Consider the following 144,179-nt stretch of genomic DNA (forward strand, 5'->3'; position numbering starts at 1 on the left):
CCATCTGCCCAGGAGATGTGGATAACACTCCCCCAGGACAATGTCATTCTGAATTCCAGAGATAGTTTTGAGGCTCTTATACCTCTACTTAGAACAAAAGAAACTTAGAAACCACCTGATCCGATTCTTTCATGGTATGGATGATGTGGGGTGCCTGACTGGCTCAGTCGGTAGAGCATGCAATTCTGGATCTTGGGGTTGTAAGTTGGAGTCCCATGTTAGATGTAGAGATTATTTAAAAAAATAAAAATCTTTAAAAAAATATACCAATGATATAAAGACTTATTCAAAGCCAGGGAAATAGCAGTAGGGCCAGGAAGAGAACCTTACTCTTACTCTAGATACTATTTCACACTTCATGATGCCTTGCAGCGATTAGATATATAGGAATAGATAAGAATTTTCAGGGGTGCCTGGGTGGCTCAGTCGGTTAAGCGTCTGCCTTTGGCTCAGGTCATGATCCCAGGGCCCTGGGATCGAGCCCCATATCGGGCTCCCTGCTCCGCAGGAAGCCTGCTTCTCCCTCTCCCGCTCCCCTTGCTTGTGTTCCCTCTCTCGCTGTCTCTCTCTGTCAAATAAATAAATAAAATCTTTAAAAAAAAAAAAGAATTTTCATTAAAAGCCATACTGGAAAAAGTTATGTAAATCTTTAAGGAAACATAGCTGGAAATTACACTCAACCAATTAGTAGGTTAGCTAGCTACCTGGAAACCAGAGTCAGATGAAAGGATTATCCAGGCAAGCACCCAAGGCATCAGTCTTAAGGGGTACTAACAAGATAGCACTCTTGTGTGAATTAGAAATATATTTCCTCTGGGCAGATGCAGCCCCCTGCCAGTGGACCTTTGTGAGAACATGGGATTTTTCCAGATGAATGCAGCCAGTGCCCCTGTGCATAGTGTGGCAAGTAGAGAGTAAGATGGATTTCAGTCAACACTTACCTCCTTGGCTAATTACCAGAAATCCTCTCTTGGAGATTACTATGGGTGGTTGGGAAGAATGCTGTGACAAGTACTTGGAGTGGGTTTGAGACAGCCAAGTGGCAGTAAATATCACTAACCGGCCTCCTTACTATGGTAACTCTGGTTAACAGAGTGGGCTATAAAGTTGGAGGTCAGGCTATAGAGGTTGGGCTGCAGGCTTCCCTGGAGGTCCTTCTCTGTCTCTGCTAGCCCCATCCCCCAAGGGGCCTTGTGTTGTGGGAATGGTTGTAGGTTACAGCATGAATTGTTTAAGAGTTAATTCTGTAATTCCCCTGGAAATAGCGTGCAATGTCAGAGGTCAAAGAGCACGCTGGTGTTTATTCCGGAGGTAGAATTTCCATTTCTGAGATGGTTCAAATACTTCCTTCCCTTCTCTTCATTTTCTATGGACGAGGTAGAGCATGGACTTTGCAGTCAACTGACAAATTTGAACCTTGGCTTTGTCTTAGCTATGTGAGGACTTCAGACAAATTCCTTTAAGACTGCTGAGTTTCCTTTACTGTAAGATGGGCTTTTTTAGGAGGATTAAAGCAGACAACTCATATCAAATATGTGGCAAAGGTAGGTAGTGTACAATCAGTCTGGCTAAAAGGAGGGGAATGGGTCTTCTTCTCTACTCTACCTCACTCCAGTTGCAGGCAATCTATTGTTGGCAGCCCACTGCACTGTGTGTGCCGTATACAAACCCTTGGCTTTCAGGACCCGGAGGAGCTGGGCGCCAGGATAACTGCCTAGAGAGGAAAGGAGGATGATCCCTGAGCTTTGATTTGTCCTTTGGGTACCACAATTCCCATAATTTCTACCTTTCCTGCTAAAATGAAGCCTGGGAAAGTTCTACCTATTTATGGGTGTCCTTATAGACCACAGAGTACTCCTACTTATTTATGATTATGACTGAGTGTTGGCATCAGAGAGATCTGGGATTGAATCCTGGCTCTATTTTTGACTTTTTTTTTTTTTTTTTATAACGATTTGTGAAGTCCTGGGCAAAAATCAGCCCCCGTTTTCCTCAACTATAAAATTGGGATTTTAGTTATCTCATAAAGTTTTAAAAAGATAATTTCCTGGCATATAGGAAGCACTCAATAAGGATTAACTATTATTGCTGTCCTTGTTATTAGGGGATCAGCTGGGTCAGGTGTTCCTGGGCCTCTCTTAATCCTCCCACAAGTGGCAGAAGCATCGGGCAGTGCCTGGCAGTCCTTGGGCCAGGTGACAGGCAGGCAAGGGTGGGGGGTGGTGACTGGGATCAGGAATGCTGGACTGCAGAGCACTATGTGTTTGCACGGAGCTTGGCATCAGTAATGTGAGCTTTCCCAGAACTGAAGATTCTCAGGTTGCCCAAGGAGGGGGGTTTTGGAAACAGATGCAAAACATGGTTATCAAATATCCTGCCATGACAGAAATACTGAAGTATGGCTGAGACACAGAATTGGGATAATACAAAAGAAACAGAACACACGAGTTTACAACACTTACCACGTCCACTTGGAATTTAGGACGGGAAGGACTTTCTGGTCACACCCATGCCAAACTCTCAGGATTTTTTAAGAAGTCAGGAGTATATAACACACGGGACACACACCACAGCTCTCATGATGGGGGCTATAAAGCTTCTTTCCAATGGTCCAGAAAGCAAGACCTAGCCCAAGGATGAAGAAATAGAACTATTAAAATGTCATGACTTTGAGGTCAAGCATCTGGGCTACTACTTTTTCTCCGACACAGTGACAGTAGGTGCTCAATAAACAAACACATCGGCAGGAACGGAATTAAGGAATTGGCAGGATGATTAAAAGACCCTAGATGCTCCCACCTTAGTCCCCTCTCCATTGGCAAAACTCAGACAAGGGCTCATCCATTGTCCTACAAACACCTCAAAGCGCCTCTATAATCTGGATGCCCAACCACCCAGTGCCCACTAGGGGTGTTGGAGTTAAGGGAGATGTGTTTCCTTCACGGTTATCATGAGCCATTATTCCTTCCCTTCCAAGTCCGGACTCGTAGGCAGTGAAAATTAGGCCACCTCAAGCCCTCTGCTCTCACGGCTGGGGAGAGGCAAGGTCTCCCTTTGCCGCCTCACCATGCCTGGGAACAGGAGTCGATTAATAAGTAAAGCCGGCTGTTCACTCTCCCGCGAGCGCGGCTACGGTTAAGCTGACAGCGAGGGACTTCGGGGAGGGCGGGCGGGAGGGAGGCGTGGTGGCCCCTGCCCGGCGTGACCGGACGTGTGCCCCGCACCGTGTCCCCGGCCGGCGCGGGTGCGTCTCCGGCGGGTGCCCGGCGCGGTGGCCGCGGGCGGCGGGCCGGCGTGGCTGCGGCGCGGCCCCGGCGGGGTGGCCCGTGTGCCCGGGCGGCGCGGGCGCGGCCGGCGCTCCTGCAGAGGGAGCTGTGCGCCCGGCCCGGCGCACGCACGGCGCCGCCCGCTCCCTCTTGCCGCCGCAGCCGCCGCTGGGCCCGCCCGCCGGGGAGGGGCTCCCGGCCTCGCCGGCAGTTGCTTCCTGCTTCCAGCACGTCCTCGCCGCCTCGCCGCCGGTCCGGTCGTGGGAGCCCTGGCCGAGAGCCGCCCGCCGCCGCCGCCGCCGCCGCCGCCCGCTCGGCCCCTGCCAGCGCCCCAGCCTCGCCCCGCGTCCAGCCCGGCCCGCTCGCGCCCGCAGCCCGCAGCCCGTGCCCCCACGCTGCCCCCCGCCCGCCCCTGGCCATGCTGTCCTTCCAGTACCCCGACGTGTACCGCGACGAAACCGCCGTGAGTACCCCAGCCCGCGCCCGCCCCGCTGCCCGCCGCGGGTGCCGCGTCTGCCGCCGCTCGCGGCTCCTCTCCCCGCAGCCCCTCGCCCCCTGCGTCCCTCCCCTCCCCCTCGGCCTTTGTTTGCGAGAAACGGGCCGGGGGCGCGGGGCTCCTCCCGAGCCGCGGGGGCCCTGGTGGCCGTCATTGGCCACCTGGTGGCGGTGGACCCCGGGGTCCGCCGCCGTTTGGCCGCCTCCTAAAATCAATGGGGTCAAGGGCAGACGCCCGGGTAGGAATGGGCGTTTTACGGAATTGGGAAGACAGAACGTGTCCCTGCTTTTTGACTGGAGGAGGCTCTTGCTTGAATATGGTGGTAGGAGAAAGTGTGGATGTGTGTGGATGATGTAAAATTTAAAACAAAAGCAAACTTTTTAAAGTTCCAGATTTAAAATCTTTAAGAGTTGAAGTTCATTCATTCGATTTTAAAACGTGTGTTGAGTGCCTGCCCTGCCCCAGGCCGGGTGCTGGGCGTTGGGCGCTGTGGATGCAGAGACAAGACAGAGTAATGGGGAGGGTGGAGCAGTGACCCCATAGGGTTGCAGTGCTGATCCAAGTTTTCGCAAACAAGAAAAGGAGTTAATGGGGGTGAGAGGAGGCCTTTAGAAGGGAGAGGGGATGGCCTTTTTCAGAATGAGTTTGTTTTGCTTTAGTGGAGGGGTTAGCCTTCATTTACATAAGCTGTAGATTAGCTCTGGGTAACTGGTGAGATCTAGTGGGTGGAAATCTGGGCAAACACCCTTTTTGTGTAAAAATTAATTTGGCATCTTAAGAACTGGAGTGAATCCAAACGTTGTGGGCATGATTCTCTTAGGAGTAGCCAAATTTCTCAGATTACTTAAAATAGAATCAGACTAAAAAAATTTTGTATATATACATCTAGTTTTTTTTCTGCTTACTCTGACCTGATTTATGCCAGAAAGTCTGTACTTCAAAGCACATTTCACTTTGGGTTAAAAGGTACTGAGACTTTAAAGGACATATTGTTTCAAATTAAGACTTCCAAGTGGCACTGTGCATTCATGGTTTCTTTGACCAGTGGCCATCTGGTAACCATGTTTTCTCAGTCTGTTCAGCTGCTTGCTTATTAAATTTACTCTAACAGTCCAAGAAGCTCTATTCCTGTGTTTCCTTTGTGTATGGGAGTAAAGTGATCCTGCCCAGAATGGAAAAGAGGGCAGACCAAGTGAGAAGACCTGAGTGCTAGTTCTGGTTTTGCTGCTCACTAGCTGGATGCCTTTGGAGAGATCACTCACCTGTTATAGGCCTTCTTTTTCGTATATGAAATATTAGTGCTGGCTTGGCTAGCCACAGGGCTTAGGACTTAGGTTTGCAGTGAGAATATCATAATTCGTTTATTCACATGACAGTCTAGCCCTGCAGTGAGTGTGCCAGACTTTAGTAATCGGAAGACATGGGAATATCTCACTTCGGTTCTTCAGAATCTTTGAGCTTTCAGGGTAAATAAAAATATAAAGAGCTATCCACTGTGTGCCTTGATAAGTACCGTTTTAGATTTGTTTTGTTTTTAGTAGGGATCGCTTCTTGCTTAGTTTTTCCATTTGGGTTACCAAAAATCCTGCAGTTCTAGAAAGGGTTAAGTGAGGATTTTATGAAGACATCAAAAAGATTATGAAAAGTTAAAACAGTGGTGAACAATTAACTTAAAGGTGCCATGGATTTTAATATTCTCCAGTTTCTTCTCACCAGAGAACTCATGAAAACCCTAAGCCTCATGGCCAGGGGAATGTAGCTCTGGACCAGCTTGGACCCTGCTGTGTGGCTCCCACAGTGTACTTATCCCAGCCCTGATAGCCTATATGGGGTATCTTTTTCCTGTAACAGAGTCCTGATTACTAAACCTTAGGCTAGACTTAATGCATTTATTCAAATTGTAGCCTTGATTTCTAGGATGGTTTTGCCTGTCTCCAGCAGGTGCTAGAGATTGCTGCGGCTGTCACTTGAACATCTTTCAGCCATATACCAGGCAGTCTTCTGTTGAACTCTGGGGTTGGAATATGCAACCGTTTTTGGTGGATTTCAGAAATTTGGAAACCATGACACTTCCAGTGTAATGCCATCATCCCTCCCCCCCCCCCCCCAGCGTGTTGCTGTCAGGAAATATTCAGGTCTGCTACAGGGGTTAGAAGAGTATGTAGGGTGAGGGGAGAACACAGAGGAGAATGGGATTAATTTCCATCAGGGGAAAGGGATCATATGTGAATTGAGCCTGGAAGTTGGCCAGTTGGATAAGGTAGAAAGGACATTCCTGGCTATGTGACCAAAATAAATCATAGTTATGTAGGGCTGGACAGTTGTGGACTTGTGCACTTGTTTGTAGGTTGGCAGGAAGGCCATTGTGACCATCCATGGGTGGATAAGCTTGGATGGGGGCTGGGAAGGAAAAAAAAAAGGTCAGATTTGATGGGCTCTGCTTGCTGTGTGCAGGACTCTGCAATTTATCCTGAAGTCAGCAGGTAAGCTATTGAATAGTATAACTAAAATGTTGAATAGTAACAGTGCCTTATCAGGGCTCTGTTTTTAAAGTCTTTTGGGAAGATGGGGAATGACTGGCAAACTTAGAATCAGACACTGCCATAACTTAAGTTGAGGGGATGTGGCTATAAGATCACTCCATTTGTAGGGAATGGTCTTGTAGAAGAAGTAATGGGGTGGGGGGGTAGGGTGGTGGCCCTTGGCTCCTGGGATTGTCCTGGAGAGAATCCGTTTCCTACCCTGGTTAAAAATGTCTGCTGCGTAACTGACCTCAGTCTGTTTTAGATGGTAATGCTGGTGCCAGGAAGATGGGGCTGTTTCAGAGGCACACTGGGTTCTGTGTCAGGGTCCAGGTGTGGACCTGCCAAGTTACACCTGGCCTGGTTCATTAGCAAGAGGTTAAGTAAGTCCACAGGCTTTGGGGTTGGCTTATAGAGGGTCACCAGTTTTACTGCTTATTAACCATCTGACTTCAGTTTCCTGCGTTAGTAAGAGTCTCTCAGTGAGATACCATGGCTAAAATCTGTGGCACGGTGTTTAGTCCACCATGATCTCCAAGTGAACAGTAAATCTGAGGCCTTTACGCTTGCTAACCTTTGTGAATTGCATTCCATACTCTGTAAACTAGGAATATCATCCACCCTCTTACAAGATTGCCTTAGAACACTAGGCACAACAGTGTGGATAAGTCAGCAAATATTAATTGCTTTGGATCTAGTATTAGGCAAAACTAACATGATTTCCAGTTAATCTTTTCTGCTTTCTTATGACAAGTTAACTTTATGGAAACGTCTGAGTTTTAGTAACATAATCAAGGAACATTTTTAAATCTGGCGTGTCACCTCCAAGGAATATTTGGGGAAAAGCTGTTGGCAGTTTGCTTTTAGTCCCAGCTCTGGTTCTGAACTCGGTGTGGCCCTGGGCACGTTGCCATCTTGTGCCTGCCATGGTTCCTAAAAATATTGGATTGGAAGATCCTTTACAACTTTAAATTTTTCTGATTTCTTATTGTCAGAGAGAAGAAGGTGGTTATTTTAAGCGTATTTAAAACCACTTCAAGGTGTGTAAAATGTGAAAGCCTTGGGGATAAGAAGGAAAGATAAAAAGTTCTCATTCAGTGGTAACAATCAGTTACAGTTTAGAGAGGTTTTCCCTAAGGGTTGAAAGTTGGTGATTTTATGAAGACTCATCAGGAGAGATTTTAGCCCGGTGTTTACGTCCCTTGAATTTGTCAGTTGTTTAATGAGGACAGTTTCTGAGTGTTCTACCTTAACTGCCCAGTCTTCCCGGCGTGCATTTCTCCAGGTGTTCTCTCACCTGGCACCAGATGAAGGAGATGAAGGCCCTTTGCGGAAAAGCCTGGGGTTTTAGGCACCAGGAGATTCTTCTCACCCGGCCAGCAGCCACATTGGAACTGTGACCAGCAGGAGAAACAGAGATTGTTTCCCTCCGTTAGGGAGGAACCCTTACCTAGTAGAGACGAAGCAAGGAGACAGGTTAAAAATCCATCTGAGACCCTGGTATTCTGAGAAACCATAACTGCAAAGTTGGGAGTTGTTTGAGATATTTACTGGACAGATGTCCATGTGGCTTCAGTTAGATTTATCAGGATAGGATGAAATGGAGAGATTGCATAACGGTTTTTACCTTTGGGAATTTTCTTTATGCATGATCACCTGGGGAGTGGTGACTCCCACCCGCTCTGGCAGCCTCGCTCACTCTCTGAGGCCAGGCCCGGGATGGGGGCTTTGCAGAAGCTTGCAGGTGTTTCTGATGGTCGGTTCCCATGGGAGCTCCTGAAGCCTGCCCCTCAGCCAGACCCTGCCTGCACTAAGCCGGTGTCTTTCTTCAAATACCAGGCTAGTTGGAATGGGTGATGCCTTCGGGCCTCTTTTTTTGTAAGCATTTCATAACAATACACAAAAGGGAAGAAAGGCCTTTTAGAAATGTTCTTTCATTGGGCCTAAGTCAGCTTTTTTAGCTGGTATCAATTAGATTCATTATACTACACTTTGGTAACTTGCTTTTTTGGCAGTTGAGACTTAAAGACAAAACCTATCGTGTAGTACATTGTAGGGAGATTTTCTAATCATTAGCAAGCTTAGCAGGAAGAGAAAAGCCACCAATAAGCACGCGTGTGGTAGCTCCCTCACAGACATGCCCTTCTTGCGCCCTGGCTGCATTGTGCGATTCTGTGCTTTGCCACTGACCGCACATTTCCAAGTTTCTTTAGCACAGCGGCGGGCCTTTGTTTTGTGTTGTACAGGCAGAGCGGTTCCCTATTCTGACCTTTCATCTTTCTTCCCTTTCCAGCTAAAACATTCTTTTCATGACGGGTGGCTTGACACCTTTGAGAACCTGCCAGTTTTGGTTCATGTGGTAATTTGGGCAGACACATTGCCAGTGAGCCAATTGGGGTATTTTCGCCTGTCCGTCTCCTGTTTTTTTCTCCATTACATTCAGAAAATACTAATGTAATTGGGGATTAGACACTAATTGTCCAATACCACCTTTTGTCTGTTGCAGGTACAGGATTATCATGGACATAAAATTTATGACCCTTATGCTTGGCTTGAAGACCCAGACAGCGAGCAGACAAAGGTAATTGGGGCTTATAATTAAAGATAAGGTGGATTTGGTACCTGGCGCCAAACCCCAGCCATCGGTAGCTATGGCTTTTCCTTCCTGGTATCTTCCTGTATGTCCTGCCGTGGGATGGTGAATGAACCTGTTGGTGCTACCACTTTTTGTTGAATGATTCATGGGAGAAAGATGAGAGCATTTTAGTCCCAGAGAAAATAAAATGTTTGCAATAATGTTTATGGTTTATGGTGACACTGATGAACAAAGTATTTGAAATGAAAATGGGAGAAAGAAAGAAAACTGATCTTTACCGAGTAAATATGAAAACATAAAATAATGTGAAGGGAGAGTTGCCTAAACCATTTTTTCCAAAGGAAAAAGAAATCCTGTGAAGTTGGCCCTTGAACAACCTGGGGGTTTGGGGCATTGGCCCCCCCACCCCCACCCCACATAGCTGAAAATCCAATTATAACTTTTGAGTCTCCAAAAAATTAACTAATGATCATCTACTGTTGACAAGAAGCCTTACCAATAACATGAACAGTCAACACACATTTTGTATGTTACATGTATCGTATATTGTATTCTTAAAGGAATCTAGAGAAAAGAAAATGGTATTAAGAGAATCATAAGGAAGAGAAAATACATTTATAGTTCTGTACTGTAAAAAGCTCATGTATTAAGTGGACCCACACAGTTCAAACTTGTGCTGTTCAAGGGTCAACTGTATATTGAACAAATATCAGGTCTTAAAAAGTGAATGCTGGTCTTGGATTACTTATTGATTTTAATGCAACAACAATAAAACAAAAACCAAATTGTAAATATAAGAACATTCTTATATTTTATAGAAGTAAGGGGGTGGAGGGGAGAATTTTCTGTTCTGTCTTAAAATACAAAGCTTTCCTGTTCTTTTGGAGAAGCACAGTTTTGTTTTTTTTTTTAAGATTGATTGATTTATTTGAGAGAGAGCAATAGAAAGTACATGAGTGGGGGGAGGGATAGAGGATGAGGGAGAGAGAGAATCCTCAAGCAGACTCCTTGCTGAGTGTGGGGCCTGATGCAGGGCTCGATCCAAGTTGCCCCTGAGTGCTATGTCCTACAGATAATCTGTTCTCCTTGGAGTGCCCAGGACTTGTCTGCTGGGACTCATCCTTACATATACTGTTTGTGGTTAATAAGTTTGGTTGGGTGTGGGGATCGTGTTTCTCCTATCCATACAAGTTCCTCGACTCCTTTTTATAACTATATTTACATATTACTTAGGTCATGGGAATACGTATACGATTTCTAATATGCTCACTATTTCAGAAATTTATGTGAGCTTCTTTAGAATCCCAGAGTACATTTCCCATTTTTTAAAAAGCAATGTTAAATATGCTCCTTTTCTGTCACCCTCTCCTGTTCTTCCTAGCATGTCGGTCCTTTTTTGCTCACTACAGAAGCTCTTACAACTTCTTCCCTACCTTTTGTCCTTGAAATAAGCACACCACCATTTTGAGATTTTCTAGTGGTGTTCCCTAATACTAGTTCTAATCTTTCTTATCTCTCTTTCCTGAGCTTTTAAGAAAGACAAAAGTCTCATGGGTGAAAATGATTGGAATTTGTGTTTTCATGAAGCATTGGTTCTAAAGGTGGGTGGGTAGAGATTCCAAAATGAGCCACAGATGGAGATCTTTAGGAGCGGGCGAAGGCTCTAGCTCTACAGGGAGTGCTAGGAGGCGCAGGGAGCAGGTGTGGGGCTGCCTCCTCACCTTGGCCCTGCCATGAATGACCTTGATCACCCATTAGCTTGGGCGGAGACAGGGATTGAGCCTGAGATGGAGAGTCACAGGCAGCTGCGTAATCTTTAATGGATGGGAAGTACCGGGGGAGGGAGTGAACTTCCTGTGCATCTCTTAGAAGACTGTCCCCAAGGCCTGTCTCTGTGATGATTACTTTGTCTGGGGTAATGGGTACAACCTGGATTTCTTCAAGCTTTGATGGTGATTGAGGGATTCAGCAATGTCAGAATGACCCAGTTTTAGTTTATGTGTTAATGAACGTAACATAAACTTTGCCATTCCTTGATTGATCCTGGCTGGTCCCATGGTCAACAAGCCACTTATTAGTAGATGAAACTTTGTTGTGATCTTACAGTCCACATTTGATGGCAGCTAATGAGTATACGCTATTATTTTCATGGTATACATTTACTGGATGCTTACTGTGTGCCAGGCACTTCATTGGTAGCTTTGCATACCCTATTTCATTTAATTCTCAAAGTCTAAAATAGATCTTTTTATTTTCCCCATTTTACAGATGAGGAGATTGAGTTGCTGAATGATTAAGTAACATGTCTAAGGTCACTAAGCTAGTAGGTGTGGAGCCAGGAGTGCCGTCCAGGTAGCTCAGGTGGTTATCAATTATACAGTAAAAAATAATAAAAGAAAAAAAGACTCTGGGAGTTACAGCTTTGGGAATGCAAGCTGTAGGAATATATTCATGTCTGTGCTTGCCATGGGACTTTGTGGTTGTTCTTCAAGGACCGTGGGCTGGCACCCATGCCCATGCTAACCTGTGCGGACAGCTTCGCTCAGGTGTCAGGGGGGCTTTGCAGCTTTTGCCTCCCCTCTACAGTCTTCCTACACACCCTTCTCACTCCTCTCCAAACAGGTTCGTTATTGACGAATAGTGTATCATCTGGTTTGTGAGTAAATTTCAGTGTCAGACTGAAAAGGTAGCATGTCCTTTTCCAATGAGCAGAAGAGCAGCATGAACATTTTCTGCTCATAGTTATACACATACACACAAAAGTGGATTAGTCATATCTTGATGTAAAGAAGACTATCTTCACATAGCCTCCAAAACAAAAAGCTGCCTTTTTTTTTAAGATTTTATTTATTTATTTGACAGAGAGAGACACAGCAAGAGAGGGAACACAAGCAGGGGGAGTGGGGGAGGGAGAAGCAGGCTTCCCGCTGAGCAGGGAGCCTAATGTGGGGCTCGATCCCAGGACCCGGGGATCATGACCTGAGCCGAAGGCAGATGCTTAACCGACTGCACCACCCAGGCGCCCCTAAAGCTGCTTTTTCAATAAAAAACATTCAGGAAGTGTGGAACATATGTAGTTCTTTTATACCAAAATCTGAAATGCCATCAGTAGGTCTTTGATTTAATCTAGTATTTAATATGGGTTATCCATTTCAGACAGTGCCTGGCATTTAAGGCTTTATCCTTTATAAAAGAATATCAGACCAGACCTGTAGCTTTAAAAAAAAACAGGGTAGGAGGGTGTTGAATCTAGACGAATCCTTTCAAGCTGTCAAGGCCCATATAATCCCATTTTATAGCAAATGTTCCAGATTGTAGAAGATCCTGCACAACTCACTTGATTCTCTGAAGTAAATCCAATCTCGACGTGAAAACTTGAGATACTTCGTAAAGAGGAAACAGACCAGTGCTGCCCAGTAGATATATAATAATTCAAATTTTTCTAGTAGCCGCATTTTAAGAAGTAAAAAGAAACAGGTGGAATTAATTATATAGTACTATATTTTATGTAATTAGTATTTTCAAAATATTAATATCTCAACAGGTAATCAATATGAAATATTATGAAAATATTTTACATTATTTTTGAGACTAAGTTTTTGAAACACAGTGTGTGTTTTACACTTCCTGCACATATCAGTTCAGAGCAGACACACTTCAGGTGCTCAGCAGCCATACGTGGCTAGTGGCTACGTGTTGGACAGTGAAAATATGTGGACCTATCTTTCATGTGAATATAGATTAAAAAACATAAATGTTAGTAGATTTAAAAGAAAGCAGAATTTATTGCAGGAATTGAAGTAGAGTTTAATATTAACATAGAAATGGATTAAATAAAGCTATATAATTCTAATATCAGAAAGAAATGAAAGAAAATCTAAAAGTAGGAATAACAATGCTTTATCAAGATGACATCTCATTCATAAACAACAACTTAAATACTAGGCTAAAATGTCTCCGTCACTACGATTTTTATGTTTACAAAGCTTTGACCAGTACAATAAAACATGAACCAAAATTTGGAGAAAAAAAAATTATCATTAACTGTAGATTATATGATCATGTGTCTAGAACACCTAAGGGAAACAAATGAAAACTTATCAGAATTAATTCAGTAGAGTATGTACAAAATAATATATACAAAATATAAAACTTAACCCTCATATATATCATTGATAATCAGAAATTTACCTATCTGATAGCAACACGGGAAAAAAAAAAAGCAAACAGGAATGAAAAAGAGATTCATGCCTCCTGGGAGAGCAGTAATGCCATTTTGGAAATGTGGAGATCTCAGAAAGGTTCAGTTTGGAGCATTATTTCTAATAGTGAAAAATTTCCAACAGTAGTATAATGTTTGAGTAGAAAATATTGAATCTGCTCAGTGAAGTAGTAGATGCATCTGTTAAAATGTTGGGCTGTAAAGATTGCTTACCAACCTGAAAAAGTGCTTATGGTAGATTATTAAGTGGGAGAAGGATGCAAAATTCCAGTGCTCCAAACGTTTACAACTTTAAAAATGACCTTTGTAAAAACGACTGTAGGAGAATCTATATGGAAAGAGGAACTCAGCAACAAAAATCAGATAAAGGGAAAGCTCTGGGTTAAAAGTACTTTAGAGACCTAGGCATGACTCTTGAAGCATCGGAACACAGTGAAATCTCACTGGTATAAGTGGGACCCCAGGGTCACCTTGGGAGTTTTCAGCATGAAGTGGTAGAGAGGGAGGTTTGCAGTCATTAAAAATGATTTGAGGACTAACTAGGCAGGTCCCAACGGGCAGTTAGCTCATACTCTCCTTTCAACAGGCATTTTCAGTGTGTCCCGCGCACGTCGTGGGATGCAGTTCAGAGGCGTCTCCCCACACGCCAATGTTTTGACCCTGAGGTTAATTTGAGCCTTCAGTCTAATAACAAGGCCCTGCTCCCCCATCTCCATCCACTGACGTTAACGTGCCTGCGGCTGGCATCCTCATCTTCAACTTTCTAAATTTCTTTTTTGTTTCTGGTGGCAAACAGGCAGTCCCCAAATCCCACACTCTGCCGTAGTTTTTTGCAACCTCTTTCTTCCTCTGTGTTGGGTGTCCTGGCCCCTTGGGAAATGCCCTGCTCAGATGTTTTTTCAGATCTTATTATGGGCTGTCTCCCTGTCTTCCTCTGCCTATCCACAAGCCACTCTCCATGCCCCCTTGATGTAGCTTAGCCACCTTCCTTTGTCACCACTCCCAGGAACATCTCCCATCAGTGTAGACCAACTCCATCATGAGCAGCCATGGCCTACTTGTCAAATCCAGAAACTTCCCAACCCAGTGTTCTTCACTATGCACGTGGACCACGCGTCTGGGGGAGTCGTGGAGACATGCCTGTGTCCTGGCTGGGGGACTGCTCTGCTGCTTGGCCCTGCATTGCCTTTCAGGCCCCCGGACTCTGCTTCCATTGCTTTCACCGTGGAGGTGGTGGTCTCACCAGGAGTAGTGAATGCGTATTTGTCCTGGCCTCTCCCCCCGCTGTGGTGTTGTCAGTCCACACCTCACCGTTTGCTCCCCTTCCTGATAGTGATAACTTCCTCCCTTTACATCACTGGGCTTGGTTTTGCAGCCCCAAGTTCCAGATAGAAGCAATGTCCTTGTAAGCTCTTGAGTCTCTTGGTCTGGCTCCATGTTTTGTGGCTTCACCTTCTTAGTTGCATATTCCAGAAGTTGTTACTGAGTTACTGAAGGGGAGATACACGGAGAAAGGAAGAAGTTATATCTTTCAAGGGATAGCCGTCTTAATTGTAACGAATTGTCAGATCTGACTTTCACAGAAACTCTGTTCTGGGACTTTGCTACAGGAGTAACTAAGTAGAATATCAGCTGCATGTATCTAATGACTAATTTTTTTTTCCTCCCTGAGAGCTGCCCTAGGCAAAATGAGAGTAAGTAGACAGCTCCGTTTCCTTGGTGGATCATGAGAGAAGAATGCTAGTAAGAACCAGCAACAACAAAACAAAAGAGTTGTTTTTATTTATATTCATGCCTTGTGATAAGATGAAATAAAATTAGCATCTGTTTCAGAGAGGATCAAAGGAATACTCAACGTAGGTCTTCTTTTCTAGGACATTATTTGCACTTCTTTCACATTCTCCCATTGAGCTGAAGAGTTACAGGTCGCTAGCTCGTTACACCTGCTGGTAAGGGGCTAGGAAAAGTAGGGAGGAGAGCGGGAGTCCTTCAGTGTTTCAGAGTAAGGAACGTGGACATGTCACCTCTCTCTTCCCCTGTCCTTGCACTCTTTCCTTCCCTGGCAGGCAAGATTTAAATCTTAAAGGACTTGCGATCATCTCTAGGATATTGAGGTAGGCTAGAATTTCACTAGGTATTTTAGTATCACAGAGGCCAGTGGAGAACAACGTTTAGGGAAGTCAACACCTGCTTTCAGGCATCCTTCCTGCCTATTGTGAGTTCTCTTTTCTTGTTTGTTTGCTTGCTTTTGTTTTCATTGTTAAAGGTTAACCCTAAAAGCATGTAGTTTGAGGCATTTCTGCTCTGTTCTGGTAGCAGTCTGGCCTCGATCTCCCTAGGCACTCTGCTTTTCCTAGCATGGAACCAGAGCCAACCTGTGGAAGAACCAGCTTGGAGCTAGGTGAGCAAGATTCATCTGTCCAGTTGGATTTCTGCATCAGGCCACTGTGCTGTCAGGCTGCAGAGCCAACAGAGTAGAAGCCTGTTCCCAGGACTTCAGTGCTGTGAAGGGCTAGTTCAATGTCTCTGAGCCAAAAGACAGCAGATAAAGTTTACTGGAAATTAATTGAAAGTAAAAAAGACTGGTTTGAGTTTATGGTGTTTTTTGAAGACTTCAGGACAGACTATGAATATCTTCCTTGTGGCTCGTTCCTTCATCCTGTGGACTTGCAGGCATTCCTCATGATCCTTCTGTTGGGAGGCAGTGTGGAGGCAGAGGATATTTGCCAAATTGGACTGGAAGTCAATGCACAAATCAGAGCTCTTATACTTCCATTTTCTTGTGCAATGACCATGGCAGGCTACCTAGCCCAGATTCATTTTATTTATCTCTAAAATGAATATAATCATAATCAGTTCATCTGGCTTCCAAGGTTTGAATGACATTCAACTCAGAAAATGCACAGAAGAATTCACTTTCCATACACAGTAGAAGTCTGTACAAAGATGGCGCAGCGTGAGGCACAGCTGCTTGAAGGGCTTGAGGTCTACACCTTCAGACTCAAGTGGTCCAACTCCTTAGTCAGAATGTTGAACTTAAAGACTCTTCTTTTTATTTTCATCCAGAAAACTAAGCAGGATTTTCCTTTTGAAGCCTACGTTTTTCAGATAAATGTGCTTATGTTCTGGGCATTGGTGTTTTTCCATGGAACTGTGACCTTTAAGTGAGGCTTCCATGTTCTAAAGCATGACGATTCAACAAAGGGCAGAGATTACCTTGAAGATGTTTGGTAGTGCTCCTTTTAATTGGGGCCTTGTGAACTCCACTGACAAAGCTGGCCTATAAAACGCCCTTCCCTCCATTCATTAATGTTTCATGTAAGGGCCTGGATTCAGAATTACTACTATGCTGTCCATTCTTGAGTGGAAACAGGAAGTGCCTTAGGTAAATATATTACCAGATATTTTCTCAATCTTCAAGACTTGAAAGGTCTTAAATATCTCACCACCTCCTTTGGAAATGTTTACCCTTATCATGGTTTGTAAACATACTTCTCATAAATCCACGATTGAAATATATAAGTAGGGAACAACTTCCTTTTGATCTGTGGATGGTGTAATCATCAAAAGTATGAGGAAATGGGGTGCATGGGTGGCTCAGTTGGTTGAGTGTCTGACCCTTGATTTCGGCTCAGGTCATGATCTCAGGGTCGTGAGACTGAGCTCCATGTCTGGCTCCACACTGGGCGTAAAACCTGCTTAAGATTCTGTCTCTCCCTCTGCCACCCCCACTTCCCCTCTCTTTCTAAAAAAAAAAAAAAAAAAAAAAAAGGAAGTTGCTGGTACTAGACTATCCTCTTTCTGAGTGCTACTGGCTCTCTTCTTTCTCTCTCCTCCTGCCTTCTGTAGCCAGGGTTTTTATGCAAGCAGTAGAAATGGATTCTGGCCAACATAAGCAAATAGGGAATTTGTGGCAAGGATGACCACAGCTCCTGGGTGGACTGAAGGGCTAGGCTTGGAACAGGCAGGAACCAGATAGTTCTAGGGCTCCGTGGCGGGAATTTCCACTTTTCACCCAGCACTGCTAATGGCATCAGTGATCTTCACTCATTGAACCCTCTGTCCCTTGTTTCATGACTGTCCCAGGAGACGGAGTTTTGATTGGCCAAATTCCAAAGGTGTGGTCAGTCATTCCTTGGCTGAACTGTGGCCATGAGAAGTTCGGTAGAAGCCCCGGGGACCATCTTTGGCCTTCTGTAGCGTCAGAAAGCTACCTGGAGTTACTGTCTGCTAAGAAGGGGGGACGCTGGAAAGGGAGAATGGATGCTGGCTCTCCCAAATGCCGCAGGTCTGCTGGCTTCATCCTCTCTTCCCTCTCCATGGGTGTGTGTCCCCTCTTCGGTTCCCTGGCTTTCCTTCCCTAGCCTACATTGACCTGTGCGAGACAGATGTGGCCCCTGTGGGCATGGAATTAACGTGCCAGCACAGGTGAACCTGTGCTTTGGGGGTGGGCAAGCCACTTAAACTTTGAGCGGCTAGAGGTCAGTGCTGAAAGGAGGCTGAGCCATATCTTGAGTAGAGGCTGGGACGCTAGCCCCCTGTGTTTACCATCAGGGAAAGCTCCATTTTAGAAAAGCAGACCCCAGACCACTGACGAAATGCTTTAAAGTGCTTGAATACATTTAACACTGATATCTTCCCTGTGGGCAATTAACTTGGCTTTGGTCTTAATCCTCTACAGTGTGTCCATGAGAAATGCTGACATCAGATATGGAGTGTTTGGGAAAACCATCGGTCAAGAACTAACAGCTGAAGAACTTGAAATAACTCTGGCTTCTCCCAGCCTTTTTTCCCCCCAAAGTTAGGTGTCTAAAATCCATTCACCACCCCACACTTCCATGTCCAGGGAACAAAGCACTTAGTCATAAAAATCACCTTCCTTGGGCACTTAGTAAAATACAAGTGCCCAAGCTGTAATTCTCAAGCATCTGATTTCTGTAGGAATCTCTGTTTCCCAAACACTTCACGAGACAAATGAGGCCCAGAAAGCTTGGGAAAACTGCCTTAGAATACCTTTGATTTACACAGGGTCCACTCTCAAGGAGCCAAAGTTCTAGAAGACGCCTCACTGTTGGTTATAGCATCTTTATAAATCAGAGGGAAGTGTTTGTGGTTCTTCCTTTTTTCATTGGGAGAAACCAAGGCATGTGTTAGAAAACAGACATCTGGGACCCTCCTGTATCACATTGTACAGCACTGTGGCCATTTGAATTAGCTGTCTATTTAATCAGACACGTGATTCTTAGGAGTTTCAGTTCTGCCTCTGTAAATTTCTCCCTTTTTTCTTTTTCATATCTGCTGACACTGCTCTGGTTCGGGCAGGCGTTCCCACTGTGCTAGACATTCGATAGCTTCCTAACTTGTCTCTCTTCTAGAATTTTCTTTCTACCCTATTCCCCCCAGCAACTAATGAGAACCCGTAGGGATCTTAGAACCTGTTTATTCATGGGAAGGAAATAGTGTAAGGTCATCTAATGCGCAGCTTCAGAGGTAGAAAGACAGGTGTGAATCTTTATGCCACAATTTCATCAGATGTGACATTGGTCATATTTTTTAACAGCTCTGAACTTCAATTTTCTGATTTACAATTTAGAGAAAACTACTATCTGTGGTTGTGGTGAAAATTAAGTGATGTTTTTGAACCATGCAGCAAAGTGGTAGACTCAAGGAAGTGCTTAATAGACGCTTGCCATTTTCTTTGTTATAGAGCAGTTTAATAGCATGGAAATGATCTGCGTGATAATTTAGAGCTATCGGGGACAAGTTCTTTTATTGCAATTAATTCTTGGGCTCTTTTCGTCTTTCATGGTTATTGCCTTGTTCAAATCTTCTTTCTTTTTGGATCAATTTTAGTCCCTTGTATTTCCTAGAAAGTTGTCCATATCGTCACGATTCTAAAATTTACCAGCATGGGGTTATTGTGTAATACTTCCTATGTTACTGAATTTACTCTGTGTATGTCTGTATTTCTTTATCACTTCTAATTTTGAGTTTCTGTACCATCTCTCCCCTTTCCTTGATTAATTTAGCCAGAGCTTTGGTTGAATCTGGTTTTTGCTTTTTTCTTTTTTTAAAAAAAGAAGCGGTTTGAGGACTTGTAAGTTATACTTTTTAATTTTCTGGTTCGTTAATTTCTTCTTTTCTTTTGTTACTTTAAAACTTCTTGATTTGAATGTTTAGTTTAATTTCACTTTCTCATTTACTGATAAGGCACCATTCGTGTTAGATATACCTTTTTTTAGGCTTTGCCAGCCAGGACTTGGGCAAGTTTCTGATCAGTTCCTCTTCTTCTGGGCTGCTCGTATTCAGCTGACCTCACCTTGCTCAGCCGACTGCAGGACCCTTACAAGAGCTATGTTAGGACTCCTGATTAGCGGTGCCTGAAGCCTAGCTCATGCTAACTCAAAAAAAAAAAAAAAAATTGGAGCTGAGTGGCTCACATAACTCGAGGCTGGGGTGTATGTGCATTTAGGCACATCTCAGTCCAGGAGTGCACATGATACTTCTGGAGACCTCTCTTTGTCTCTTAGGTCATCTACTTTTCCCTAATTGTTTTGTTTTCCCGTAGCCTCTTCCATGTGGAAGGGAAACATGAGCCTTGCCTCTTTAGGTTTTACTCAGTCCTCATAGCTGGTTGCTTTGCCTGGGTTCGTGACTACTTTATTGACTATCGCCCATAGAGAAGAATTGATGGAAAGACTCTGCTTATAAGATGAATAGGATTTCCTTATGCAAAGAATGTGGAAAGGAGTTAGCATAGTTAGAATACAGACAGAGGTATCAGTAACATTATCCAGGACAGACAGTGGTGCAAGCTACTGGTGCCCAGAAATAGAAAATCTGATGGATGGAGAGAGAGGGTAAACCACAAACTTCCTGAAAACATAACTGTCACTTCCCAGACCCAGGCTTTTTATTCAGATACAGAGCACCTCACCTGTGCCGTACGTACCTCATCTGTCACAGTGTTGCTGTCCTTCAGGACATGGCATACTCAGGCACGAACACAGTCCCCCAAGCTAGCTTGAGATCCACTCCTGAAATCAGTGCGGTGGGACTGGATCAGGTCAGCTATCCCGATGTGCCTGTGAGTCATGAAACAAGCCCTTGGACCCAGCGCAGGGCTCATCTTGCAGGATGTTCTGCCTGGCCCCGGATCATTCCCTGGATCTAGGGGAGGGATGCTCAGAGGGCCGGCAGAGGTCACACACCCCTCCCCCACACTATCAGCGGGCCTCCTCCAAGGTACCAACAAGAAATAGATATCATGACACATTTCATGAATTTACTTCTTTTTTTTTTTTTTTTTTTTAAGATTTTACTTATTTTTTGACAGAGAGAGAATGACAGCGAGAGAGGGAATACAAGCAGGGGGAGTGGGAGAGGGAGAAGAAGGCTTCCCACGGAGCAGGGAGCCCAATGCAGGACTCAATCCCAGGACCCTGGGATCATGACCTGAGCCAAAGGCAGACGCTTAACGACTGAGCCACCCAGGCGCCCCATGAATTTTAATTCTTAATAGCCTCATTTTTCTTTTCTAAATATTCTTAGTCGTTTGGATTCCCTCATTGACAAAAGAGTTGTTCAAGAGAAGATGTATACGCATTTAACTTCTTCATGATCAGGTTTTTAGTTAAGTTTGGATTTGAGGTACCCTCTGTCCTTGTCAGGTTTCTGGTTAGTAGCATGTCTACCAAAGGACTGAGCCAAATGGCGTTAAAGTTCAGCTTTGAATGGTAGTGACTAGATTTGAAAACAAAGCTTGACTGTAAGGTCAAACCGATGTGCACATATGGGACAGGTAGAGAAAGTGGAAAGACACCTGTCTGGGCTTCTGGAAGGCCCCAACTGCTCTGTTAATTGTGCAGCTGGAAGCTCAGCTCAAGCCTTCCTCACCTGAGGGCAGATGTCCCAGAGAGAAGAGCTGGACCCGATCTGGGATTTTAATGTTAAAAGAGCCCAGTGGATTTGGGGCTCTCCCCACTTGAGTTCAGTGTTTCTCCTCCTTGGGAATGAATAATGGATTTGTGGGGCCAGGAAGAGAAAGGCACCTCACTTAGTTGAGGTTAATGGCATTGTGGTTACAATCGTGACCTTTCCTTCTTGAGGTTTAAGATTTCTTTTGTTGTCTGAGGTACTGCTAATTTTTATAAATGTTTAGTGAGTACTGGAAAATATGAGGTACTCTTCTCTCCCTCGCTCTTGCTCTTTGTTTTTTTTTTTTTTTTTTGGTAATACATTCCTCATATTAGTCTTGTAAAGTACATGATTCCATCCTCTCTTTATAGTCTCAGTTTCTAGACATGTTTCCTGAAGCAGCTGCATCTAATTTTCTGCCTGGCACGACCTGCCTTCAATTTTCTGTGTGACTGTCCAGCCCTCCTGGGGTGGCCTCCTGCCCTGGGTTCTGCAGCCTCAGGGAGGAGCTTTGCCACCCCTTGGCTTCTTTTTTATAAGCGTATCCCTGCACTTGGAGAGTCATTTCTGAATTCTGCTACACTCCCAGCAGTGACAGGGGACCCACATAAGCTTCTCCCTCTGGCCTCCAGGAAGCGCTCAGCCCTTCACTGGGCTGGGACTATGGTTTTCTGCCAGGCCTTGACACCAGCCACTTTGTCCCGAAGCCCCTGAAAGTTGCTTTAACCAGGTCATTCATTTATATATATTTATATGTATATAAATTTTTATGTATGTATTGAATTTATATATGCTTACATTCATTTATACACACACACACACACACACACACACACACACACACACACACACACGCCCGTGTGTTTAAATTTTGTGGGATGTGGATAGTGCCATCCCTAGTTTTTGTTGTTTATTTGGGAAAAGTGGAGGTTGATAGCCGTACCCGAGTTGGTTTCTGGTCCTCTTGATGCCTGTGTGCCCCACTCTCCCGCACCCCTGCCCCATCCTGGAAGCAGTTTCCCCTTTATTTGTTCTCCTGCAGTACTAACCTTTATCCCTGATCCATTTGTTTAATCTTACATTAATTGTGGTGTTTTGTATATATAACTAGTTAATGAGTAACCGTATGCCTCATTTTTCTCATACATGTATGCATTGTACTTATGAAAGGACTTGAGGTATTTGTGGATTAAAATACGGGGCATGTGAGGACAACATGAAGAAATTTTTTCTGAAGACAGGGTAAAGGAATCTCCAGCTCCCCACCGGAGTGACCCCTTGCCAGGTGGCTTTTCGTCTTCCTTTTCTTTCATGAACATTTCAGACCAGAGTTTTGTGTGCACAGTACAGTATTGTTAACTACAGGCACGATGCTATACAGCGGATCTCTAGAACTTACTCCTTGTGCATAACTGAAACATTGCTTTGCTGGTGGAGCTTTCTGATATTCAGGGCAAAATGAGATGTGTGTAGGGTTTCTTAGTTTTGAACAGCTCTTCGGCGTGTTCAGATCCATCCATAGCGATAAAATCTAAACTGTTGATCTTTAGAGACTCAGCTGCAGGCATCATCGATGGGCTTCCAGATTCCAGTCACTTTAACAATACTCTGGAGTTGCACACTGAAGCTTCTGGAGGAACAAAGAGAATTTTAATTCTCCTCACCCTGGTTCTTTATCATCATGGAAGTCCTCCAATTTTTTCTCTATCCTTACTCCTTTTCCCCCTGATTTGTTCTAATGTTGAGACCAAGAAGCCAGACTGTTTAATCCATAAGTGACCAAGAAGGTATTTTCCTGATTAAAATACCAGAAAGCGTATTGACAGTGCGTGGAACCCTAAATTTCACGAAGCCCCGTTACAGAAAATTTGCCACCTCTGTCATGAAAAGTATAATGATGTGCATGAAGAAAGAACTTGAGACTTTGAGGAATTTGAACACTGTTTGGTTTTACATGTAGGTATTTGACTTGGAAGGGTATAGTCTTTAAATACTGCTCAATTTAGAGTAATTAATTACCTAACATCTGTGGGTTGGGGGTGACAAAATTGGTCACAATAATCCTTGAATTGTTTCATTATTTAGTGGCATTATTAAGCCTGGCATCAGAGTTTTATGAACATTTGAAATGAGAAAAGCCGAAGTGTCTGCTTCAGTGTGGGCTGGATTCTGCTGGCGCCGCTCTGACTCTCACGAGACATCTAACAGAAGCCATGTGAGATGGGAAAGCAGTTCAAGAATACACTTCCACCTTTCCACAAAAAACTAATTGGGCCACCACTGTCCCTCGGACCCTCTGTGGTCCTACTAGACCAGGATAAGGCCTAGATCAGCCTCAGACAGACACCAACCAGAAGGACAAGGGAAACCAAGCCTGCAGGGTGCCCTCCTCAGAGGCCCCTCCAGCCGAGACCCTCAGCATGCTGGGATCCCAGAGTGGGAGCCTTAAGTAGCTAGGATGTTCTGATGAGGCCCTTCTGGGAAATAGCCATCAAATCTACGCACTAACGTGCACTGTGCCCATTTTTCTCTGTCCCCATCCCGTTACAGTGGTCGTTCCTGCTCCTTTTAGAGACCAGCCGTTTCACTTGGCCTCGGCTCTCAGCGGACCACTGGCCCACCTTCCTAACCTCCACTTTTGCTCCCCTGGTCTACACTTCATCCAAAGCAAGGCTAGTTTTTTAAAAAAGATAAACCAGATATCGAACTATCTCCTTTCCCAATCATAGCTTGTTTTCACCTAGAATGAAGATTCAAACTTCCTAACTGCTCACCAGCTGCTACATAATCAGCTCCTGCCCAGGTCTGGGCTCCCTGTCACTCATTCCCAGCCTCACTACCCCCACCCCCCATCCTCTCCTTAATGCCTGTCAAGCTCCCACCCCTCGGGCCCTGCACTTGCTCTTCCTCAGTCTGGAATGCTTCTCCTGTCTGCATAGCTGCTCCCTCTCCCCTAGCAGACCTTCATTCAGAACCTTCTCAGATGGGCCTTCCTGGCCACCCTCCCTGACATAACTGTCCTTCTTCCTAGTGCTTCCCAGGGTGTGTGTTGAATGACTGGCTTTTAAATTTCCACACCGATATGGATTGATATTTTTGTAAAACGTAACAAGCCCGTCACAGTGATGTCCAGTTGCTTATAGCGCTCCCTCAAAGCCTCTGTACTCACCTCATCCCGGCCGGGCAGCAAGCATTTCAGGGCCAGCTCAGGTTGCAGATGCGCATGATTACCCTGCCTATGTGTTCTTGGGACGAACTGTTCTCTGTAACCCTCTGGCTTATGTTTTGTGTCCCCCGGTAGAATGTTTGCTCCACAGTGGTAGGGAGCTGGTCCTAGACTTGTCACGCCTCTATCCACAATGCCAGGATCCGTGCAGAGGCACAGGGATTCTCAGTAAGACCTTGCTGAAGCTCCGGTACCCTGATGTGCCTGTCCAGCCCTGCCTGGCCCAGGTGGGGGTAAATCATGGGAGGCCTAGCTGCCCTTCTTCCCGATTGTCTGCTTTTGCTTCACTCACATCCAGAATCAGGCCTAGAGTCTGCCTCTGTCACTGCTACCATGACTGGAATAGAGTACGGTTGACCCTAGAACAATGTAGGAGATGGAGGGGCCCACCCCCACGAGGTCGAAAATTCCCTTGCAATGTTTGACTCTCCCAAACTTAACTACTGATAGCCCACTGTTGGTTGGATGCCTTACTGATAGTATAAACGGTTGATTAACATGTATTTGTATATTATATGTATTATAGACCGTATTCTTATAGTCAAGTGAGCTAGAGAAAAGAAAAAAGTTATTAAGAAAATCATGAGGAAGAGAAAATACATTTACAGGACTGTAAAAAAAAAAAAAAAAAGCACATACAAGTGGACCTGCATGGTTCAAACCATGTTGTTCAAGGGTCAACCGTAATCCCACTTCAGTGCTATGGCTAAGTCACTGTGTGACCCTGACCAGCTGACTTCAGTACTGCAGGCCTCCGTTTCTGTGTCTGGGAAGTAGACATGGCATTTCCTTCCATCATGAAGACAGGTAATGCTCTTGCACATGCTTGGGGATCTCCACAAGGCTATCCTTGAGTGTGGCTTCACAGCTAGACACTGATACTGTAACCAAAATAAAAGCCCATTTCCTCAATGACGCTCTTATTAATGAGGCACAGTGGAATCAGCAAACTTTTTCTTTCTTTTTTTTTTTTAAAGATTTTATTTATTTGACAGAGAGACACAGTGAGAGGGAACACAGCAGGGGGAGCGGGAGAGGGAGAAGCAGGCTTCCTGCTGAGCAGGGAGCCTGATGTGGGACTTGATCCCAGGACCCTGGGATCATGACCTGAGCCAAAGGCAGACGCTTAATGACTGAGCCACCCAGGCACCCCCCCCCTTTTTTTTTAAAGATTTTATTTATTTGACAGACACAGCGAGAGAGGGAACATAAGCAGGGGTATTGGGAGAGGGAGACAGCAAACTTTTTCTATAAAGGACCACATATTAAATATTTTAGATGTTGTGAGCCATGTAGGTCTCTGTTAGGTTTTTGTTTTTGTTTTCTGACTCTAAAAATATAAAAACTACTATTAGCTCATGTGTCATAGGAGAGCAGGCCTGGATGAAGTTTGCCAGTCCCTAGCGATAGGCAGTTGGAAGTTTATTTCTTTGTGACTCAATACATTTTATTTTCTGTTTGGGTGAAATAAGAAATGTGACCTGTAACAGTTTTATTTTTCTTGAATTGATCCTCTTGCCAAAAAGGTTGTTCATCATTTTAGTCATACTTTCCACTCTTTCTCTCTTGTTTTCACGCACATTTTAAATATTAATGCATTTTAGAACAGCTTTCTCTCAGCACAGAATCATGGTTCTCCAGAGCAGAGTTGGTGGTTTGTGTAGGAGATCCCATTTGAAGACTGTTTTGAGTTAGGATGGGCCCTTGATGATCCATCCAAAAGTAGAGTCTGATAATAATGCATTTGTGTCTGCCACTCAAAATATATTATGTTCTTAATTTCTTGAAGTTTTCTTCTGAGGACTTAACTTGTTTACTTGTTTGTAGACATAGGGTTAAACCTTCAATTAGAATTTAGAGCTGATATATCTATTCTTGTTTCTTTTCTTACTAATAGCCAGACATGAATTATTCTGAGTCCAAGCTTTTATAGTACTAAGAACTTTCTGACTGCTTAGTTACAAATAGGGCATGCTTGGTTACAGTTGATCTTTTGTAAAACCTGCCCCTTACCCTGCCTTTGCTGCCAGGGTCCCCTGACTTCCTGCAGACCATCTCTTGCCCTTCTTCCAAGCCTTTGTTGTAGATATTCTCATTTAATGGCACCCATTCTCCAATTTTTTAAAAAGATTTTATTTATTTATTTGACAGAAAGAGCACAAGCAGGGGGAGCGGCAGACGGAGGGAGAGGGATAAGCAGGCTTCCTGCTGAGCAGGCAGCCCGACGCGGGACTTGATCCCAAGACTCTGGGATCATGACCCCAGCCGAAGGCAGACGTTTAACCGACTGTGCCACCCAGGCACTGCCCACCCCTGCCCCCCACCATTCCCCGATTTTTAAAAAAATATTGTTTAGTTTAGAATTTTAGCAAGTTCTCTAAAGTTGACAAGGTAGTGGGTCTTAGAAAGATGGTATGTCAAAAACAAAATTGGTAAAATAGCACCTAGGTATTTATTTCTTTAACTCTGACGGATTGGGGATCACAGGCTGCTGACTAGGAAGAGTGAAACCTTGGCACAATGTGAAGGTAGTTCACTGACTGCGAGATCTTAGCACAGTAGAGTGTGTCTGTTAAGAGGATAGATTCAAGAGCCAACTCTGCAACTTCCTAGCTGTATGATGTTGGGCAACTTTTCGTCTACTCTGAGACTCAGTTTTCCCATCTGTAACACTGGGCAAATCAAAGAACCTTCTCCATAAGATTATTGTGAGGTCTAGATGAGTTAATAGGACATAATGCCATGTAAGGACTAGTTAGTGTTCATTGAGGGAGAAACACGCTTTCATGGATACATATCAGTGGATAACACTCCACATGGAAAATTTTATATCTGACTTGCTTTGTCCATTTAAATTTTCCCTATAGGCTTTCGTCGAGGCCCAGAACAAGATTACTGTGCCATTCCTTGAACAGTGTCCTATCAGAGGTTTATACAAAGAGAGAATGACTGAACTGTATGACTATCCCAAGTATAGTTGCCACTTCAAGAAAGGAAAACGGTATGTGAGGTTGCTTTTATTTAATTTTCTTTTTACTTTTCTAATCGAGTGCTTAAAATATAAATTCTAAATAACTTATTTTATAAAATTAATCCATTATGAAATCAATTCATTTCTGTGCTTGAGTATGGGAATAATGTTTTTTGGTCTATTGTCCATATTCTTAAATCATGATTAAGAAATTTAGTAGAGATATTTCCTAGGAAAGCAAATCTAGACTATAGGATATTATTGTTGTCTTATGGCTAATAATTGGGCTAGGATGATTTGTAGACAGCAGTGGAGATTTGTTTGCCTTTAAAATTTTCTTTGGCTTGCCCTACTAGAAAAGCTTTTATTATATGGATTTCTTTCATCCAAGAATGGAAGTGGGCCAGGAGGTAGCACCTATTAATTCACGTCTCTTGTTCCTCTCCCTTTCACACCGAGGTAAACTTATTCTCTTATTCTTTTTTTAAATCTCTGTGGAACCACCATCACAAATTTACTTGAGAATTTCTTAGACCCTCCCCTTCTCTCTCTCTCTCTCTCTCTCTCTCTCTCTCTCTCTCTCTCTCTCTCTCTCTCTCTCTCACACACACACACACACATCAGCAAAGTACAATCTACATGCCTAACCCTTCCTGCCGCTTGTTTTTGTAAATAAAGTTGAAATGGCACACAGACCTGCCCATTCATTTATGTATCAGCCGTAGCTGCTTTTGTACAACCATAGAATTGAGTAATAGCAACAGAGACTCTGTGGCCCACAAAGCCTAAAACATTTGCAGTCTTGCCTAGTACAGAACAGGTTTGCTGACTCTGGCCTAGCGGCCTCTCCAGGGAAGGATCCAGCATTTCATTTTAGAAGATCTGCTTTCTTCTCCATTGAAAAGAAAAAGTTACTGCTTTATTTGATTATCCATTTTAGTTCTAACAAATGAAGCAGTCTTTTTTTGTCCCTATTTAGCTAACACGCAGGATTATGGTAAATTATTCCAATACTTAAAACCATTCAGATACCAAGCTCTCGCTACAGGGAGCGGCTGGAACCTTCCATTCTAGTCCCCGTGTCACTGGCATGGCCTGTTCGCAAATGGACATTTATCTGTTGTTTTTCTTTTTCTTTTTGCTTTGATTGTACCCCACAGATGGAAAACTCCATGGCTAAATAAAGACCATCTCTGTCCCCCAGGTATTTCTATTTTTACAATACAGGTTTGCAGAACCAACGAGTATTATATGTACAGGATTCCTTAGAAGGTGAAGCCAGAGTGTTCCTCGACCCCAATGTACTGTCTGATGACGGCACGGTGGCGCTCCGAGGTGAGTGCTCCCCGACTGAGCCCACAGGAATCCCGGGGCCCTCACTTCCGGCTCTGACGTGGGTGCAGTCCCTTCACCTCTGGAATACCGGATAGGCTGGGCTTATGGTAGAACAGATGCATATGCTCTGTCCAGGAGAGCTCATTTTGCGCAGTATCTTCAGTAGGGCAAACATGAGCGGTCACATGTTCTGATAGCGTGAAGCAGAACTGGAGAATAATTCACACTGGGCCCAAATTAGCTTCTGGGGCTTCTGAGATATTTAAGTATCATCATCATTGCTTCTCACATCCCTGAGCCCTCTCTGTGTTTAGGAAAAAAAATCTTCTATAAGGAATTTAAGCTCTCTGAAGAATGTTCCAGCTATGAATGTACAACAGGAAAGACCATTTACAAGATCTTTTTTCTTGGTGAGGAGGAAGTGATCAGAGTTTTAAAAATTTAGTTGTATTTTAGAATTGAAAGTAGGAAACCACAGTCTTGTAGAAATTAGACAACTTGATACCCTATTCCCTGAAGACGGCAAGTTTAAAACCCGAATCAGTAAGTTTGGCCTGTAGTTGCCCTGTATCTCTTAAATAGCTCCAACCTGAGATAACCTCCTCCACAGGCCATGAAGATTACCCTAGGTTTGTGCCATTAGAGCTAGTTCTAAGGAAGGATTTGGCTATTTGCTGGTTCTGTGGTTTAATAGTTGTATACTGTGAGAATCGTCTCTTGTTAGGATCCTAGATTTTAGTGAAGTTGGCTCAGCATTTCCCCCAGAGCATCCTCTGTTTTGTAGAGAAAGCACAGGCGAAGGCTCAGCCCTGTGGAGTTGAGTGATTGGAACACTCTAGTCCTGTAATTGATTAGGTGGGAATGCAAGGACCCTATTCCCACAGCCCTGTGTGAAGACCCATTTATAAAGCCACTCAGTCATTTAGTGGTTCTTCCCCTCTTCTTCCCAAGTGGGCTGTGTATGTAAATAGTGATCCTTTATCTGATTCATGTTGAAAGTAATCAGTATTGAAAATAAGATGTCAGCCAGCTAACCAGGGATATTCTTCCACAAATTTGAGTTTGTGGTTGTAAATGAATGTAATAACACCAGTTCTGTGCAGTAATATGCCCTGTGTGGATATCGTTTAACAATAAACCTTTGTTAAAATTAAAGTTTTTGTAACTCATCCAGAAGAACTTCATTATAAGAGGGTCTCTGAAAGTTCATTTCAGTAACTTTTTAACAGAATGCCTGCCACGTACGGGTCCTAATAGCTGAAAAGGAAAATCGGACATGGGACCTGGCCTGTCTTTGAGTTTTCTGAAAATGATATAGGGAAGTTATAGTATGGGTAAATATACAGATTCTTTTGGTAGTATATGATTTTTTTTAATACATTTCAAATCAACATTTTTATTTAAATTTTTCCTGAAAATTTTCTAATTATATATACTTTATGTAGAATCAGAAGTATTTTCTCCACATTGCCTTCTAGACTCTTCTCTGTCTTTATATACAGATGAGCCTCAATACTTCATAGCAATTATAAAGGATTAATAAGTAGTTCTTGTGAAATTTTAAACTTAATTACCACTAACAAATTCCATGTAAAACAATAGGAAACCTCTGAAAATAGTTGGGTTTCTGAGTATAATTTTCAACCCCTGGTGAAGTTTAACAGACATTATAAGAGGAAATCTCTAGTGTCCGTGTCTGGTACCAGATGCTATCTATATATACTTTATATTTATAAGAGCCAATATAAACAGAAAATTTCTCAACACACATTCCCTAGTGATTAGAACATTTTGTCATGGACTTAAAGAATTAGACACGCATAACAGTTCATGTCTATGAACGGTGTTGCTTTTCTTTCTTTTTCGTGGTTGCTTTTGGAATATGCTCTGTGTGAGCCTTCATTGCAACCCTTGCGCTTAACCTGGGCTTGTGCTGGTCAGATGGTGTGGACGACGTTAATTCTTGAGTGCCAGCAATGCTCAGAAAATGAGGTTGTAAAGAGTGATTCCAAATAGTTTGGAATCCATCCCAAAAATTACTTAATGGCTTCCATTTAGTTCTGTTACATGGTATGTGTTCATAATCCAGTCATTACTCGAAAAGCAGTTTCCTTATTCTTTTTCCCCTCCTCTTTAGAGTATAAATAAAATATGCTGAAAGTCTCAGATGAGCTCTGCTTTTAACTGAACTGCTCATTGAATTATAGCAATATAAACAGTGGAAGCATCTTAGTGGCATATAATCCAGTACGTTTTTTACAGATGAAGAACCTAAGACCTGGAGAGGTGAGGACGCCTGTCCAGGCTCATGAGGTGAACTCCCGTGAGGCCTGGGCTCAGCCCCCAGAGGTCCTCACGACAGGCTCCCTGCTCCTGCCATTGCACGTGTGGCAGAGAGCGTGTCAGGCAGCACGGAGGGCAGCGGGCAAGGCTAGGGGTTGTGTCCCCATGTGCACTGTGTGAGAATTTCTCCTGTGTCCCACAGGCTATGCCTTCAGTGAAGACGGGGAGTATTTCGCCTATGGTCTGAGTGCCAGCGGCTCAGACTGGGTGACGATCAAGTTCATGAAGGTTGATGGTGCCAGAGAGCTTCCAGATGTGCTCGAGAGAGTCAAGTTCAGCTGTATGGCATGGACCCATGATGGAAAAGGGATGTTCTATAACTCCTATCCCCAACAGGATGGAAAAAGTGACGGTAAGTGAAGATGGCAGGTGAAGCGCCTTTTTCGTGGACTAGAAGTGTGACTTCACATGACTTGAAAAGCTAAACCCTATGTAGAAGTTATTTGGTGTAGAACCAGGTTTCCTCAAAGGGCGCTGTATCCGTTAGCATTGCTGTATGACAGATCGCCCCAAAACTTAGTGTCTCAGAATCATAACCATATTTCTTTTGCTGGAGTCTGTGGGTTGGCCAGGCAGTTCTTCTAGATTAGCTGAGTTCTGTCATGTGTCTGTGTTCTGCTGTGGGTCATTTGGCCGATCTTGGCTTGGCTCTCTCCCATGTCAGGGGCTTTGACTCTGATCGTTGTGGTTTCTCATCCTCCAGCAGGCTAGCCCACTTGGTTTGTGTGGCAGCTCAGCAGGATTCCAAGAGGGAGAGTCAAAAGGCACAAGCCTTTTGATGCTTGTGCTTGCTGCCGGCACTGCGTCGTGGTGCTGCATTCTGTTGTTGGCCGAAGCAAGTCATGGGGCCAGCCCCTGTTTGAGGGGTGGAGAAGCAGATAGATAGAAGGAACCAGGAAAAACTGGGCCATTATTGCAATCAGTCCTTTATAAATATGTTATATCTGCCAAGGGGTCGTGGAGAAGATGGATTTTTTTTTTTCCATGAAACCGATTTATTTAATGATGTTGAGCGATTATAAAATTTTCCTACTGTGGTGATGGCATCTCTTCCTCTGATTAGAAGTTACAGGGTACTTGGTTGGTTTATCTTGACACTTTTCCCGTTGTGAATTTCTAGGACACACCTTTGTTCTTCTTTTGGGTTATACAAAGGTCCTATTGTGTTCAAGCAGTCTCTTTCCCCCTTCACTCCTCATCTTTCCAGAGAGAAAGGCCCACGTACCTTGTACCTTGCTGTTGCAAGCTGTCAACAGTCATCGTCTTCTTTCCACAATGGCCTGTAGCATTTTCCTGTTGCCTTGATTGGTCTTTACGGATGGCTTTTACCATCCCTTTGTTGGAGGTTTGGAGCTGAGGTACAGAGGCTCAGTTACTTGTTGGAGGCCTGGAGCTGGGAAGAAGCACAGCTGATCCAGTGCTTTCTGCTACATATGTTAACCCCTTATCATGACCTGCTGTATCTTCCTTGTCTTTAGATGTGCTAGCTTTCTTTTCTGATTTCCCCCAGTTGAATTGGGAATAAGACTATGATTCTTTTCATCTCTTTTGGCTGTTCAGCTTTTGCTGCCTTTTGATTAGACTAGTGCAATACTTTTTTTTTAATTCACCAGTGAACTACAAGAAGAGCTGACTTACGAGTAGACTTTCTTTTCTGGGATGTTGGCTAAAGAAAAACCTCTGGGCTCTGTACACTGAATTAGCTGCCTGTGTTAAGAGTGGTGCTGAGTTAGAAAATGGCTACTTCAAGTTTTGGGAGACCAAAAAAGTATTTCCCTGGCCATTTCTTGTTAGAGAACAATATTATTATTTTGTGAAAAACATGAAAATTATTATTTAAGCTCCGCTTTCAGTGGCAAAGACAGTAAAGATTAGTTACTATGATTGATTTCAGAAAGATACCATCTGTTCCCAGCTGTAATTTGCTGCCCTCTTGTCGAGAAGACCTCAGCAGCCTCTCAGGTTGTGTGATGGAAGGACTTACCAATGAGGCCAAGCAATTCTGACCATGTGCTTCCCGGAAAACCCATTGAAAATCACCAAGTGCTGTAAAGCTTTCTTTTATATTGTGGTGTTATCTTACTTCTTTTTCATCATTCTGAAAGCTTAGTACCTTTTTATAATAAAAAAAAAAATAGTTCAATCTCATAACATCTTCCAAAATCAATTACTTCCAGGGTGATACCCAACCAATACTTAACATTAAAAAAAAGGGGAGGAGAGAGTTTATCTTTTAGAGCATTTTTAGGTTCACAGCAAAATTGAATAGAAAGTACAGAGATTTCTCGTACAGCCCCTACCCCCACACATGCAGAGCCTCCCCTATTATCAACATCCCTCACCGGAGTAGGTACAATCAACGAACCTCCATTGATACATCATGATCACCCAAAGTTCAGAGCTCACGTTCGAGCTCGCTCTTAGTGTTGTATAGTCCACGAGTTTAGGCAAACGTGGAATGCTGTGTATCCACCATTGTAGCGTCATACGGAGTTTGACCACCCTCAGAGTCCTCACCCGTTCCTCCTCCCTGTCCACCAGCCTCTGACAACCCCTGATCTCCCTCCAGTCTCCATAGCTTTGCCTTTCCCCAAATGTCATAGTTGGAATCATACACTATGTAGCCTTCTTAGATTGGCTTCTTTCAATTGGTGATATGCCTGTCTTTTCATGGCTTGATAATCCATTTCTTATTAGCGTTGGATAGGATCCCTTGGTCGAGATATAGCACGGTTTCTTTATCCTTTCACCTATTTTTAAATCCATTCAGCTATTGAAGGATATCTTGGTAGCATCCAAGATTTGGCAGTTATGAATAAAGCCACTATAAATATCTGTGTGCCAGGGTTTGTGTGGACATAAATTTTCAAATACTTGGGGTAAATACCAAGGAGAGTGATTGCTGGATTGTATTATATTGTAAGAATATGTTTAGTTTTGTAAAAAACTGCAAAACTGTCTTCCAAAGTGACTGTACTAGTTTGCATTCCCACCAGCAATGAATAGGAGGTCCTGTTGCTCCACATCCTCATCAGCATTTGGTGTTGCTATTGTTCTGGATTTTGTCCATTCTATTAGCAATAATCGCGCCTCGGATAAACCTCATTGGCTACGATACTGCCACTGCGCAAAGCTGGATTTTGTCCATTCTAATAGGAGTACACTGGTATATTATTGTTTTAATTTGCATTTTCTTGGTGACATATGATGTGGACCATCTTTTCATATGCTTCTTTGCCATCTGCGTATCATTTTTTTTTCTTTTTAGAGAGAGAAAGCGCAAAACGCACAGGGGAGGGGCAGAGGGAGAGAGAGAACCCCAAGCAGTCCCCACAGTCAGCCGTGCAAAGCCCGCCGCAGGGCTTGATCTCACCACCCTGGGATCATGACCTGAGCCGGAATCAAGAGTCGGACGCTTAACCGACTGAGCTGCCCAGGTGCCCCTGCTTTAGTGAGGTTTCCATTAAGGTCTTTGGCCCATTTTTTAATAGGGTTGTTTGTTTTCTTTCTTTCTTTTTTTTTTTTTTTTGAGTTTCAAGAGTTCTTTGTAAATTTTGGGTAACAGTCCTTTATCAAATATGTCTTCTGCAGATATTCTCTCCCAGTCTGTGAATTGTCCTATTCTCTTGACAGTGTCTTTCACAGAGCAGAATTTGTTTATTTTAATGAAGTACAGCTTATTAGTTCTTTCTTTCATGGATCATACCTTTGACATTGTATCTAAAAAGTCATTGCCAAACCCAAGGTCATCCTGATTTTCTCATGTTATCTTTTAGGAATTTTACAGTTTTGCATTTACATTTAGGTTTGTGGTCCATTTTGAGTTAATTTTTTTTGAAGGGTACAGTCTATGTCTAGATTCATTTTTCTGCATGTGGATGTCTAGTTGTTCCAGCACCGTTTGCTGAAAAGGCCGTCTTTGCTCCTCTGGATTGCCTTCACTCCTTTGTCAAAGACCAGTTGACTGTATTTACGGAGGTCCTTTCTGGGCTCTCTACTCTGCTCCGTTGATTTACCTCTGTTCTTTTACCAATACCACACTGTTTTGATTACTTAGAGTAGATCTTGAAGTCAGGTAATGTCAGTCCTCCAACTTTGTTCTTTTCCTTCAATATTGTGTTGGCCATTTTGGGTTTTTTTCTCTTTCCATATAAACTTTAGGATCAACTCATCGATATCCACAAAATAACTTGCTGGGATTTTTATTGGAATTAAACTGCATCTATAGATCAAGTGGGGAAGAATTGACATGACAATATTGAGTATTCCTGTCCGTAAACATGGAGCATCTCTCCATTTATTTAATTCTTTTTTGATTTCTTTCATCAGTTTTGTAGTTTTTCTCATATAAGTCTTATACATATTTTATTAGAAATGTACCTAAGCATTTAATTTTGGGGGTACTAATGTAAATGGTATTGTGGGTTTTTAAAAAAATTTTTTTATTGAGCTATAATCAACATAGAACATTAAATTAGGTGTACAACCTAATGATTCAATATTTGTATATATTATGAAACAATCACCACACAAGTCTCCATCACATCACTGGACATAGTTATAGATTTGTTTTCTGTGATGAGAACTTTTAGCATCTTCTCTCTTAGCAACTTTTAAATATGCAGTACAGTATCATTAACTATTACTAACTATGGTCACCATGTTATATTATTACATCCTTAATGATACTATATTTTTAATTTCAAACGCCACTTATTCATTGCTGGTATACAGGAAAGCAGTTAACTTTTGCATATTAACTTTGTATCCTACAACCAGGTAATTAACTTTTTAAACGCTCCTAGCATTGTGCAATATGGGTGGAATAGATTTTCTTAAAATTGCCAACTGCACTTCAGTATACATTTTTAACTCCTTCAGGTACAGAGACATCCACCAATCTCCATCAAAAGCTCTGTTACCATGTGTTGGGAACTGATCAGTCAGAAGATATTTTGTGTGCTGAGTTTCCTGATGAGCCTAAGTGGATGGGTGGAGCTGAGGTATGGTAATTCTGTGAGATTGTCCCACAAACACGATGTCACATGGATTGTGCATGTGGATATTCTCGTTGTGTGATCTTTATGGATGTGCAAAGTCCTGTGAGTGAATATTCTTTTGTTAAAAATATTGGTATTCAAATTGACTCTTAATAGTGAAGGTGATGATAAACTTTTAACTGCAATTTCAACATAAAACCCTTAATACAAAGTAATACATGCTTATGGAAAAAAAAAAAAAGTGAAAGCACAGTATCACATAAAGCAAAATGTGAACATTTTGAAATTCAGAATCTTACGTCTCAGAGGTGAGGAAAGTATCCTTCCAAAAAATTTTCCTTGTGTAAGTGAGAATGTGGGGGGAGAGAGAGTATATGCTTTCCTTTTTTAAACACAGCTTTCCTCTTTGTGCATATTGTTCACTTGTTTTGACATTAAATGTGCATTTTCATACGTTTTCCCATCTGATAGAAGGTCAGGTATTCCTCGGGAGTCTTGACCATAACCAAACTGTATTTGAAGTCTTTGCAGTTACTGGCCCAGATTTTATTCTGTATCTTGAGAATCAAATGTGAAAAGACTTAGAGGTACTTGGAGTAAAAATTTAACTCTTGTTAGTTCATTTCTGGGTACTAAGAAATATTTTTTAAAGAAAAGCATTCTGAATGTTTTGATATAGGTGGGCTCTTGGCCCATTTTTTAGTGGGAATGAGAAATCCACTAGAAAGTCTTTAGCTCATGGAGCCACTTACTTAGAACTTTGGTAAAAAAGGAACATTTGATATTTGAACTTGGGCTCCTGGGTCTGGTTCACTGGGGGATAGAATAGTAACCCATAGTATTTTAGTTGATGTGCATTGATGTACCTTATTCCAGATTGTCCTTATAGTTATTTATTTGGTTTCCCTAGACCAGGGGTTGGCAAACTACTGCCTGCCTTCAGGCCACATCTGGCCTGCTGTCAGCTTTAGTAAATAAAGCTTCATCAGAACACAGCCACACTGTTTCGTATTGTCTGGGGCTGCTTTCAGACTGCAATGTCAGGGTTGAGTCGCTGCAAAAGGCTCCATGGCCCACAAAGCTGAAAATATTTACTTTCTGGCCCTTAATAGAAAAAATTTGCTAGGCTTTAATGCGGTGTATTAAAGGTGAATTTATAGGACTTTTATGACCTGAGATTGTATCCTTTTTTTCATGCTTTTTCCTTCTCACTGAAGTGCCCCCCCCCCAGCCCATGAGCTTTCCTTGTGTAGTTACTGTTGCCATTTTTTCACCTATTTGTTTTTAATGGCTTTTCTGACTCTATTTGTAGATTGTTTCTACTGTTTCCTTCTTAGTTCAGCTTCTCCTCCTACCTAAGTCTTCTGGTTACTATGGATAATAGGTGTTGGTTTATAAAATAATATTTTATTTTTTTACTGTCATTTTTACTGTCATCTGAGTGAAACATTAAGGAAGATGAATATGCTACCAAACAATGTTTTAATGTCAGATCATGTGTTTCTCTTTATCCTTTTGGAGGGAAGGTATTGATGGGGAAAGCCTAAAATAATACATTTTAAATAATCAATTTTATTCCCCCGGGATTCTTCATAAAATCAAAGACATTCCTAGAGAAGTTTTTATACTTCAAAGCTAATAATTTCATTACAGCAGACCTATTTTAATCAAGGTAAATGTATTTGGTTGATATAGTAACATGGGTACTGAAAATAAATGCCAGAATATTTATATAATTTAGCACATTTGTCTAAAAGGAAACAAGCTTTATAGTAGAACATGCGAGCAGCTCAGGTTGCTTGGATCTCTCTTAGTGTTTGGTTGAAGCAGTTAGGTTTTTGGTTTGTTTTTTTTTTTTCCTTTACCTTTAAATTGTGGTAAAATATACATAACAAAATATACTGGTTTAATCATTTTTAAGTATAGAGTTAAGTGGCATTAAGTACACTGACATTATTGTGCAACTATCAGCACCATATATCTCCAAAACTTTTTTCATCTTGCAAAACTGAAACTGTCCCCATTAAGCAGTAACTCCCCATCTCCCCTGCTCCCCCCATTCCCTGGCAACCATCCTTCTCTTTTCTGTCTCTCTGTGTTGGACTATTCTAGGTACCTTGTATAAATGTCATCATACAGTAGTTGTCCTTTTGTGACTGGCTGTTTAACTTAGCGTAAAGTCCTCACGTTCATCCGTGTTGTAGCATGTGTCAGAATCTCCTTCCTTTTTATAGTTGAATAATATTCCATTGTGGATATACACCACATTTTATTCCTTCATCTGTTGATGGACAGATTCCTTCATCTGTTGATGTTGGTGTGTTTCCGTAGCATTTTTGTGAGCAGTTTTTTAAAATACAGTGAAGGGCGCCTGGGTGGCTCAGTCATTTAAGCATCCGATTCTTGATTTTTGGCTCAGGTCATGATCTCAGGGTCGTGAGATCGAGCCCCGTGTTGGGCTCTTCACTGGGTGTGGAGTCTGCTTGAGATTCTCACCCTCCATTTCCCCTTCCACCCCTACTCGCTTGCTCATGCTCTCTCTCAAAAAAATAAATAAAAAAATATAGTGGAGATATATATGTATTTAACATATGTACATTCAGTTCTACTAGGAAAGTGAAAAGAAAAGCAGATTTAAGTAGTTGATGTGATCCTTCTACCATTCATTAAAAAGATGTTCACTCTATGTAAATTGTCTCATATAATCTTGACCAAAGCCTCAAAAAGGAGGTGATCATTCCATTGCATGGACAAAGTGAAATGCCTGCCAGAGAGATTAACTTGCAAGCCCATGGCTGGAACTGCCTGCTGAGTGTGTTAGACCCCACAGCCTGTGTCTTCCTAACCACGTGCACTCAGCCTCTCTGGCCCAAAGGAAAGAAGTCTTGCAGAAACGGCAGCAAAGACTGTTGAAAGGATGGCAGTAATGGAAGGGATGCATCTGTACTGCACAGAAGTAGTAAAGTTGTTAAAAAACTAAAGGGACGTAGATGGCGGGTCCTAAGGAACTTTGTATTGGATCAGAGCCTAACAGTGAATGATGCAGAGGAGGTCTACGAAAACCAGCAGACTTGGTAAGCGCAGACTGGGTGTAGTCTTCCCTGAAGCTGTAGTCCAGCTATTTGGATGGTCTTGTTACAGCGGGTGACAGACACCCACCAGGTGCCCGGTTGGTCGCTTCATGACCATGCTCTTGATGCGTGGTATTTTTCAGGTAGTTGCTTTGGGGATCATCATTTTGGACCCAGTATTTTGTTAATACCTTTACCACTTGAACAGTGACTGAATGGAGAGCTAGTGTTACAGTGATGGTGTACTATCACAGAAATTTGGAGATTTTATCCTGGTCTTGTCAGTGCAGCCTTGGACACTTCATTTCCCCTGGGGCTTTTTCAGCTCTGAAAGTCTGTGGACAAAGGTTTCAGCGCAACATCTCACCAGACCCTGACGCAGGCTTCCTGGGTGAGGAGGTAGCTGCTGGATGTGAGAGCAGCTTGGGCTTTGTGGGTGTGGTTGGAGGGGCCTTTGGGGTGGGCGGCCGGCTGAGCTTGTGGATGTGTGTGGATTTCTCCAGCAAGCTGCCATACTCCTCCCTTTGGGCTGCTGCAGTCCAGGTTCACTGAGGACTGCTCTTTGAATCCTAGACACTGTCTCTTTATGACTCCTGTTCCTTCATAGATGCCTCCTCTGCCTTCCTGCATGGACAGATCTTCTTGCCTTGAGCAGTCCATCATGTACAACCAGGAAGCAGCTTTAGTGTTTCCATCATTGCCCGTGACACCATCTGCCCCCAGGATGACTGACTTCCATCTGGCAGAACCCATAGCTTTCGGGACGTTTTGGGGTATTAGAACTGTTACGAAGGATCCATTGCAGTCCAAAGCAAAATATTAGTCTCTCCAATTTACATGCTTCTTCCCTCTGCCCAGCTCCTGTTTGGTGAGCACATGGGGAATAGGGACTACTCAACCCCCTGGTTGGTGGTTTACTTATTTTTTTCCATACAAAGACTTTATTCAAGATACCCTCAAACTAGCACAGCCCAAATACCCATTATCAAGTGCATGAATGAATGAATTGTACATCTCTACAATAGAATAGTACTACTCAGCAGTAAAAAGGAACAAACTGTTGATATATTCAACAACAGGGATGAATCTCAAAATGATTACGCTCAGTGAAAGCCAGAAGAAAGGAGTACACAGGAGTACAGAGTGTTTGATTCCATTTATAGAACACTCTGGAAAATGCAGACTAGTCTATAATGGCACAAAACAGATCAGTGGTTGCTTGGGGACCGGGCTGGGGATCAGGAGGGAGGGGATATGAAGGGGCAGGAGGAAACTCTGGAGGATGATCAGACTGGGGCACGGGAATTGACGTTTTCCAGGTGAGGCCATTCTGAGCAATGACAGCATCTCCAGTTCTCTCCCCTCGGTTATTCATCGGGGATTAGTTTCTCCAGCGACCTTGCAGGGAGGAGGAGCTGGAGGAGGGGAACGGGGTTCTTGCTCCTCCAGAGCTTTTTGTCGGTGTCTGGTTGCCACCATCTGCTTGCAGCCGTGACCGGTATCTTGGTGCCGGCTCCCTCGTGGCATCTTTTTGTAGTGAGATACCCTCCATTCTGGGAACCTGTGTGCTGTTCTCTGCGGTGGATGATAAACTCTGGCTCACATTTGTGTTGCCTTCCAAGGCTTCTGCTCCCAGCAGGATCTCCTCCATAGCTCCCCTCTTCCATCCTTTTTTCTGCCGGGACCTTTCAAGATGACTGGAAGGAGGCTACCTTCCCGGTGTCTCTTGTTCTGAGGGAAACGACCTCCATGGGTTGTTCCATCCTGGAAGGGCGGGTGCTGGTCACCGCCGCTCTCCTCACCTGCCAGCCAGGGCCTCCTCTCTCAGTCCCTGCAGCTCCCTCATGCCCCTGGGGTAACGTGAGACCTGTCTAGCATTGGGCTTAGAGGGACAGTGGTGTCAATTACTTAACACAGACTATAAGGCTTTACCTGGAAGGCAGGATTGTGGGAGAATAGAAATTGTTTTAAAAGATTCTACTAGATCAAAAAAAAAAAAATTCCCTTTATTTTGAAGTAATTCCCAGAGCATTTGGAGGGGGGACGGTTGGAAACGAGATCAAGTATTTTGAGGCACTTTTCCCAGCAGAGGGTGCTCTAGAATGAAGATTCTGAAAATGTGTCAAGTACCTTTAGAAAGGACTAAGGGGAAAATGCCCAGCCTCTTTGTCACTGTCTAGCTGAATTCTATATTGAGAACCTAATTCTGTCATAACCAAGTCTTGAAAAAGGGGCTTCTTTTTTACAAAGGTAATCCTAATCTTGATGTTTATCATGTATCTCTATAGCCATTTTTATATGTCCACTTGTGATCCCTAATTGTTCAAGTATGTGTATATTTGTGTAGACGTTTATATATTATATGTATATATTAACATGTAAAATCACTGCCTGGTGCTTGACTCCATGGCACACAGTGAGCGTTAGTTTCCTTCCCCTCCCTGTGCTGAGGTTCGTGTACGTGAAGGCCCTCGAGGCCTGGTGTGCACCCAGCTTTGCCTCACGAAGCGTAGACGGTCTAGGTGTCTAGGTGTCCCTCAGGGAATTCCACCTCACCTGCCCCTCACTGGAAAGCATTGGCTTGGAGCAGTCATTGTTCAGCAGCCCTCTTCCTGGTCAGCATACTTCATACATCTATTCCCCGGGGGCCCAGGAAGCCATTGGCTTGGTGCACCCCGGTGCTAGGGCCAGGTGATCCTCGGGAGCACAGACCGGCATGCTCTGGCCCTTTGGAAGATGTTCTTGTTGTAGTCAACTCTTCTATTTATAAACACTTTACAACACATATTAAAACACAATATTGCCAAGGGGCTTAGTGCTCATGACACAACTTCCATCATGTTCCGTTTGTCTGTCATTTTAAAGACACTTTGTCCTCCTGACCTGAGCAGGCGGCTGCCAGCATGTTATTGGTGAGTCTCCATTTCCTTGTGCTGTGCCGGAGAGCCTGTACTTTCCCCCCAACTCCCAGAGCGGCTGAGTGGTTGTCTTTCTGTTGGTCGCGGGGTGGATTCCCAACTGGACTGTGCGTGTCCGTGGCTCATCACCCGTGTCCTCTCTCTCATCAGCACCGCAGGGCGTGATAATATCCATCATGTTGATTAGTAGCGTGCGGGAAAATCCCAGCACATGGTGGGGAAGAAAAGTCAGGAAGCCACACAACAGACCAGAATTTGAGTAAAGCTAGAAAGCAGTGCCGCTCTGTATACGTGGAACAGCTCCTGACAGGAGAGAGTTGGTTTTGGTAGTACTAGGGTTGGAGTTGCTGCTCAGTCACTTCTCGCCTGACCCCTCTTGGTCAGTAAGGGAGAAAAGAAAACAAACCGTAGATTCTTAGACAACCCAGCTGCTCTGCCAGAGAAGCAACAGTCACGGCTCTGTCATGTGAAGACCTATGTTACTCGTTTCACTTTGAATGCAGGTTTCTTTTCCCTCCCTAAAATTTTCTGGCATACTGAGGAAGGAACACATCATATAGGATTTGGGTCGATTTCTGTTTTCGCCCACTGCTGTAGGACCACACCGTATTGGGAAAGCTGCGTGCTCTGTTGAATGACGACCTGATGGGAGATGTTTATGCTAACACACATCACATGAGCCTATGACTTAACCTGTCCGTGTGTACTACGCTACTCCTGTTATACAAATCCATAGAGTCCCGTTAGTGAGAAGCCATCATTGTAGGTGATTCGTTTGACCTTTAAAAGTTTTCCCAGATTAAGTTTTGGAAACATACTTAATATTAAAGAGATGATGTTGTGATTCACTACTATTATGAAAGGAATCCAAAAGAGACCATGAAATAAAATTGATAAAGTTTCCTGCTCTGAGAGGAACATGATTAACTCCCAAAGCTATTAAAACCCATTTTCATTCCTTCTGTTAATGTTCCAGACAATTTTAAGTCTCACTGCTTTTTAGGATACTTTTTTTAATATACACAATTCTTTTGTCATAATATGTAAAAGGAATACTTTCCTCAATTTGAAAAAGTGCATGTAGATTCAAATTATGAAAAAAAAAAAAACTTCATTCACTTCGTGTTGTATTCCAAGTGGAAATTAGTATATGTACCAAAGAAATTTCATGTCTGTGGAGATTTGGTTATTAACGCAAGACCACATGACTGGGGCTCAGTAGCTCTCACATAAAATAGCTTATGAGCTGTTCTTTGAAAATGATAATATGTTTGGGGCGCCTGAGTGGCTCAGTTGGTTAAGTGTCTGCCTTCGGCTCAGGTCATGGGATCCAGCCCTGTGTTGGGCTCCCTGCTCAGCGAGGAGCCTGCTTCTCTCTCTCTGTCAAATAAATCAAATCTTTTTTAAGAAAAGAAAAATAATATGTTTGATGAAAGTCTACATCATTATACACCCGCACACACATATAAATATTGGCTATGTGTCTTTGTTTTGAAAAACACCTTTGGAGGGGCACCTGGGTGGCTCAGTTAGTTAAGCATCTACCTTTGGCTCAGGTCATGATCCCAGGGTCCTGGGAAAGAATCCCACATCGGGCTTCTTGCTCAGTGGGGTGTCTCCTTCTCTCTCTGCCTTTCACCCCACTCTCTCGTGCTCTCTCTTTCAAATAAGTAAAATCTTTAAAAAAAAAAAAAGAAAACACCTTTGTAGATAAATGATTGGGAGTTTACAACATTAAGTGATCTTCTGTTCATTTTCTCTTAACATGAGATGCATAAAGAAAAGTTAGTTGATTCAGGTCATTTAGGAAGCCCAACTGTTCTTATTGTATAGTATTGAGACTGAGAATAGCCAAATTCAATGAATTTAATATTTTTATAATGCTACTAATAGTGATAACAACATAGGTTTATTGTTTAAAATAAACTACAAAGATCCCATTTTCCAGAAAAACTGCTAATATTGTCATATTCTATTTCACACTCATTTCTGTAATTCATTTAAAAAAAAAAACGGATGATAAAGCTGATAACATCTTGTAAATATGGAGCAGCCATGATCCAGACTCTGGTCTGAATGGATCACTGTCACACCTATGTGAGGCATTGACTAAAGACATTTGATAAAAACATATTATTTGGGACTAGATTCCCCTGAGGTGTGTTCCAGTTGCTGCTTATCTTTTTAAATTCTGTGGTGTTATGGCTCTTGGGTTTGTAGAGGTTATATCCTAGATGTGCTGAATCATGTGAATTTTGTGTTTGTTGGAGCAGCATATGTGAACCTAACAGAATAAAGTACAAAATACATACTCCATCTTACAGTTTGAGGTCTGTCAGGGTTTCCTTATGTCATCACTTCAGTGTAGCATAATACCACAATATACACTACTAAAATTTCTTAGTGAATTAATATGGCTTCTTTAATGAAAGTATAAAGTCTGATAACCCCATACCTTATGCCCTTTTGGTAAGTGTCAGTGAGTATGGCAGCCAGTTCCTGGATCCCCTCTTCAAAAACAGAAGCCAACACTTACGAAGGTTTTTTCCAGTAGCACAAAATATGCCAAGCTGAGAAACCACAAAGGCTAGATGGTAGCACTTCTTTCCACACTCCTCTGGCCTCCTTTTGGGGGAGTTTTCCTCAATCAGGGCTTCTCAGTGGCTAGAGATGAGGGAGGTTGGGAGTTCTCAGCCTCACCGATTCATAGTCCTGAGGCACATTCTTACGTAAGCACCTTATCCGCAGTCAGGTTGTTATCTGCTGACTCTTGTTTCATTTCTAGAGGATGAACTAGGAGAAGCGCATTGTTTGTTGGGCCTGCCCCGAAGACTGCGTGGAAGCATAGTAGTCGTGGGCTGTGCCAGGTTACACACTGCGTGTGCACAGGGTATTGTGATGCTTTGCATGCTGTCACAGGTCAGGGTCCTTGGAAAGCGGGCCTGGAAGTTGAATGGCAGTGCTTTCAGAACCTGTGCTGGGAGTGAGGGCAGAGAGGAAGGAGTTGAACTGTCATGCGGTCATTACAAACACCTCAGCCAGTCCCACAGCGAGCTCTCAGGCTGGGTCGGCCTTCATTTTCCTGACTGGGGGCTTTATACCCTTGAGTTAATCAGTCATTACATGTTGGAAGAACCCGAAAGGATTTGTGACCTTGGGAGAGGCGGTTCTCTCTGACCTGGGGACAGGCCTGGCGGTTCTCAGCCGAGCACTGCCCTCTCCTGGCTCCCGGCAGACCACGGCGGCCACCGCGTATGCTGCCGTCCCCTGGCAGGCTGTACGCTTGAGAGTGAATATAGGTAGCTCACGCGTATGTCAGCATAGTTCTGGGAACCAGATAGCTACACCCCCTGTAGCAGTTGTAAGAAGGCAAAATTCAAGCAACCATTTTGAGAGGAATTCTCCATCTCTTTTAAAATCACTTAAGGACCATCCCTCCCCCAAAGCCTTCTCAGAGCTCACTCTTCCTCTAGCTCCCCTCCCTGTTAGCCGCCTTTCTCTGCACTCCCTTCATACTTCGCACTTCTCGCTATTAATGTTCTATAATGTTCATCTGTGTGCACGTGCGTGTCCATCTCTCTCTCCCATCTGAGCATGAGCTCTTCGAGGCCCTGTGCTATTGATCTGTGTGCTTCAGAACCTGGTTCAGCAGTGGCCGGCTCTCAGGAAATGTTGGCTAAGTAAACGGCCTCCGCCCCGACTCCCTGAATAGTGGCTGGCTGTGTTTGACGGCATATGTTAAATCATGTCCTGTTAAAACCAGCCATTGTGGTGACGGTAGCCGTGTCCAGCCCTGCCCGCCCCAGAAGCAAGGGAGCTGGGGCTGGGGCAGCTTTTGCATTTGTTTCTCTCTGTTGAGGTTCGCCTGTTATGGATAATGAAAGGTTAAATGGGTAAAGAATGGTTATTTATGAGTAAATAAAGAATGAGAGCTTTAAGGGGCGCCTGGGTGCCTCAGTCGGTTAAGCGTCTGCCTTCGGCTCAGGTCATGATCCCGGGGTCCTGGGATCGAGCCCCACATCGGGCTCCCTGCTCAGGGGGGAGTCTGCTTCTCCCTCTCCCTCTGCCTCCCCCCCCCCCCCATGCTCTCTCTCTTTTTCTCTCTCAAATAAATAAATAAAATCTTAAAAAAAAAAAAGATAGCTTTCATCCCTGTTGGTATTGTTTGGAATGCAGTTACTGGATTTCATATCCACAAATGTAAATACTCGATTTACAGTAATTCTTAGAATTTTTTTGTTAATATTTATTTACATAAAAGGTAGATTTTCATGAAATAAGATCATTTTGACTTAAGGAAAATTTGTCTAAAAAATATAGACATAAAGTAGAAGAAAGCTGTGAAAAGCACAGATTTAAGAATTACATCTTTTATAATTGGTCAGACTAGTATTATTCCAACCTTGTTGCAATGAGTCAGTGCTTTTGAATCAGATTAATTGCTTCCAGAGAACACAGTTATTCTAGTTGATATCATATTGTTTAAAGAAAAAAACTAATATTTTGTGAACGGGAATTTATAGTGTTTCATGAAGGCCTGATGGGGCCCTTGGCTCACCTGTTTATCTGTTTTCTTTTTATCTGGAATTTACAAAAGTTACTTAAAATTTTTTTTTATTTGTCAGAGAGAGAGAGCACAAGCAGGGGCAGCAGCAGAGGGAGAGGGAGAAGCAGGCTCCCCACTGAGCAAGGAGCCTGATGCGGGACTCGATCCCAGGACCCTGGGATCATGACCTGAGCCAAAGGCAAATGCTTAACCAACTGAGCCACCCAGGAACCCCAGAAAAGTCACTTTTTTTTTCTATTGAGATGCAAGTGTCCTCCTCATCAACAGTATTTTTCTCTCCTCCTCCCAGTGATTTCCAAAATTCATTTTTAAATTGCCTTTAAATAGTCTGAATGTAAAGCTGTGGTTAATAAATGTACATTGTTACAATTTTAGTGGAAGAAGATGTATTTCTAACCTGTGTATTTTAGGACAGCAATGACACTTATAAATGATTTTGAAATCTGAGACTTTGAGCATTTGAAAATTCAGAGTTGTTTCCAGTTTAGCAAATTTGCTTGGTGGCTATGGAACATCACTGGGTTGTGATGAAGAGAGCTACAGTGAAAAAGACAGACTTAATTGGCATCCCGACCAGCAATGTACCTTGGGACTTCATGCCTTAGATTAAATATAAACTGCTACAATATTTAATCCAGCCAGAAATGCTGAGAAAAACTCATTAGACGTGCTCAAGACAACTGACATCAAAGGTTTGGTGTGGTTCTTGCAGTGAGTTTTACAGCCTTGTTTTTCCATCGGCTGAATCACTACAACTGAATTAACCATCATTTATTATCAATATAGCATGACTTTAAACACTAAGCTATACAAATTCCATCTTCATTTAAAGGATAAGAGAACAAAACTCTGAAGTATTAATGAGGCTGCTTTTCATTACATTTGATGAAGTTATGATTGTAAGGTTGCTTGACGATATTCATATAGGATCAATTAAAAATAAGGTGGAACTGAAATTCTAGACATGAGTTTATTAACTATGTATATGAAAAGCTTAAGGAATACATATGAAAGCCTAGAAATAGGATAGGGGCGCCTGGGTGGCTCAGTCAGTTAAGCGTCTGCCTTCAGCTCAGGTCATGATCCCAGGGTCCTGGGATCGTGCCCGGTGTTGGGCTCCCTGCTCCGCGGGAAGCCTGCTTCTCCCTCTGCCACTCCTCCTGCTTGTGTTCCCTCTCTGTCTGTGTCTCTCTCTGTCAAATAAATAAATAAAATCTTTAAAAATAAAATAAAATAAAATTCACCTTTTGGGTGCCTGGGTGGCTCAGTTGGTTAAGCGACTGCCTTCGGCTCAGGTCATGATCCTGGAGTCCCGGGATCGAGTCCCACATCGGGCTCCTTGCTCAGCAGGGAGTCTGCTTCTCCCTCTGACCCTCTTCCCTCTCATGCTCTCTCTCTCTCTTTCTCTCTCTCAAATAAATAAATAAAATCTTTAATAAAAAAAAAAAGCCTAGAAATAGGATATATATAACTCCCAAAGCAGTCAAAGAAGGGACAGTGTTTATAAAGAAATTTATAATGCAGTACCAAGAGGAAAGAAGGGGAAACTTCCAGGTGAATAGAATACTTGAAATAAGAAAATGGAAGCCAGTACATCAGCAATAACAATTAATGGAAATGGAATATAGATTCTTAGGTCGGATTTTTTAAACTCAGTCAAGTCTAATGTTATTTGCAAGAGACTCACTTAACATTATGACAAGTAAGTTGGAAATACAGTGATGATGGGAATGGAGAAAAGAATTAATGGAAATCAGAAGTTTATAATAGGATTCTCCAAAACCGTTTGATGATCTTTGAAAAGACTCTAAGGAGCCTAGCAAAAGTTGGAAGAGAGAGAATGCACCTGCAGCATTAGACATTATGTGTAGTTTGTGGCAAAAACCCATACAGCGAAATATGGTTCATGTTTGTTAAGGGAAACTGCTTCAGAACTCAAAAAAATTCACCAGGAAAGAGCGGCCAAATTAAACAGGACTTTCTAGAATCTTTGATAAAACTATAACTTACTTGGAATCCCCCTTCTGTTTCTCAAGTACAGATTATCTCTGTGCTTTAGAACAGTTTTTTTCTGAGAAAGGTGTTCAACTTACAACATCCAGTGTGCTGCCAGGTGTTCAACAATGCTGGGCACTTTAGACATGCATAGTCATTATGATTAATTTATAAATGCAAAAGAACCTGACTGAAACAGCTGGTCTACCAAAATGAACCTGTAGATAGAAAGTGAATGGACATTTTCGGAGAGCTGGAGTCTAATTCGTACAAGTCTAAGCACTTGCTGCTGCTGGGAAGTAAAATCTGAGGTATTCCATGCTCAGACACTCTTGTCTAGATGACATTTAGCTCAGTATCATCACATTGCACTGATAGAAGGAATCAGTATATGTGGGCTTGATGAGAGCAGTGCAGCAAGTCAGAGTGAATGTTTGACAGTTTCACCTCTGCATAAGAGAAAAGAAGCATGCTCCAAAGGCTGCAGGTAGTTCACAGAAGTTTTATTGGAATAGAAAACAGAAACAGTAAAAATGCCTTACTGTGTAATGAGATGGAAGGAAATATATCATTGTTATATTGTTTATGAATCATGGGTATCATATTTTAAATTAATTCCATATTAATTACATTCTTAATTCTTATATCTGTGTATTTCAAGCATGCACAATAATATACTCTTAAAAGTGTAATTATCCAATTAAAAATGAGTTTAAAAAAATAAAAACATAATGACGGGTATTTGCCTCTGGCCTTGGCAGTGTCACTGGTCCTAGAGCAGCCCTCCTGCCATAAACAGTGAGAAAAGTACACAAAATAAAGCAGTCATTTGCAGATACGGTCAGCAGGCATTGCTGGACCATCATCTATAAGAGAAGCAAGTCCTGTGATTGCCCCATCTTTCTGCCTTTCTGGAGATATTTTCTGGAGTCTGGCACAAGGAGAGAGGAGCCCACAGAGTATTGCAGTCTCCCCGAACTTAGTATCCAAAGAATTCAGGAAGACTGAAGCCACTGGAATTTGTAGGCAGAGTATCAAAAGGAGGGAACTACCACTGAGGGTCCCAGAATTCTACCTTGGTCTCCCTTTGTGACTTTGCTGACCATTAAGTAGTACGTGCATAGGATGAGACTCCATGATTCAGGCTAACAACTACCAGGGAGCTATAATCCGACAACTACCCAGGTTTAACAAGTCTGGGAGACTGCCACTTTCTGACCAAAATGGAAAGACCTTGTGAACACCCAGGGTATTCACCAGCAACCCCAGAAAGGCCACACCTTTCCAGTGGGGCTGGAAAAAGCTTGAGAACAAACCTCCAATGGATCAAACTTGAGAACAAGCCTCCAATGGATCAAGCTGATCCACTAACAAATTAACTGCCTCAAAACTTTTTAAATGGAAGACAAAAGCAAACAAGTAAAAAAAATCCAGACAACATTCAAAATGTGTAGAATCCAATTTTAAAAAGTTGCTAAATGTGTAAAGAAGCAGAAAAATGTGACGTTTAACCAGGTGAAATAGTAGCCAATGAAACAGACTCAGAAATGACAGGTAGTAGAACTACCAGACAGGGACTTTTTTAAAAGCTATTATAAAATAATTTTTAAAGGATTTGAGAAAATGTTAATATAATGAACAAAGAAATAATATAAAAATGAGCCAAACATTCTTCTAGATGGGAAAATAAGCCATCCGAAATGAAAAAAGTCTCTGCGTGGGCTTAATAGCAATTTAGATACTACAAAAATATCAGGGAATTTGAAAACAGGGCAATTGAAAATAAACCAAAAAGAGAAGAGGAAAAAAAAAAAACGGAAACAAAAATGAATACAGCCTCACTGACCTATGGGACGATGCTAAGTGATCTAACATCGTGTATTTGAAGTCCTACAGTAGGGGTGAGAGGATACAAAAATATATAGGAGGGAAAAAAGGCCAAAAGTGTTAGGAATTTGGTAAAGTAGACAAAGCCACAGTTCCAAAATGCTCAACAGATCACAAGCAGGCTACTACAGCAAAGCCCCTTATTAATTACTTTGCATAAAACCTATGATGATAATTAAAAAATCTTAAAAGCAGCCAGAGAAGAAAACACACATTACGTTTAGTGAGAAAACGGTAGGAAAAGACTTCTCACCTGAAACAGTGCAAGTCAGGAGACAATGGAGAGACATTTTCTTTCTTGACTACCATATTTAAAAGTACAGTTCCTCCCCACCCTCATCATGCCTCCCTTACCTACACCTGTTCGTGTTCTCCATGGCATTCATCATTTTACAATATGCTACGTAATTCCCTATTTATCTCCTCTACTAGAACGTAACATTTCTCGCTCCCCTGTACCTCTGAAACAAATAATACATTATATGTTTAAAAAAAAAAAGTAACATTTTTTTCCTGATTTGTTCATTAATATGCCTTTAAATGTCTTCCACATAATGGCTGCCTAGCAAATATTTATGGAATGAACATATGAAAGAGTAACAGTTGTTGGTAAGTGTGTTAGGCTTCTCAAGAGAAACAGAACCAACAGGTTATGTGTATGTGTATAGAGAGAAAAAGATTTATTTTTAAAGAGTTGGCTAATGTGATCATGAAGGCTTGCCAAGTCCAAAATCTTAAGGGTAGGTTGGCAAGCTGGAAATCCAGCTTCAGTTTGAGTCCAGAGGTGGTCTGCTGGCAGAATTACTGCTTGCTTGGGAAGGCCACTGTTTTTCTATTAAGATTTTAGAATGGTTGGATGAGGTGCACTCACATTACAGAGGGTAATCACCTTGAGTCCACTGATTTAAATGTCAATCTCATCCAAAAGCCCCTTCACAGAAACATCCAGAATAATGTTTAACCAAATATCTGGGTACTGTGATCTAGCCAAGTTGATATGTAAAGTTAGCCATCACAGTAGGATGTGGAAAAACAGGAACTGTTTTTCATTGTGACACATAAGACGTTAAGTCCGTACGACCGTTTTGGAAAATAATTTGGCAACACCTAATAAGGTTGAATGTGTGCATATTCTACCACTGAGCAATTTTACTTCTATTTATATACTCGGAAACACAGATAAGGCTGCAAATAAGCGTTGTTCAGAATTTCTGGGAAGTGTTGCTTGTAATAGGAAGAAAATAAAAATAAAACATCTGTTCATGGGAAAATGGATCAATTGTGATATATTTCTAGATCGGACTACTGCATAGCAGTTAAAAAAATGAATTAAATGTACATATATTGACGGGATTAATTTTTTAAATTACGTTGAATGAAAAAAATAATTGCAAAAGGATATGTGTGTGCATATATGTAGAGTTTGATACCACTTACATCAATTTCAACAACTCAAAATCATAATATATTGTTTGTTATATTAGTTTACCAAGATTCTTTTTGCTACCTGAGATTCTCCTATTTAGTACTACCAAGGAAATCTACAGAAGCACAGGCTTTTGGTCTTTGACATCGTGTTGTAGAGGTGACTAAAGATACACAAAGAGTTCAGTAGAAACTGCATCATGTCACCAGTGTGCATCACAGATGAACTTCTTGCATCATGCCCATTTTGCTAATTCCTACTCATTTACAACAATTTTAAAATATGTGACCCATGGTGAAATTTCAAAGTCAGGGATATTGATATTCAAAATGACAGATTGCATGTATTCTCAGTTAAAGCCGAGACTATAAATTTAAATAAAATATCACATTGAGTCATGACATTCAGTTATATCTATTGATATTTTCCATTTAAATATTTCACTGTTTTTTTAAACTGTGATGTAAGAGTAAAATAAATTAAAATTGATGTTCATCTTTTTTTTTCTAACTTTCTTTGCCAGTCATAAATTTGGGGTAACCATATGACATTTGAGGTTAACCTTTATATTTTTTACAAAAGATATTTTCTAATCTAATCTAATTTTCTAATCAGCCCCTTGCAATTGTTTTTATTTCCTTCCTAGTTGTCTGACGATGGTTGCTATGTCTTATTGTCAATAAGGGAGGGATGTGATCCAGTAAACCGACTCTGGTACTGTGACCTACAGCAGGAATCCAATGGCATCAGTGGTAAGTTATCTTTCAGACAGGTAATTATTCCAGAAAGCTTCATTAAGAAGCAATTATTTTGTCTTCTAGTTGATTCCCCAAGAAACCTTCTTCCATTCAACCATATGAACCCTCAGTTCATATTTGTCCTGTGAATATTGCAGATGAAGAGTGTTAAGGAGGAGCTAGCCCTTTGGTCTGTAAAGCATTATCATTGTCTAGATGTAATGGTGCAAACTGTCACAGGCAAAGGTAAGAGACCAGTGAGAATTAGCGACGTTAACAGGTAATTATAAGACCATTCCTTAGCACTGAGCCACATCTACAGTAACAGCCTCATTTTGCTCTCTGGAAGCCTTATACATCATGTTAGTAAGCATAGTATCAGCCAGCTACAAATGGTGGAGGTGGCTCATTTTAAATGTTACTCTCTTTGAACATCTAGATCATACCAGCACTGTTACCAAGCATTAAAGCTTTCCAGCTGCACAATTTACTCTGCTAAGAACACCCAGACCCAAAACTGCGCAGATATGCTGGTACTCGGATAGGGACAGTAAACTCATTACACTGTGTTCCGGCTAATATAAGTATATTGTAGAATTTGTGACACAGATTTTCAAACTGTATAATATCGAGTGCATTTTAAATTATTAGATTACTTCATTATCGGTACCTGATTTATGTTACATTATGATAAGAAAATATACAATTTTTTTTTTTATTGATCGGGCATTGCATCATTTTTAAACTTCTCTGCGCAAGATCCGCATCCTGACATTCTTAGATACTGCAGAGCGCCATTCACAGATGCAGCAGGATGAAGTCAACAGATTGATTCAGGTGTGAAATATATATCCATTTAATAAAGATATATGTAGGGTTTTGTTTTTTCTTTTCCTGTTAAAAAAAAAAAAAAATACACTCATTTTGATCTCAAAAGAACGTTGCATCAACCACACCAGTTTTCACATTCTTTGACAGGAGCAAAGCCTGCACCCAAGAGTTGTTCATTTGAGGTGCAAGTCTAGTCTACACAGACCTGAACCTCTGAAGAATGAGATCTGAAAGAAGCAGTGACAGCTCTTCTTTACTGTGCTGTTACCCTGACAGTATTCCTGTGTGAGTCTGAGATGGTGGAAAGGACTTTGCCTTTCCCCACTTTATTAAAAATTCCATTTATGGTGTTCTTCCTCCAGAGAGTGCTGGTTTCATTTTCTTTTTATTACTTCATTGTATCTTTAAATTATTAGGTAGACTTGTTATTAAATGATGCAAGTTAACAAATCAAAAAACACAAATTGCTTAATTTACTCTAAATACAGGGAAGAGAATTTCTTCCATAGACTGGTATACTGAACTTGTATTGCTGTGTTCACTTCAATAATAGTAATACTCTGCGTGAAATTTACAAAATGGCTGGCAGAACTTAAGGAAATCCTGTTTTCTTCCAAATCTCTTGGTCCTTATCTTTTTTTTCTTTTTTTACCTTACATACTTCTTATCCCCCAATTTATCATTGCCATATTACTGAGGAATTAGAGAAGAGGGTATGATACCCAGAGATTGAGATTCTGAAAGGAAGATAATACAACGAACGGTACACTAGGCCATCACAAATAAAATTAGGTACTGTAGCCCTGAATGGGCATGAAGGAGAAAAAAGGGAAACAGCTAAAAAACCCATAAATGGCGATGATGCATTCAGATGAAAGCTCCTGTTTACAAAACAGGCCAGCTCCTGGCCTGCCTTCCCATTTTGATCTTCTTGAGTTACCTGACCACTGTCTTTCCTGCTTCTCAGGTGGTTGTTTTGCAGCTTAGGTGAAGAGCCCAGTGCAGAGTAAGCTTACTCAGTAAATGTTAGCAATTATCATTTTCCAAATTGTTCTCATTTTTAAAATTCATCCAGAGGACCTTTAAGGTTATTTTGTCATGATCTGAACAGAAGTCCATCGGACTAGGACTGTGTGTAAACCTATAAATTTATTTGGTATTACTTCTGTCTCTCAGTGGAACCACTTTTTTTTTTTTTTTTTAACTTTTATGTAAGCTTTACGCCCAGCGTGGGGCCTTGAGGTCTCATGCTCTACCGACTGAGCCAGCCAGGTGCCTCATAACCACACATTACTTGTTAGAGTTACTCCTAGTTATTTTGTATTTGTGAGCTATTGATGGCTTGTGGAGGTACCTGTCAAGGTTTAACCAGAGAAGCAGAACCAGTAGGAGACATACATGAAGAGATGTATTGCAAGAAATGGGCTTATGTGATTTGACAACTGGCTAGCTAAGTCTGAAGTCAGTAGGGCAGGCCACCTGGACGAACAGGCTGGAATTCTCAGGCACAGGGTGAAGCTGCCGGCAGGTGGTATTAAGCGTCAATTTTGCTAGAAGGCATTTCAACTGATTGAATCAGGCCTGCCTGGATTATCTAGGATAATCTCCTTTGCTTAAAGTCAACTGATTATGGTCTTTAATCACATCTATAAAATACCTTTAGAATAACACCTAGTTTAGTATTTGATTGATTAACTCAGGACGTGTCAAAAAGACCAGCTCAGTGAGCTCATGGAAAACCACAGGGAGAGGAATAAAGCAAACACAAGTCTGACCATGCTAACCTGATGTCATTTTTTAATAAGGTGACTAAACCGACCAGTATTTGGAATTCATTGAGGCACTTAGAAAAGTATGTGATACCCTATAGATTTTGTAGTAAATAGGATACGTGGATTCGAAGCTGTTGATTTGTATACTGATATGCATACTGAAGGCACTGGGGAGTGTTGGCCAGTGACAGCTGCCAAAGTCTGGGTTTAGCTTGGCCTGCCATCTTTTTTAAATCATTGCTTTACTAGCATTAAATCTGTGGATAACATAAACTTCAGAGTAGTTACTCCTTGGAATGGCTGTCCTGGGATTCTGAAAGCTCTGGACAGTTACAGTGATTGGCCAGTACTAATTACGATGAAATGGGTATCCATTTCCATGCTTGGGCTTTAAGTCAATTGCATACAACGGATATTAGAGAGATCTTGTTTTTTTTGTTTGGTTTAATTGCTCATTCATTAGGAGTCAATGATATGATTTTTTTTTTTTAAAGATTTTATTTATTTGAGAGAGAGAGAGAACGAGAGATAGAAAGCACGAGAGGGAAGAGGGTCAGAGGGAGAAGCAGACTCCCTGCTGAGCAGGAAGCCCGATGTGGGACTCGATCCCGGGACTCCAGGATCATGACCTGAGCCGAAGGCAGTCGCCTAACCAACTGAGCCACCCAGGCGCCCAGGAGTCAATGATATGATTATTGCTGTTTAAGAAACAAGTACTATGTGTGAGTTGAAGACATTAAGTATATTTAGTTTATAACAAGGGAGACCTAGCAGATCGAGATAGTGATCATTAAAAATTCTTTAAATAATCCCTGTTGATCACAGTTGGATGTATTGCAACAATAACCAGAAGATTTTCAAGTCAGATGTGAATTTTAATCTTGGCTCCAAGACTAACTAACTGGTGAGCCTGGGGTGGGAATGTTTTCTCTCAATATTTCCATGACTACCAATGGGAAAGGAATGCCTACTTCAGGAGGAATTGTGAGTAATAATGAAGAGGTATGGCACAGGGCTTAGCAGGGTTCCTGGCATATAGTAGGGTCTTTGGAATTCCTCCTTTTTTTTCCCTTTGTTTCTTGACTGAATGAGGAATATTTGGAATGAGCACACTTTGATTTGGGGTACCACAGGAAAATAGAGGATATCCTAGAATAAATAGTTATCTTCAGTATCATACCTGCTCTAAACACAGAACTTGGTGTTGACTTATTTCCTGCAAAACCAGATTCATAATCAAAAAAAGTCCTTTCATTGACAAAAACATAAATAGGTGTGCCTCTAAGTGCAAGACTATGTGGGAAAGTGTCTAATTTTTACAGGTTGATAATTGAAATTTCAGGGGTTTATATGCCAGAGATCTTTTTTCTTGCTGTTTCTTTACCCACTCCATTTTTGTTACATTTTTTAAACGAGGGGAAGAATAACATTTAACTTAAATGCTAAATGTGCTAGTTAACTATTAGATGAGTTAAACTTGAATAGCCAGTGACCAAAAACTAAATCCAATGTTATGAAATCTTTCATTTTATGTTGCTGAAATTTAACCTAAAGCCTTTCTGCTATGATTTCAACCTTTTTTACCTTAAAGGCAGGGAAGGTTATCAGTATTTTCATGCAAATTAATTCTTCATTTATTACGGCATCACTGAATTGCTTGTCGGGAAAACTAAATAATTTCACTTAGATAGCACTTTTTAACTTTTCAGTCAACTTTGTCTCCCAAGAAGACCTTCTGCCCCTGTGCATTTTGAAATGAGAATCACAAAAAGCACAGAAAAGTGGCTGATGTCTATATAATATCATAGGAAAAACAGCACATAGAGAAAACAAAACTACATAAATACAGGATGGAAAAAAATCCTAGCATCTTGAGAGTTAAAGGAGTTCCCTGTGAAACTGGATTCCTTTGTCATTTACATTTGTTGTGTAAATTTCAATTTCTCTTGTCCAACCTGCTGACCATCTTGACACTCTGTTAGCGTTCTCTCCTTGGAGAACCTCCTTTCCACCATTTACATCTGCAGTATTTTCACTTAAAAATAATATGAATACATCTGTTACAAACTGTGGGTCGTAGCCTTTCCACAGAACTGTAGTTCAGGGTGGTTGGCTGCTCCCTTCCTGACCTTTCTGTCCAGGTAAGTCCTCCGACTCACCTCATTCACCACAGTGTAGAAGCACTGGGCGTATCATCTGGGCCTTAGAAGTTACTGTAATTTCCCGGGTGTTCAAAACAGCTAAGCAGGTACCCTCCAAAGAACAGCACACCCCCTTCAGTGCCGGCTGCCAGAGAGTTGCTGAGTTGCTGTCCTCTTTCTTTGAGGGAGGAGGGATTTTTGTCCTAGCCATTACCACACTTCCTCATGCCTTCAATTGATACCTTTCCTTCTACGGTTGGCTGTTCTCCTTTGCCCTGTTCTGATTCTCGCCATGCAGAAACAACAACAACAACACTGTGTGAGTATTTGTGAGCTGCATGAGATCAGGCCTTGTCTGTCTTTCTCTCTGGAGTGTCCAGCGCCTAGAACGGTGCCTGACCGATAACAAGGACACTGTCCTTGACCAGACTTTAAGTCAGGCTTCTCCTCAACTAGGCCTCAACCTTGGTTCCTCAGCCTCCTACTCCCTCATTGGATCAGCACAGCTTAGTTGTAGCAAGAATCTCACTACATCAGTTTAGAGAGAATCCCCTACCCTCCGTATCAGATTACCCTTGATATCTGGTCAAATTCCTCACCCCTCCCCTCCCCCGCCACCATCCCCCATGTGATATCTGATGACCTTGACCTGCCCTTACCAAGAATATTCTTGGGTCAACTTAACAAGAATCCCCCTACTCCATGTGTCCTCTCAGTGACTACCCCTCTGTCCGTTCTGCTCATTGGCTATAAGTTCCCAGCTGTCTTTTTTGTATTTGGAATTAAGCCTGATCCATCTCTCTTACTGTGATAGTCTTGACACCTATCTTGGCAGTCCTAAATAAATAAAGTCTTCTTTACCATTTTAGCAAGTATGAGATCAATTTTTTCTTTAACACAGACTCATAGAAGGTGGGCTCCAGCTTGTCTTAAATGACATCATTACCCCTTTATGGTTTCTGGTGCTCAGAGGACCCTGCTTTATAAGCCATCCTCCACCAGTAACTGTTAAATTTTCTTGTAAGCATTTTGAATCTTCACTTTTCTGGCCACCTAAATTTTTTTTAGTGAAATTTTTATCGTTTGTTACGCTCTGAGAATGATGAATATGTACAAACCATGTTTCTCCAGTCGTGTGTATTGTATGAGCAGACGATTTTTGCTTTTCTTTGTCTGTTCCTTGTTTAAGATCAAAAATGAGGAAACCGCTTAGGACCCCAGACTGGCGTGACGATTTAATCGTTCAGCAGTAGAAAAGATAGCTGAGTCTTGACTCCTGTGATTCTTAATGTGATTCATGCCTGCAGAGTAGTTGAAATTAATCATCCTGAACCTTGGAAGAAAATGATTCATGTCTGGATTTTCTTGGTTATGTTTTCTGTACTTTTCTTAATAGTTTTTTGAATCATATATATTTTTTGTTTCCTAAGTTTATTATCCTATTTTGAATATGCAGTTGGCCCTTGGACAACCCTGATTTAAACAGTGCAGGTCCACGTATACACGGATTTTGGGTTTTGTGTTTTTTTTTTATAACAAATACAGTATTCTATAAATATATTTTCTCTTATGATTTCTTAGTGTTCACTCTCCTGTAGCTTACGTTATTGTAAGGATACAGTACATAATACATATAACATACAAAATATGTGTTAATTGACTGGTTATGTTATCAGGAAACCTTCCAGTCACAGTGGGCCAGTAGTAAGATTTTGAGGGAGTTAAAAGTTATATGTGGATTTTTGACTATGCAGGGGGATGGTTTCCCTAACCCCTGCGCTGTTCGAGAGTCAACGGTATATAAAGTTACTGCATATCAACTAAATTGGGAATAAATTTCTTGTATTTTCTATATTACAGTTAAATATCGGGCCTTAGCTCTGCTCTTTTTTCAAGTATGTGGGCTTTAAAAAATTTCATTAAAATTAAATTTATACCCTGAAAATGTAAATGATGATTTTCAATATTCTCTTATACATATTTATCTTAGTGTTCAATATAAGTTTTAACACACATTTCTAAATAGTTTTATTGGAAAAGTATGAGACTACGACTTTAAAATTTAAATTCAGTTGCTTCTATTGTCTTCACATTGTCAACAAATACAGATAAGTTTCAGTCAAAAATGCAGGATTATGCAAATGTTATCTCTTTAGTTAGGAAGGAGACATGTAGCGGTGCCCCACTCCGTGCTGTCATTCCTCCCCTGGCATGCTCCCCGCGTGCAGGGCAGTAGCCGAGAGATCACCAGCGCCCGATTTCAGGGCGCAGCAGTGCCTTGGCCTAGCACACATGCCCAGGCTCAGATGTAGGACAGCTCTGGAGTTCCGAAACACTCAGCTGCCTCCCTCTCCCCTCTGTTTTCTTTCTTTTGTACCCTCTCTTTTTGGTTCTTTCATTTTTTTTCTGTGAAAGGTCAGAGACTTTATTTATTTTATAGGGTGAATACCAACAAAAGGGACGCTGACCATTTGGCCCTATTCTGAATGAATTTAAACTTGTATTAGAGGTTTTTAAGTAGAATCCTTAGGAAGCAATTATTAGGTGAAGAGAACTATCAGTGCCTAAAACCCTTGTTAGTAACAGAACACACGTAGGCGCGGACGTCGCTGTCCTTAAGACAGGCCCGAAGTGGTCTTTGCTCCTCCTGCAGCATTAATGAAGCATTCGGCAGAAAAGACAGATGGTGCTGGCATAATTGATCTTTGTAAGAAAATATCAGCTTATCCTTACTTCATCCAGACTCTCACTAACCTGTCTCTCTGCTTTTTCCTTTTTTGCTGAAAGTTCAATCCTTTTAGACTGGTGAAGTTTCCAGCACTCAGCATGTTGTTTTAGTGCTTCCATGTCATTAATGAAAATTGACTTTCTTCTGTATAAGAAATTCATCTACACTCCATGTTACGTGTAACAATAAGAGGAAGCTCAGTATTTGTCAGACACTTAAATTGTTCCTTTAGCCATCTCTGGCTAACGCCCAGTACACCTCTTATTTCTAGGTAGCTGGCACCATAGTGACTCCATGGTTCATGCCTTGTAGGGCTGGGGCATCTTTTGGGGGCGGGGTAGAAAGGGGAAGATAAACATTCGAGAAACTAAACGAATGAGTAGTCCGAAGTTTAGCAAGCTCAGCTGAGAGCGAAGAGCCAGACCAACAGGTGAGGAGAAGCAGAGAGTTATTAGCAAATAGTGTTCATTTCAGAGTGGGAACGCAAGAAAAGCAAAAAGAATTGGAACATCAAAAGATAGCATAAAAAATAAGCAAAATGTTAATTTTGAAGTAAAATAAGTAATAGTGATAAAATTAGTATTTTTACTAATTTTAAAATGAGTGATTTTACGGGCTTTTTCTAGGAAAATAGCTGTGTGCTGTGACAGATGGAAATTAGACTTTAAAGTTCACTATTAGCAAATCATGCTGTTCAGAAGCCACATTTAGCTTATTTTTGTCATTTGAAGAATGCTGGGATTATTTGGAATAGTAGTAAGTATTGACTAACATTTTCTGAGTGCCAAATTCTGAGCTAAGAGTGTAGATAATTCATGTCTTCTCAACAACCTCTGAGAAACACATGCTGTTATCCCCAGGAAGCTGGGGATGGTGAGGCCAGCTCTCTTTCCTGATGTAAAGATTCAGACTCAGGTCAGTTGAAACTCCCAAGCCCGTGTTCTAACTCACTGTGAGGCAGGGGAGATGGAAGGAAGATGTCAGGCCAGGGAGAACAGCCACCTTCTGCCCCCTCAGTTTTAGAGCAAGACCACACTTTCCATTTGTATATTGTTGTTACATAGGGTTTCGTAAAGTATAAAAGTACTTTTTAGCTCCTGTTGCTAGAGAGCTTACAAAACATTTTCGATGAAACAGAGTTCATACCGTGCATTTTCAAAGAAAGCAATAAAAGTAATGACTTTGCTCTAGGGAAAGCATAAGATGACTTATTTTAAGCTAATCTTCACTCAGTAAACAAATCATTCCCCCACCAAGAATCAGGTCTATAAAAAGTAATTTTAACTTTAATGTGGAGAAGTTTGGGAATAGAATTCTTTTGGCTTCAGAGTGAATAATGCCACTTACAGCGAAAAGAACTTAAGAAAGGGTTGGCAAAAAGTGAGATGGTTTGGGAGTTAAGCCGTGTCTTTTTTTTTTTAAAGTAATTTTTCTGTTTTCCATTTAAATCAATAGTGTTCTGACTAGTGAATAGCAAAACTGAGTGAGCCCCATTGTTCAACTGAAATACCATTTCTCTTGAATTATTTTGTGCCAGAGCCCTGAGGAACAAGGGTTTTAGGAGAGCAGAAGGAGCTCCGTTTTAAACATGCTGCCCCGTGGGGGCCGGTACTTTGAACGACATTTGTATAAATCCAGTCACATACCTAAATTGGAGTGAATTTATGACTTGTAGTGTTTATTAATGACTAAGGTTAATACTCCAGAATTTGGTGGTAGATACGACTACAAACTGTCGTTTTGGTGTTCACTGGAGCCTTGATTACTTAAAACAAATGTGCCACATCTTCAGGCTCACCTGATTACACAGAGATACTGAAAGCAATTTCTACTGGGCCTTTGGTAGATATTTCAGTGACTTTTTTGTGTTGGAGCGGTATCTAGGGTCATAAATATCACTACAGTGGCTGGAAGACCTTTTCAGGCAGAAACCGTAAGATGGTTACTTTGAGAAATAAAGGTTGCACATCAGGAAATGTTTTATTGTCAGGGGAACATTTAAGGAATCTGACATTTTCCTGAACCAAAACTCTGTGTCTACAAATGTCATAGTCCAGAAAATTGTGATTCATCATTCTTACCATAAACAAATGTACCTTCCTGATGGTGTGCAATTTTTGCTTTACCTGCTAATTTTTTACTTATTTACTTATTCTTTTAAGGAATAGTTTTTGGGCTTTTTTCTTTTTAAAGTATTGTTTTATGTAAATTAAAATGAGATTACCTTTGATTGGTCACCTGCTTTTGAGATTAGCAGTTTGTCACTGAAAAAAAATTGTAACTTGAATGCACAGCTTAACCTTTAGAAGAATTGTAAGGATTTCTCTTTGAAGAAGTTTAGCAGATTATATATTCTGAGTAACCTCCCAGTTGAAACAATCGAAATGCCATAAAAAGTTTATAAATTATCTTTCTAAATATATTGCCAAGTTGCACAAAAAAAAAAAGAAGAAAAAGAGAGAAACTGTAGAGACCAAAGACAAAAATGAAAGCAGGAATCCTGGATTGTTCTGGAATGTTCCTGCTGGGCTTTGGGGATTGAGTTCCCATCTGATGGCCACCTAGGGCAAGGGGAATGGAGGATAAAGCCTCTGGTTGTCCATGTTGGAAAGTCTAATAAGGGATACCCTCAATATAATGGTGATTAAGAAATAAACCTGGGAGTGGGGGGATGGGGAGGGGAGAGGAGAAGAAAACCTGCCTGTCTTTACCTTCACACTAGTGAGGGAGAGGGAGCCGCAGGATGTGAACTCTCCTAAAACATGAGAAAGACTGACATGGGTACAGGCTGTCTGGATTGTTCCTCTGAGGTCCAAACATCCTCATGCCAAGAATTTAATTTAAAGGGCTTCCAGATTGGTTGCCTCCCAACAGGCAAATGGAAGCCAGATAGAAATCTCTGGAGTAGTGCCACTTTAACTCAGGCCTCCACGAATTGCCACAGATAATGTTTCAAGGGAAATCATTTCACAGTCAAAAATCTCAAATTAGAGAAAAACAAAACAAATCAGACATGTCAATTACCAGCATGAGAAATAGAGCAACAGAAGTAGCAGAGTGGACTTATCCCATTCCTAATGTAAAATAAGTACATTAAATACACTTTTAAAAATAAACAATGTGATGCTGCTTTTACAAAAAAAATAAGAAGCTTGGAAGTATGAGCAGGAAACGACATATTGTAAAGAATGACCAGATTGGGAGGAGACTATGTAGAATTTCTACAAATAAGGAATATGGTTATTTACATTAAAAAATTCAGTATTAGGTTGAAGAAATTAGACACAGCTGAAGAGAGAATAAATGAATTAGAATATGGATGTAAAGAAATTACCTAGAATGTAGCCCACCAAGAAGTGGAAAGCATGAGTGGTTAAGAGACCTGGAAATGAGGGAATCTTTTCAGAAATGATAATGCAGTTGGGACCATTTTGCAGAGGACAGCTGGCCCAAAATGTTACCATGAAAATCACATAGCTGTCTCAATATCAAAGTAGACTTTAAAGTAAAAAGCATTGCTAAAGATAAAACTTCATAACCATTAAAAGGTTGAGTTTTATTTAAATATAATAATTCTAACTTTGTGTATATTGAAAGGCATGATTTCAAAATACAGAGAACAGTTTAACAGAAATGCAAGTAAAAATAAATCTACAATCATAGAGGGACATTTTAACAGACCTTTTCTGTGACTGATAGAAAAAAATGGCTCCCCAAATCAGTAAATACATGGATTTGAACAATGTGAGTAACAAATGACGTAATGGATATATTTAGCATATCATACCGGACAGCTGCAAAATATGCAGGAACATACAGGAACATTTAAAAATCACTAATGGAAAAATAATTAGGCCATAAAGTTTTTCTCAGCAAGTTTTAAAAATTGGAGTCACACAGAGTGTGTTCTGTGAGTGCAGTAGGAATCAGCCAAAAGTCACAAACAATAACCAGAGGACGAACAGTTTCACAAACATAACATCATGTGAAAGAAGTCAGACACGAAAGAATACATGTTGTATGGCTTCACTGTACATGAGATTCAAGAATAAGGCAAAATTAGACTGTAGAGTTTATGGATGCATATTAAAGTAGGAAAGGAACAAAGGAAAATGAAGTAATTAATGTAAAAATCAGGATGATGATTACCTTCAGGAGGAGGGGGGCTCATTCAGAGCATCATAGGGCATCCTCCTCATTCTGTTATGAAAAATGTTTTGAGTATCCTTACGTGTGTATTCTTTCAAATGGACTTTAGAATGATGTTCAGATTCCCTAAAACTCATTTGAATTTTGATTGGAATTATGTTAAATTTATAGATTTCCTTTGGGATTATTTACACCTTTGAAATACTGAGTCTTCCCATCTAGAGATATGTGTTTCCAGTTATTCGGGGTTTTTTGTTTTTGCTTTTAGGATTCCTTAGGAAAATTTTAGAGCTTTCTTCATGTAGATTCCACATTTCATGTTAAGTGCACTCCTAAGTATTAATTTTGCTTCTACTGTAAGAGAGGGCCCTCCTCATCCCATGTTTTCTAACTGGTTATTGCTGGCCTATACGAAAGCTATAGATTTTGTTTAACTGCTTATCTTATTATTAGTTTTAATTTTAGTCATTTGTTTTAAAATAATATTTGTTGAGTTTTCGTTGTGGGGTAGGTATTAGTAGTCACATAATAATTTTTGAATAGACTTGTCCTAGTTTACAGTTGAGAAAATGAAGCTTAGTGGAAGATAAAGAGATTGCTCAGGGTCACACAACTAAATAGTGGAGCTGGGGTTTTAATTCAGTTATGTCTCACAAAAAAACCTCTCTTTCTTACCATGGGAGTGTATTTTTCTTGATAAATTTAATTCAACAAAAAAATCATACAAAGACATGCTATGGAGATGAATGAGATAATGTAAAGTTGCCTTGAGAGATTGAAGGACTATAAATGAACTATCCAAGTTAATGTAGCAATTTCACTGAGAAATTTAAGGTAGGAGATTAATTAGAGAATAGCTAAGATCTGGCATTGCCTTTTAGTAGTTTGGAAATCATAGAGCTTGTTTGTTTATAAAACTTTTAAAATGTACTCTGAGCATCTCTGTCCATCACATTGTGAAACAGATGTCTTCCCAGTGGTTTTTTTTTTAATAATTTATATTTTTTATTTTTATAAGTGGCATTTAGTGTGAAATCAACCCTGGGTGTGTGTGTGTGTATTTCGTGTGTGTCTGTGTGTGTGTTAGTGAAATCATCTCTGTGTATATGTGTCTCTTTATGTGTCGTGTGTGTGTGTGAAATCTGCTTGGGGAGGAGCCACTGCCAGAGACCCAGAGGGGAATGATGAAGATGTGGAATGGTGTGGTGGCAGTTGAGGTAGAAGGAAGTGCTCAGCTTGGAGACTCACTCAGGTAGAAGAGGATTTCCCGGATTACATGGGGCAGGGTGCTGAGAGGAGAGGTCCTTCAGTCTCCTTCATGGCTGGGTTTTTCAGGAAAAGAATTTCTTCATATTTTTAAAAACCTTAAAATTCACCCGCACTTGTCCTTGCTCTTTCTCAAGCCTTACATCTTCCAAATACTGTGTCTGCTTTGTGTTCCGTGGACAGAAAAGACCTGCCCTCCCTTCCCTACACATAAATAAAGCACACCATTTTCAACACAGAAGAGGTGACAGGGATGCTTGGTCTCTCACCAGGAATCCTGAAGTGGGTAAAACTGATCGACAACTTTGAAGGAGAGTATGACTATGTGACCAACGAGGGGACAGTGTTCACATTCAAGACAAATCGCCATTCGCCCAACTATCGCCTGATCAACATTGACTTCACGGATCCGGAGGAGTCAAAGTGGAAAGTGCTTGTTCCTGAGCATGAGAAAGATGTCTTAGGTAAGACTACATGCTACTGGAACACTGTGTGCTTTTGTTTTGGGTGAGAAGGCCAACAAATTGGTACAACTCTCATTCTCTGGTGACTGGTTACACGGTAAAGAACCTTCAACCTTAGTCTTCGAGAGTGAAGTGTCTGAATAGCACAACCAGATATTTACTGGATGACATCTGTGTGGTTAGTACAATGTCATGCAGGGTATTCATAAAAACTGTGGCTTTCAAAGGTGGTTTGTTGTTTTAATATCAGTTGCCTCTCTGTGTAGTTATTATTTGATGATCATCACTAACATTTAATTTTCTAAACCATTTAGACCAGAACCCTTAGCTTTTAGCTTTTGAATAACCTTTGGCTGTTTGTATTATACCTGTTGTAGATCTTAGAGTGGATTCACAGTCCTCTTGTTAGAAAAGAGGAGAGACTGTTGTCAGATGTCATTGCGACTCACTGCAGTTGCTGGTATGTGCACTGAGCTACATTAACTTCTTGAGAACCTCCCTTTAGCTTCAGAGTGCCCTTAAGTTCCCTCTTATTCATTTTCTCTGTGACTTTCCAAAAATGATATGCTGCTTTATAAATTATTCATTGCCTGAAAGCTAATTTGATTAGAATAAGACCCACTAATTTTGCTACCATTTTTTACACAAAAGGAAAGCCAATGAAGAGTTTACTTGTTGGAGGTGAACTTCTGCTGATGGGTTGAATAGGGTAAAATCTAAGGCCATCCCAAATTGTGAAGGTATTAGATATAAAATTAGGAAAATAATTCCTTTTGAGAGCTGCAAAGTGGCCCTGGGTCTGATAGAGCAGTTCTTAATGTGTTTTTCAGTGAATTAAAGCAGGAGTATTAGAATCAGGTCCAGGTTCACGTCCTAGAAAAAGTAAGGGACTCTTTCTCTGTTGGCTCAAGGCAGTATGCCCTGTGCTTGGCACGTTAAACCTGGCCTTGGGTAGGAGTAGAAGGGAAAGGACAGATGACTGTCTCAGGGAGGGCTTCCTACTGGGCCCTTGCTTCTGTAGTTCCCTTGGCCCTGGAAGAAGCATTACTCCAGGTGTTTGCTTGAGAGCCTTCTCAGCTCTCTGCGGTATCTGGCTGTACTCCACCACTTTCTTCTTCCTTTTCTTTTTAAAGATTTTATTTATTTATTTGACAGAGAGGGAGAGGGAGAAGCAGATTCCCCGCTGAGCAGGGAGCCTGATGCAGGACTCGATCCCAGGACCCCAGGACCCCAGGATCATGACCTGAGCAGAAGGCAGATGCTTAACCAGCTGAGCCACCCAGGCGCCCCAGTCCACCACTTTCTTCTGTACTGAGGTCTCCATATCCTCTGGGCAGTTATTTTGGATGGGACCCAAGACAACCCCATGCCTGCTCTTCCCTGTAAAACCTACATCTGGAACTCTGAGGCAGCCATCCATCCCAGGCCCTTCCCCTGGCTTCTAGATGTTCAATCATAGTCCCTTTAGCTTCTCAGGTTTGGCTGTCTCATAAGCTGGGGTTCTCCTAAGGGGGGAGGGGGACCTGGAACATGACAGGGGCTCTCTTCAAGGAAATTCCTCCACCTGCCTTCTCAAAATCTTCATTTATATTTGGATGAGGGATCCATGAGCCAAGGAACAGGGTTTTGGCCATTTCCTTTAACATCTTCATATGAGGAATCTGGTTTGTAGTGACTTTGGTAGCCTGATGGCTTCTGTCCAAACTGAGATGGAATGTCCCCCCAAGGATGGTAAGAGCCAGCATTTAGTGAATGCTTCCGAAGTGCCACATGAATTGACTTCATATTTGGTTTCAAGTGAGCCTTAGTTCATGTAGGTGCCCTGGGTGCTTTTCAGGAGCAAGTCAGATTGTACCTGTGATCCTCATATAGGGAGCTATGAAGAGATAGAAATATTTCCCCAGACCCATGTGAGTTTTCTGCCCTTTAAAGTCCCAAAGAAGCGGTTTTACTTATGTCTTAAGGTGACATTCTCTTTCACTTGTAGATCGAATGAGATGTAAATCGATGCTTGGAGATTTGGGGATGGGGGGTGATATATTTTTATAATCTTCCTTCTATAAGGTTATAAGTTCTTTAGAAAGAAGAAACCTTCAGTACTCACTAGAACTCATCCATTCAAAGAGAAGCGCTGTTGCATTTGCTATGTATCATTAGCACAGAATGCCCTATGGAGAATAAAAACTAGAGATGAGTTATAAAGTGTAACAGCCATAAAGTCAGAGCTTTTATCAACAACAGTCTACAAATCACCTTGTCTTTTTCTTATTCACTCTGTTTTATAATTCTGACATGCTCATAGTTAACACAGAGTGATTATTCTTTGACAGAAATAATTTACTTCAGTTTTTCCCCCGTACTTTCTTTAAAACATTAAGGCCACCTGAAATATATTGCTTGATTGAGGCACTTTAAAAAAAATTGTATTGGACAATGAGCAAATTACTTTTGGATATAAGAGTTCTTTCCTCACTTGGCGGAAAAGCTTGCTATGGTAATCCTAGCACCATTGAGGGCCCGGGTGATCCTTAAGAGTTCCCTCTGGCCAGTGTCTGGTTCATATTGATAATTAATAATCTTATGAGCATGAACCACTAGTTTCTTGGGTTGTAAGAATAAATGTCAAGAACCTCCCCCCACCACACCCCACAGCATAAAAGGCTTGTCTTTTCTACGTGTTTGAGCTATATTACCTGTTACCCTGTCCTTCCGTTTACTGTAGGGTCTCTCCCTCTGCGGGGGTCCCTGTCTTTACCTCAGGCTGATCCTGTGCACACCAGAATGGGTAGTGCTCTGGGCCTGCCCTTCCGTTTTCGCCTCTCCCCATTAGCCCCCTCACCTCGTGTCCCGGCTCTGTCACTGACAGCACCATTCCTGACCTCGTCGCAACCCCAGGAGTTGAGGAGGACTCCTCTCTCTGCCTTACTGTCCATATCCCCACGGTTACCACATCCTGATGATTCTTCTTGGAAAATGCGTTTCTTTTCTTCCCTCCCTAGACTTCGTTCCAGCTTGATTTGATTGGACGGGCTAATAAGGGCAGTAGTGTCCTTCCTCGTCTCCCCTCCACCCTTCCGTACACCTCCATTGTTCTGCACCCTTCACTGCTATCATCTTTATTTATGTCCAAACAGTAACTCCCCAGTAACGGCGAAGTGAGAACCAACCTCCCCCGTCCGGCTCACCAGATCCCCTGCAGACCACCGCCCTCTCCACCTACCCCACACTCAGCAACTCTTTTCTTCTTGGAAATGGATGTCTCACTTGTTCTCCTTAGCAGTCTCCCTCCCTCGTCCCCTCCTTCCCTCCCCCTTCCCTCCCTCCTGGTTGTTCATATTCCTTTTCTCTCTCTTATTCCCAGCTCTGGCTGTCCTTTCTTGAGTTGCCTGCGCTCCCACCACCTCATCCCCCAGAGAGTTGTCCTGTCTCTGACCCCACCCTAGGCACCTGTCACCTCACACCCTTGTACTCGAGATGCAGTTCAGCGCTTGTTTAAGGGCTCTTGTGTGTTTTGGGTCCCCAGCCAGCCTCTCACGCACCTCTGCTTACATGTTATTACTTGTATTTTTATATGATTGTGTCTTAAGGGCAGAAGTGACATCATCTGCCTGCTTGTTTCTCCAGCACCTTGCCGGGTATCTGGCACATCCCCGCAGTACAATATATTTTTGTCGGAAAAACAGCCCTGACTGACAGGTTTTTACCTCCTATACCACGATACTGGGCACAAAATAAGTAGGCAAGATTGGGGCACCCGGGTGGCTCAGTTGTTAAGCATCTGCCTTCGGCTCAGGTCATGATCCCGGGGTCCTGGGAGCGAGCCCCACATCAGGCTCCCTGCTCGGCGGGAAGCCTGCTTCTCCCTCTCCCACTCCCCCTGCTTGTGTTCCTTCTCTTGCTTTGTTTCTCTCTGTCAAATAAAGAAATAAAATCTTAAAAGAAAAATAAGTAGGCAAGATTATTTGTATCACAAAATACTTTGTAGAATATTTTGTTTCCTCTGGACATGACAGTAACAATCATTTATTAAAGGAATATGCTGGAACTAGATGAACGATTACATCCAGTTATAAAATCACTTTGCACGTCTCATTGCTGCATAGCACAATGGAGAGCTGAAGAACTGTTGTTCCGTGAAGTAAGTATGCTTTTCACTCCTTTCAAAGCTACATTAGCTTTTATCTCTCCTTACCTTTTCAGAATGGGTAGCTTGCGTGAGGTCTAACTTTTTGGTGTTATGCTACCTTCATGACGTGAGGAACATTCTGCAGCTTCATGACCTAGCCACCGGTGCTCTCCTCAAGACCTTCCCACTGGAGGTCGGCAGCGTTGTGGGGTACAGCGGTCAGAAGAAGGACACCGAAATCTTCTATCAGTTTACTTCCTTTTTATCTCCAGGTGAGAGTCTTTTCACCAGTGTTACTCAGCTTTAAAATCAGACTAATGTTTGGGTTTCTTTTGGGAAATAGAAATGGAATGCTGTATTATTGAAAATCCCATATGCTATATTATAGCCAGAATTATATAATGGGAATAAAACAGTAAAACAGATGCTTAGAACACAGGGAAATGTGAATGCCTAAAATGGCACACTCATTCATCTTATATCCTGAGTCTCTGTTCTGGGGACAGGACCAACTGGTATTCTAGGTTGATTTAAAAAAATTAGTATGAACACATAGAACCTGAGATTCAACTTTTGGTCTATACGGATCGGGGTACACAGTGCAGAGTAACTAAAAGCATAAAAGAAAAATCTATAGTCTCATCTGACATGAAAAACCCGTTTTCTAAACAGACTGAGAATAATTTGTGCTCTTGTTAAACTGAATTAAAATATAATTCTAAAAGTGTAGTCTTACGTCATATAAGAAAAACATGTGGTTCAAGGGAAAAGGGAAAAACACATGCTTATAAGTTATGATACTGTGTTCCATGGTATGGGTGAACTTTCCCCAAAGTAAACATAGTTCTCTTTTTAACCTTTTTTTAGTTGGTCACATTCATTTTGCTGTTTTGGTTTTTCCTGCTTCTCCACTTGGCTGCCCAGGTTTTGTTGTAGCCAAAGCCACACACATGCTCTGATTTGTCCCAGGAGCCTGGCTAAGTTGGCAGCTTGCAGTTGACCGAGCAGACCCTATCTTAAGAGCAATCTGCCTGAAAACATTTCTGCACTTCCCTCGTTTGTTTTTCAAGCTTCTTCATAGCCCTTTCGTCCCGTCCAGTTTTATGGCAATAATTTGGTCCCTGGCACAGTCAGCAGATGTAGGGGAGAGAACTAGGCAGGTACCGAAGTGGCTCTTTCGTCATGGGGTTCAGCCAGATGGCCACGATGCCTCGTCTACGTGTGTGTGCGCGTGCGCGCCCGTCTCAGAGTCACAGAGCAGGCAATCATGAGGAATCTTATTGGCGTGACAGCTTGCTGTCGGGGTTACTGAAACGAAGAGAGTGATGTTCTTCTGTAAGTAGGTCTGATGGTAGACCCAGAACACCAGCAAGCTCTATTTCCCATGTGCCTTTCAGAGGATCCCAGGGGGTGCTGGGGAAAGTCCCTGCAGCCATATGGAAACCAGGCCCAGTGCCAGGAGTCGGAAACTAACAGGTCAGGAATCCCATGTCGGGGGGGGGGGGGGGGGGGTCCTATGCCACACCCCTTCTGCCCTGGGGTACAGTGGCAGCCAGTGGAGCGGAACCAAGAAAAATCCATTTCTTCCAGATTACCATTCTCAACCCACTGCTGTAGGGGTTCACCATTTATTTCCCCAACTTACACTGGTCCAGAATTTTTACTTTGAAAATCCCATAGCTTAAACAGTTTAAATGGATAAAGGACAATGAGGAGAACAGGGTAAGGGTGATTCACCCATTCTTAATAAAAGCCAGAGTCCCCGAAGGCCTGTAACCCTCCTTCAATGACTCCACGTGACCATTTATTTCAGGAACAAGCTCATCATTACCTGGGCAAGGAAGGGCTCACTGACCTAGTGTAAAAGGATGGGTTCCGTGCCAAGCAGTGGAACACTGTCTGTGACTATTCTGGCTGGGAAGTTTGAAAAGTTGAAAAGTTCTGTACTGCTGGGCAGTTTCTGAACAAGCTTTAAGTTGTTGTTGTAATGCTTTGTTCTTCCCCTTTGTCTTGTCTTACTCATTTGGCTCCATCTTTCTCTTTTCTCCCTTTAATGCAATTTTTTTTATATCTAAAACCAGAGAACAGGGCTTCTAGACTCAGGCCTTCTGGTCCAAAGTAAAAACAGCCATCAGAGCATTAAACTGCATCTCTCGAAAGCAAGAACTGTCAGTGTGTGTACATATACATCCACACGCATGCATACCAGAGGCTGCCTTTCCCTGGTCTCTGAAGATTAGCTGTCTACTACTGCAGTAAACAACAGAGGTACTAAATTATAAGTAAAGCCTCAGGGCCAGAAATAACTATGGCTCCGGCTCTTTAGGACGTGGTGCATCTGGCCGGTGGGCACCAGCTGACTTTGTTTCCCATGGAGGCACATAGTGAAGACTGTGTGTCTTGAGCCCAAGCTATTTAGGACTTTTGTACCTTGAGTCAAACTTGGGAGACAACGAGCAGCCAGGGCAATTTGGAACACAATGCACTTATTCCCTGTGGCCCAAACCACTTAGTGGTTGAGCTGATTAATTCTATATTCATGGAACCTCAGAGGGTTGTCTGAGGTTGGCTCCAGACAGATTTGTACCTTGTAATAATCCAGTATAGCAAGTCCCAGGTGCATGGCTCTGGGAAACAGGGATGAGCAAAGAAGCCTTTGCCAGACTGGGAAAGGCAAAAAAAATTTTTAAGACTTAATTTTTTAGAGCAGTTTTAGGTTTGCGGCAAAATCGAGAAGGTACCAGAGATTTCTGGTATACTCCTGCCCCCACATCACAGCCTCCCCCATTATCAGCATCCCCCACCAGAGTGGGACAGTTGTTACAATTGATGAACCTACATTGACACGTCGTAATCACCCAGAGTCCCTAGTTTACATTATGGTTGACCCTTGCTGTTGTACATTTTGTGGGTTTGGACAAATGTATAATGACATGTATCCATCATTATAGTATCCTATAGAATATTTTCACTGCCCTAAAAATCCTCTGTGCTCCCCCTATTCACCCCTCCCCACCCCTCCAACCCCTGGCAACCACTGATCTGTTTACTGTTTCCACAGTTTTGTCTTTTTCCAGAATGTTATATGGTTGGAATCATATAGTATGTGGACTTTTCAGATTGGCTTCTTTCACTTAGTACTAAGCATTTAAGTTTCCTCCATATCTTTTCATGGGCTCAATAGCTTATTTCTTTTAGCCCTGATTAATATCCCATTGTCTGGATGTACCAAGGTTTATTTACACATTCATCTTCTGAAGGACATCTTGGAAGCTTCCCAGTTCTAGCAGTTATGAATAAAGCTGCTATAAACATCCATGTGCCGATTTTTGTGTGGACATAACTTTTCAACTCCTTTGTGTAAATACCAAGGAGTGCAAACATTTTTAAGACTTGTTTTAGTTTCCATTTATGTTTTTTTTCTTTTAATAACATTAAAACCCACCCTCTACGGGTGGGTGTATATGGGTCATCTTTTAGAAAAAAGTTCTTTTGCCTTCTCTGTACATACCCAGTTTTTTAAATCCTCTGATTTTTTCTTTCACAGTTTCTCTCAGAGTTTCCCCTTCCTCTTAACTCCCACTCCCATTTCTTTTACCTCCTTACACTTATTTTGGATTATTGGGAATATATGAGCTGATCGTCCCTGCCTCCTTCCTGTTACTAAAATGGCTTTGTTAAACCACTGATTTCATCAGGAGACCCATCTCCTCAAGTCCAGGCACCTCCTCTGGCCTTAAGGGACTTCCATAACCCAATTCTCTCTTTCACCCCTAAACGTGGAAATTCATTTCCTAGAGATCACCTAACCAGTCCTCCAGTTTATGATTCTAAGATGTGTTCTCCAAACCCCTTGTACTTACCAAGCCAAATCAGACAGGACACAAACATCATTAGATAATAGGGATTCACATTATGTGAATGTGCAGTAGGTTCATCTAGGCTAACCCAGATGGATCTGTAAAGGGAAAGTATTGATCAAACTTACTAAGCCCTGGTACGTTCAGATTTAACCCAGCCTCCTCCACGGTGCCACTTTTGCTCAGGACAGAAGAGTAGAAGTCAGGTTCTTGGCACCCTTTCTCTGAACAGTAGCCAGACCCTGTTTCCTGCTTATTTCATTCTGCTGTTACAGGACGTGATATCTTAGTTTTTCCAGATAAACAGGCATTTAGAGTACATTTCCTATTCATTGTCTTTCACAGAGGAATTTGTATTCTAGTACTTTGGTGACTTGTGTAAGGTCACGGACCCAGCACCTGTCAGAGGTGGGAGTCCTGGCTTCCTGGTCCTTTGTCATTCACTGTGGTGCAGGCTGCAGGGGTCCCAGGGTGAGTCAGGGTGGCACAGTCTTTTTGTTAGTTGTTTGGTGGTTCAGGCTTGGGTTTTTTTGTTTGTTTGTTTTTAAGGAGTCAGATTTTTTTGTGTGTTTTGAGGAAGGGGGGCAAGTACATACTGATCAAGAAGCTCTTCAAAAATTAACATATCTCTGAAAATAGCCTCACCCTCAAGATTACATTCATCTAGACAAGGACAATATTCAGTGTATCTGGTACATTAGAGTGCATGCCCCCCCCCCCCAAAAAATGTATGCCCAGAGTGTAGTTTGGAACTACTTGACCTATAAAGACGTATTTCAGCAGATACCCAAGTATGACTTAAACTAGGAAAGCCAATACTTTGGTCATGTTACTTATCTTCTGTCGATATTAATCAGACTTCCTGTTATAGTACCTTAAAATGATTTGTCTGTAAGCATGAGACTTGTGATGACGTTCATAGGGATCAGCAGTCATGCTATTAATGAATGTAAACGTATTATTCTTTGCCATTGGGGGTGCAGAGTATTGTTTCTCATCTGTTAATGAAGTACATGCACAGAGGAGTTGAGAAGAAAGCAAGCCACCATTATACGTGATCGATCAATTTGAATGTACCCTGTGGGAGTACTGTTTGGTTTCTAGTTTTCCAGGAAGTATTGGGATCACTAAATCGATCTTTCATATATTTGACAGCATATGTTTAAAGTATCACGTGGGAGGGTTGTTTCCACACCAGCCACTCTGGATGACTAATTCTGTTTCATAAACCACCCCAGTGTCGTTGTTTCCAAATAGCAACGACTCATCTTACGTATTGTTTCTTTGATTGAGTTCTTAAGTGTTAGAGTGTAATAGCATTAAATTCAGGAAATGGAATTTTAATTAGTGATTAAGCTGGCATTCTTGGTGTATATTCATTAATTGGTGTTGTGCACAGTTAATGGGATAATCAAAATTTTAAAAGTAACTCTAAAATGGTACCTGATCATCTTGGATCCCTGACTGCTGTCCACACATGTGTCCACAGATAGGTGGGTGTCAGGTATCTGGAGCCCCAGAGTTCCCATCAAGAGACCCTGACTGGTTGTTGACTTTGGGCAAATCGTTTGAGTTTTCCATCGTACTCACCTTGCAGGTGAAGCAGCCCTACATGAAGTTTCCCATCTTCTTTGACCTGCACTCCTAAGCGACCTGGCATAGAGAAGACCTGTTAAGTTTCCACTGTGACGTTTTTCTGCCTCTTCTCATACTCACAGAAGGCTATGGAATCTTCTAAAACGTCCTCGCAGATTACGGTTGTAAAATTGAAGGCCGCATGTGGTGGCGATGATGAGTGAACACTTACCTAGCACCCCATGCCCTGGACTGTTCTAAGTAGTTGTGGTGCAGTGACCCTTACTTGGCAGCAGAGAATACCTCGGCAGCGGTCTCTCACTCAGGCTCCTCTCTTGCTACTCGTGGGGTCCGGTTGTGTCTCATGATCCTCCCCCCCCCAGGAGTTTGTGGACTAACCCAGGACTTCCGCTTCCTTCTAGGTATCATTTATCACTGTGACCTCACCAAAGAGGAGCTGGAGCCACGAGTCTTCCGAGAGGTTACTGTGAAAGGGATCGATGCTTCCGATTACCAGACGGTCCAGGTATGGAGCATTTACAAGGGTCAGAAAACCTGGCTGCCAGGCCGGGCTGTCCCACCCTAGTGGGTCAGGAGCCATGGAGGGAGTGCTCAGGAGTACGGACAACAGGGGTTGTCCCGGGCACGGAGCCGGGCATGGAGCTGGGCATGGCCCCGTTCTCCTAGAGCACGCATCTTCTGCTCGCATAGCTGCTACTCTCCACGGGAAGCCAGAGCCCCCGTGCGGGGCTCTTACTGCAAGAGCTGCCAAAGCAACACCGTTGGTCTGCCTGCCTGAGAATTGGCTAGCCCAGGTCTTAGGGTGTCACAAGTAACAACATGGATTTGCTCTATACAAAGTCTTTACTCGAGCACTGCCAGTCTGTCTTTTCTGTCTGATGGTCACAGGTACTTGTGCCTGGCACAGACGAGGCACTCCATAAAATATTAGGATGAATGACTTAACTGATTGTCATGGCACCACAAGCTCCGTCTCTGGCCACCCATCCTTTCAGGTTAAGAATCTCCATTTTTGTTTTTCCAGCTCCCCAAAGGCATTAAGTCTTCCAGAAACTGAATCACTTATTGATTGAGGATGTAGCATGTCTGTTTCCTTTACAATGAGAGGCCACCTGTGAGGTACCGTTGTTTATCAGGCCTTTCCCACCTGGACGGCTGGACCACACAGACCACAGATTAGGAATCCGAACTCGGAGGGAGGTGTAGAACAAAGAGCTGGATGCTTCTGTGAAACTAGGGCATTACTTTAGCTTGTTGAGTTACCCTTCACCTGTCTAGAAACGGTCTAGATGATGGGCTAGATCTAGATCATAAGTAAAGTGTTGTTTACAGAAATCCATCGTGGGCAGGATCTGGCCCAGGGCTGCAGCCTATTACCCCTTGTTCTAGATCAGGAGTTGGGAAATGGACCTCTGGTTTTGTGGGAGAATAGCCATGCCCATCTGTTTACATAGTGTTGGTGCATTAATAGGGTGGGTGCAGCAGGCCTGTTTGGCCCACTAAGTCTAAACTACTTAGTATTTGGCCCTCTAGGAAAACGTTTACTAATCCCTGGTCTATATTAAAAAGTATTTCTAAAATCCAAATGTTCTCAGTAGGTGCACAGGGCCTTTGTCATGAAGCTCTGTCAGGCCTGAAATGTGCATATACTCATTGGGTGACACTGGGTGAGTCACTTAACCTTTTTTTTTTTAAGATTTTATTTATTTATTTATTTGAGAGAGCACAAGCAGGGGGAGTGGCAGGCAGAGGGAGAAGCAGGCCCCCCACTGAGCAGGGAGCCCAATGCGGGGCTCGGTCCCAGGACCCTGGGATCATGACCTGAGCTGAAGGCAGACGCTTAACCGACTGAGCCACCCAGGTGTCCCTCACTTAACCTACTGCAGGTTTTTTTAGCTGTAATATAGAGATGGTATTCATTTTACAGGATTCCTGTAGGGTTGTATGACATGATGTATGTTAAGTGTCTGGCATATAGAATATCCATTTTTTTAATCAATATTAGAAATAAATATAACAGACTCTTTTTGGCTGTATCTATTTTGGCTTGCTGTTGCGTTCATTTTCAAGGTGAGGTGAGCTGTTGCCTGGAGAGAGATCCTGTGGGAGCCAGTAGCCCGTCTGTCACTTACATGGTTTGCTAATTCACCCTAGTTTTATATTAGACTTTAAAAATCATTTTTAGGCTGTCGTTCTTGGCTGTTATCCCTTTTCTCCATGTATTGAAAATTTGTCCTTACCAGATGTCACGTCTGACCTCCCCAGGACCTGTGTCTAGTCAGCAACCCCTGGGCCAGGATGTGCACATACACACCATCACCTCCCCCATCGGTAATGCCAGGGATGCCCAAGCAGCACCCACTGACTTCCCTCTTTCACCCTCAAGGGTGCAACCTTGGCTGCCCTAGAATTGGGCGGTCACCCAGGAGAGACCCCCTGTCATCACCTCATCTCTACTATGCAGCCCCTCAGCTCTATTTAAAAAACACAGTATTGTCTTCTCCTTGCCAGCTTCCCACAAATAATGAATGCGCAAGTCTACAGTTACCTTTGGGGTTCGGGTGAGGGAGAGGCACCTGTAATAATGCCAGGGAGGCAGCTGCTTACAGGGAAGTAACTCTTCTCACAGCGAGTGTGGTTGGAGTTGTTTCTCCTGTCAAGGAGCTCTTCTTGTCCGTGCTGGTAATAGTAATATTTTTGATGGTGATACACAGAGAAACTAGTTACTAGCTAACATGTATTGTTTTCTTTTATAAATGAAAATATAAAACGTTACAGCTGAGCAAGTGCTTGGCGGAGTAGAAATCTCTCTGCCATGGAGGTCCCCTGACATCTCCCCATTTAGCTGGGGAAGAGACGAGCTGGGGTGATGCCACTAGTCTATATCATGGGACAACCCAACTCCTCTGTGCCTGGCTCCCTGCTTCACAAAGAAAACTTCCCCCAAAACAACCTTTTGTTTCTACCACTGCAGTAGGAAAGAAAAAAGGGAGAAAGATGATAAATATTTAAAAGGATAGTAACTGGACAGAACACACTGCATCCAACAACTCAGTGCACTGCTCCTCATTTCCGGATTTTAGAAAGTGGAGCTATGCCTGTGGACAGAGTAGATGTATAATGCCTACAGGAGAGTTTCTATCTATTGATTATACACGTCAGACGTCTTGCAGTGAGTTAACAAAACAGAATTCTTTCATCGTTTACAGGTGCCTTTGAAATGCTCTTTGATATCACAATACCATAGACTTATATCACTTAAACTCCATTGTGCTGTGGTTTAGATTCACGTGTGTCAGCAGAGCTTTGACGTGAAATGTGAGCGTGACAGATGTTCTCACATTTTGATTAGGCTCTCAGTGGTGTTGCCAACAATGACCTAACCATTGTAAAAGCAGGCCTTAGAGAGGGATTTGTGCATGAATGGAAAATGTCCTGATGGTGTGGAATAGAAACCACAGCATTTTGGGGGGGAAAAAGGATATTTTTGTTTTTAGTCACTTTAAGGTAATGCCACTTTTGATTCCTCTTGACTCTGGTGTTTATATTTATTCCATATGTGATTTAACAAGAAGATCCTCTGGACTATTTGCAATTCCTTCTTACATTTTGTGAGTCATGTTATCATTGGGAGCAAATACTGCGGCACAGATTATGCTGCATAGTTGGTCAATGCAATTAATGATGGTCATGACCATGTACATCTACCTGGTGGGGTAGCTGGTAAGATAGACCAAGACAGGGAGAAAGAGGTCAAAGAAACATGCGGCTAAATAAACCACAGAGGACTATTCTTGTGTGCTGTGTATTCACCCAGGACCCAGCGCATCTGGAATTTGGGCGGTTGAGGGGGAGAGGTCTTGCAGGATATGGTGGCATGTTTCGCTGGCAGACATAGAACAAAACTGTCTGTTATAACCTTTACCCATCCTGACTGCAGCTGCGGATGGAAAATTGATCTGTATCAGGAATATAATTTTGAAAATCAGATCCTTGAAAAACTGTTCATTTCTCTTCCAATTCGGGGGAGGGTAACATATAAAAATTTAGTTTTAGATCGGGTTATCAAATCTGCAGTTGACTGATCCTGTCTTTTTTATTTTTTCATTGTGAATGGCACGTCCACATAATATTGATTAGAACCTCTGCGCCCCTTTCTTTAAAAAGAAGCTGAAATACTGAACATTAGAAATTACATTCATAAAATAAGTTTGGTGATAAGTGATTTACCCGAAAAAAATCTGTCCACCTTTATAATCCGTAATGTGTTTCATTTTAAACAAACGTGAAGTAATAGGGACATGGTAGTTAAATTTAGTCTGTCAACAAGTATGACCTGACCTTCATTGCCGCTGGTACTGTTTGAATACAGAGAATTTCTAGACACAAGGCATTAACCCTGGAAAATTTACAGTCAGACTGGAAAGTTGAGACATACAGATCTGAAAGGTCAGACACCCGCCAGGGTGTTCTGTGAGTGAGCAAGTGCAGGGTGCAGCCTTCAGTCAGAGCTGCAGTGTTGAGGACACAGGAGGGTGGGGGCTTCCGTAATCCCTACCCCATGAGACTCCTGACCAGTTTTACCACCACCCTTGTTCGGAGACTGCCTCTGCCTTCTCGCGGCAGGTTAATTTCATAATTTCACAGCAAATTCAAGGAGGGAATCATGCCTTCAGTATCCCATGCAGTGGGCTTGCCTTTTGTCATTAGTGGATGGGATAGTGTTTGCACTGTGGTGGAACGTGGCATGATACGTAGTGGAGTAAAGTACACTTTTTGGTTTCTCAGTATCTCATTTTTGTCCAGCCAGGCTGAGAGATTGGCTTTTTTTTCCTCCCCATATGAAAGACAAAATTTATAGACCTGAAAGAGAACAGTGAACGGAGTGTACTGTGAATAAACCCCATTATCGACAGTTTCCACGTTTCATAAAAGACAATAAATTGGAAGGAAGGTCCATCTTATGGGTGAAAGCAAACAATATAGTATGAAAATAGTAAGAATCATCTTGATTCCTGTTTTCTTATGCTTAGTAGGGACTTTGCTGAGGTTTACCTGTAGTAATGCATATGAAACACCAGGAACATCCCAAAGGTGGTTTGCTGGGTAACTGAAAAGAAATGTTAAAATTAAATAATTCTTTGGGTTTACCAAGATGCCTTGAGGTAGAGGGAGTGGGAATTTTTTTCTTTAATTTAGTGTAGGTTTTTCTAACCTTGGTGATAACTGGTTTGTGGTTGCTAGCATACACAGGCTTTGCCATTCAGAGAACATGTTCTCAGAACATTAATTAGTCTTTTAACATTTGTTAACTTCTGTGCTGAGTGCATGTCACATCCAGTTTTTGAATATTGACTCATGCACATCCCCAGTGAGCTGACCATTGAATTGGTGATCACGTTTTTCCGTAGTGCTGTGTTCTCACAGGTACCGGTCAGAAATCTTCAGAAATGTTAGTGAAGAGTGACTGGGGGAACATTTTCAAAAAGAACTTTTTGAGGGGTCACTGCTTGCATATGATTAGGAAACTGCTTTAAGTTGTTCTTGATGATTTAGTGCCTGAGCATCCCAGTTACTTGAGATATTATGTTTCACAGCGGCATATTCTTGCATAAACAGATTCCCACCCTTCTTTAGAACTCCCTTTGTCATGCAGGCATTCTAGATTGAGGGTATAATGTTTGTATTCAGAGGGTACATGTTTATGTCTCTTTCCCCTTTTGGTATCAGCCGTGTTAAAATAATTTGACTGTAAAGGTTGTTAAAGAGTTGGGTTTTTTGTTTTATAATAGAGAAATAAGTTATGGGGGCCCAAGTCAGTGCCATCCTCATACCACTGTAAATAAATCCTCTCCCGTGTTTTAAAAAGGACATCACTTTGCAGCAACCTGCAAACATGTAACCCTTTTTCAGTAAAAATCACAAGGTGGCCTTGAGCATTGAGTAGTCAGTCCCCATAATGAGAAGCTTGGGGAGGTCTCTTGAGCCTCCTGTGAGGCTTCACTGTGGCAACGTGGGTGAAAGCCAGGCCTGTGCTGACCTTGCTCAGAGCTTCTCTGAACTGTGCTGAGGAAATGGAGTCTGCATGGAGATGGGGGCCAGGAAGACCGCTGAACCCACCCTGGTGACTGAGAGCCCGAGGAGGGCAGCCAGGAAAGAAGCAGCCCTATTTGCTTGGCTCTCCCGGGACACGGTGGTGACTCAGCAGCAGGCATATTTGCTCAGCTTATTTTGCTGAGATGTTAATGAGTTAACAGGTATTGATTCTATTTGAATGGCTCAGATTCACTTCCTAGAAGGCCATCTAGGTTTATTTTTCTTTATTGTATTAGAGGCCCTAAATGTCAGAGATCAGGCTATGTGGAAACTCAGTACCATAGGTAACAACTATACTCACTGGAGATTTGTTCATCCTTAGTACACACAAAATTTGTAATTTGTACATTACAAATTATATTACATTTGTTTATCTGTACATTACAATGTATCAGATATCTACAGATAATACTGAGCTTACTGTCATAGGTAATAAAGCCACTTAAATAGATTCAAATTTTGTTTATCTTGTTCTAAGAGTCATGGCTTTTGAGATCCATAAATAGTTGCAGGTTACTGAGCTTTGCTGCTGTGCAGGTGGGTCGATTTCAGTTAACTGAAAACAATTCAGCTAACCGCTAACAGTTTTAGCTCCAGCTCCTTGCTAGAAAACTATCTTGGGAAAAGAATGTCCTATTTCATTATCCTATAGAAAACAAAGTAGCAAGTAACTTCCTTCTTGTTAGAACTGAATCAGTAGCATGGTATCATTTATGAATAATGGTATGTGTACAAATGGTACTTACCTTTTGTCATTTTAATAATTTTTTTTTGTTTTTAAAAATGAATCTGAATCTTGAGGTGCCCAGGTGGCTCAGTTGGTTAAGCACCCAACTCTTGGTTTTGGCTCAGGTCACGATCTCACGGTGTTGGGATCGAGCCCCATATCAGGTTCCACACTCAGAGTGGAGTCTGCTTCTCCCTATCCCTCGGCCCCTCCTGTCTCTCTCTTAAATAAAGGGATAAATCTTTAAAAAAATAAAAATGAATCTGAATCTCAAGGTATGTTATTCAGATTAGATTCAGCTGTGAGCAACAGGAAACATCAAAATAACCATGGCTTAAAGAAGAGAGACATTTATTTCCTTCCCACAGAAAAGAAGTGCAGGAGGAATCAGTCCAGGGCTGACTTGGTATCTAAGGTTCGAGGAATCCAAGCTCCTGCTCTCTTGCTGCTTCCTCACCCATCGCTTCCATTCCCAGTGTCTTTTCCTGGTCCTCCAAGACTGCTGGCCATCCAGCCACATTATACCCACTTTCTAGCTGACAGGAAGGCAGCAGTAGGGAAGACGATGGAGGTGGGGGAGGGAAGGTGCATGCCAGCTATCTTAGAAGCATGTTTGCTAAAGGTGACATGTATTCTGTCTGCTTTCATCTTACTGGTGAAAAAGTATTCGTCTGGCCACATCTAGTGCAGTGAGAGTTAGAGATGTAGTTCCAGAAAAAAATGTGTGCAGCTAAAAATTTGGGCCTTTTTATGGAGGAAAAAGGGAATAGACATTGGGGGACAACTAGCAACCTGTCATACAAGACAAAGCAGGACTTCAGCAAAAATTTTTGGTGTGGATGGGGTGCCCGGGTGGCTCAGTTGGTTAAGCGTCAACCTTTGGCTCAGGTCATGATCCCAGGGTCCTGGGATCGAGCCTTGTGTCAGGCTCCCTGCTCAGCAGGAAGCCTGCTTCTCCCTCCCTCTCTCCCCCCCCCCGACCCCCCCCCCCGTCGATCACTTGCTCGCTTAAATAAATAAATAAATATCTTAAAAAAATTTTTTTTGATGTGGACCCTGAGACCAAGGAATCCAGTACCTAAACCTCAGGATCAGGATTAGAAAAACAAAGACTGAAAAAGGTGAATATTCAAATATTATAATTATAGACAGCAGAAATCATGTACTACAAAGAGAGAAGCACCCTTTAAACAGGCTCTTCTCCCATGAAGAAAGACCTTTAATATTGTTTCCAGAACATGAGTATATGTATTTCTTGAACTTTGGTATTGACTTTAGCAGAAGTGTAATGCAAGGCAACATGGGACTCTCAGAATTAGAATCAAGATGAAATGTAAGGGCTTATCTCTGGGAGGATGAAGAAGCCAGGTAAGCTAGGTCCAGATGGCTCTCCAGACATTCAACTCCGTGCTAGAGTCTTCTTGCCTGGGAAAGCCAACTCCCAACCACCACTTCTGTGAAGGATGTGGACACGGGCCATCCTTGCAGGACCTGCTCGTTAGAATGGAAGCATGGCATGCATCAGCCTTTGAGGAGGAGGTCAAGTCTCTAATTTCATAGCTGCCTCTTTGCTTGTTCCTAGGTGATCTGTTCTTCCACTTCCCTATATTTTTGGGCTGCGGACAAAGTGGTATGCTTTCCAGTTGCATATACATCAGGGTTCATATAGTTGAGATCTCTCATTTTACAGATGAGGAAACCAAAAATCAATGTGTTTGAACAAAGGTAACAGTGTAAAAATAATTGACAGAACTCCAGAGCTGTGCTAATCTGCATACTTTGTTATCAGGATGAATTATTTGCACTCTCCATAGCTCAGTTATTGTTTTTTTCACCTCTAAAATAAATTAGACTAAAAGGCAAGTTCCTATGCCTGCTTACCTTTAAAAGTACATTTCTGCATCATGTAAGTATCTAGCGATTACTTTGTAAATACTTGCAGAACCTGTTAAACAAAAATACTCTTTGTGAAAGGGGAGACATGAGGGGCCCAAAATACATTTTAAAAATTGCTTATAAATATTATGATTTATTTTAATATTCACTTCTAATCTCCTTGTTGCTTGTTAATGAGATTCTCATTTCCTTATCCATTTGTTTAGATCATATATGATATATTCAGAGACAAATACATACATACATACATACATTATATTTTAATTGGAGGAGTTTTATGTAAGTCTTAAATGTTGGTCCCCACACGGCAGCTTGAAACGCCACTTAAAAGTGAACTAAAACTTGAAGTGTTTATGGTTTTGCTTTTTTCATCTTATCTCTGCTGGACTTCCCCCAAGATCTTTTCTCAGGGGTTGGCACTAATACCAGTTCGGGTATCAGGTTGCTTCAAACTCAAATTCAGAAGAATATCCTCAGATTTATTTTGGAAGTGCTAGCCCAAGACCTTGGGTTTTTGTGCAGTGAACCCGGAAAGACACTTTTATGCCCAAAGCAGGCAACCTTTTCAGTTGCTTTTTCTTAGACAAGTACACCCATTCCAGTGTCTATCCATCATTTCTGCCTTCTTAATGGGTGAAGTTAGATTAAAAGTTAATAGGATTAGGTGGATATCTAGAAACTGGAAGCTGGAAATTGCTTAGATTTTCTCTGTATGGAGAAGGCTCAATAGGAGAGAGTTGGAGTAATTTTTCTCCTGCTTTTCTGTGATAGTATCACCCCTAAACCTCAGGGGTATGTCTTAATGTAGGCTGCCATCTAGACAAGTGTTCTTTGGCTTCCTGCTCTGCTCTATCTTCTCGGGCAGATGGGGAGAAGAGAACATAGGAGCTTAGTGTGGGCTCTCCACCTGCTACATAGTTCTTCCCTCCCCTCTCCTTTGCCTGCATTACACTGATGGCCGATGGATGAGAGATGGAATAAAAATAGACCTGGCGCCGCAGACATTCCATTATCTCCCTGGAGGAAAAACCATTACGGCCTAACTTCGTTGGTCTGTGAAGAAGGAAGGAAACATGTTCCATGTCCATAAGTATAACCTTTTGATTGGGGTCAAGTGTACCTTGACCTGGGTTTAGATAAGTAGACTTGATCATTCTCTGTTCGTTCCCAGCATTGGCTCTAAGTGTAAGTGGCAGATTAGAAATGTTGTAATAGTGATAAACATGATGGCAAAATATCGCCAGTTAGAAGGCATTGTGAGGGTACTAAACAGGGACACAAACAGGTTCCTGGTCATTGTCTGAGTCAAGTGGGAGCTCCTCTCCCCAACTCTTGAGGCCCTCTTTCATCCAACCCCGCAAAAGTGCTGCCTCGCTGCCCCAAGTCCCCACCCCAAATATTCGGCATCGTCCAGGCTCAACTCCCAACCAAGTCCTTGCCCACCATGTGCAGACTTACCTCTGCCTGGCTCTCCTTCCTCCAAGCTCCATCGTCATACTGTTCATTTTCTTTACTGCATTTTCTGAAATTCTGTACATTTTGAGTACTCAACCGAGTCCCAGCTTCTGTAGAAGCTTCTCTCTTCTTGTTTCTGGCCTGGGAAACTCTGGCAAAAGCAAAAGACAGGGAGAGGGGATAGTGTGCTGTTACTTGGAAGTAGAGCATAGATGTGGGCACAGCCTGCGTCAGGCTGCATGCCCGTGTTCTCGGCGCCTCTGCTCCTTTCGTCACACAGTCAGGACTCTCATGATTTCCATTCTCGAGGGGAAGAGGCTGCAGTGTAGGGAAGTTAGATGAGTTGTCCCTAATCACACGGTGGCAAAGCTGGTGCTATCGGCCCTGAGGAGCTCGGCCGGCTTCTTCCCAGTTCACCAAATGAGTACCTGGAGGTAGGTGGTTCTAGGTCTTCATGTAGGAACTGATAGAAAATGCTGTGGCTTTATTAAGACCCTGGAGAAAGCTTCATCGCTCACCTTGGTTAATGTCTCAAAAGAAGGAAATGTACATCATCTACTCAAGCTGTATTGATAAATGCAGCCTGTATAAATTCTTACACATTTAAAATCATCTGCTAGTTGGTTCTGCTGAGGTGAGTCATAGCTGACTGACCTTGTGTCCTCCCTTGCCTCCAGCTGTGTTCGTCTACATGTGTATGTATATGAGTAGATACCATTATTAATATGCATGTAAACATATCTTTAAACAGAATATGCTTTTTGATTCCAAATCGGAGAGTGGGTAATTCTGAAATTAACTCTCAAACAGAAAACCATTTAGGCTGCAAGTAAAATCACTGTGTATGTGCTGCCTTCATCAGGACCCTGAAGCCTTCCATGTTTTGCATAGGATATGGCTAGTTCAGCTCCAAAGTTTAATGTGCATAGAGCTAATTTAAATATTTGGAAAAGATTAGAGAAGAGTATAAATACTCTAAACTGTGGCTGGTGCTTTGCTGGAGAATCTGCAGATTTGACTGTTGAAGTGCTGACTTTGAACCATTGCTCAGAATCTGCAGAGATAGGAGGGACCAAGGAATGTTGCGGGGCAATGCCGGCACCACCTCTGCTCCCCTGCCTAGACTTCCACTCCTCCTCTAGTCCATGTACAGCTGCCAACAGGTGACTTCTTCACCTGCCATCAGAAATTGGTCAGCCTTGTTGTGGGGAGGTGGGATGGGGAAGAGGACCACTTTCATTCATCCAGTCTGTGTGTTTATTAAGAATTTACTCTGTACTGGGCATTGTGTTAAACAGTGACCCAGAGAGCTGTGGTCTTTGCCCTTATGAGGAGTACAAGCAGAAAGAAAAACAACAACAACAACAATAAAAACCCCCCAAAAAGTGAACAGAAGTGAACAGAAAATAAGCATGAAGATTGCAAGTTGGGAGAAGGGCTGTGAGTGAAATAAGTAGGGCCAAGAATGACAGTGTGAATTGAGTGGGCAACCAGAGTGCCCTTGCATTGTGTCAGTGGAAACGTAAAGGCAATATGCAAGGGAACTAATCAAGTAGGAAAGTGTTAGAGCAAAGACCCTGAGAACAGGGTGCTTGGCCTCAGGGAAGACCCGAGAGAGGACTGGTAAGAGAGGGAAGGCAGGACCACATGAGTGTGTGGGGTTTGTGAGGGATCCCAAGTGCGGTGGGAGTCCTTACAGGGTTTTATACTGGAATGGGACATGTTCTCGTTTAAGAAAACCATCTGCCATTTTGTGGAGAATCGATGGAAGGGGACGATGCGGCTGTAGAGACTGCTGGAAGACACCTGTAGCAGTAGACCAGGGAGGACGTAAGGTGGCCTAGACCAAGGGAGAGACTGTGGACGTGAGGAAGAGTGGGTTTGGAAAACACCTGGAAGGTAGAATCAACAGGCTGCACTCAGGGATTGCACATGGTGGGGAGAGGGGAAGGGATACATCAGGGATGACTCTTGAGATTTAGAATCTGAGCAGCTGGTACCACGTATCAGGTTGGCAGTGGGTCGGGGAGGACGAATATTTTGGACGTTCAGGTTTGTCCGTGTTACATGGTCAGCCAGGTGGCACTGTCAGATATGGAGCTGGATGTTTGAGTCTCATGCTCAAAGGAGACATCTGAGTTGGAGTTACAAGCATGGGCATCTTCAGTGTAAGTGTGTTGTTTAAATCTGGGGCAAGGACAGAATTACATGGTGTAGAGGGAGGGAGGGTCAGGACTGCACCCCGAGGAGCCCCACAGTCAGGGCTTAGCTGCTGGAGGGAGGGCCAGCAGGGGAGCCCCAGAAGCAGTGGCCAGGGAGGTACGAGAAAAGCCAGCAAACCGCAGACCAAGGGGGAGCAGGAGGTCAGGGAAAGGGTGTCAGAAGGAGGCAGTGGCAGACAACACTCAAGTGTGCTTGGTCAAATAAGCAAAGAAAAGTTCTTGGATTTGACCGGGTGTATTCATTGGTGATCTTGACAAGAGCACTTTTAGAAGCAGTGGGGGCAGACTGGTGGCTGAACAGGTATATTGAGGAAGAGGGGAGAAGACATGTGTGGTTTCTTATGGGGGGGGTGTGATTGAGGGATTGGGGGATTAGCTTTGCTTTTCATACATTGTTGTATTGCGTTATTAGTCTAGTTAGCACAGTCTTGTGTTAATGCTGTAATCTGAAAAGCTTATATTTTAAAACTTTTAAAAATTTCTTAAGGAAAAATCATCCTTGGTAGACTAACTGAACATCTCTGTCTTTTAACAACTGTGGTTTGTCTCCCTACCCTCCCTTTCTTCCTCATCCTTCAGATTACTTTTCAGATTTTTCATTTTCTTGCTGTAGAATACAGCTGTGCTAAGAAAACCAATCAATCCAAAAAATCAAATTTTAACTTCATAGAACATTTTACAGATGGAGGCTTCCATAGCTTTTGTGGCAGTGTGTTCAAGATAAGGGAGGAGGGAGGTAGAGGAGAGGGACGTGGGGAACCATGTGTGCAGACAGTCTTGAGAAGTTGAATTGCACGAGGTGAGAGGGGTGTAGAAAGTCAACGGCCTGTCTTATGAAGGGGGGAGAAACCAGATTATTGTGGTGTGTGGATGGGTTGGCCAGTAGGAAGGAACCACCCCAGGAGCCAAGTCCCTTGAGAAGGTGAGAGGGTCCCAAGCCCTGGTGGAAGGCATGGCTTTCATAGGAGGGACATTCCCTCCATTGTGTCAGGAAGGAAGCCAGCTCCTTATTTTCCTTCTGTGAGACCTCTAAGGGCCTGAATTCTCTATCTTCTTTTGTTTTGTTTTGCTTCATGTTTTTATTTAAATTCTAGTTAGTTTATCTGTAGTGTAGTATTGGTTTCAGGAGTAAAATATAGGGATTCATCATTTACATGTAACACCCAGTGCTCATCATCACAGGTGCCCTCCTTAATGCTCATCACCCATCCAGCCCATCCCCCACCCACCTCCTTCCCTCAACCCTCAGTTCTCTATAGTTAAGAATCTCTTATGGTTTGCCTCCCTCTCTGTTTTTATCTTATTTTTCCATCTCTTCCCCTATGTTCATCTGTTTTGTTCTTAAATTCCACATGAGTGAAATCATATGGTGTTTGTCTTTCTCGGACTGACTTATTTCGGTTAGTATAATACCCTCTAGCTTCATCCACATCGTTGCAAATGGCAAGATTTCATTCTTTTTGATGGCTGAGTAATAGTCCTGTGTGTGTGTGTGTGTGTGTGTGTGTGTGTGTGTGTGTGTATACACCACATTTTCTTTATCTTCTTACCTACTGTTTTTTCCAATTTTTGAGTTTCAACTAAAAATGAAGAAGTAGTTTTAAAATTTTGAAATACGTGCATTTTTTATTATGTACTCAGTTTAAGGGCCAGAAGACTCTCAGATAGTTGAGTTTGAGAAATTTTCTGCTTCTTATGAATGAGTTCCTTCTGAGTGCTCTTTTCTAGGTCAGATGGGCTAGCTATTGCAGTTAACAAGCACCGTCACAATCTCAGAGGCTTGAAGTCAGAAAAGTTTACATTTTCTTCCTGTACACTGTCTGTCGGACCTCCTCTGGGGCTCTGTCCAGGCCCTGCCTGAGGAGCCTCCCCGACCATGCACTGCCTGTCCTGTGGCACAGAGTTCTAGAAAGCACATCCCGTCCCATGGTGGCCTGCAGTGCTTTTGTCCAGAAGTGTCCCCTCCCTCCCCTGGCCACATGTCATTGGCTAACACCACGTGATGGGGACAAACCAGCTTTAGAGTTGGCAGATGGTGATGGTCAGCCATCCTCCACGTGCTGGAAAGAGAGAGAATAGTGCCCGCCCTGATGACACCACATTTCCCTCCCCAGAGAAGGCAGGGGGCCTGTTGGGGGAGCACGGGGTTGCCTCTGACCCCGGCCCCATCTTTGATGTGCAGCACCTGAAATTCTCTTAGTAGAAATCCATTCCATTATTTTTAAGCTTTCGTTTTCCAAATATTTTCCTTAGAAATACAAGCAGCTCTAGAGAGCTTAGTAAGTCACATTACCTTTTATTTTCTCCACAGGCATTATTTTTTCTGGTGGACTCAAAATCGTAGCAGAGTTTGTGTCCTGAGCACAGTGTTTTAAGTAACATGTATTTTCCTACTTTACCTCATAAAGAACATACAGCACGGCTGGTGGAGCTTCTGCTCGGCCTGAGTTGCTGGTGACCGTGTGCGGCTCACGTGTGCAGTCTCGTCTCCGGTCAGCGGCCGTCCGGCCTCTCGGAATTCGGCCCGAGCGCTCCGGCCTCCATCACGCCTCGGTGGACCCGTCTGGACGCAGGAACTTGCGTCAGGCCCCACCAGTTGGTCAGAGGAGGGCAGGAGGACGCTGCGGGCCGCACGAGTGACCCCTGGGCGGGCAGCGCAGCCTAGCAGGCACTCCGCCGTCTCCCCGTGCACTCGCTCTGGCGCCTCCTCACCCCTGCAGGCCACCTCCCGCGCGCACCCACCCCTGCGAGCGGAGCTCTTGCTGGGCAGCTGTGTCCCCTCCGTGACTGCTCTCTCCTCCACGGTCCCAGGCCGGCCTGAGCTATGGGGCCAGCAGCAGAAACTGGGGCGCTCTGCTCCGCTACGGTACCCTCCCATCGGTGGAAGGATAGAACTCGTCTCTCGCGGTGACCTGAGTTCCGCGATCCTGAGATTTCGTGGTGGTGGCGGTGGCGCGGAACGATTTGCGTTACTCGCGACACGTTAGCGGGGCCAACTTCCTGGCTGGGGTCAGTATCCGCAGGCCTGACAGCCAGTTCTGAGATGCGTGGTCCAAAGGAAGAGACTGTTCGCTCTCGTTTCACAAGATAATGTGGCTTCTTAATAAATTGCCTATCCCTTATGATTACGTTTGTCTGCGGGTTGACCAGCCTCGAGTAATGCCCACAGGCCTCCCCCAGGCTGGCCCCTGTCCCCACCTGCCGGGCTCTGTGCCCACACAGGTCCCCGGTACCGCGGCTCTCCCTCCCTCCCTGCTGCCTTCCTCTGCCTGGACCGCTCACCTCCACTCCTTCGCTTACCTCCGCTGCGCTGACCGGAGCTCCCTTCTCTGCCTCCCGGGCCAGTTAGCAGCCCTTCCCCATCCCGGCTTCCCGGCATCCAGCTCTGTCTCTTCATTTGTTTATGTGATCCTCTGTCTTCCTTTCAGAAAGTGGCTTTCCCCACTGCTCTGTTCCCAGAGCCCAGAGCAGATCCATATAAATATTTGACAAATGAGTAAGAGAAGCCAGACTGAAATTATCTAGTTATCACTGCCAGAAACCTATGCGAATGGATCATTCCCTTTCTGTAAAATTCCGAAAGGAACCAGCTCCCTCTCCCCTCCAAAGGTAATTTCTATTCAAAACCAGCAAATGGTGTCAGAAAACGAATGTTTGTTACCGTCTGTACTTCTGTGGAGTCTTTGTGTGATCTGGTCTTTAAGCGTATTTCGGGTCATAGTCTGTGACCAAAGCAGGAAATATTCCTGCCCGTCCTTTTAGAGCATCAAAGTTAATTTTTTTTTTTTAATATCTTCCTGGTACACATTTATTGTGTTGTTGTTTTCTTGCAGGTGTCTGGGAAACTTAGACAAGCTGAGCAATTAAAAAACAAAACAAAACAAAACAGTTCTACTAACATGAAAATTCAGTTGACCAGGATTCCTTGCTATGTTTTATGAGAGTGTGTGGTCATTTGGATTTTTTAATTAATGCTTTCAGACTTTGGAAACTTAATTCTCTCCCTTTGGCTTTTGGCTTTTCTCACAGGTTTTCTAAAGCAGTCTCTCATATTTCACGTGCCACTTTCCCTTTCCTTCATCACTTCTCAATAGTTTTAATGATTTGTACATATGGTTCTTTTCTTCATCGTTCATTTTCTTGTAATGTATTCCCTTGCTGTGTTTGTCGAAGCCGAGGTCCCCAAAGTCCCAGCGCCTCACAGAGAGAAGCCGGGGGGATGCCTAAGGCAGTGATAGTTATAATACTAATTTAAATAAAATGGAATTTCTAAATGAGAAGATGGCATAAATAAATAAATTAGTTCAGAAACACTTATCAAGCTGCTACCTTGTATCTGGCAGTGCTGGGAACAGAAGGAATGGCGGATAGCATTTACTAGGGGAATGGTGCGATCAAACGTTTGTAGCAATTTGATGGTGGGAGAAATGATAGGAAAGGTGATCCCAGGTCCTGTGAGAGCCCAGAGGAGGAGGATCGTCTAAGACTGTCCCTGGAGGGCTTCCTGGAAAGGAGCTTCGGGCGGACAGGGGAAGCGCACGGGAAGGAGGAGAGCTTGCACACAAACAGAGGTATCCCTAGCACCAGGGCTGCACCCCACCGGCAGGAGATGAGCCTGGAGATGCAGACAGGTCAAACCGTAAGGGTCTGGTATGCACCCAAATTGGGTGAGATTTTATCCCCTGGACCATGGGGAGCCCTTGAAAGGGACTGTGCTGGATACCTACGTGGCATTTGCCAGGTGCTCAGAGAATTAGGGTCAGGAGTCAGGGAGAGTCATGAAGGCTGGCCGTGGTGGTGGTCAGTGAGCACCTGGGCACAGACTGAAACCCCCAGGGGCGTGTATGGGGGTGGTGAGGACCAAAGGGAGCACTAACAGTTAAGGACTTGGGAGGTGGCCGGGAAAGCAAGAGACTGAAGAAGCTGTGAATGGAGCCACTGAGCCCAGCCGTCTGGGAGTGAGGAGTCTCCTTGCAGCCCTGGGCTTTGCCTGTTAATTACCAGGCAGCACAGATAGCACCGGAATTCACTAGGTGGAAGTTTTTGTCTGCAGTGTGCTATTTTTGTGGCCAACTTTTCTGCACACACCCCTGATGCTTCATATCATCAAATGTTCCCCATCCGCCGTCCTGAATGCCATCATCAGAACAGCACGCTGTTCTTTTCCAGATCTTCTGTGAACATGAATCGATTATTCATCTGAAACGTTCATTTTCCTTAGACTTTGATATTTCACTCCCTTAATGCCTTGATTACAAGTGCTAATAAAAAGGTGTTTGTGTATGCATACTTAAAAGTACACTATTTCCACATTTAAAGCATTTAAAAATGAATAGGCAAGATCCCCTCTATCATGATAGCGCTGGGGTGAACAAGGTGATGGGAGGCATTTCATAGTCATCAAAAAAGAAAGGTTATTACGGTTCCACTGGGAAGATTTTTGCTACTGTCATTCTACTGCACAAATAGGAAACATTTCACACAGCCAAGTGTAGACTATAAATCAAAGAAGTTGTGCTTGTGGCTTTGCAGCAGGACTTCTGAACCTTCTGATTTGTGTTCATTTGCTCCCCTTCCTCTCTTCCAACCCCTGGTGAGTGGCCTCCAGTGGCTGGCTGTGATGCTCCTGGAAGCCTCTACTTCCGTGTCTCCCCGTTGACCACCTCTCTGCAGCCCGCCTTCACCAGCGTGAGTTCACCTCTGGCTCCAGGTTCCCCAGCGGCGGGGAGTAAAATGCACTGTGGCGCTCACGAGCTCCCTAACGATTGTCGTTTAAGCAACCTGAAATCATCTCCAATGGGTTTTTCCTGCCTCTGACTCTCCCAGGGAGTTATTTTGGTGATTTGCATTTGCCGTGTCCGAGAGACTCTAGGTAGAAGTGGATCGGTGTACTAGCAGCATTGAAGGTGTGCAACAGAAACTCTCCGAAACGTCTTTAGGCCAGAGAATTTTACTTCCAGATTCCCCTCTTCAGTATTCCAGTCATTCATTTTTCCGCAGCGAAATGGTTTTTGTGTGCATCTGCTCCTTGCAGTGTTTTGATGTGTCTCCCTTTCCCCTTGAATATACAAATGAAAAAATGGCAATTGGACAGTTGTGCCAGCCTCCTGGCTCGAGGGCTTCTGTCAGTGCTGCCCTCGATTCAGGGCCACTGTTGGCAGCGCGCAGTTCTGTCCCAGCCCCCCTCCCCCCCACCAGGAGCTGCTTGATTGCACAAACACTGCTCTCCCTTCTCCTCACTAACATCTGTCTCTCTTTCCTAGTCCAGCCTTTTGAGGCATGCAGAGCTACCAGCCCCAGATCCTTAAAGCTGTATGGTTGCTTCTCTTCCGTTACTGAACATTCTGGCCGGAGTTTGTCATGTCAACATTTCGCTTGTTAATTTTACTTTTCTAAGGCAGTAAAATAAAGAAGTGGTTCACCATAGTTTTGAGTTAATGAGAATTTGAAATGGATTTCAGGTATTCTTTCTGGGTTTTTATGATGCAGGTGCAATCTCGTGCAGTAAATTACCATAACTAAACCGTTTCGGAGCCATAAAGCTCGTCTGCCATGGCATTGCTAAATTAATAGATTAACAGCTACACATAAAGAAAATGTCAGATGTTAAATATTTTTCATTAGTAATAAGTTGGAAATTTGTGACCTTATACAGTCTCTTGAGTGCCTCAACCTGAGTTAATTTGTATTTTATTCCTTTTCAGCTTATAAGCATTTTGATGCCAGACTCTAGACTGCTTTATTTTATAGTTTTTTTTTTTTTTTTCAAAGCACTGCCACTTGAAATGCTTTTCTGTGTGTTGTTTGATTGCAGCGTGGTGTCCAGTTTGAGTGTTTATGCAATGATCCAGACTTGTTTTCTAAGTGCTCACTGTCTTCCAGGCACTGTGCTAGGTACAGAGAGGTATACAGACACAAGACGGCACCATAGCCGTGAACAGGAGGTTCAGGAGGGGGCCCTGGAGGCGGGCCAGGGGGTTTGCTGATCCTTTGTTCCTAGTGACTGACAGCAAGGAGTCTGGAGTCTGTCGGCCCAGCTAAAAATCCTGACTCCATCGCTCCCAGGATATGTGACCTGGACGAGTTACTTCTCTTGGTCAGACTGACCGCCCCCCAAAAAATGGGGGCCTTCATGGTATAAACCTCATATGTGGATAAAATGAGGGGATATTTATAAACCCCTAGAATAGTGCGTGGTTCATGGTAAGAACTATTTAAGTGTTTTAAACAAATCAAGTAAAATAACATCTATTTTGATCTAAGGACTGAGGAAGATCCTATTGTGAAAAATGTAGAAACCTACTGGTGGGCACTTTAGTATTTTTTTTTTTTCTAATGTACAGAACTTTAGTTGATAGTTTATATGGAAATTTATTATCTCTAGGTTCTGTCTCCAGAGCCTCGGCTGACTTTTGTGCCCTGTGTTTTCATTTATTTTGAAGTTTTCAGGTAAGGAAGAACTTTCTAACAGTGAGAGAGGCTCCCAGTGAAATGAGCTGCCATTTGTGGTGGTGTGAATTTCTTTCTTACTACTAGAAATAGCCAAGCAAAGGTTGAACCTGCCTGAGATACAGCTTTGGGGATGCCTGCATTGGTTGGGAGCTTGAGGGATATTAGATAAGTGAATTCCTAAGAGCCAGTGAATTTTTTTTTTTTTCCAGGTGTGCTTTAGTCTGTGAAGCCTGCTGACCTGGGGGACCTAGAGATGGGAATGGCAGTTTCAGTGGAGGGGACGGTTGCAGTTGGGAAGGATTCAGAAAGGTAGAAGGTAGAAAGTGGAGAGAATTAATGGCTGGTCTAAAACGTGGACCTCGTTTTGTAGAGGATGGGGAGGCGTTACACGTTGTCAGGAGGGGAGTGACCTCGAGTAAAAGGAAGGTTCCCTCTCTCTTTCTCTCCCTTTCCCTCTCTCTCTTCTTAATCTCAGGGAGATTAATGTGGTAACAAATGCCCAAAGATTGGAAGCAGGAATCCTGTTAGAAGCCAGGGGGCCTTCACGTAGGTGGGCGGGGAGGGGACGGTGTGCAGGAGGCATCCGACGTGCCTCTGAGCCTCAGGAACTGAAGCAAGCTGGCATAGGTCTTGGTGGGGTGGGGGATCAGAAGGAGAGTGTTTAGTGTGCCGTTCTATCTTGTTTAGTCATTCATCGAATGTTCACTGAATGCAAGCAGTGCCGGGTTCCTACCCCCCTGATGACGGACTCGTGACACCGTTCTCATAAAGAGCAGAACAAACATGTGTCCGTTTGACGTGCCGCCTCAGTGCCCCTGTAGTGAGCCTCGTTGCCCACACCTGATGCATTCTGTGAGGGCACCCTGAGACAAACACAGGGGCTGCTTTCCCTGAACCTGTGCATGCAGTAGGTCCTTCCGTTTTATGAGGATGTCCGACTTTGTAGGCCTCGACCACAAAGAGGTCAGATCAGTGGAACTGAAGATGGGGACTGATGGTCTGCTATCGAGTCCTATTTATTCATCACAGCCCTGAAAGCCTCCAGGCTCCAGCCAAACTCATCAAAGTGCCACGGTCCACGTGGGCCACTGTCTGTCTTCCCTTGTGTTCATCACCTTCCCGTTTCTGTTTCACTTCTTGCTCCACATTTTGGAACTGGGAATAGGCTTATTATTCCAAAGAACAGATGGCCCAGCCTTGGAGAGCTGAGGCATTTCTGCAGAGACTATCAGCAGAGCACTTAGCCTGTTGTTGATGCTCAAGAAACAGACCAAAAATTAAAATAGATTTTTAAGTAGACTAACGTTGCTGTTATTGAGGTGCCCCATGGGAGTTTTTAAAGCTCCACAGTTAGAAAACTGTCTAGCCACCCTTTGAAAAGCAAACGAAAAGAATCTGGAATAGAAATTTCCCTTTATATTTTCTGCCCAAAGGTGACTCTTAAAAACTCCTCCCCACTCCTGCAAAGTTAAACGCCTAGAAAATAGATAGGATTATGACCTCCTAATGCCTGGCAGGTATCTTTAACTTAAACACGGTACAGAAATGTGCAGCACCCCCTCGAAACCTTGCGAGGCTCTCCCTGTCCTTGCTTTACAAGGTAATGGAGGCTCAGTGGTTGCTTTCTGCCTAGTTCTTTGGGAAGTGGTATGTCTTGACCCTGTTCGCGTTGGCCAGATTTCTGAGGAGCTCTGCTCCTCGTCACATGCGTTTGCCACACTTCGCACAGGGCACACAAGTGGCCTCTGTCAACTCTGATAAAAAGGGAAGCTCAACACCCTTTCATGAACATTCTCCTTTAAACCTGTCAGGCCCTAAAATTAGGAAGGAGCTGCGATCACCAGACATTCTTCTCTCCGAAGGGAGAAACTTGCCCTTTGCAGTTTACCTTCATCTTTCGTGGATGAGCATGTCCCTTTACTGGGGAAAGTGAGAGTGCCGGCCTTTGCCTCTGATAGCACCAAACCCGAACGAGAACACATCTGGGGTTGAAGACTGATTGTTTCCAGAAGCTTCAGTGGTTGCCCATGTCTGAATGTCTTAGCAAAATTGATTTTAGTACTAAGTGTGTTCATTTCAAGAAAAGTAATCGTAGAGATGGCTGGTCTCTTCATGACTGATGTCATTCTCTTGAAGAACAGTAACGTTTCCTTGATTTCTTAGGTTTCCTTGCTCTGCTTTTTTCCTTTAAAGGAAGATGTTTTTATTTCATCTATTGGAAACCAGATTCACATGTTAGGAGAGCTGGACACGTATTCAGTGACTGTCATCTCGTGCCAAAGCACGCTTGTAGAGTAGCATTGCTTTATATTTGGTGATGCCTCTGGGAAGTCATGCTTGGCAATAAGGGATGGTCAATTCTGACATTTTTTACTACATGCTTTATATGTCTCTTACCTTCAATAGTTTTTTAATTTAAAGCCTTCAACTCAAGGATCGGTGAGCTCTTATCTGAGAAATAATCATTCATTAGACTATGGCCTTAAATATGCAAAATTGGAAGTGGCTTTAAATTTAAGTGATTGCTTAGAAAGTGGGAGTTGCTTTCTTTACGACTGTCTCAAGCATTTGTTTCATTTGTGAAGTTAATTGTGTCTGTTACACCTTTTAAAAATATTATTGGAACAATTAGTAGCATGGCATTGCAGGACATTACTGGGCTTTTTATTATTTTAATAATCTGTCTTGAAGATGGTAACACTGATGACTGCTTGGAGAAGAGTCATCTTTCCATGCAGGCTTATTTTGCTTTAAAAAAAGTAAATATAATAACCTCTGTATCTGTAATATGGCTTTTGATATGCTTGAATGAGTCTCCTTTTCAAGAGGGCAACAAAAACAGAAAAGCAAATAAATCACAGTATCTCTGGCAGAATATTTGTCCCCTGGTTTCCTTAGAGACTGGTGATTATTGTCTTGAGGGAAAAAAAAAATCTATTAAGTCAGTGCCAAAGCTTCTAACATTTGCAAAATTTTACACAGGTACACCCAATAAAGATATTTACAAGGAAGCAATACCATAGAGTGAATTACTTTGTGATAAGAGTAGGAAGAAAACCCTGGACCAGGGACTTAGGAGACCATGGTGGTAATTTTCCATAAACTGGCATTGTCACCTTGGCAGGTATCTTATCTTCGTGGATCTCAGGTTTGTCCTTTGTATAATAAGAGGGTGACCAGTTTATGAGGTCCCAGAGTGACAGTCTCTCCTTGTATCTAAAACATTGTAAATCTCCAGAATTGGAGATTACCTTATTAGCTCCCCAGGGCTGAGAAAGAACCGACACCAGCTTTTCTGTACCGAGTGGCACAGTCTTGGGACTGCTCAGAAAAGACCCATCGCAGTCCTCTGTGGAGAAACAGCATGGGCTTCCCAGAGGATATAGACCTTCATTGCCTTGTTATGCTGAATGCTCTTGGTTGGAGATGTAGAGTAACATTGTTACACTGCTGTGAGAGTCTCCAAAATGAAGAATTTAAGTTTTAAAGGGAAAAAAAATAAAATCAAGGAGGGAAGCTTTCTTCGTACAGTGTTTGAGCAACCTTTGGCTGGCTCACTAATGTCTAGAATGAATGGTGGCTTTGAATTGCTGTCATGATGTTTATTTTTACTTGTGGTGCCCTTGTCAAAGGTTTCATGTGGAAACACGCTAAAGCAGATGCTCTTCTGACATCTCACAGGTGCTTCTGAAGACTCTCGGCCACAGGTTCTTTGGCGGGCCTTGCAGTCTGTTAGGTGAAGGTTTGTGCCAGAGGACAGACCCTGTTGCTAATGTTGGTGTCATAGGCTCCTTGTTGAGCTGCTCCATGGCACAGCCTGTTTGCTCTGCTGCTGACAGGAAGAAGGGGAAGGTAGGGCCCGTCAGCTTCACATGACGAGCCCTTAGCCCTGGATGACACAGAGACTTTCTCTGTTGCTCAAGTGGCCGCCTGTCAGATCCCATGTGAGCACTTTGTTTTCCTGTCCATTAAGGATCCCATAAAAGCTCTGGCATTCCATTAAAGGGCTGTGCCCACAGTGGATGCTCAAAAACAATGGGTGTGTATTGCCAACTCTCTCATTTGGTTACAAGTATGAGGGGGGGAAGAAAAGTAAGTTGTTTTGCTTTTTAACTTGAACCTAGGTATTGTGGTGGCAGTACTTTGTTGAATAATGGAAAAATAACACGTGGATTTAAGCTTGGCAGTTGTCTACTCATAAAGCATTAATGGCTTTTGTATTATATGTATACATATATATAAATTACATTATAATTTTTGTATGTGACTAATAATAGTTTAAGGTGCTATTCTTCCTACCACAGCACCACTTTAGCAAATGTGAGGCATCAGGAAGACCAGCTGGTTTTGAGGCTCATGCAGTAGGGAATCCTGAGCAGGTTTGCCAGCGCAAATGGGAGAGGAGAGGTCTGGCTGTGGGAAATGGAAGGACTGCAGGGGTGCCTGGGTGTGTGTGGGGTCCTTGGCACAAGATAGGAGTTGGCAGTCAGGTGGCTGAGAAGAGAAAGAAATGAGGGACCACTGTTATCAGCCAAGCTAAGAGAGCCCCGAGGAGGAGCACGTCCCCAGGTATATCTGGGGCATGGTGACATGGAGAGGTAGAGGGGCCACCCACCCTGGGAGATCACATGTGGACTTGAAGGTCCTTAGCACAGAGTAATTTTTTTTTTTTTATTAGCGCTCTCTGAGAATGGCAGAGGAGGAATTTGCAGGGAAAAAAAAAAGGGAAGACTGAGCATAAAATTTGCAACACAGTAGCATGTGGTGGGAGGAAGAAGAGCTAGTAATGGATCCATTAGGAAGGTTGAAAAAGAATTAGAGAAATAAAAAAGAACCAAAGAACTACTCCACCCAGGAAGCCAAAGAAGCAGTTGCCAGATAGAAATCAGAACAGATGAGACCTGGATAGAAACCAGTTCAGAAGTGGCATTTCTGAACAGTGGGGCAAAGAACAATCCTTCAGTGAGTGGTACGTGATAGTTGGTCTTTGGGGGAAAGACCATATGCAAAAACAAACTCCCATTTGGACTATAAATATAAATGTAAAAATTCAAAAATTGTTATAACTTAGATAGAGAAATAACTTAGATAGATAGATAACTTAGAGAAACCCCTATCTGTCTATGTGGTGTGTATATTCAAGATTCCAGAAAGAGTTAAAAGACAGGCTATAGATGGGGAGGAGATACAAACAAAACTTGGCAGAAAAAAAGCTAGTATCCTTGATGTAAGAAGAGTTTCTATAAACTAATCAGAAAAGTAACACAGTAAAAGAACAGGTACGTTTTGTTTTCTGACAAAGAGACATAAAATGATGAGTAAATAGATGAAAATGTTTGTGAATTTAAAAATAATCTTAAAGCAATAATGAGATGGTAAAGTTTGCCTGTTAGACTAGCAAAAATTAAAATCCATTTTTGTAACATCCACTGCTGATAAGAAATGGACACTTAGGTAATCACTGTCACTAGGGACTTAAGTTGATACACCATTTGAGAGAACTGTTTGTCAGAATGCATTGAATTTTTATATGCACATATAGTTTGATCTGGCAAGCACATGTCTTAAGAATATATATCCTACGAGGGCGCCTGGGTGGCTCAGTCGTTAAGCGTCTGCCTTCGGCTCAGGTCATGATCCCAGGGTCCTGGGATCGAGTCCCACATCGCGCTCCCCGCTCGGCGGGAGGCCCGCTTCTCCCTCTCCCACTCCCCCTGCTTGTGTTCCTGCTCTTGCTGTCTCTCTCTGTCAAATAAATAAATAAAATCTAAAAAAATATATATATATATATATCCTACGAGATCATAGCATGAATATGAGATGTGTCTAAAAGGGATTTATTCCATCATTGTTAAGAGAAAAAGAACAGTCTGAATATCCATCAGTAAGCAAATGATTAAATGCATTTGTGTACATTCATACAATGAAATACTAGGCAGCTGTTTTTGTTTAGTTTGTTTTTTGTTTTGTTTTTTTTTTGGTTTGGTTTTTCATTTTTTTGTGTGTGCTTTTTTTTTTTTAAAGAGGTGAATTTGGGGATTTTAACATGGAAGGAACCCCATGATATCTTGCTGTGTGAGGAGAGTCTGTGTTGTAGGCCAACATTAGCCTGACTCCATGCATCAATCACCACATGACAGTAACCTGTGTGTGTGTGTGAATATGTAAGAATAGATGTGTCTCTATAAACTTATGAAAAACTTGGGAAGCGCACACACCACTGGGACAGAGCTGAAGTTGGAGGGATAAGGAGAAAGAAAACATTCATTGATGCCCTTTAAGAGTGGTGGTAGGGGCACCTGGGTGGCTCAGGTCATGATCCTGGAGTCCTGGGATCGAGCCCCACATCTGGCTCCCTGCTCAGCGGAGAGCCTGCTTCTCCCTCTCCCTCTGCCTGCCACTCTGCCTACTTGTGCTCTCTCTCTCTCTCTCTCTCTCTGTCAAATAAATAAAATCTTTAAAAAAAAATTAAAAAAAAAAAAGAGTGGTGGTAAAGCTGGGGCTCGGACAGTTGAGCATCTGACTCTTGGTTCCAGCTCAGGTTATGATCTCGGGGTCATGGGATGGAGCCCACGTAGGGCTCTGTGCTCAGCAGGGAGTCAGTTTTCTCTCCCTCTCCCCCTCTACCTTTCCTCCTCCTCGCTCACTCTTTCTCTCTCAAATTATAAATAAATCTTAAAACAAAAAAAAAAGTGGTGGTGAAGACACCACTTTACCAGCAGTGGTGAATGAGGTCGGAAGGCATGAGCTGTGGGTATAGGTTACCGTGGAAGATGTGTGATTAAGAAGGAAGAGGGAGATGGAAATTTAGCTTGAGGGGCACGCAGGGCAATGCAAAAGGTGTTGGTGTCTTGTTTTGTTATATAGGATAGGAGAACTTTGAGTGTGTTTGTATGCCAAGGAAAGGGAGAAAATGCAAAAAGACTACGTTGTGGTAGCGGGGAGTGTGATGGTGGCGGGATTGGCAAGGACTAGAATCAAGGCTGAGTCTTTCTCTGGGGTTGTAGAGGGTGAGTGAAGTGGGCAGAAGGTTTCTTACGAACTCCAAGCAGGTGGCCTCAATGACAGCACACAAGACAAAGAGTAGGGGATGCAAATGGGTGGTGTTGGGAATGGAAGAAGGTGGCAGGTGTTGGAAACAGCTACTCTGGAATTGATTTCGGGACAAAAAGTATAAGGAAGACATTTAGGAAATAGGAAGGAAAAGGAGAAACATAAGGAACTCATTTAGGGAAAGGAGAAAACCAACAGAAAGAATAAGTTCAGAGCCTGTGAGTTCAGGTATGACTAATTTGCAGTGAAGTGAGCTGGCATTTTCTGAGTGCCCGCTACCTGGAGGAGAAGGAATCCAGTGGCTTAGGCTAGAATGAGAGGATTTCAGGCATTAGTGACACTGAGAGAGCTGGCTAAGGGTCTTGAGCCCAAGTGAGGCTGACAGAGCCGGAGAGAATACGAGGGACTGAATGTTGTGATAAGATGTTGCACTCAGGAGTGAGGAAGGGAAGGAGTGTGGAAGAGCAAGTTGGAATCACAGGGGGAACGTCAGCATTCCTTGCAGAGAGTTTCAGGATCTGAGGGCAAGGACAGAGCCAAGGTCACGGGTGTTTGTAGTGCCTGCTGGCTTGTCTCCGTACACCCTAAGTCCTGCGAGGGAAGGGATTACCCAGCGCCTGGCACATGATGGACACCCAGCAAACATTCGAATGAACAAGTGGATAGGGTGGTGTGGAAACTCAGATTGGACAGTGAGGCATTCAGGCATCTGTAAGGACAGGATGCTGAACCCGCCATCAACTTCATTGTTAAAGTCACTGAAGAAAATCGCATGAGAACCAGGGGGAGAACAATAGAGTCCCATATTGAATTATTAAGGATTGTGGGAAGACACCTGGTTTTAGTCGATAAAACTGACAAGGATACAGGGAGTGATAAAAGCCGACTGTAACTGGTTTTGGAGCCCCGGTCCACCTGCACCAGAGTAGGTAGGAGACTTGCTACATCTGCAGCTTTGAGCGCTCCACCCTGTTGAACTGGAACTTCTGGGAATGGAGTCTGGGAAACTGTATTTGTAACGTGTTCGACACAGATGCTTAGGCCCAGCCAGTGAGTTTCAGGAACCACTAGTGAGATTCTGAAGGGGAGCTGTTTGCTTTGGCCAGGTTTGGGAAGCAAATGGAAATAAGGAGTTTGCTAGCTTTTCTTCCTAACCAAACAAATTCAGAGCAGTGGGAAAGACACCCCAAAGCCTCTTAAAGAAGAGCTTTGAAGGAAGTGGCTTCAAGAGGAAAGCAGTTGCAGTTAAGTCAAAGAAGGAGACAGTGCATGATGGAAAATGGCTGGGCTGTTTGTAATGACTGTTTCTAAAATGTTCACATGGATTCCTTCCATGGTTACGAAAAGACTCAGGATTCAGTTTGCCCTTTTATTGAAGAGTGGGGTTAAGGCTTATTATCAATTGCCCTGCCATAAATAGAAACGGCCTAGAGCACTCCTGTGTGTGTGTGTGTGTGTGTGTGTGTACAGAGATGTGACAAACTGTATACACGGGTGTTCACATGGTGTGTATATTCATTTCAAGTCTGAAATAGCCTTCTTCTCAGGAGTTTTCTTGAAGTGGATTTTATTGTAATCATCTTCACAGTGCCCTTTCACTTTTGGACAGTGTTCAAAGTGGTGGTATTTTAACATCTGAAGCATACCAACTTCAGCTTGGATATATTTTTGCATCTACGGGCGTGAAGGGGACTTGGGGCTTCTGCTGGTATTCTAAAAGGTTCCTCTGTCCTGGAGCCAGCTGGGGGAGGGAGACTCGCACACTGACCCACAGGCGCTGGAGATCTCTAGGTGGCAGCCAGAAAAGTGGGACCCGAGGAGCCACATTGTCACAGAGCACCAAGCTGGAGCCCTTTAGGGACAGAAGGAGAGCCAGCTGAGTGGAGACTAGAGGTGCCTCAGCCCCGCTGGCTGGGCGAAGAGCAGGAGCAGAGGAGGGTGTTGTGGGCGGGTGAGCTGGACCGGAGAGAGATGAGGTGCCAGGGCAGGGGTTTGAGGACAGGTGAAAGCTGGAGGGAATGCGATTTTTGAACAGAGGATTCGTTTAAGGTAGAATCATGTGAGACCATTTGTTCCCCTGCTCCTTCTGTGGTTGGAGTGCTCCAAATTCTCCCGTCTGAGTTGAAGGCCCTGTATTTGAACTCCTTAGCCCCAGCCAGTGACTTGGAACTTGTTCCTCTCACCCTGCATTTACTCGTACTACCCACACAGTTACCCTCTGTCAGGCGCTGCTAACTGGCAGCCGCTAACAACTTTCAATAAACGTGTGTGTCCCTTCTGATAGTTTTGAATCCTGAGGAGTATATACTCTCCATGATTCCTGAACTCTCAAATTTACATCTCTCTCAGTATCTCCCCAAAGTCAGAAACCATTGCTTTTTTTGCTATTATTTTTGGCAGGTTTCCGATAACTACCAACCCTGTAGGCCTTTATTTCATCCTGTAGTGCATTTTGCTACATCTGCACCCCCGCCTTCCCACCCCCCGTTGATGGCCAAGGACTTTGTGGCAACTCTCTACAGTAGAACTGCTACCGTCAAAAGCTTTGGATAGAATATGGCTCCAAACCACACTAAGTGCAAAGGCTTATGTCCTTGAGCGTAACAGGGGAGGTCAGCAAGACATTTCTGAGTGGGAACACTTCCAGGTATCATTTGGGGTAAAGACACCATGTTTGCCCAAAGAGAAAACTATTTATAGATTTTCTGTCTGGAAGAAACCATTATCTGCTTTTGGTGGGCTCATCACTTGATTAGCATCCAGTGTTCTCTTTCTTATTGTTTTAGTCCTTTTATCCAAGAAGTAATGGATATAGAAATGTTGACCGAACTTGCCCAAGGTTGCCCAGACTCCGGGAGGTGTGATGAGCCTTAATTAAAAAATGCTGAAGAACGAGGTGGCTGGGTGGCTCAGTCAGTTGGGCATCTGATGGTTGGTCTCAGCTCGGGTCTTGACCTCAGGGTCATGAGTTCAGGCCCCACGTCGGGCTCCACGCTGGGTGCGGAGCCTACTTAAAAAAAAAAAAAATGCTGGAGAAAATGTCTTTAATAGGAATAATAGGCTTTCCTTGTTGTTCTTCTATTCTCTCACCTAATACATATTTTGTAGTTGTTAACATTTACTTAATAATAGCTGAACACAGAAAAATGAAGAGTTACTGCGTATCTTAATGAATAGAGAGGAAGTTGCCTGGGTGGCTCAGTTGGTTAAGCAACTGCCTTCGGCAAGGGTCATGATCCCGGAGTCCCGGGATCGAGTCCCGCATCGGGCTCCCGGCTCAGCGGGGAGCCTGCTTCTCCCTCTGACCTTCTCCCCTCTCATGCTGTTTCTCTCTCTCTCTCTCTCAAATAAATAAATAAAATCTTTAAAAAAAAAAAAAAAAGAGGAAGTTGAATATGAAATTTAATTTGTTTCCTAGAAAAGAGTCTCCTTAGACTGAATCGTTTGGTAGGATGGCCGATCTGACTTTTCTGGTCCTGAGAGGGTGACAAGGAGCAAAAAACTGACGGCCTGTTCTCTTCTGTGTTGCATGTGGTGGGCACAATGGCCCCATTTGGGGATGAAGAACTGAGGCCAAAGGATGATAAATGGGTCACCCAAGGTAACCTAATTGGACACTTGTGGAATAAGAATTCAAATTCAGGTCTCCCTACTTTCTGACACTTCTCTACTGCACAAAGTCTCCTTAAAACTGAACGATGCTTCACATCAGATACATCAGGGGGACTGGCTATCCATTGTGCTGCTCTACGTCTTGAAGAGAGAATGGACTACCTGCACGTTTCTCCCGTTTAAAAGCAAGCAAGCATTAACTAAGTAATACTAAATCTATTCTTTCTTTTGTTCTAGATTTTCTATCCCAGCAAGGATGGCACAAAGATTCCAATGTTCATTGTGCATAAAAAGGGCATAAAATTGGATGGCTCTCATCCTGCTTTCTTATACGGCTACGGCGGCTTCAACATATCCATCACGCCCAACTACAGGTAAGCATGGAGCGCTCCAGGAACTTCAGCGTGGATGTGATCCTCCCCCTACAGTGGCAGGAAAGCAGAGACGAGTCCACTAACTCATTGTTTCAAATGTACATAACTGTATATTTCTCGCTTGTTTTTTGTGGAGGGGCAGGATTGTGTGTTAAGTACATGCCCTTTTGGTCAGGAATTTCAGGAGCACAAGCTAATCTTGTGTCTTCAGTGAGTAGGTTGTTTGAGAGCTAGACGTTGAGGCTGGAGCTGCCAGGCTACAGACGGGGAGTGTCAGCTGAGGTTTGGACAGAAGGTAGTTGTCCCCGCACAGTTTGTCATTTGCTGTCCCGCCACTGCCCTCAGTATTCTCTTCAGAGGGAATGATTTTTTAGCTACTGATTATATTTTTCAGCAGCACAGAGTCTTAAAATAGACTATCTTAATATTCAGCCATAAGTACACTTTCTGTATCTGCTATTACTTCATTTTAAACTGTTTATGTAATTATTTCCCAATAAGTATGGTTCAGGGAGGGAAAAATCTGCATTGCCACATTTGCTGTTATTTAAATATCTTCTGTTATTTGCAAACTTGGATTTAATATCCCATTCACAGTATAAAATGGAATTTGCGTTGAGCACTTTTAGTAAAAACAAGGAGTCTCCTACCAGCAAGACCAGCCATGAGCCAACTTCTAAATAGAGCCTCATATGAAATCTGATCCTATTCAGGAAGAAATTTATGGACTGGTGACTCCCAGGACATAAATTCAGGGTAGATTCAACTGGCTGCCCCAAATACGAAGACAAGAAAACTGTTGCTTTGTTTTGAGCCTTTGATGGTTCGGTGTTTAGGATTTGATGAGGTACGAAACATGGTCCCTGCCCCACAGTAGCTTATAGCCAAATTGTGAACTGCCTTGGACATCTGGTAAAAGAGTTGGATTTTATCCTTTTGTTAGTGAGGAGCTGATGAACTTGTAAAATCATCATATGAATACATTGAAGGGAAACCAGTTAAAAGAGTGGAGCAGGGGTGGTTCTTCATTCACCTTACGGTGACACTCTGCATTCTGCAGCGTTTCCTCCGCACCAACCATTATTCAGGGCAGGGCCTGAGCCACAGATGGGCTACCCACCTCTTGCCAGTTTCCTGGGCAGTCAGATGTGCTCTCTCATTCGTATGTCCGTGTCTGTGTGATTAAACCATATGCCATATTTATTCTTTGTGATGATTAGTCTAAGAATGCAAACCAGTACCTGTTGGTTCATTAGATTAACCTAATCCTTAAAACAAAAAAATAAAATGTGTCATTGTTCACCCTTCTTTATCACTTAAAGTGATGAAATTCAAGCTTCAGTTTCGAGTCATGGTGATGCCTGAGGGTAGGGCCCATGAGCATGTGTTTCATTCAGTGAACAAGTTAAGAGACTCGCATCCTGAGCCCCACTTTCCTTAGTCCCTGCAGTGGGTCTGTCATGGAGACAACCCTGATTCTCGAGCAGATCTATAGCTAAAACTGCTTGTCTTTGTTCATTTGTACAAGTAGTTATTAATCCTGCTCCACTGGGACTTGAGAGATGAGTAACGAAGGGTCCCTGCACCATTTTTATCCCAGAACCCAGCAGATATGCTGGGACCTTCTGTAGAGACCATCAGGGATGCATGAACAATGTTGATGAGAAGACCAAGTGATTGAAAATCTGTTTGGCCAATCCAGTTGTGTGGTATGATCACCTCCCCCAACTCCCCTTTTCTCTGAGTCCTCAAGACCCAAGAAATTAGCACTCAGGCCATCTAGAGCCCCAGGTTACAGAAGCCTGCGTTTTACCCAGCTGCTAAAAGGGAGAATGATAAAATTTTCATAAACGCTTCTCAAGACAGAATTAATTTTAGCTATTAGAAATAATGGATGTCATTTAGCACCGTTAGGGTCAGAGTAGAAAGAAGAAGAGAAAACAAAATCCAGATCTCCTAAAGGACTTAAGGGCTTTGTGCTATAGTTTCTTCTACTTATTTCTAGAAAACTTTCTCCAGCCCTGAGCCCTCCATGCTCCCTTTCTGGACCGTGTCCTTGGTCTCCTCAACCCTCTTCACACCTTATGTTACCTAGTTCAGCATCTAAATGTCTATAAAACTGGAACGCCTCTTTAAAATCCCAATTTCAGAAACCGCTTTCTTTATTCCAACTTGAACAATGAGAAGAGAGATACTAGAAACAGTGGAGCAGGGACCGCCACCGGGGATTCCTGCCAGCCCAGAGCCATTCACACCAGGGCTGTGTCACGTGGCTGGAGATACTCAGTTTGCCAACATAATTGTTTCAAAGATGGATTCAGCATGAAATGAGAGCTTCGGGTTCTTTCTCTGTTTGCATCCTGCATTGTGTATTCCCACTTCCTATAATAAAATATTGACCAGTATAGAAAAATGAGATCTACTGAATGCACATGAAAATATATGAACTTTGCAGTTAAACATTAATCAGAACTTTTATATTTTGCACTTTATAATCAAATAGTAAAAACTACGGGGCTCCTATTTCAGTAATGTTACCTGTGGAGTATCTTCGGGGATGTATTTCTTTGGCTGGAGAGAGACAGCGTGGTCCTTACCAGGTGGTTCATGGAAGGTTAATTATTTGAACCGTTTCTCAGTGTGTCCAGGCTCATCTTTGTGAGACACATGGGCGGTGTCCTTGCAGTGGCCAACATCCGAGGAGGGGGCGAGTATGGAGAGACGTGGCATAAAGGTGAGGTATTTCCTCTACAGAAACACAAACACGGCAGAGCCAAAGCTGCGTTTGAACGAGCTGACGGGATTAGGAGCAGATAAGCGTTGTGGCTAGACAAGTGAAAAATAAGGAGATGTTCAAACACGTTGCAGGCACCACCACCCCTCTAAAAACAGCTCCGTTTTTTCACATTTTGTTTTCCTTTGTAATCTATTTTAATGAAGCACACACTTTTCAGAAGCATTCCCTATAAAGCATAATCAGAGTTGGTTTTTTTAGCAATGCACAGGGTACATTTTTATCACTGTCAGAAGAGGGTCTGCGGGGCACTTTTTGGCATTTATTGGCTCTCTTTTGAGTCAAGACCAGGCTCTTTGGTTAGCATTATATGGCTATCTCCAACCAGGTCATTTTCTCTTAAAAAGAGCCATCTCAAATAGAGCTTTCCTGTTCCCAGAGGGAGCATCCTTTTGCTTGTTTTCTTTGATTTTCCCGATGTTGCTAAGAAGTAGCATCCCCCTAGCATTACGGCTGTGACTCTGTCGTGAGCAGGTTTTAGACTCAGGAGCTCACTCGTTTTTCTTTTCTGGTTTTAATGATGCAGTCTCTGTTCTCCGGGCTCCTGAAGCATGTATTCTATTTCGTTGAGGATATTGCTTCAATACTAAGCTTCATTCCCCAGGCTGTCGAAATTTTTTTAAAGCCTTATCTCTTCCTTTTCTTTCCATATGGAGCACATCCTTTCCCCCAGACTTTTGTGTGTCTGGAATTCTTAGACTAACCAATAGCCAGAGGAGGATGTGGGAACGCACGTTCACTCCCACCAGCCTCAGTCTTCTCCCCACTCTCATCATCAGCCATCATTTATAAGAAGGCCTACTAGAACAAAGGAAGCTACCAGGCCTTGGTGTTGGTCAGCAGCATCAGGCAAAAGGGGGTCTTCTCCCACAGTAGGAGCAGCAGACCTGCATACATCCACTTGTCTGAACCTGAGGCCAGAGGCTGTGGTTTTCTGCACCAAATCCAGTCTGCAAAGATGAGGGTAGATCTGTAAAGAGATTTTTCATGAGTACCTGTTAGATGACAAGATGTAGGAAAGGCCAGGCCTGACCCCCTGAACATCCAGCAAGCACCCCAGAGGCTGACATCAGACAACATACTATTTGAGCATCTTAGCAAGAGTGAGTATTTCTCATTAACACACGGGCTCCTGGCCTGCCCGCCATCATTAGGGCAACTGCTCCCAAGTGTCATCCTCAAAATTGTCATTGCATAATTTTGACGCTGACCTGATATTAGAGTTTAATTACACTAAAATCATACTGTGATATTAAGAGATGATTGATCAAAGAAGAATAAGAAAATCTCTACATACATATTTATGTTCCTAATCCATGTGCCAAGTCTGGACCCCCGACACACGTCATTGACTAGTTAAACCGTTGGTGGCATACATACACACACCCCTGCATGGACTCTTGGTCCTGTGGCCTGCTCCTGGAGAACCCAGATTCTTCTCCATAAACCCCGTGGTCATCAGGTGCGCACCGTGCTGTGATAGGCACCAGTACTCTCTCATCTCTGTATTAATGAACCAACTTAATTGTCCAAAAGCCCTGGGGGAAGGGGGAGTTTGGAGCATGAATGAGTCTAAAAGTAGACTGTCTGTATTTAGACTGATTTGTAAACTTTCTCCAAATTTAGGCAGTCAAGGGGCCAGAAACGGATTTTTTCAGTTAGATCCTAGTATACTGAACATTGATAGATCTAAATTCCGTTTATTGAGTTTAAAATTTAATGCTCTTTAAAAAATACAGTCCTATACCCAAAATGATATTATTCCTGGAAACTAAGTAATTCTAGCTATTCTAATTCACCGATAATTTCTTATTAAGATTTTAACATTTGTCTTGATATGAAAAAATTGCTTCAGTAGCACAGCTTCATCTTTAATTGAATTTCTGCAGAAGTGGTTAATCTCAAATATCTAATTAGACCTGTCTGCTTTTGGTTCGTCTCATAGGCAATTACTTCAGACATCTCTTCCGTTGAGGGCCCATCTTTGACTTTTGGCCTTTACTTTCAGACATTCCAAGACCTTACAAATGTTCCTTTTTACATAATTTCTTTGTGTGGTTTTATACACTGGATGACTTCTCTGGGGAGAGGTCTGAGATCTTCATTCAAGAATTGAGCAACTGTAACAGGCTGCTCTCTACACCACCACCTCCCCGCCTCACCCCTGCTTACATTCCCTAAAGAAGGGTGGAACCAAAGAGCTTATTTCTCAGCATTACCTTTTCCAGCTCCGGCCAAAAGGAGGGTGAAGAAGTGCCCCTGTGGGCACACGGCCGTCCCATCCCCGAGAGGGGGTCGTTGCTCACTACTCAGGGTGCAGAAAGGCTTGAGCACAGCTCAAGGTTAAGTTCAGCCTCTCTAATACCTGGGTTCCTTTTGGTTACCTGTTGTACTTTTGTCCCCATGGCTCTCTGACCCAATGGACAGTCTCTTCTCTGTGGGGCCCTGCCGTTGTATTTAGAAAAACACACATCCCCTCTGTGCATTACTGATTGTGGTGTTGATGGATTCCCATAATGCGTAACAAAATTTCAGTTGAGGCATTTTTCTAAATGTGGTGTTCGCCCACTGTGTGTAAGTGATCCATAGCTGAAACTCTGCCCTGTCGTTTGAATTCCCTTTAGGTTAAACGTGTGTGTGTGTATTTTAATGTTTTGTTTCTTAACCATCTTTTACTTTGGTACATTGCAGGTGGTATCTTGGCAAACAAACAAAACTGCTTTGATGACTTTCAGCATGCGGCAGAGTATCTTATCAAGGAAGGTTACACATCTCCCAAAAGGCTGACTATTAATGGAGGTTCAAACGGAGGCCTCTTAGTGGGTGAGAACTGGAGTCTATTGTACTTACTAGTTAACACTCTTGGGGTTTTCAGATACACTGTCCGGACACAGCTCTTGACTTACTTTGGCTCATGGATGGGAGCAAAGAAAGCAAAACCCATTTGTATCAGGGCATCTGATAAAAGACACATAAAGACCCAGCTGAACCCACTGTACACAGGCTTGATTCACAATAGCCTGAGAAGCTTCTCCCCTGCATGCCCCGAGCTCTTCTGGGCTGCACACTGGGTGGGACCCCCGCCCTACAAACTAGATCCACTAGACCCTTTCTAGGATTCAGCCAGCACAGGACTGAGCCTGATAACCCCTGTGATTGTGTTACTTGTAAGATGTGATCACCACTAAACATTTGTTGAATATCTATGCTGTGGGTGCAGAGAGAGGAGTAGTGAAAGAAAATGAGATAGCACATAGACCGATGCACAGCAGAATAGTCAGGAAATCGTTTATGGTATTAATTCACACTTGTTGAGCACCTTATGTGCTGGGCGCTGAGCCCTTCGCATGCACACTCTCATTTGTCATGCATGGAGCCTGAGGGACAGGAACTGGTAGCATTCCCATTTTACCGAGGACCCAGGGGCACGGAGAGGTTGAGCAGCTTGCCTGGTGTCACACAGCTGGAAAGTGGTGATGCTGGGGCCGAGCATGACAAATGAGAGTGTACATAGTCGTTCTAGTCGGAGGAGGCAGACAACACACACCAAAGGCCCTGAGGCCAGCAAGGGCTCAGAGTGTTCTAGCAACAGAGTAGAGGCCCATGGCTGTTGCTGGGCACAGTGAGCGAGGGAGAGTGTCAGGAGGCGAAACCAGGCAGGACCTCAGAGCCAGGCTAGGAGACCTAGTTTACTCTGGGAAATGAGAAGCCTTTGGGGGAGTGTCATAATTTGACTTATTTTTTAATGGGATCGATCCTGCACTGATCATGTTATGGTGTTAGGGGAGGCAAGAGCAGAAAAGTGGGCTGCCAGGTAGGAGGCCTCTGTCCCCGTGAAACATGGTGGTGGCTTGGCCCTGGAGTGTGATGGAAGCTGCTAGAAGATTCTGGGTTTGTTCTGAATTTGCATGTGGATCATATGCAAACTGTAAAAGAGAAGCACGAAGGGCAAATAAATCTAAGATTTAATGGGAAAGGATATTGAAAATACCATATGATTCCAGTGGTGGGAGAGTTTGTTCAGTAATTCACTGTTTCATCCAGTAATTCCTTTATATTTTCAGTTTATTGGTTTACATCTGTTGGCAAACCTGGTTCCTTGAGGAACTTGCAGAAATGGATTTCCCTTCTCAGGGTGTTGAAGGCTAACTTAAAAGGACAGATTCCTGTCCCTCTAATATCTGACTGAGAGCATCAAGTTCTCCCAGGGTAGGACTCAGGATCTGGTATTAGGACTAAGCACCAAAATCAGAACTAGGTTTTTTGCCAGAGGCTGGAGAAGTCCAGATTCCCTTGACTCACTGTTTGTTTGTCGTGCCAGCTTTGATGTGACTTCCTCCCACAGCCTAATTCCTTATGCCGGGTTGGGCTCCCCCACAGTGGTGTTTCCCACTCTGTAATCACTCATTCACTTAACTTTCCCACTAGAACATTCACTGATCTGACTCCAGTGCCAGGCACATGGCGGGATATTCAATAAATATTGTTGAGTCATCAAAACAAAGAAAGTACATTTATGTAACTTCGGTGTACAAAGGCAAGTATTTTTAAAACAGGACAAGAACGTGTGCCAGTATTGGTTAGAGCCTGTGCTGGCTTTCAGGCCTGCCTTGGGCTGTATGAACAGTTTCTACTCACGACACTTCCAACACCAAGTGTATGGGGTTTCTTCCTCCACCTCAACCAACTCTCCTACACCCGCTGGCTGTCCTACACTTCAGTTCGGATAGTGCCCAGAGTGAGCACAGACCCCACGTGGTACAGGCTCAGTCTCCCAAGACTGCCCCCACTTCGGACACCAGTTCCAAGGCCCGGACCCCTCATACTTATGACTGACTGGCTTCCCATTCAGGTTCAGACTACTTGATAAGCCATTCGAAGTATTGTTTGCTGTCTGTCAGGTTCCCATGGTCCGCCTGCTCAGCTTTGGTAATTTGTGAGAACAGCTCCTAGACCCGAGGAGAGTAGGGTGTGTGGTCGAGGGGGGCTTGCAGAATGGGCATGTCCTCTCTGGGAAGGCCACCCTTCCCAGCACTTCAGTGTTCACCAACCTGGAAGCTCTTTGAACTCCACTGCTTAGGGGTTTTTATGGAGGTTCTATTAGGCAGGCATGACAAAGGAAATCATTAGCCATTATTAACTTAATTTTCAGCCCCTCTCCCCTCCCCCAAGGTCAGGGGCGGAGCTGAGAGTCCCACCCCTTTAACCACAGGGTTGGCTCCTCTGGCAACAGCCCCCATCGTATAGCCCCCTAGGAGCCCACCAAGTGTCACTTCTTTAGCATAAACTCAGGTATGGTTGAAAGGGGCCAATTATGAGTTCTAAAAGACATGCTTCTCACCTGTGTCACTTAGGAAATTCCAAGGGATTTAGGAGTTCTGTGCCAGGAACTGGGGACAATAACTATATATTTCTTATCATGTCACAATATCACAGGTTACTTTTGAGATTCTGAACAAGTTCTCCTTGTGAAAAAAAAAAATAGGAATGGGAGCAGGAGACACAAGTTTTCTCGAAAATCCTTGAGTTTTTCTGAATAACTCCCCCATTGAGATTGACTTCAGGGCATGAATCTCCTACCCCTCAGATACACTGGAAGCAGGGAGAAAAGCTTGTGGCCATTAGGCAGGTGGTTTATGATGGTTTCTTCCTGTGCTCTAGGAAAATATGTATTTAAAGTGCTGATTTGTCCTTCTTTATTTAGATGTTTAAAGACAAACCACCCTCCTTTTCCATTCTTTCTGTCTTCGTTTTCAGCTGCTTGTGCAAATCAGCGCCCTGACCTCTTTGGTTGTGTTATTGCCCAAGTGGGAGTAATGGACATGCTGAAGTTCCATAAATACACCATCGGCCATGCCTGGACCACCGATTATGGGTGCTCAGACAGCAAACAACACTTTGAATGGCTTATCAAGTAAGTCTGAGTTCCTTTCGATACATATGGTACATGTTGCTAACAATTTGATATAATACTGAACGCAGTCAAAAGGACAAGTGTTTGACTCTTTGTCCCCTTCAGTGTCTCCTATTTGCATATCATTTACTGCAAAAGGAGTGGAAGTGATGGGAATTCCTCTTTGTCTTCCTTGTTTTGGTCTGGTCTTTACAAAAACAACAAACGACAGAGATGTGGCAGGCAGAATTCTGAAGTCACGCTCCCACCCCCAGATTCCCGTCCCCTGGTCTCTTCAAATCAGACACTAATCAGAGTGCCGCTGTGAAGGGACTTTGCAGATTAAATTCAGGTTACTCATCAGCGGACTTTAAAATAAGGAAATAATCCTCGATTACTGAAGTGGACCCAGTCTAATGACAAAGCCTTAAAAGGCTGAGCACTTTCTCAGGCTGGAAGCCGGGAATGCGGCAGAAGGGGAGGTCAGATTAGAAGCCTGAGAAGCCCTGGATCTGCCCGTTGCTGGCTTTGAAGATGGAGGAAGGGGCCTCTAGAACCTGAGACCAGCCTCCAGCCAATGGTCATCAAAAAAAGGGAGACCTCAGCCCTATAATCACACAGGAACTGAGTTCTGCCAACAGCCTGAATGAGTCTGGAAATAGACTTTTTTCCCAGAATTTCCCGATAAGAGCCCAGCCAGCCAACACCTTGATTTCAGCCCTGAGACCCAGAGCAGAGAACCCAGTTGAGCCAACCCAGACTTCGGGCTGACAGAACTGTGAGATAAGAAATCTGTGTTGTTTTAAAAGCTGCCAAACTTGTGGTAGGTTGTTACCATAGCAATCAAAAACTAATAGAAAAAGGTGTCATTATACTTTCCATCTATGTATGGGATTTTAAGAAGGAAATAAAGAGGGATATATGCAGGTACATTAAACTTGTTTTGTTCTCAGTATAACCATATATGTTTGAAACTGCAAATCGCATTATCAAAATATTGTACAACTGCATTCCTATCCTTCAACCGCTTTGGCAAGACCAATGAGAAAATGACAGACATTTAGACTCTCAAGACCACAAGCTACATTCTTTTCTGGCTCTTCACCGTCTTCGCTTCCCACGTGTAGGGGCTTGGGGACCAGCATCAGCACTTGGGGACTGCCTGTGTCCCCTGTCCCAGTCTTCTCAGTCGACTCCACATTTCAATACAATAACTTCTCCAGTCAAGATTTTTGTTTCATTTTATGTGCTTTTTATGGTTTTAGCTCCTCAGCTAAAATGACCAAAGTTTTATCATTGCAATAACCTCGTTGACAAATCCCAGTAAAAGCTAAAGATGGAAACTATAGTTCAAGTTAATGTAAAGAAAATACACACTTAGTTTAGTCCCATCTAAACTCAAAAATACTGACCGAATTGTGTATCGAAGGCAACAAAATATTCAATGGAACCTAATACTTCTAAAATTAATTTGGGGAAAAAAAAGAAAAGTAAATATCTTTACTTTTCCAACCTAGCTCTCACAGGGCTGTATTCTCATACCTGCTGCTCCCAGAGCAGCAGAGAGCTCAGCCCTACACACTCGAGCCAGAAAGGGCCTTACCAAGAGCTGCTCAAACCTGGCAGCGTGTCCCCCCCCCCCCATCCCAATGAAGGAGCTGGACTTCCACGCTTGGGAATAGTTGGATAAATTTTCTACAGAACTTCTCAGTTTTTTTTCCCCAAGAACTAACCTTTATCTGGAGGGCTGGGGTTGATCCAAGAACAACACTCTGAAATAAGATCAGAAAACTGATCCATTGCTACCCCCACCTTGTCGGTTGGGAGGCTAAACTCCAGAACTTTTCAGTCTTGACTTGGTTAACTGAGCAGAAATTTTACTCTTTTTGACTACTTACCCTCCAAAATAAAAGTCTCCTAAAATAGCCGATTATATTCAGTAATAGCAAACACTGAGAAACAGGACGTCCGTATTGAGTAAAATGTAAAGAAAAAAAATCGAGAGATTTCACTCACTTAACTACTATCAGTTACTGTTTAATTCGACTATACTTTTATTCTTAAAACCTTCTTGTTCCCTTACCTGAAAAGTTGTACTTCAGAAGGCGCTTCCTCTGCTCCTCCACTAACTTTGTTCCCATCAGCCGAAGGCCATTTCTTTCTGCCGGACCATGAGAGCCAGCAGGAGGCCCAGACAGGACCCAGGTTCTTCCCAAGACTGCCACGCTGAGCCTTCAGTAAACATTTTATAGATGGTAAAGGGGCAAAAAGCTGCCATACACTTTGAATTTCAAGTTTTTCAACAAAAGAAAGGCTGGCTCCTATTATACTCAAAATCAGTGGCTTAAAGTCAGTCCACTTTGTAGTAGTGAGAAAGTCAGTCTAAAGAATACAGAACCATTCAAGACCGTAAGTGTGCACACATAGTTAGGATCATCTCACCAGCCCTAGGAGTTTCTTCTTTACCCAGTCTTCCAAAGTGGGAGCCACAGAAGTGACACAGCTCCCCAGTCTGCAGTAGCCCTGGCCACTTTTGACCTCCACGGCGATGCACACAGAGACTGCGGTGGTCACCTGGGGACTAGTCAGCCGCAGTCATTGCTAGTGAAGTTAGGCTGGTAAACTACATGGGTTGCTGTGCCCGCCAGTGCTCCTTGAGCAGCCTCGTGGACAAACCACCCTGCCTTTGCCTTTTAGATACTCTCCGTTGCACAACGTGAAGCTCCCGGAGGCAGACGACATCCAGTATCCATCCATGCTTCTCCTCACCGCTGACCACGATGACCGCGTGGTCCCACTCCACTCCCTGAAGTTCATTGCCACCCTTCAGTATGTCGTGGGCCGGAGCCGGAAGCAGAACAACCCCCTGCTTATCCACGTGGACACCAAGGCCGGCCACGGGGCTGGGAAGCCCACGGCCAAAGTGATAGAAGAGGTCTCAGATATGTTTGCGTTCATAGCGCGGTGCCTGAACATCGACTGGATCCAGTAAACGGACTCTCCCTCTCCCTCCTGACAGCCGAGAAAACCTCAAGGGCTTTCCCACCGTTCACACGGAGAAACCACTGGGCATAATGCTCCCCCCTCCACGGACACTATTCCTGCGCTCAGAGACTGCAGTTGAACAAACTGCTGTGGGAATTTTATCTTTTTTAGGCTTCTCCTTTTTAGCAAGCCCTTGGCGTTTCTTTTTCCACCCTGTGCAGGCACATGTTTTAAAAAAAAAAAAAAATTAAAAAGGCATGTTTGGATCAATAGCTAAGTGGCAGCCAACACATTGTGAATATTAGATTGCTGAATTCAGAGTCGTAGTCGGGCATACTTCTTCTAGAGCACTCAATGAAATCTGCTTCTATAACCATAACTGATATAGCTTTAAATGTGAGAACTGTTCTCATGAAAAAGACTTCTTTGCAACAATAATAAATCTTATTTAAGAATGGGAGGCTTTATTTCTGGTTCCTTTGTGCTGAGGGGCACTCACTCTGGATCGTGTCACTTTTCTACTGGAACAAGCAGTTCACCTTTCCACACAAGTTAGTTTCCAAACAGTGAAGTCCTAGAATGTTAGTGCTGAGAAGAAGGGTGTGCATCCGTTCGGCTCCCTTGTGTCTGGTCATGAAGCTAGCAGAGGCAGCTCACTAGTTTCTGTATTAACCACTCAGTCAGCGGATAATCGGACTCTTTTGATTTAGATACTTACACTGAAAAAGAGTGGACCAGAAGCTTCAGATTATGGGCCTATCAATTTGGTTACGAAGTATCCCTGGACGTCGGAGTAGCTAGCGTATAAAACTCACATGAGTGAACTATCCAGATATATTTATCCAAACTTATCTTCAAATCAGAAATTTCAGCATTTCCCAAAGCTGTTTTTCCCTCCCATAGACCGCTTCTTAGAAATAGTCACACTTACAACAGTTTTGGCCCCTCACCCCTGCCACCCCAGATGTTTAAGAGGAGGATATACCATTCCTCAAACTGTCGTTCATACAATTTCAAGGCATTACATCTCATGAAACACTGTTCCTTTAGGCATCAGTTTGGGAAATGCTGATATAATTTATGAGAAGAAAACCATTTCTTCTTCGTCTTGCTTAAGATGACAAAAATAACTCCTATTTTGTATGAAGTATCTTAACCTTAAAAAGGCTTAAAAGATTACTTCATTGTTCCATTAACTTGTACTTTTCCAGAGAAGTCCTGTTTTCCAAATCATACATATTTGTGCTTTTCTTTAGCGCTCTACCTCTCAAATTGTGGTCTGAAATTAGACACGCACCGTTTTCTGTCAAGCATATCACTATAAACCGAACATAGCTGAAAGGTGGCTACTTTGGTTTTTCTCATCTAGGATCACGTATTCTAGTAAAGTGTCCATAAGCACTGTATACAACGTGGCTGTCCCTGAAACATAGGATGCACACTCTAGCCTCCCCCCGGCCACCCCACCCCAGAGAACAAGGGTGCCCCCAGCTATCAGCACTTGCAGAACTGACATCATCTCCACCACCGAGAGAGGCGAACCCTGGCTAACTGCCATGTACCTGTCGGCCAGCATGGCAGGAAAAAAAAAAAATACATTTGCCTAGATAAGCTAGAGGCAGCCTTTTTCTTAGACCTGCTGGGTAGTTTGAGGTACAGACAGCCGAGTTATTCCGACTCAGTCCAGAGCATGTTCAAGCTTGCACAGAATCCAGCCCTACTTTCCCACAGAGGGCTCTTACTGAGCAGTGGAAAGTGAAGAACACAGTGGGTAGGGTCTCAGCTTCAGGAGAAGTCAGTCAGGCCCAGGGTCGAATCCCAACTCTCATTTCGTAAGTGGTAATTAGGAACAGACATTATATATACACTTAACAAAAGTGCCTACCAAAGAACTGGCCTCTAATTGTGAGTTCTCTTTCCTAAGCTAATTTTCACATCTAGATTTAAGCAGAACATCTGAGCCCGCAAACTGAAGGTAGCTTTTTTTTAAGCCCTAAACACTGGGAGTATATGAAGTTGGCCCCATCCCAGATCTCCGGGGCCTTCCCTATTAGATGCCACCCTCCTCTATGTCCAGTGCTCCGCCTCTCTGCTCCATCCTACGTTGGTCTATGGTGTTTTGGAAAAAAAAAAAAAAAGCACACAATATACAGGTAGTCTAACTTGCCACGTAGGTCACAGAATTTGCTACCTTAGTGGAATAAAGTCACATTTCTGACAGTTAATGCGTACACGCCTGGAATAGTGTAAAAGTTGGCAATTACAGTTTCCTAATACTCCCACTAAAACTTAGCCAATTACACACAAATGGTGCAGCAGGCTGAAAAGGTTAAATTTCAGCTAAGAAAGCTTGTCACCCATCTGTCTGTATCTATCAGACTCTTGAACCAGCCTCGGGGAGTTCCCTGGGACAGACAATACAGCCATTGCCTAGAAAGGTTACAAAGACTCACTCAAAGAAAGATGAGTAAAGGACAGGAAGGAAAACTGTGAGGAGTCTAAAAAAAGCAAAGGTCGGACTGCAATGGGGTGGTCAAGCCAGCAGGATGAGGGCTGAGGCCAGGGAATTAGGAATATTTAGCCGTGTTCTCCATCCTGGGGCTAGGGGTACAAACTAAAGTCCTGTCTTCATGAAGTTGACACTCGAGAAGGAGACAGATGAGAAATGATTTTACTGCGTCCCCTGTGCTACCCAGCCCTAAGCACTCTGTGTGTGGCTATTTGTCCTCAAGCAACCTTACAAGCCACATGCTACACTTACCCCAGTCTGGCAAAGGCCCAAATTCCCCAGCCAGGAAGTGAGCAGGCAGGGCAGTAACCCCAGCAGCTGGACCCTGGAGTCTACACTCTTACCCACTGGTGTAGTAATAAGATAATAAACAAGAGGGTTCTCATTCCAGATGGTGACACAGGAGGGTCCTGAACTTAGCTCCTCCCACAGAGGCACTGAATCTACAACTACATATAGGACATCTTCTGAAAGAAACAAAAACTAGATGAGCAACTCCTGCAAATTGGGCAAATGAGAAAAAAGCCCACATTGAAACGGACAGGAGAGGCTGAGACGCGATCTTCCCTTAAGCATCCCCCTCTGCCAGCATGGCCAGCCACGGTCAGGAAGGAACTCACAACTCCGAGCTTCTCCCTGAGGAGTGAAGGGTCTGGACCCCACATCTGGCACCCCAACTTTTAAGACCTACATCTAAGAGATGAGCCCCCCAAACATCTAGCTTTGAAAGCCAATGGGGTTTGTGTCCATGAGACCCACAGGCTACAGCAAACTACATGTTTTGTGTAGTCTACTCACATTTTTTTATTTGAAAGATTAAAAAGTCCATGAATACAGAAATTTCTCATGGTTTTTAAGATCTACTCCCTTAGCAACTTTCAAATGTACAGTACAGTACAATTAACTATAGGCACCATGCAGTATGTGACATCCCCAGAACTTAACTTACAACTTGTGACCCCTTTACCCATTTCACCCACCGGAGAAATCGTTCTTAAAGGGCTCATGCAGACTGAGCTGGCCACCCCCAGAGCTCAGCAGAGAGATAGCCCACTGAAAAGTGTCCAGTCTTCCTATGAAAGACACCTGCTTGCTTATCGGAAAGATTTGGCCTGAGGGAGGGCAGGCTTCTAACCTAACACACACCGAGCCCACTTCTGAAGTATTCTACTAAAGGCCGCAGGGGCCCGTGGGAGCCATCCTCATGCTCACCCTCTGCCTCCCTCCAGGTCACTGGTATTTCCGGGAAAGGCACTTATGCACACATCTGGTGCCCTGGTCTTTGCAGCTGCTGCCTACGGGACAACCCTTGACCCCCTGGCTCTGGTGGCCAATGGGACTTACATTCGTGGGGTGCCATAGGACGGCAACCAATGGAGAAATAGTTCTTTACTGGCTCCCCCCCTCGCCAAGGGACAGCAGAGAGACAGCAGTCTGAAATGCACATCCAGTATTTCTGTGATAGGGGCCTATTAGCTTATCTTCATAACTGTGGCCCAAGGGGCAAACTTCTCATTAAAAGCACTTCTAAGGGCCAACTATAATCCTCTCTGGAGACCAGGGAGGCTGCCAAGTATCATCATCATGCTCCCTCTGTCCCACCCTAGGTCATCAGGGTTCCCAGCATTTGTGGCCATACCGCATCCTTTGATAACCTAGCTCTGGTGGCCAGAGGTACTTGTGTTCACATGGCTTGTGTTTTTGTGTTAATGGAACAGTAGCACACACAGAACCAGTTCCTAACTGGCTATTACCCCAAGGCTCAGCACAGAGGGAGCACACAGAAATGCCCATCTCCCAGGCTTCCCCTGAAAGAGATATGTTTGCATACTTTAAAAACTGTATAGGTGTCTGGCTTCCAATCAGCCTGAATCTAGGTGCTGACCGAGATACTCCCCTTTGGGACACTGAGAGATCTTGGTAAACCCTCACCTACTGGAAGCCACTAGATCTATAGGAAGCTGCTTGAACAATCACAAAGGTTTGGGAGACAGCCAAGAACTAGGGCAGGGTTGAGCAATAAGGTTCATCTCCTACATGACGTCACCCCTTCAAAACTGGGAGAGGTGGCTATTTAAATCATAGATTTAAAAGAAAACAACAGAGATTCAAAGAAAAATGAAGAAACAAGAATATGTTCCAAACAAAAGGATAAGATAAAACCTTAGAAAAAGCCCTCAATGAAACAGAGATAAGTAATTTACCTGATAAAATGTTCAAAGTAACAGTCATAAAGTAGCTCACCATGCTTGGAAGATGAATGGATGAACAGTGAGAACTTCAACAAAGACACAGAAAATACAAGATAGTACCAAAGAGAAGTCACAGAGCTGAAAAATATAGTACACTAAAAAAGGCACTAGGTCATTCAGTAGCAGACTAGATAAAGCAGAAGAAGGAATCAGTGGACTTGAAGACAGGGTAGTGGAACTCATCCAGTCAGAACAGCAAAAAGAAAAAAAAGAATGAAAAGGTTTAAGGGACTTACAGGACAAGATCAGGAAGACCAACAGTCACATTATAGGGGTCGCAGAAGAAGAGAGAGAGAAAAGGGGGCAGACATTTTATTTGAACAAGTTATGGCTGAAAGTTTCCCCAACCTGGGAAAGGAAACTGACAGCCAGATCCAGGAAGCCCAGAGAATTCTAAAAAAGATGGACCCAAAGAGATCCACACCAAGACACATAATTAGACCGTTAAAGACAAGGAGAGAATCTTAAAAAGCAGTGGGAGAAAAACAGCTTGTCGCATACAAGTGAACTCTCGTAATACTATGAGCATATTCTTCAGCAGAAATTTTGCAGGCCAGAAAGGAGTGACATAATATATTCAAAGGGCTGAAAGGAAGTGCCAACTAAGATCACTCTGTCTGGCAAAGGTGGCCCTCAGAATTGAAGGAGACATAGAGTTTTCCAAACAAGCAAAATCTGAAGGAGTTCATCATCAATGAGACAGACCAGCCTTACAAGAAATGCTGAAAGGAAAGGGTGCTAATTAGTAACAGGAATACATTTGAAAGTATAAATCTTACTGGCAAAGGTAAATATATAATAAAATTCAGAATAATCTAGTGTAAAAATAGTGAGTTAATTTATAAAGCTAGTTTGAAGGTTAAAAGACAAAAGCAACCAAAATAACTATAAAAAGTTATTAGTGGATACACAAAGTTAAAAAAATATGTGACATCAAAAGCAAATTGTGGGGTCAGAAGGAAGTAAATGTAGAGCTTTAGAATGTGTTTGAACTTAGTCATCATCAACTGAAAATACTGTTAGAAGTTGTTTTATGTAAGCCCCATGGCAACCACAAAGCAAAAACACATACTAGATACACAAAAGAGAAAGAGAAAGGAATATAAGCATATCACTACAGAAAATCATCAAGTCACCAAGGAAGAGAACAAGAGAAGAATAAAGGAATTTCGAACCAGCCAGAAAATGATTAAAATGGAATAAGTATATACCTGTTGACTTACTTTAAATGTAAATGGACTAAATTCTTCAATCAAAAGACTCAGAGTGGCTGAATGGATTAAAACAAACAAACAAACAAACAAAAAGACCCATCAAGGATCCCAGTCCAAGATGGCTACGTAGGAAGACACTGAACTCATTTCCTCCATGGAACACAACAAATTACACCTCTTTGTAGAGCAATTCCTCCTGAAGAAGAACTGAGGGCCAACTGAACAGCTTCTGCACAACAAAAGATGGAGTGGCAAAAGAGAACAACAAGAGAGACAGAGACACATTAACAAAGGAACCCTCCATCCCTGATGCTGCAAATGGCAGTGGGGAGGGATGGTACAGAGGGACTGGGAGCACATTCATCTATCATGGGGCACAGAAAAAAGAACTGCAGTTAAAAAACTAACTAGCATATAAAAGAACCAGCCCTAGAACTCCACCACAGAGTAAGGGAGCTGCTAAAACTCTCCAGGTGAGAAGAACTGCCGGACACGGTCTACACTTCTCCTCCACCTTGAAAGCACAGACCAGGGTACAGTCCAGGCACCCTATCCAGCCTGCCTGTCAGTAGCCCCTGGCTTCTAGCCCACACCAGCCTAGCCATCCCACCAAGGTAGCCACAGGGCAATGCATAGCTGGAAATCCCTGGTTAGCAATCATTATAACTCCAGCTTTTGCACCACGGTGAGAGAGGTGCAAAGCACCCTGGAACACTCCAGGCCCATACCACTTGGATTTCAGGCAGCTTGCTAGGGCACCCCCAGTGCAGAGAGCTCTAGTGCCTCCTGGCTGCCATCTGCTTCAAATCCAGCTGCCCCACCAGGGTGCCCCCTGTGTGAAGCACCCTGGGAACCCTGCACCTATGCCTGCCTTGGTTTCAGCCACCACACCTGGGCACTCTCTCTATGCAGAGTGCCCCAGAACACCCCCACCCATGTCAGTCTTGGCTCCAGTCACCTGGCCAGGGCATCCCCTGTACTGAGCACTGCAGGACACCCCAGCTTGCACGCACTTTAGCTTCAGCTCTCCTGCCAGGGTGCCCTCAGTGTGGAAAGCCCTGGGACACTCCAGCTTGCAACCACTTCAGCTTCAGCTGTCCTGCCCGGGCACATTATCTGTGGAGAGCCCATGGACCACACTGGCCCATGCCCACTTTAGCTTCAGCTATCCTGCCAGGATGCCCCTGCATGGAATACCCCAGGACCTCCATGCCTGTACCCCACCTTAGCTCCAGCCACTCCTCCATGGCAGGTTCTAGGCAGAGTCCTAGAACACCCCAGTTTACACCCACTTCAGCTTCAGCTATCTTGCCAAGGTGCCCTCTGTGCATAGAGCCCTTGGTTTGCCCCCATTTCAGCTTCAGCTATCCTGCCAGCATGCCCTCAGTGTGTAGAATTCCAGAATACCCCAGCCTCCTTTCGCTTCAACTTCAGATATCCTGCTAAAGCACCTGCTGCACAGAGAGCCCCAAGACACCCTGACTTGCAGTCACTTTAGCTTCAGCTGTCCTGCGGGGTGCCGACTGCATGGAGAGCCCCAACACCCCCGGCTCACACCAACCACAGCTCCAGCCAACCATCAAAAGTCACCAAGCACACACAGTCTACGTAGAGGATGAACATACACAGGACCATGTCTTCAAGTTTAGGAGAAGTAGCTGTTCTGCTACTCTATAGAAACAATAAGAGAAAGTAAAGCGAAATGGAGAGACAGGGGAATATGCTCCAAAAGAAAGAACAAGACAAAAACCTCAGAAAAAGAACTAAATGAAATAGAGATAAGCAATATGTTTATATGAAGAATATAATTATTGTAAAGATGCTCACTGGGCTGGAGAGAAGAGTGGAAGAATTCAGCGAGCCCTTCAATAAAGAAATAGAAAATACAAAAAAGAAGCAATCAGAGTTAAAGAATACAAAAACTGAAATTTAAAAATATGCTAGAGGGAATCAAAAGATTAGCTGATGCAGAAGAACATAGCAGTGATCTGGAAGACAAGGTAATGATAAGCACCCAAGCTGAACAGCAAAGAGAAAAGAATTTTTAAAAATTAGGACAGGTTGAGGGATCTCTTAGACAATATCAAGCAAACAAACTTTCACATTATAGAGGTCCCAGAAGAGAGAAAGAGAGGGGCAGAAAACTTATTTGAAGAAATAATAACTGAAAACTTCCCTAACCTAGGAGAAAAAATAGATATCCAGGTTCAAGAAGTACAGAGAGTTTCAAACAAGATAAACCCAAGGAAGTCCACACCATGACAAATTATCTTTAACCTTTAATATTTTAATTATTAAAAGAGAATTTTAAAAGCAAGAGAGAAGCAAAACATTATGTACAAGGGAAACCCTATAGAGTTATTAGCTGGTTTTTCAGCAGAAACTTTGCAGGCCACAAGAAAGTGCCATGATATAGTCAAAGTGCTGAAAGGAAAAAACTTAAAACGAAGAATACTTTAACCAAGGTTATCATTCAGAACTGAAGGAAAGATACAGTTTCCCAAACAAAAGTTAAAGGAGTTTATTACCACTGAACAAGCCTTACAAGAAATGTTAAAGGGACTTCAAGCAGAAAATAGCCATAATCAGACATAAGGAAACTATGAATAAAAAGGTATAAAATATGACAGCAGATACATAAAACATGGGGGGAGTAAAAAAAAATGTTTTTAAGAATTTGTTTGAACTTAAATGATAATCACCCTAATACAGACTGCTATATAGTTAGGATGTTGTATATGAACCCCGTGGTAATCAAAAACCCAAAACCTATAACAGATACACAAAAATTAAAGAGAAAGAAAGCAAAATATAGGAGTACAGAAACTCATCAATTACAAAGAAAGAGAGCAAGAAAAGAAAGGAAAAGAGAACAAAATCAACTAGAAAACAATTAACAAAATGGCAGTAAGTACATACCTATCAATAATTAATTTAAATGTAAACAACCTAAATGCTCCAATCAAAAGACATAGAGTGGTGGAATGGGTGGAAAAACAAAAAACAATCATTTATATGCTGCCTATAAGAGACTCACCTCAGACCTAAAAACACATACAGACTGAAAGTGAAGGGATGGAAAAGCATTTACATGCAAATGGAAGTGAAAAAAAAAAAAAAAGCTGGGGTAGCAATACTTATACCAGACAAAACAGACTTTAGGGCAAAGACTGTAACAAGAAACAAAAAAGGGCATTATATGATGACAAAGGGATCAGTCCAACAAGAGGGTATAACAGTTGTAATAACCTATGTACCCAACACAGGAGCACCTAAATACATAAAGTAAACATTAAGGGAAGTAAAGAGAGAAATTTATGATACAACAATAGTAGGGGACACCCCACTTCATCAGTGGATAGATCATCCAGGCAGAAAATCAATAAGAAAAGTGTCTTTGAATGACACAATAGACCAGATGGACCTAACAGATATATACAGAACATCCCATCCAGAAACAATAGAATACACATTCTTTTCAAGTGCACATGCAGCACTCTCCAGAATAGATTACATTAGGCCACAAAACAAGTCTCAATAAATTTAAGAAGACTGATATCATACTGCGCATCTTTTCCAACCACAATCGTATGAAACTAGAAATCAATCACAAGAAAAAAACTGGAAAAACACAAACGTGTAGACTAAATAACATGATACTAAACAGCCAATGAGTCCATGAAGAAATCAAAGAAGAATTTAAAAAACACATGGAGACAAATGAAAATGAAAACACAATGGTCCAAAAGATCTCTGGGACATGATGAAAACAGTTTTATTTTTTGTTTTTGTAAGATTTTATCCATTTGAGAGAGCGAGAGGGAGAGAAAGAGAGAGTGAACACGAGCAGAGGGGAGGGGCAAACAGAGAAGCAGGCTCCCCAGTGAGCAGGGAGCCCGACGTGGGGCTGGATTCCAGGACCCTGGGATCATAACCTGAACCAAAGGCAGATGCTTAACTGACTGAGCCACCCAGGTGCCCCATGAAAGCAGTTCTAAGAGGAAAATATATAGTGATACAGGCCTACTCAAGAAACAAGTAAAAGCTCAAAGAATCTAACCTTACACCTAAAGGAACTAGAAAAGGAACTAGAAAAAGAACAAGCACAGCCCAAGGAGGAAATGATAAATTGGAGAAGTAAATGAAATAAAGATTTTTTAAAAAATAGGAACAAAAAAATTAAAGAGCTGGTCCTTTGAAAAAACTGATAAACAGCCAGAATCATGAAGAAAAAAACAGAAAGGACGCAAAAAATAAAATCAGATATGAAAGAGAATTAACAGTAGACACCACACTTCAGAAATACAAAGGATTACAAGAGAATACTATGAACAATTATATGCCAACAAATTGGACAACCTAGAAGAAATGGATATATTCCTAGAAACATACCATCTTCCAAAACTCTATCAAGTAAAGAAATAGAGTATTTGAACAGACTGATTACTAGCAACAAAACTGAATTGGTAATCAAAAACTACCAAAAAATAGGGGCGCCTGGGTGGCTCAGTTGTTAAGCGTCTGCCTTCGGCTCAGGTCATGATCCCAGGGTCTTGGGATTGAGCCCCACATCGGGCTCCCTGCTCTGCAGGAAGCCTGCTTCTCCCTCTCCCACTCCCCCTGCTTGGGTTCCCTCTTTCTCTGTGTCTCTCTCTGTCAAATAAATAAATAAAATCTTAAAAAAAAAAAAAAAAAAAAAAACTACCAAAAAATAAAAGTCCAGGATCACACAGATTCAAAGGTGAATTCTACCAAACATTTAAAGAAGGTTTAATAACTGTTCTCCTCAAACTATTCCAAAAAACAGAAGAGGAAGGACAGCTTCCAAATACATCCTGTGAGGCCAGCATTACCCTGATGCCAAAACAAGACAAGGGCACCACACACACACACACACACACAAAATTACAGGCCAATATCCCTGATGAACATAGATGCAGAAATCCTCAACAAAATATTAGCAAACCACATTCAAAAATACATTAAGAGGACCATTCACCACAATCAAATAAGATTTATTCTAGGGATAAAAAATGGTTCAATATTTGTAAATCAATCAACATGCTATACCACATCAATAAAATGAAGGATAAAAAATCGTATGATCATTTCAATAGATGCAGAAAAATCATGTGACAGAATTCAACATCTGTCCATGATCAAAACTCTCAACAAACTGGGTTTAGAGGTAACACACCTCAACATAATAAAAGGCCATATATGAAAAAACCACACTTAATATCATAGGCTGGTGAAAAACTGCAAGCTTTTCCTCTAAGATAACAAGACAAGGGTATCCACTTTCAAACTTTTATTCAACATATAGTACTGGCAGTACTAGCCACAGAAATAAGACAAAAAAATAAGGGGCATCCAAATTGGTAAGGAATAAATTAAACTGTCACTCTTTGCAGATGACATGATATTATACACAGAGAACCTGAAAGACACCACCAAAAAACTATTAGAATAAATGAATTCAGTAGAGTTGTAGGATACAAAATTAATCCCCAGAAATCAGTAGTGTTCCTATACACCAATAGTGCAAAAGCAGAAAAAGAAATGAAGACAATTACAATTACACTAAAAATAAAAACCTAGAAATAAACTTAACCAAAGAGGTTAAAGACCTGTACTCTGAAAACCATAAAACAGTGATGAAAGAAATTAAAGATAACACAAATGGGAAGATACTCCATGCTCATGGATTGGCAGAATAAATATTCCACACTCCCCTTAGCAAGTACAGATTCAATGCAATACCAATCAAAATTCCAATGGCATTTTTCACAGAATTAGAACAAACGATGCAAAAATTTGTGTAAGAACACAAAAAACCCTGAATAGCCAAAGCAGTCTTGAGAAAGAACAGGCAGAAGTACCACAATCCCAGATTTCAAGACACACTACAAAGATGTAGTAATCAAAACAGCATGGTACTGGCACAAAAATAGACACACATAGACCAATGGAACAGAATAGACAACCCAGCAATAAATTCATGCTTATACAGTCAATCTATGAAAAAGGAGGCAAAAATATACAATGGGGAATATATAGTCTTTTCAGTAAATGGTGCTGGGGAAAATTGGACAGCTACATGTAAAAGAACGAAACTCGACCACTTTCTCACACTATACACAAAAATAAACTCAAAATATTTTAAAGACCTAAATGTGAGACCTGAAACTATAAAAATCCTAGGGGAGAACACAAGCAGTAATGTCACTGATGCCAGCCTTAGCAACATTTTTCTAGATGTCTCGTTTGGCAAGGGAAACAAAACCAAAAAATAAAGGGACTACATCAAAATAAGTTTTTGCACAGTGAAGGAAACCATCAACAAAACCAAAAGGCAACCTACCGAATGGCAGAAGACATTTGCAAAAGATATATCCACTCAGGGGTTAATATCCAAAATATATAAAGACTTCTACAACTTAGCACCATAAAACCCCAAATAATCTGATTAAAAAATGGGCAGAGGACCTGAATAGACATTTTTCCAAAGAAGACATACAGATGGCCAACAGACACATATACCATGTCAGTATTCCATCCAAAAGCAGAATGCACGTTCTTTTCAAGAAAACATGAAACATTCTCCAAAATAGAGCATGGTAGGCCACAAAAACAAGTCTTAAATTTAAGAAGGTTGAAATCATATCAAGCATCTTTTCCAATCACAGTGGTATGGAACTAGAAATCAATTATAAGAAGGGAACTGAACAACTCAAAAATATATGTAGATTAAAGAACACACTACGGAACAATCATGAATCAAAGAAGAAAGAAAAGACCCATCCTGCCCCCCACCACGGCCCCACCCCACTAGATTCAGCAGGTGCATGCAGTCCCCACAGAGGATGCCCCTTGAACACCTGGCTCTTGTGGCCAGGGAGGCTGTGTTTCTGAGTCCCGTGGGGCTAAAACAATTGGGGAGGCAGTTCTTGGTAGGCTACCACCCCCAGGGCACTGACTGCACAGACAGCAGACGGAAACACATCTCCAGTCTTCCAGTGACCACTCCTTCAAGACTGGGAGAGAGCTCTTTCGCCTCATACTAGAAACAAGCACAGAGTCCAGCAAAATGAGGAAACAAAGAAATATGTTCCAAAGAAATAAAACAAGATAAAAAATCCCAGAATAAAACCTTACTGAAACAGGGGTAATTTACCTGATGAAGAGTTCCAAGTAACGGTCACAGATGCTCACCAATCTTGACAGAAGAATAGATGAACACAGAGAGAACTTCAACAAAGAGATAGAAAATATTAGAAAGTGCCGAACAGAAGTCATAAAGCTGAAGAATACAATAACCGAATAATACACTAAAGGGGTTCAATAGCAGACTAGATGAAGCAGAAGAAATACTCAGTGACCTGGAAGCCAAGGCAGTGGAACTCACACAAAGAGATCAGCAAAAAGAAAAAGAATTTTTAAAAATGAAGAATAACTTAAGGGACCTATAGAACAACATCAGTTGATAAGGGATAGTAAGACTTTAAGTGGACTAGCAATTTTGGTTGGTGTGACCTTAAAGAACAAAATAACCTCTGAGTGATTAAAATCTAGACTCACTAGCCAAAATATTACATCACTTATTGAAGCAAGATATTGATCAACAGAACAAGTTACCCTCAGATAACAGGGCAATCCTATTCTAGAATTCATATCAACAATAGGGTTTACGACCTCAGTGTTGTGTCAGGACATCCCAAGGTGCAACGACTATTAATGGTTCATTTGTTCGATGATTAAAATCCTACCTGATCTGAGTTAAGACAAAGTAATTCAGGTTAGTTTCTTTCTATTATAAATTTCTCCCAATATGAAAGGACAAGAGAAATGAAGCCTACTTCATTAGTTTGAGACATCCTCAAATTAATAGATTATATAATCTTAATTAATTTACATCTACCCTACCCAAGAACAGGATTTGTTAGGATGGCAGAGCCCATTAACTGTGTAAAACTTAAGCCTTTATACCCAGAAGTTCAATCTTTCTTCCTAACAAAATGTTTATCATCAACATTATCTCATTGGTTATCCCCACCCTACTTGCCATAGCATTCCTCACACTAATCAAATGCAAAGTGCTAGGATATACACAACTTTGCAAAGGACCAAACATTGTTTGCCCTCATGGTCTAGTACAACCCATTGCTGATGCTGTAAAACTATTCATTAAAGAACGAATGAAACACTATCATCAATATCCATATCCATTATTGAACCAATCTTAGCCCTCACCATAGCCCTACAATATAAATTCCCCTTCCTATACCATACCCACTAATCAATATAAACCTAGGAGTACTATTCATGCTAGCTATATCAAGCTCAGTTATAAGTTCCATCCTCTGATCTGGACGGGCCTCAAATTCAAATATGCATTACCTGGAGCTATCTGAGGAGTAGCACAGAGAATGTCACACGAAGTAGCACAGAGAATGTCACACAAAGTAACTCTAGCAATTATCTTATTATCAGTACTACTAATAAATGGATTGCTTACACTATCAACACTAATCATTACTCAAGAATACTTATGATTAATTTTTCCATCATGACAACTAGCCATGATAGGATTCATTTGAATTCTAGCAGAAACCAACTGAGCTCTATTTGACCTAACAGGAGAAAGGGAATTAGTCACTGGCTGCAACACTGAATATACAGCAGGCCCATGTGCCCTATTTTTCCTAGCAGAATGGCCAAAATCCTCCTAATAAACATTTTCACAACAATCATCTTCCTAGAAGCATTTCACAGCCCCTATATGCCAGAACTATGTACAGTTAATATTGTCAAAACCCTCCTGCTAACCATTACCTTTCCATGAATTTGGGCATCTTACCCACAATTCCAATACAACTAATACACCTCTTGTGAAAAAACTTTCTATCACTAGATTAGCTCTTTGTATGTGACACATATCCTTGCCTATCATTAGATCAGGTATTATACCACAATCCTAAAAATAACTCTAACAGAGTTACTTTGATAGAGTAAATAATAGAGGTTCAAATCTTATTTATTATTATATTATTTTAATATATATTTTAATATGTTATTTCTTTTATTCCTAGAATTATAGGAATCAAACCTTAAAAGTTATAGCATATTCTATAATAAAGTCTAAATAAGCTATTGGGCCCATCCCCCCCAATATTGGTTAATATCCTTCCCATGATAATAAACCCCCTCAGTTTTACATTATAACAACCATTATCTCAGGAACTATAATTGTAAGAACAAGCCCTCACTGACTATCTAAATTGGCTTTGAATAAATATACTAGCTATTATCCTAGCTTTAATAAAAAAAAAACAAAAAACAACTTAACCCTTGAACCATAGAAGCACCTACTAAATATTTCCTAACACAAGCAACAACATCAATACCTCTTATAATGGCTATTATTAACTTAATATACTCTGGACAATGAACAATTACAAAAATCTCTAATCCAACAGCATCCATCTGCCATTGTAACAATAGCTCTCGTTATAAAATTTGGACTTTCTCTGAGTACCTGAAGAAACACAAGGAATTCCATTATCCTCAGGCCTAATTTTATGAACATGACAAAAACTTTCATCAATGTCAATCTTATACCAAATCTCATCTCCATTAATCCAGACTTAATTCCAACCATAGCTATTACATCAATTGTAATTGGAAAATGAGGTGGACTTAACAAAAACGCATATATGAAAAATCATAACCTATTCATCAATTGCCCACATGAAATGAATAACACCTATCACAATTTAAAACCCAACAATAACCCAAAATCTATTAATCTACATCATGATGACACTCACCACATTCATATTGTTATGTGTAATTCATCCACCATAACACTATCACTCTCATATATATGAAACAAAATACCCTTAATCACTACATTAATCTTTACCACCATACTATCAATAGGCCTTCCTCCTCTCTTGGGATTCCTGCCCAAATGGATAATTATCCAGGAACTGACAAAAAATTATCTTATTATACCAATATTAATAGCCATTATAGCACTACTCAATCTGTACTTCTACATGCAATTAACTTCACATCACTAATTATATTTCCATCAAAAAACAACATAAAAATAAAAGGATAATTTGAAAGTACAAAATGGTTAACTCTTTAACACCGCTAATTATAACATCAACAACAATTCTCCCACTAACACCAATACTATCAATCTTGGAGTAGGAATTTAGGTTAGAAAAGACCAAGAGCCTTCAAAGCCCTAAGCAAGTGTATTCACTTAATTCCTAAATAGTACGAGGATTGTAAGACTTTATCCTACATCAGTTGAACACAAATCAAATTCTTTAATTAAGCTAAAACCTTACTAGATTGGTGGGTTGCCACCCCATGAAATTTTAGTTAATGGCTAAATACCCGAATCAATTGGCTTCAATTTATTTCTCCCACCACCTAGGGGGAAGAAAGGCAGAAGAAGCCCCAGCAGAGTTGAAGCTGCTTCTTTGAATTTGTAATTCAGTATGATATTCCCCACAGGGCTTGGCAAAAAGAGGACTCTACCTCTGTCTTTAGATTTAGAGGTTAATGCTTACTCAGCTGTTTTACCTATGTTCATAAACTGCTTACTATTCTCAACAAACCATAAAGATATCAGCATTCTATACCTACTATTTGGTGCGTGAACTAGAATAGAGGGAACTGCCTGAAGCCTTTTTTTTTTTTTAAGATTATTTATTTATTCGAAAGAGCGAGAGTGCAGGGGGAGGAGCAGAGGGAGAGGGACAAGCAGACTCCATGCCGAGCGTGGAGCCCAACACAGGTCATGAGATCATGACCTGAGCTGAAACCAAGAGTCGGACGCTTAACCAACGGAGCCACCCAGATGCCCCTCTCTGAAGCCTTTTATTTTTTTTTCATTTAAGTCTTTGGTTTATTTTTATCAGTTTTAAAGTTTTCTACTTATAAATCCTGGACACATTTTGTTAGATTTATACCTAAATATTTTTTTTTGGTGCAATTTTAAATGGTACTTTTAATCCATGTGGAACTTGGCCAACCTGGAGCTTTACTGGGAGATCACCTAATTTATAATGTAACTATAATTGCCCATGCATTCATGATAATTTTCTTTATAGTATTAGCTATTATAATTGGAGAATTTGGAAACTGTTTAGTCCCCTTAATAATCAGAGCACGTGATATAGCATTCCCCCAAATAAATAAATTAAAAAAAAAAGAAACTCATGTTAAGATTTTATCTATTTATTTGACACAGAGAGAGACGGTGTAAGAGGGAACACAAGCAGGGGGAGTGGGAGAGGGAGAAGCAGGCTTCCCACTGAGCAGGGAGCCCGATGCGGGGCTCAATCCCAGGACCCTGGGATCATGACCTGAGCCGAAGGCAGATGCTTAACAACTGAGCCACCCAGGAGCCCCAAATAACAAGAGTTTCTGACTATTACCACCATCATTTCTGCTCTTACATCATCAGGAACCATTTGAAGAGTATACACACCCCTAACCAGGAACCTAACTCACTAGAAGCCTCAGTCAATTTAACAATCCCCTCTCTCCATCTATGTGTATCCTCAACTTTAGGTGCTATCAATCATATTACCACAGTCATTAATATAAAACCACCAGCTGTATCTCAATACTAAACACCTTTATTCATTGGATCCCTCCTAACTACAGCCATCCTATTACTACTATCACATCCAGTCTTAGCAGCCAGAATTACCATATTACTAACAGACAATAACCTAAAACACCGTATTCTTTGATCCTGTAGGAAGAGGCAACCCAATTTGATACCAATGCTTATATTGATTTTGATTCTCCAGATATTCCAAAGTTTATATTCTTATCTTCCCTGAATTTGGAATAATTTCCTGTATTATTATGCATTATTCAGGGAAAAAAACAACCTTTTGGATATACAGGAATAGTCTGAGCCATAATACCTATTTGATTCCTAGGTTTATTGTATGAGCCCATCATATATTAACAGTAGACACAGATGTTGACATATAGCATATTTTACATCAGCTACTAGAATTATTGCCACCCTCACAGGAGTAAAAGTATTTAGCTAACAACCCTTCACGGAGGCAACATTAAATGATCACTAGCCATACTATGAGCTCTAGCTTTTATCTTCCTATTCATAAGATGTCTAGCAGGAATTGTCTTAACCAACTCATCCCTAGACATTGTTGTCCAGGACACATACTATATGATAGCACATTTTTACTACATATTATCAATAGGAGCATTATTCACCATCACAGGAAGATTTGTTCACTGATTCCCATTATTTTCTACAAGCTACAGTCAACTGTCTTGGGCAAAAATCCTCTTTACAGTCATAGTAATTGGAGCTAATATAACTTTCTTCCCTCTCAGGAATGCCCTGACATTACTCTATCCAGATGCATGCACAACATGAAACACTATGTCATCTATCGGTTCATTTATCTCCTTAACAGCAGTAATATTATCTTCATAATTTGAGAAGTATTTGCATCTAAATGAGAAGTAGCAATAGTGGAATTAACTAACACTAATCTTGAATGACTACATGGATGCCCTCCACCATATCATATATTTAAAGAATCCTCTTACATAAGCCTAAAATAAGAAAAGAAACCCTCTAAAAATGGTTTCAAGCCAATACCATAACCATTATGTCTTTTTCAATAGTGAAATATTAGTAAAACTTGCATAACTTTGTCAAAGTTAAATTATGGGTTTAAGTCTTTATATCTCCATGGCATATCCATTCAACTAGGCTTTTAAGATGCAACATCCCACATTATAGAAGAACTCCTACACTTTCATGACCATACATAATCATCTTAACCAACGCTCTAGTTCTTTATATCATTTCATTGGTATTAACAGCTAAATTAACCCAAATAAAACAGATGTGCAAGAAGTAGAAACAATATGGACTATCTTACCAGTCATTATCCTAATCTTAATTGCTCTGCCATCACTATAAATTCTTGATATAATAGATGAGATCAACAGCCCCTCACCAGTAACTGGAAAAACTAGGCCATCAATGATACTGAAGCTATGAATATATGGACTATAAAGACTTAAACTTTGGCTTCTACTTCCTGACTTCTTTGACTCCTTAAATTTTGATCCCCACACAAGACCTAAAACCAACAGAACTACAACTAGTAAAAGTTGACAACCAAGTTGTCTTACCCATAGAACTAACAATCTAAATATTAATCTCATTAGCAGATATCTTGCACTCATGAGCCATCCCAAACAAATCAAACAACTTTAATACCTATACAGACAAACCTATATTATGGGCAGTGCTCAGAAATTTGTGGGTCAATTCAGTTTTATACCAGTCATTCTTGAATTAATCCCACTAAAACACTTAGAAAAATTACCTGCAACTATACTGTAATGTCATTAAGAAGCTAAGTAGTATTGGGGTGTCTGGGTGGCTTAGTTGATTAAGTGTCCAACTTTTGATTTTGGCTCAGGTAATGATCTCAGGTCATGAGCTGGGCATGGAGCCTACTTAAGATTCTCTCTCCCCCTCTCCTTCTGCTTCTCCCCTCTAAAAAAATAAAAATAAAAATAAAATTTAAAAGAAGCTAGGTAGTATTATTAACCTTTAAAAGGTTAAGGACAGAGTTTAAGCTTCTCCTTAATGATACGCCACAACTAGATACATCAGTGTAATTTATCACCTTCATATTAATAATTATAAACCATTTGTTGTATTTCAGCTAAAAATTTCAAATCACTATGACCAATCAAACTCAAAATTAAAAACAACAAAGACACTGGAGTACTTCACCCCCTGAGAGAAAAAGTAAATTAAAATCTATTTGCCTCTTTCATTATCCCAATAATGATAGGGTTATCTATCATAGTTTCAATTACTATATTCCCTACAACCTAACCAACTAATCAACTATCTACTTGCTATCAAAAAATGACTAATTCAGTTAACATCAAAACAAATAACTATCCATAATCATAGGACGCAATCAAGGACAAAACTGAACCCTAATATTCCTATTACTCATTCTACTTATTGGCTTAGCAAGCCTACTAGGCCTACTACCACACTCAGGTACACCTACCACACAACTCTCTATGAATCTGGGAATAGCCATTCTACCTTGAGCAGGGACAGTAATTAATAGCTTGTGTCACAAAACAAAAGCATCTTAGCTCACTTTCTATCCCAAAGAATAACCATCCCACTCATTCCAGTACTAGTAATTATCAAAACCATTAGCCTTTTCATTCAACCAAGAGCTCCAGCTATATGGCTAACTGCCAGTATCACTGCTGAACACCTACTCATTCATTTAATTGTAGGAGGAAGCCTTGCCTTAATGAAAATTAGCCTCACTATAGCTCTCATTACCTTCATTACTCTTAATTCTACTATCCTTGAATTCACTGTGGGCTTAATTCAGGCTTACATATTCACTCTACTAGTAACCCTTCACCTTACATGATAACATCTAATGACCCACCAAACCCACACATACCATATAGTAAACTCCTGCTCCCAACAATTTATAGGCATTCTATCAGCTCTCCTTGTAACATCAGGTCTAGTAATATGGTTTTACTTTAACTCAATCTCCCTCCTATCCTTAGGCATCAACAACATCTTAACTATGTATCATTGAAGATGAGACATTATTTTGAAAAAGTACATTCCAAGGTCACCACACACCAATTGTTCAAAAAGGGCTTCAGTATGGAGTAATTCTTTTCATTATTTCAGAAATCTTTACTAGCTTCCTCTGGGCTTTTACCATTTAAGTCTAGCTCCAACACCTGAACTAGGTAGTTGCAGACCACACACTGACATCCATCCCCTAAATCCTCTAGAAGTACTACTTCTCAATACCTTTGTCCTATCAGCTCTGGAGTATATCTATCACCTAAGCCCACTACAGCCTAACAGGAGGAAATCACAAACACAAACCTCAAGCCCTATTCATTACAGTCTCTCTAGGAATTTATTTTACTTTATTACAAGCCTTCGAATACTATGAAACATCATTTACAATCTCAGATGGAGTTTATGAATAGACATTTTTTATGACTACAGGCTTTCATGGACTACATGTAATTACTGGCTCTACCTTCCTCATCATCTGTTTCCTGCTGCAACTAAAGTTTCATTTCACATCTAATTATCACTTCGAATTGATATTAACATTTTGTAGATGTAGTATGACTATTCATATATGTCTCCACTTATTGAGGAGGGTCCTATTCTTTTAGTATTAAATAGTACAATTCCAATTAATCAGTTTCAGTACAATCCGAGGAAGAATAAATACAGTACTAACCCTATCAATTAACACACTACTAAACTCATTGCTTGTATTAATTGCATTCTCACTTCCCCAACTAAACATCTACATGGAAAAAATTAGCCCATATGAATGTGGATTAGACCCCATAGGATCAGCACACCTACCCTTCTCCATAAAATTCTTTCTGGTAGCCATTACACATCTGTTATTCGACCTAGAAATGCTGTTCTACCTCTACCTTCACTGTCCCAAACAGCCTAAAGATCATACTTCTCATGGCATTAATATCTCATTACCAGCCATAAGTCTCACCTATGAATGAACCCAAAAAAGAATCAGAATGAACCAAATGATAATTAGTTTAAACTAAAACCAATGATTTCAACTCATTTATTATGGCTAATTTCATAATTATCAAATGTCTCTAGTCTTTATCAACATTATTCTAGCAATCATTGTATCCTTCATGGAACTATTAATATATTGATCTCATTTAATATCATTTCCCTGTTTAGAGGGTATATTCATTCACTTTTCATTATAGTAACCATAATAATTCTAAACACCCACTTTACATTAGCTAGCATAATACCTATTATCTTCTTTTTTTAAAGATTTTATTTATTTATTTGACAGACAGTGAAAGAGGGAACACAAGCAGGGGGAGTGGGAGAGGGAGAAGCAGGCTTCCCGTGGAGCAGGGAGCCCGACGTGGGGCTCGATCCCAGGACTCTGGGATCATGACCTGAGCCGAAGGCAGACACTTAACGACTGAGCCACCCAGGCGCCCGTACCTATTATCTTCTTAGTATTCATGGCTTGTGAGGCTACACTATGATTATTTCTACTAGTTATGGTGTCTAATACTTACAGTACTATGTATAAAACCTTAACCTCCTGCAGTGCTAAAAATCATTATTCTAAGCATTATACTAGTACCACTGACATGATTATCAAAAAACAGTATAATTTGAACAAAACAGCTTACAACTTATTAAATAGACTTATTGGCCTAATATTCCTAAATCAACTTAACAACAGCCTCAACTTTTCATTACTATTCTTCTCTGACTCCCTATTGGGACCCCTACTGGCACTAACGTGACTTCTTCCACTAACACTCATAGCTAGCCAATTTCATCTATCAATGGAAGCCCTAACCCAGAAAAAGCTGTATAATACTAATTCTGTTACACATATTCTTAATCATAACTTTCATTGCCACAGGATTTTATTATATATCCTGTTTGAAGCCACACTAGTACCGACCTTAATTATCACCCACTGAGGGAATCAAACAGAATGATTGAATGAGGGGCTCTAGTTCCTATTTTATACATTAGTAGGGTCACTCCCACTTCTCATTTCATTTATCTACAACCAAAACCTCATAGAGTCATTAAATTTCTTAAGTTAGTACTGAGCCCAATCAGTGTCCAACTCTTGATCTAACATTTTCCTGTGATTTGCATGCATAATAGTGTTCATAGTAAAAATACCCCTTTATAGGCTATACCTCTGACTGCCAAAAGCACACAGAGAAGACACTATTGCTGGTCACATGGTACTCGAAGCTGTACTACTAAAAGCAGGTGGACATGGGATGCTCCTGGTAACAACAGTACTAAGCCCATTAACGAACTACATAGCCCACAGAGGAGCACGTATGTAAAGGAAACATTAGCACACCTAAACAGAGAAATTAACAGCAGCAATACAGTAACAGGAGACTGTCACACCCCACTTACACCAGTGGAGAGATCATCCAGATGAAAATAAGGAAACACTGGCCTTAACTGACACATTAAACCAGATGGACTTAAGAGATATATACAAAACATTCTATCCAAAAGCAGTAGAACACACATTCTTTCCAAATACACTGTTCTTTTTCAAGGATACATCACTTATTAGGTCACAAAACAAGTTCTGATACACTTAAAAAGATTAAAACCATATCAACCATCATTTCAGACTACAATGGTATAAAACTGAAATCACAAAACAAAAAATCATAAATATGTGAATTTTAAACAACATGCTACTGAACAACCAATAGGTGCATGAAGAAATCAAAGGGGAAATCAAAAAAGAAAATACCTTGAGGGATAAAGAGTACACTTTGAGGGATAAAGAGTACACTTACCTTGATGAACACTGAGTAATATATGGAACTGCTGAATCACTATATTGTACATCTGAAACTAATATAACACTGTATGTTATCTACACTGGAATTAAAATTTACAAATTAAGAAAAATACCTCGAGACAAATGAAAATGAAAATACAACATACCAAAATCCATGGAGTATAGCAAAAGCAGTTCTAAGAAGTTCATAGACAGAAATTCATAGCATAGCAATAGGGGTCTACTTCAAAAAACAAAAATCTCAAACAATCTAACCTTACACCTAAAGGAACAAGAAAAAGAACAAATGAAGACCAAAACTGGTAGAAGGGAGGAAATAATAAAAACAGCAGAGGGGTGCCTGGGTGGCACAGCTGGTTAAGCATCTGACTTGGTTTTGGCTCAGGTTGTGATCTCAGGTCATGAGATCAAGCCCCTTGTCAGGCTCTGCACTCAGAACAGAGTCAGCTTGAGATTCTTTCTCCCTTTGCCCCTCCTGTCCATGCCTTCTCTCTAACTAAATAAATCTTTAAAAAAAAAAAAAATCAGAGCAGAATGAAATGAAAGAGACTGAAAACACAATAAAAAGATCAAGGAAACTAAGAACCGGTTCTTGAAAAGATAAACAAAAATTGAATAATATTTAGCTAGACTAAGAGGGGGCTCAAATAAATAAAATCAGAAATGAAAGAGAAGTTACAAACTGATACCAAAGATACACAAAGGATCATAAGAAACTACTGTGAACAATTATATGCCAACAAATTGGACAACCTAGAGAAAATGAATACATTCCTAGAAACATACAGTCTTCCAAATTTAATCATGAAGATATAGACTATCTGAATACTAGCTAGGAGATTGAACCAGTAATCAAAAACCTCCCAACAACAGTTCAGGACCAGATGGCTTTACTGATGAATTCTACCAAATACTCAAAAGATTTAATACCTATACTTCTCAAATTCTTCCAAAAAATTGAAGATGTGGCAGTGCTTACAAACTTATTTTACAAGACCAGCATTACCCTGATAACAAAACCAGACAAGGCACCACAAAAAAAGAAAATTACAGGCCAATTTCCCTGATGAACATAGATGTCAAAATCCTCAACAAAATATTAGTAAGCCAAATTCAACATTACATTATAAAGATCATATATTATGATCAAGTGGGATTTATTCCAAGGATGCCAGGATGGCTCAATATCTGCAAATCAATCAACATGATACACCACATTAACAAAATGAAAGATAAAAGTTATATGATCATCTCAATAGATGCAAAAAGAATATTTGACAAAATTAAACACCCACTTATGATTAAAAAAAAACTATCAGAAAATGGGTGTAGGGGAATGTACCTCAATATAAAGGCCATATATAACAGGCTCATGGTTAACATCATACTCAACAATGAAAAGCTGAAAGCTTTTCCTTTAAGAAAAGGAACAAGACAAGAATGCCCTTTCTTAGAGGAACCATGAGAGATGATGGACTCTGAAAAACAAACTGAGGGTTCTAGAGGGGAGGAGGGTAGGGGGATGGGTTAGCCTGGTGATGGGTATTAAAGAGGGCACATTCTGCATGGAGCACTGGGTGTTATGCACAAATAATGAATCATGGAACACTACATCAAAAACTAATGATGTAATATATGGTGATTAACATAACAATAAAAAATTTTTAAAAAATGGAAAAAAAAAAGAATGCCCTTTCTTGCCACTTTTGTTAAACTTGTATTGAAAGTCCTGGCTGGAGAAATTATGTAAGAAAAAGACATAAAAAGGCATCCAAATTGAAAAGAAAGGAAAACCATTATTTGCAGATGACATGATGTTATATAGAGAAAATCCCTAAAGATTCCACCAAAAAACCATTAAAACTAATCAACAAATTTAGTAAAGTTGCAGGGTACAAAAATCAATATTCAAAAATCTGTTATACTTCTATAACTAACAGTGAGCTATCAGAAAGGGAAATTAAGAAAACAATCCCATTAAGGTGCCTGGGTGGTTCAATTGGTTGAGGGTCTGCCTTCAGCTCAGGTCATGATCTCGGGGTCCTGGGATTGAGCCCCATATCAGGCTCTCTGCTCTCTCCCTCTCTCTGATCCTCCTCCCTGCTTGTGCTCGGTCTCAAAATAAATAAAATCCTAAAAAAAAAAAAAGAAAACAATCCCATTTACAATTGCATCAAAAAGAATAAGATACCTAGGAATAAGTTAAACCCAGAGGTGAAAGATGTGAATGCTGAAAACTATAAGACATTAATGAAAGAAATTAAAGATGACACAAATAAATGGAAAGATATTGCATGCTTGTGGATTGGAAGAGTTAATATTGTTAAAATGTCCATACTACTCAAAGAATCCAATATCTGCAATCAAAGTTTCAATGCAATCCCTATCAAAATTCCAATGGTATTTTTCATAAAAAAATAGAACAATCCTAAAATTCATATGGAAGCTCAAAAGACTCCGAAGAACTAAAGCAATCTTGAAATAAAAGAAAAATCTGGAGGCATCATGCACCCTGATTTCAAGCTATATTACAAAGCTATAGTAATCAAAGTGGTATGATATTAGCATAAAAACAGACACACAGATCAGTGTAACAGAATAGGGAGCCCAGAAATAAACCCATACATATTTGTCTGAATAATTTATGACAAAGAACCCAAGAATATACAATGGGGAAAGGACAGTTTCTCTAATAAAGTGTTGGCAAAACTGGACAGCCACATGCAAAAAATAAGACTGAACTACTATC

At 42.2% G+C, this 144,179-nt stretch overlaps 1 protein-coding gene and 2 pseudogenes across 3 annotated transcripts; 2 read left to right on the forward strand and 1 right to left on the reverse strand.

Moving 5' to 3' along the window:
• Positions 1–3,596: 3,596 nt before the first annotated feature.
• Positions 3,597–118,234, forward strand: LOC113927490 (prolyl endopeptidase). 3 transcript variants are annotated; one of them, XM_027603355.2, is made up of 16 exons: positions 3,922–4,084; positions 6,217–6,245; positions 8,791–8,865; positions 27,113–27,246; positions 28,421–28,551; positions 31,037–31,246; positions 35,776–35,897; positions 52,405–52,510; positions 65,655–65,846; positions 70,047–70,244; positions 75,830–75,933; positions 106,179–106,315; positions 108,955–109,049; positions 111,801–111,932; positions 114,867–115,023; positions 117,700–118,234. In XM_027603355.2, the coding sequence occupies exons 4-16, from the start codon at positions 27,191–27,193 to the stop codon at positions 117,992–117,994; spliced, it is 1,935 nt and encodes a 644-aa protein (XP_027459156.1). In that variant the 5' UTR covers positions 3,922–4,084; positions 6,217–6,245; positions 8,791–8,865; positions 27,113–27,190; the 3' UTR covers positions 117,995–118,234. The 3 variants fall into 3 exon arrangements, with proteins under 3 accessions (XP_027459155.1, XP_027459156.1, XP_027459157.1); XM_027603354.2 differs by lacking the exons at positions 3,922–4,084; positions 6,217–6,245 and adding an exon at positions 3,597–3,729; XM_027603356.2 differs by lacking the exons at positions 3,922–4,084; positions 6,217–6,245; positions 8,791–8,865 and adding an exon at positions 16,383–16,487.
• On the reverse strand, positions 33,830–34,029 carry LOC113928218 (annotated as a pseudogene).
• A 16,332-nt stretch (positions 118,235–134,566) lies between the features above and the next one.
• LOC118357214 lies at positions 134,567–136,598 on the forward strand (annotated as a pseudogene).
• The last annotated feature ends 7,581 nt before the right edge of the window (positions 136,599–144,179 follow it).

Source organism: Zalophus californianus, chromosome 7, assembly GCF_009762305.2.
Source record: "Zalophus californianus isolate mZalCal1 chromosome 7, mZalCal1.pri.v2, whole genome shotgun sequence".
NCBI classification, from domain to species: Eukaryota; Metazoa; Chordata; class Mammalia; order Carnivora; family Otariidae; genus Zalophus; species Zalophus californianus.

Bases quoted from the DNA above. Each gene is read 5' to 3' on its own strand.
- LOC113927490 (XM_027603354.2), top strand. From the start codon at position 3,685: ATGCTGTCCTTCCAGTACCCCGACGTGTACCGCGACGAAACCGCC. The intron at 31,247-35,775 runs GTAAGTGAAGAT...TAACTCCTTCAG, and splicing joins ACAGGATGGAAAAAGTGACG to GTACAGAGACATCCACCAAT. The intron at 75,934-106,178 runs GTATGGAGCATT...CTTTTGTTCTAG, and splicing joins CCGATTACCAGACGGTCCAG to ATTTTCTATCCCAGCAAGGA.